This window comes from Oxyura jamaicensis, chromosome 7 (assembly GCF_011077185.1).
Source record: "Oxyura jamaicensis isolate SHBP4307 breed ruddy duck chromosome 7, BPBGC_Ojam_1.0, whole genome shotgun sequence".
Lineage (NCBI taxonomy): Eukaryota > Metazoa > Chordata > Aves > Anseriformes > Anatidae > Oxyura > Oxyura jamaicensis.
The window spans coordinates 6,740,958-6,882,137 of record NC_048899.1 but is presented as its reverse complement, the minus strand read 5'-3'; the positions used below and the strand labels follow the sequence as shown (position 1 = coordinate 6,882,137).

At 43.0% G+C, this 141,180-nt stretch overlaps 5 protein-coding genes across 28 annotated transcripts in view; 3 read left to right on the top strand and 2 right to left on the bottom strand.

Moving 5' to 3' along the window:
* The first annotated feature begins 2,862 nt into the window (after window positions 1-2,862).
* Window positions 2,863-21,586, top strand: MYL1 (myosin light chain 1). 2 transcript variants are annotated; one of them, XM_035331126.1, is made up of 7 exons: window positions 2,863-3,115; window positions 14,097-14,124; window positions 17,296-17,439; window positions 18,995-19,168; window positions 19,665-19,742; window positions 20,262-20,314; window positions 21,152-21,586. In XM_035331126.1, exons 1-6 carry the CDS (start codon window positions 2,990-2,992, stop codon window positions 20,288-20,290), a joined length of 579 nt encoding a protein of 192 aa, XP_035187017.1. In that variant the 5' UTR covers window positions 2,863-2,989; the 3' UTR covers window positions 20,291-20,314; window positions 21,152-21,586. The 2 variants fall into 2 exon arrangements, with proteins under 2 accessions (XP_035187017.1, XP_035187018.1); XM_035331127.1 differs by lacking the exons at window positions 2,863-3,115; window positions 14,097-14,124 and adding exons at window positions 12,940-13,073; window positions 13,824-13,848.
* Window positions 21,587-32,140: 10,554 nt separating this feature from the next.
* Window positions 32,141-48,623, top strand: ACADL (acyl-CoA dehydrogenase long chain). The gene is made up of 11 exons (XM_035332029.1): window positions 32,141-32,289; window positions 34,237-34,398; window positions 36,703-36,840; window positions 37,255-37,419; window positions 38,364-38,430; window positions 39,507-39,671; window positions 40,233-40,334; window positions 41,577-41,690; window positions 43,647-43,774; window positions 46,631-46,717; window positions 48,409-48,623. Exons 1-11 carry the CDS (start codon window positions 32,216-32,218, stop codon window positions 48,500-48,502), a joined length of 1,296 nt encoding a protein of 431 aa, XP_035187920.1. The 5' UTR covers window positions 32,141-32,215; the 3' UTR covers window positions 48,503-48,623.
* Window positions 48,624-48,968: 345 nt separating this feature from the next.
* On the top strand, window positions 48,969-111,960 carry KANSL1L (KAT8 regulatory NSL complex subunit 1 like). 10 transcript variants are annotated; one of them, XR_004752475.1, is made up of 16 exons: window positions 50,758-51,260; window positions 54,054-55,070; window positions 69,844-69,985; window positions 73,723-73,920; window positions 76,609-76,730; window positions 81,444-81,645; window positions 92,736-92,898; window positions 96,919-97,029; window positions 97,431-97,568; window positions 99,974-100,098; window positions 101,407-101,531; window positions 102,431-102,485; window positions 107,812-107,924; window positions 109,377-109,557; window positions 110,175-110,477; window positions 110,573-111,960. XR_004752475.1 is itself a non-coding variant. In XM_035332026.1 (15 exons), exons 2-15 carry the CDS (start codon window positions 54,058-54,060, stop codon window positions 110,421-110,423), a joined length of 2,937 nt encoding a protein of 978 aa, XP_035187917.1. In that variant the 5' UTR covers window positions 48,969-49,141; window positions 54,054-54,057; the 3' UTR covers window positions 110,424-111,960. The 10 variants fall into 10 exon arrangements, 9 of the variants coding, with proteins under 9 accessions (XP_035187917.1, XP_035187912.1, XP_035187916.1 ...); XM_035332026.1 differs by lacking the exon at window positions 50,758-51,260 and adding an exon at window positions 48,969-49,141 and having other exon boundaries at window positions 110,175-111,960; XM_035332021.1 differs by lacking the exon at window positions 50,758-51,260 and adding an exon at window positions 49,121-49,141 and having other exon boundaries at window positions 53,953-55,070; window positions 69,847-69,985; window positions 110,175-111,960.
* A 4,188-nt stretch (window positions 111,961-116,148) lies between these two features.
* RPE (ribulose-5-phosphate-3-epimerase) lies at window positions 116,149-118,251 on the bottom strand. 3 transcript variants are annotated; one of them, XM_035332030.1, is made up of 6 exons: window positions 118,080-118,249; window positions 117,933-118,012; window positions 117,672-117,830; window positions 117,385-117,545; window positions 117,145-117,231; window positions 116,149-116,722 (listed from the first exon to the last, which is right to left on the bottom strand). In XM_035332030.1, the coding sequence occupies exons 1-6, from the start codon at window positions 118,217-118,219 to the stop codon at window positions 116,600-116,602; spliced, it is 750 nt and encodes a 249-aa protein (XP_035187921.1). In that variant the 5' UTR covers window positions 118,220-118,249; the 3' UTR covers window positions 116,149-116,599. The 3 variants fall into 3 exon arrangements, with proteins under 3 accessions (XP_035187921.1, XP_035187922.1, XP_035187923.1); XM_035332031.1 differs by having other exon boundaries at window positions 116,161-116,722; window positions 117,385-117,519; window positions 117,691-117,830; window positions 118,080-118,246; XM_035332032.1 differs by lacking the exon at window positions 117,933-118,012 and having other exon boundaries at window positions 116,161-116,722; window positions 118,080-118,251.
* A 1,828-nt stretch (window positions 118,252-120,079) lies between these two features.
* Window positions 120,080-141,180, bottom strand: part of UNC80 (unc-80 homolog, NALCN channel complex subunit) — a 127,706-nt gene continuing 106,605 nt past the window's right edge. For 7 of the 12 annotated variants that reach the window (XM_035332007.1, XM_035332013.1, XM_035332009.1 and 4 more), the window contains 12 exons: window positions 141,019-141,144; window positions 139,021-139,144; window positions 138,055-138,261; window positions 137,059-137,243; window positions 135,992-136,157; window positions 134,913-135,092; window positions 132,773-132,911; window positions 130,672-130,728; window positions 124,607-124,688; window positions 123,997-124,108; window positions 122,518-122,729; window positions 120,080-121,700 (listed from right to left, as the gene is read on the bottom strand). In XM_035332007.1, the coding sequence (XP_035187898.1) occupies window positions 121,431-121,700; window positions 122,518-122,729; window positions 123,997-124,108; window positions 124,607-124,688; window positions 130,672-130,728; window positions 132,773-132,911; window positions 134,913-135,092; window positions 135,992-136,157; window positions 137,059-137,243; window positions 138,055-138,261; window positions 139,021-139,144; window positions 141,019-141,144 (1,860 nt within the window). In that variant the 3' untranslated portion in view covers window positions 120,080-121,430. The remainder of the gene's footprint in view (window positions 121,701-122,517; window positions 122,730-123,996; window positions 124,109-124,606; window positions 124,689-130,671; window positions 130,729-132,772; window positions 132,912-134,912; window positions 135,093-135,991; window positions 136,158-137,058; window positions 137,244-138,054; window positions 138,262-139,020; window positions 139,145-141,018; window positions 141,145-141,180) is intronic. The other 5 variants (XM_035332017.1, XM_035332014.1, XM_035332015.1 and 2 more) reach the window with 3 other exon arrangements.

Here is a 141,180-nt window from a genome sequence, read left to right as displayed (position 1 = left end):
AGGTACACTGGGAGCAGCAAGTGTTTATTGGGCACTTGTTATAGCGTGTGGGGCTTGGAGGACATACCAGAAGCATAAGAGGAAAATAAAGGTCCTTTCTAGACAATCAAAAAAACAAAAACCCAAGTACTTTCTTAATTACTAGGAAAATGGGAAGCAAGGTAATTGCATTTTAAGTCATTTTAGAAAGAAAAAGGCAAAAGTCTCAAAGGGAGCACACTGTGAAACAGCGCAGAAACACTGGTGCTCACCCTTGCATCCAACAGCTCCATAGCGTGCTCACTCCCCTAGCATATGGAAGATCCAGCCTTCTACTTCAGTGCCTGGATTTAAACCAACATCTCCCTCCTCCAAAAGGAGCACCTGGCTCCCTGGGCTATAGGAAAGCCTCAGGCAGAGGCATCTTGGTAAAGACTGGACCAGAAAGGCAGTGACTTAAAAGTAACTGCAGACGGATGGCAGCCCTCCCACTCCGGTGCTGAAATCAGCACCATCTCTGTGACCCTAGCTTGAAAAAGCCACATACTTCATTTCAAAAGTGTCAGAATTAATCATATCAGTGCTTTGGAGGGAAGAACACACCTCCCTTTATTAAACCAACCAAATTTGGCCCAAATGCATCAAGTTTTGCGATGGCCAATACCACATCTTCAGCAAACTTTGGAAAAACTACAACAACAAAAAACAAGCAGACCCAAACCTGTTTCTGCAAGTGACCAGACTAGCAGAGCACAGCACCCAACAAACAACGTCCCCCTGCTGCGTTTTCTGGGGTCTGGTGAAAGCCAAAGCCCCCTACCCCCTGACACTGCCTCCCCCTGTTGCGGGATTCTCCTGCGGGATGGAGGCACCCACGCACCCCCCAGGAGCCACACACCCAGAAAGGCAGATGCCAGCGATACCTCGCATCCTCAGCTGCTGCCGCTTTCCCTTAGAAATGGATCTGTGCAAATCCCAGCGAGCGTGAGGCTGGGGGTTTGCTCGAGTGCTGGCAGGAAGTGGCTGCTAACAGCACAGGAGGAGCCCTCCTGCTGCAGCACCTGGCCCCAGAGCACAGGGACACATCTCCTCCGCGTCGCCTGGGGCTTTGCTCCCTGGGGACAGGCAGAGGCACACCACACACGCTCCCAGGGATGCCTTGGGGCACATCCAAGCTCCCCCACAGCACCCTGTCCCAGGATCCAAATCTTTAAGCTGGCTGGTAAAATAAGGACCTGCCACCCTCTTCCTTCTTTGCACTCATTCATCTTCCCACCCGATCCATATGCAATTATTTTGCGGCAGCTCCTCACAAAATCTCCTTTTCTGGTGGCCATCTGCCTTCTTAGGCCACAATGTGCAGAGCCAGCAGTAAGTTCATGCTTCATTTCTGGGAGCCTATCTTCCTTAGTTTAACAGATATTTGATGGAGGCTTTCAGGATTATTTCATTGCAAACCTCAGGTGACCGCAGAAATTACTGGATTGTCACTGGTTTTTGCAATTAATGTTCTCATAGGTGTAGAGATGCATTGAAAAAAAAAAAAAAAAAAAAAATCAGATTTCCAACTAAGTTACATCTCCAGAATCCATTTCTGCTGGTGGATTTTGCAAAAGTTTGGTTTGTGCAATGTAAGACAGCAGCAACACACAAAGGCCCTGACTTTCTAAACACTTGCAGAGCACAGTTCACAAAACTAATAATGGCCCCACCAAAAGCCTCACACTCGGGAGGCTGAAGAGTGAATGGAAGAGAGACTGCTGGACAAGGGAAGAGTAAAGAGCAGCCCTGCATTCCTCTGCAGAAGATTTCAATCATACAGACCAGGGAAACCAGGTTTGAAAGTCAGAAGCTGCTTTGTTGTGCTGTAAAGAGTCTGGTGAAAACAAAGCTGCCTCCTGCTGAAAGCTGCATCTTCCAATGAGACCTGGAGAGCAGGGGGAGCAGGAAGGCCCATCAGGAGACTGCAGGGTAGAAGGATAAACAGACGTAGGATGGGCAACCAAACAAGGTGACAACAGAAACGCCTCCTGTGCCTGATGCCTAGTTTCTGATTATAACTGCTTTATGAAAGGGAAACCTTTTTGTGGGGGAAAACACAGCATCCTGCTGATCTCCAGTCTATCGCAGGCTCAGCTTATCCAAAGGAGAGGAAAAAAAAAGATCAAAGGAAGAAATTAAAGGAAGCAATTTTCAATTTTAAACAGGGTCTTAACGTGATAGAAAGGAAGTCAGAGCAGCTGAGAAATGCCCAGGGTTTGGAGAGACACCTTGGTTGAAGGCACTGCGGTGTTTTCCATATTTGTCTGCTTTCTTTTTAAACACTCGGAGCCTTTGCTTGATCAACACTTCTTGTAAAAGAAGGAAGCAGTGGAGGAGTGCGGGCCTCTGGGGAGAGAGGCAAACGAGGCTGGAAATTGATGATCTTCCCAGACCTGAAAGTCAAAATTCCTGCTTGAAACCAAACCCTCCTGGAGCACTACGCAGGCATGGGGGAGAAGGGAAGGGGAGGGAAGGAGAGAATATTTATTACTTCAGAAGTGAAGTTCTGATGAGAAAAAAGGGCTGCTCGACCCATGTCTGAATGTCAACAGCAGATCTGAAGCTGGGTTTGTCATGTTTCCCCTCCACTTTCCACACATTCAAAAAAAAAACATATATATATATATGCAGGGAAGGTGGCTGGCGTTTTTAAAGAGGGGTGGGGGGGAAGCCACCAAGGTCCCTTGATCCTATGAAGCCCTGAACTCTTATATTCCATTTATAGCCCGAGCTGGAATGACATCCCCCTTGATTAGCAAGCTGTCCAATCCAGCTGCATGTGTCAGGACTGTACAAGGCACTAAGTGAAATATATATATGCCCTTTTAGATTTTAGCACATTGGGTCCACCCCCAGGGCACAGGCTGTAGCTCATTCTGACCACTGCTTCTCTCCCAGGAATCACTTTTAAGGGGTTTTTAAACTTTTTTGGGGGGTTACCTTTACTCTCAAGTTTCAGCAACACAAAATGGCACCAAAGAAGGACGTAAAGAAACCAGCAGCAGCCGCAGCACCAGCACCAGCACCCGCGCCAGCACCGGCACCGGCACCCGCTAAACCCAAAGAGCCAGCAATTGATCTCAAGAGCATCAAGGTAAATGGATGAACGTGTGCTGATCACTGACCCCGAGTGCTCCCGAAGGGGAAAGTTAGCAGAGTCCTTGCTGAAACCGGCAGGGAAACGTTGTGTGTGTTTGTTTCCTGCTTGGGGACTGTGGTGAAATGAATGAGTAACCATCCAGCAATGGATTTCTTGATCTGCCTGAGCTTTCGGTTGTTTTAGTAGCAGGAGGGATGTGAGGCATGGCGCATGGATTAACACAAGAATGAAGCCTGGTGATTTCAACCATGTTGTAGATGGTGGCTCTCAGAACTTCTTACCAAACCAGTATCAGTCTGACCTGTTTTGTAAAGCCGAATTTTAAAGTTCCACCAAAAAAATCCTAAACCCCCAAACCCTGACCTCAGCACATGAGGGCTGGAAAGGGTTACTGAAACATGAAATGAAATGTTTTCCCATAACATGGTACTAAAACCTGATGTTATTTTGCAGCTTCCCCTCAAATTTATTTCCAAATTTTTGCAACTACCTGATAACCCTTTGGCCATGTGTTCTGAGATCAGCACTCCTTATCTTTAAAAGCAAAGATGAAAAAGATTTGCCAATTTTCATTCTCTTTGCACAACAGACATTGAGAGAGACCCATGAGCTATAAAGCCACGAAGGAAAGCATTTCAAGTGATTTCCCCTCATCTTTTCATGTTTACTCAAAATTTGCTATTTGTTTCATATTGAAAGTAGCCAAGAAAAGATTTGCAGAGGTTTCCCTTGACTGCACGTCCATTAGAACTTGCACTGAATCAAGACTTGGCATGCCATCCAACATCACCAATTGCTGCCTTGACCCTTCAAAGAGAATTCCTCAAATTTCCTTCAAAGGGAAATTCTCTATTTAGAAAGAGCAGAGGGAGGTTAAGCAGTTAAAGAGATGAAGGGACAGACCCACTTCTCTGGGCATGACTATACATAGTTATTCTCCACCTACCTGACAAGCTGATTGGTCCCAGGACCAGTTTGCTGAATGCTGCATAAGGAATCATGCCTACTAGGAAGAAAAGGAGGAGTACAAGGTCTCCTAATAGGACCTACTCACTTTAATTTCATGATGAATTCTGCTTCAGGTACCTTAGTACATACAGTCTGTCACCCATACAGTCCCAGGATTGTGACCCCTTTGGTAAAACTTCCTGAAGCTTTAACTTTCACCACCAGTAGCCAGTCCCTTGCTGAAAGAGCACGTAGCTTCTTGTAAGACTGAAGTTGAACTCACTGGCAAAGCAAAACCAAGAGCAAGAGGGGGTGGAAAAAGACACTTTGAAATATTTAGAGTGATCTTAGTAAAGGCTACAAAGAAAGCCAACTGTTTTTGAGAATACTGTCTGATTAGACCTCACATTTCACCCATCTCCAGAGATGAAGGGGAACGCAAGCTAGATTGCCTACTAAATAATTTAATATGATTTGATAGCTCTCTGTGTCCAGTTCATTGGGAGAAAATAGAATTTTCACCTCCAGTGATCCCAGCTAATCTATCTTTACATAAATAGACTTAACAGTATATTACCCACTGAAGAATGGCCGGCTGCAGTCTGAGGCATCTCTGTGGTTCACTCCAACCCACTCCTTTACCCAGACAGCTCTCTGTCACAGCAGGATGTATATACAGGTAGCAGAGAGAATGCTCTGGGCTTTGTCATGCTGGGACTGAGAAAAGATAGCTTTCCTAAATTCTTTCTTTTGAAAGATAACATCAGACACTATTCTTCCTCTGATGTGCAGAAAAACCTGGGCTGAGTAAGACAAAACTATTCTCTTACCATTAGCAGAAGCACATAAGCATTACCATTTTTATTTGCAAATGAGTTAAGCATGATGGATGGGGTGCAGGGCTGCCCTGCAATGTGCTGGGTGGTACTGCCCCTGCCCCACATGCTTGTCACTGTTGTACATCCCTCTACGAGCATCCCCTCTGCTCTTCATCCTAACCTCACAAAGCAAGTGCCAGGAAGCTTCGAGGTGCTGCAAGGAGGGACGGAGCCCCCCGGCAGTGAGGGGTCCATGCCATGGCACAGCAGTCACCACAGGGTGATGCAGGAGCCCACGCTGCCTGTGAGGGTGACATGTCCCCTTTGTCCCCAGCCTTCTCCTCTTACCTGAGGCTCCACAGCAGGCCAGGGCTGCCCAGGTAGACCATGGCACCTCCAGGGTTAGCTCTTTGTGAAGATAGCAGGAACAACCACAGCACCTTTGACACAAGCCTTTGACAGCCTTGGAACAGGAGCAGGGGCTGGACAACCTCCTGAGGTCCCAGCCAGCCACCATGGGCTACACACCTGCATCCTTTGAGACCTCAGGCAGTGATGGGAAATAGCATCGTCCTCTAAACAATTTGCTTGGGGGATGTATGTTGCAGAGTCAGCAATCAAAATTCATGTTTTCTGAGTTTTAGCTCAATCCCTTCTTTAGCATTAATTCATCTTGAATCCTTCAATTTGGCAAGGAAAGCATCAGCACAAGAAAAAACACAGCACCGTTTCTAGCAAAACTCTGGAGCCAGAGTACTTAAAGCTAAGCACTTCTGACCAGGACTCTCAGCAAACAACCCAATTCCTGGCACTGTTTGCACTGACTTACCAGTCAAAGCCTCCAGCCCTCCCAACAAGTCCCCTTCCAAACAGACTGCCCTGTGCTCACCAGGGTAATTAGCAGCCATGCTGCAGCTTGCTGCTAACAAGGGATTCCTGGGAACCCCGAGCTGTGGGGACAGTGATCATCTGGGGAGTCACAAAGCAGGCAGACACACAGAAAAGCTTCTGTAATTTTTACAAAGTTCCCCAAGCTCCTTCCATCTCTTACAGCTGGAGCAGGTAAGAGTAGAGCTGCCTAATCAGGGTATAGCAGCTAACTAAGCCAAATTGGCAGTGCACTTCATTTCAGTTGGCATCTGAGATCATACTCTCCAGAACAAACAAGAAAGAGGTTTAGCAATGTGGCGGGGGATTATTTTGGGGGCACCCCTCCCCCTGGATGCCCTGCTTGGTCTGCCCTCAGGGAATATGGTTTTGGGCCTCTTGGGGCACATGCTTTGAAAGCGAGCCCGATTTATGAAGTTTTAAGCTGGGTTCTTGCAAAAGCAGGCACCCCTTCACCAAAATCACCTGGCATCCTCAGATAGAGCGACAGGCCTTTCACCCTCTCTCATCAATATTGTTTGTTCTTTCTCCCCCCTCCACTCTAAATTAACCAAATTAAAGCAAATCTTTGGTGATTTCCTAGCAGCTAGTACAAGATTTTCTATTTTTGAGCACCACCTACTGACTCCAGCATTGAGTAACAGGAATACCAGACTGCTAAAGACTCAAATCTAAACTCAGCCCTTTATGATCTCGCCTCACCATAACCAGCACAGGAAGGGAATCAAGGCAAAGACTGGGAGGAAGAGGAATTTGTTTTGATGTGGAAAATTAAGAGACCCTTTCTCCTCCTTTTCAAGAAAAAACTCAGAATTTACTCTGTACAAATCTTTCCAGCCTTAATTTATATTTCCAATTTTCCTTATCACTCGTGCATCCTGGGACTGGAAATGTCAGGTACAGGGGTCAATAGTTAAATCATAACTGACAGGAGAAGAACAGGGTGATGGACACAATGGAGCATTACCAACTGGACTTTAACAGGAACCAACCACAATTAAGAGAGAAATGACCGTTTGGGTTGTTTTGTTAAGAGACCCCTGGATTTTTTTATTTTTAACTTAAAAATGTAGGAAAGACATTCTCACAAAAGGTAGCTTGTTTGTTTTGTCTTCTCCCATGCACACCTAAGCAAGAAGAAACTCTGAGCTGATGAACAGCACTACTATGGGACACTTATGATGAGGATTTCTCATGCGTTTGGTTTTGCAGCAGAAGCAGGGAGATATGCCTAAACTTCATACTGTCCAAATCAGAAGCAGGTAGAGAGGGTTTGTTATGTTTAACTTTGTCCATATCACCAAAGTGTGCTTTTGTTGTTTTTTTCATTGGAAATCTAAGAGCCCTGCCCAGCACATGCAACACGTCATTGGACCAAGCCCAGCCTCACAGCATTGGCCATAAGGCTTTGGGATCTGGAGATGCTGAGCTCAGTGCTTCATAGGCTTCTGCTCTGCAGAAGGTGACCTGCACACACAGTGTTACACCAGGCCCTTTGCTTAGAAGGGTACACCTGAGGGTCCTTGCAAGTACCCATGGACTCTCGTTAGGTACACGAGGCTTCCCACACTGCTGCTTTCAAGATGAAATTCCATGGACAGCGACCAATTAAGCTACCTACATCCACAGGGGAAAGTAATTCAGAGCTATCCACTAGTAAAGACTTGCTGAGGCCTTGTGCAACTGTGTGATGCATGATGGAGCCTGCTGCATGGAAAACAAACCTGTGTGATCATTTTGCTTTTAAATACGGAGCTCTTAAGGCTGTAAAAAGTGTTTTTTCCAAACGTCCTAACTCTTATTACGTTTACTACTCAAGGAAGTCACCTCTGAACAGGCATTGCGTTGGATATAACCAGAGCAAGGTAATGTCCCTAAATGCACTGACAGAAAGCTGCTGGGCTAGAGGGCAAGCAGGACTGCAAGTGTCAGCTGAAACACCCAGAGCGACTGCACTGCAAACTCCTTGTGAAGCTTCACAGTGAGAACAGGAAGGTTAGCAGGAGCTGTGCTCATGGCACTAAAGGCTTTCTTGGGAACCGTCAGGTTCTTGGCTGAAGTTTTTGGCGCAGGCCTTTAGGTTATGCCTGATCCAACCCCAGTGATGACTCCAGAAAGATTCTTTACGACGGACATAACTGCTGCACAAGGTCACCAGTCCCAAGCGCCCTTCAGTTAGGACAGACACGAACACAAATATGACTGACTGCCTGAAGAGATGTGCAAGTGCCTACCTGACCATCCAGGTCAGCTTCCTCCTATCACTTTGACTGCTGAGACACAGCAGCATTCGGGATCCGCTCCAGAGCGGTCCCAGCCACCGCTCAGGAAGTTATCTTTACAAATTTTTCAGAACTTTGACTCCTTTTTTCCTCTTTTTTTTTTCCCCTACAGTGCTAAGCAAGGAGACCCTCACAAGTAGAAGTTTCCCCATATGTTTTAGCAGACACTTTCTTACATCTGCTAAAGTGAAAAATGGTTTGAAAAGCAATGATTTTTGACAGGACCCATTCTTAGTAATTCACAGCTTTGACAGCATTTAAAAGATACCTATAGCCTTTGGAGGGTCTAGAGAGTGACAAAATTTGGTAGAAACAATGGAATTCAGAGAAAATTACAGAGAGAATAGCATCTCAAAAGCTCACTTAAAGTACTTTCTAGTGCTAACATGGTATAGACTTTCTCCCATCAGCAGATAAACTGAAAGAACCTAACAGTATTTCTAATACAGTTTTAAACCTCTCAGTGCACAGAGAGATCACTACAGATAGCAACAAGATATTTGAGTTTAGCTTACATAAGGTAAGAAGAAGGTGACTAATTTAGCCAGTGACAAGTAAAGAAAGAAGTTGCCTGTAAGGAGATATGAAACAGCCAAGATGGAAATTTGCCCCTGGTTCCTTGAGGCTTTATTACATCTTACACCCACTGCCAACAAGTGCTTTCAGCTGGCTGCTTTGCTGCATAGCATTTAAATGTCAAGTAGCAATAGTTTAGAATAATGTTAATACTCTACCACTGCCACTGGGAGGCATGTTAAAACAAGGGATCCCTCAAAGAGCAGAGCTCCAGAGCCTCACATTTCCTTGCACATCCCCTCACTGAGGCACATTCATGCAAAACTAAATGCAATTAGAAAAGGGACACTAACAAATGAGCACATCTGAATGTCCTTCCCCCTATAAAGCCAATACAATCTGTACAAAATGTTAAGATTAGCAGCTGCAGCACATTTCACTCCCAGGCATTTCAGAAGGGCACATTTAATTAATTGCCAAGGTTCATCTAAAAGTTTTTGCCTAACTGTAAAGCTGCAAACTAAAGTCAGCAAACCAGGAAGTTACCAAGAGTACTTGGAAGGGGAAAAAAATAATCCAATTCATCTGTGTTAAGTCCATTAAACTAAGAGATTTTGAACTATTCTTCCAAACCTTGTGGTATCTCATTTCTTTCCCATATATTAGCAGTGTTCATCTTTATTTTTTCTTCTATTATATTTCCAGGCAGTTTCATTCTCAAAACCTGCATTTAGCATTTCTTTGCCTTATAAAAGACATGAGGCGAAATCCATCAGGCTGCTGATTCTTACTTAATCCAGAAGCAGCCTCTATGAAATCTGCAGCATCGATTGCACCAGTTACCGAACCAGGGTGAGGGTCAGCACAACGACTGCCTGCTTTCCAGCGGGGTTTGAGAGCTCTGTAATCCTGCCCTCGGTCAAGTCTGCTAGAAAATACATGCATCTGTATTAATCAGGGAGCAGGCAGTAGTGGTGAACAGCCGCTACGGGAACTACAGTAGGCACAATCCTAGCTATATCCACCCTGAATTAAAGGAAATACTTTAAGACCTGTATAAACTGCTAAACATATAACAGGCATCCTCAGGGACTCTGATATTCCCCTCTGATTTTCCAAGACATCCAATGAGTTCTGTCTCTTCAATGGAGACAGCACCTTGAGCTCTCTGGGGGCTCTCTAATCAAATCCCAGCTAAAACAATTCTCTTCTCCGTGACTCACCCAAGGGGTACTGAGCAGGTGGAGCATCTTTAGCCTCCAGCAGCATTCTTTCCTGGGACTTTTCACCCTGCCCAGACAGGTAAAATGAGTACAAAGTGGCTGTAGCTCAGCACAGCTGTACTCAAGAGTCCACCAGCCCAAACTGGTGACAACAGCACCGCACAGCAAAGACCTGGACCAAAGGTCCAGGAACCAGTGATTTTTTGAGAGAAAAGTTAGGAACCATTAAGAATTAGGAAATTAAGGTTTGGATGGATTGGGTCTTCTGCTTATCTGGCAATAAGGAGTTGCATATAACCCTGTCCACCCTACCCTATCTAACTAGGTTCTGGTCAAAACACATCTAATTTGCAATTAGAGGAATAGAAGGCGGTCACAAGCTATACCTGGAAAAGCATTAACTGAAAAATAAACAGCACTTTTCCTTGGTATAGATTTCCTCCTGGATAATACCTTGGTCCATATATAAGGGCTGAATCAAGTTAGAAAAATTCAGTTCCTCCTGGTTTTTGCGTATCTTTCAACATGTTCCAACAGAACAAAGGTTACATCATTGCAAGATATTCCTTTCTGCCTTGGGAAGTTTTTGAAAGCTTCTTACAGCATCAGAAGTCTTACCTTTAACACTTTTTTTTTTTTTTTTTAAAAAAAAAAAAAAGGAATAATTGTTGCATTTGCTTTACTGAGGGCATTTATAGATGCACTTACTCAAAGTGAGTAGCATTTTAAGCCCCCAACAGACTCTACAGGCTTAAAGCAGGGTAATTCTTAATTCAATTGTATGTGATGTGCCCATACCAGAAAGTTTCTCCCCAGCAAAATGCCGCCTAGGACACTTTTATTTGACAAGTAATGAAATGAAGGGCTGATGTGGTGAACAAGTATTTCCTCATCTAAAACCTGAGCCAAAGTCTCATGCAGTTAAGAGTTCAGTTGGCTTATATGGAGACCCCTCTCCATTTATACACCCTTGATAAACCATTCAAGCCAGATACTTAATCCAGGTATCAGCTTTCTATATTCAAGACAAATGTGCCCCAATTATTTTCTGTTTGTCACCTAACATGTTTAGGGACAGGTTTTGTTATAGCCAACCATAGAGCTGACCAGGAAGTGAAGGTATCAAGAAACGTTTTCTTTGAACCAAAATTCAATCATGTTCCATGGGAACATTTTCCAGTTGCCAGCACTGGACAGCGAGAGGCTGAGGGCAGGAGGAAAATTCCACAAAAGGCAACACACCGCTTTGACCCAGGCAACATTTCAGCTCTGCCAAAGTCTTTAGAAAGCTTCTCTATTAATGCATCGGGACTGATGGCCAAGATCCATAATAGCTTTCTCACTGCCTGTGCTCCAGCCCCAGGCAGTATTTAATTAGGAGGTCTGAAGTGTGCTAAGCCTATATTGGATAATTCAGACAAAAAATATCAAACCTCTTTCCTACACAGCCCCATAGCCATGCTCTGTCCTGAATATGGTCCTGCTCCCATATGATAATAGTAGCAGATGCAAGTAGCAGAGGAATCAAAAGTGAAGAACTGGCAGCAGAGCATTTTTCATGCTCATTGTATGTTCCACATATTTCCCAAAAATGCAAACAACAATCCGTTTGGACAGAGTGTTTTCCAACTAAAATTACTAGCTTGGAAACTTCTGTGCAGTTGTATCTTTAGTTTTTAAGAGGGGAGGTAGGAGGTTAAAGTCTCAAATCTAACTAAATATTTTGGTTTATTTTGACTGTTTGTTTTTTTTTTTTAAATGTTAACAGTCTGCTTGGACTGGATTATTTTTTTCAGACCCCTCAACATACTGAAAAAAGCCAAATATTCAAAAAGGTTATGCTTATCTTCAGGGTAACTAAGTGAACTACAGCGGAAAGTTTCTCACTAATCACATTTTATCATTAGAAAAAGAGTGGCAAGTGCACAGCAAAGGAAAATAACAAACAAAATAGAGAGGGGATGCGTTTGTAACATGGAGTCTGTTGCTGTCACAACCATTCCCACCCCAGCTTCATGATCCTCCTTTACCCATTTGAAGTGACAGGGAGCAAGGCAGTTTTTCTCCCTCTTTTACCACTCGTAGCACCCGTTTGGAGATTGTGATGTAGGCTTAGAAGATGGTACATAATAGGAATTGGTCTTAACTACTGAAGAAACTGCAGCACCTCCTTCCTCAAACCTATTCTGAGACTCTCCACTTGTAGTCCCACCAGCACCCCGTCTGCAACCGAAAAAGTCAGTTCTGCCTTTCCCCACCATGAACAATCACCCTTCCAATACCCAAAGCTTTCTGGAGGCTCTTGGTTCCATCATGGCTTCTTCCACGTGCCTATATAACAAAAACCTCTCTAATTCTGACCCCAGAAGCTGCTCTCCTCGCCACGCCAGTGAGCTCTGAAGCTGGCATGCTAGTATTCCAACCCAACCACTAGGAGGAAGGTATCCTAAGTGTCCCACTGCCCTGCCAGGTACTTGCACATCAGCTGCAAACCCAGTACTAGTATAGCTGGGTCCAAGACACTTGCATAATTTTTCCCTTAGAAGCATTCAAACTTTGGAAAACACAACCAGCAGAGGAAGACCTTCAGGGGGCACTTCAGCAGGTGAATCTTCTGCTCAGTGCCAACACCTGGATTGCACCAAACAGACAAGCAGCAACACCACTCATCTAATGCAGAGCGCCATATTATCCAAAAAAGGGGTCAAGAACAGCCCAGTGAAGGTACAAGGAATATGAGCGATTTCATGAGCTTTGAAACGAGCCCAAAGCATGCCATCCAGCTACACCTATCATGCGACCTGCAGGCTACATGGAAAAACAGCCAGCTGGGCAAACACGTTGCACCTCCTGCCCCAAGCATTCCTCAGTCACTGACTTTATAGCTTATTTGAAAAATAGGAGCCTTCCCTAAAGGGAAGGCTTTCCTGGTAGGCTTGGACAGGGTATATCCTTGCTTGACAGTCCGGACCCAGAAATTGCTGACAAGATTCAAACTTACTGCTTGCTACTCCCCTGCCCCTCTCCCACCTCCTAAAAATAGCCGTTGTAAGATGCCCATCAAGGCACGGAGCCTCCTATCACTTTGCCCTAAGAAAGCTAAAGAACTCACCGAGGGGAGGGGCAGCTTTCTTCTGACACCTAATCCAGGCAATGCCGTCAGCGCCGCCAGATAAATAAGAGGAAGAAAGGCCAGGAAAGCAGGACCACTCTCAGAGACATCTCAGCTAATCCCTCCTGCCCGTCCGCTGCTCTACTTTTCCAACTCTCAATCATGGTGGGTCCACTGGAAAGCTAAAATAGTTAGCAGCAAGCCAGTGTATTTTACATGATTAAATCCAGCTTCTCGCTCAATTTAATTCTAAGTGGGGAAGATGTACCAAAAGATGACAGCCTAGGTTTGCTTGATTTTCCTCCTCAAGCCTAAAGGAATGGGGGAGGCTTTCCAGTCAGCCTCAAGTTCTGCTCCAGGCAGTGGTAGACGCGTGGCTCCTGCAGCTTCAGACAGAAGGGTTACAGTTTGCTGGTGCTATAAGCATTTTTTTTAATCTAATGCAAAAGTGGCAAAGGAAGATAGTAATATTTTTGATATAAGAAAGTATCATAGTTTAATACTTTATGAAACAATGTACTGTCAAAAGCTAATTAGAAACAAACTTTAAGGGCATGGTTTATTTTCTTTGTTAACATATAAAAAGCTGCTTGTTAAGTGATATTACTTCAAATGGTCATAATAAAGCAGGTCTACACTAAAACTGGAAGTGACCTGATGGTGCATTAACAACTTACATGGTAGTTAAAAGACTTTAGATTGTTATTGTTTCTAGCCACAACCTTGGCTTTCCCTGGGGTGCAGATATTAACAGAACCTTTAAAAATAGACCAGGTTACTAGTTTAGGTTGGCAAGGCCTAATTAGGCAAGACAGAAGCGAGAACACTCAGCTACCTCGTGCTATTTGCTTTCTCTCAGTGCATTTTCAGCAGTACTAGCTCTTTTTTTTTTTCTCTCTTTCTACCCAACTGCAGTCCTTCACTCCTGACCAAATTAACGGTAAGTGAAACAAAAATTAAACTTTACTAGGGGGCAGGAGGGGGAACATAATGGCTACTGAATGCTAAGTATTCACCAGTCTTAACAGCTCTTTTGCTATCTGCATTACTTCTGCACATCTGACGGGCCGTATTTTTGCTGTTTTGGAAGATACTCATGGATTGAGCTGGATGCTTTAGAAAACAAGCAGGTTCTCCCCCAGCCCCCCCTTCCTAAGCTATTTTTTGTGATTGATTTCCTTCCAACAGATCGAGTTCTCCAAGGAGCAACAGGATGGTAAGTTACAAAACAGCCAATGTGTTTTACATGTATGCGAGTTCAGAGATGAGCTACAGGCTTGAACGTTTAACCTTTACCAAAAGATGAGCTAGGACTTCGGCCAGCACAAGTCACCACACACTTGACTTCAGAAAAACTGTGCTGACTCACACTGAACAGGAACGTGGCCTCAGATTTACATGCGATTTATTTGTGTGCTTATGTGCAACCCAAGCTGAAAAGTTTAGGAGCTTGTTTGAGTGGAAATACTGTGGTGTTACCAGCTCTATCTGCTGAAGATTTTTCAGTTGTGCTGGCTGTTCAAAAGGATGCTGAAAAGTGGTCTTTATTTTTAAGCCATGAGTGAAATAGGAGGATGAAGTACAACTGGAAAGAGTTGAAAATTTAATTTAGCCATGACTTTATATGAACAGAAGTAGGGGATTTTGCCAATGGCCCATTTGTCACTTCTGCTGGGAGATACTATGGAAGGGAAAGCAGAGAGGCTGTTTTATTGTAAATATATTCATGGAGCATGGGAATGCTTCGCAAATAAGTGACTTGTGCAAACTGCTGCATATAATGTAACAGGCTCTATATTATGCTGCCATTCTCAGGGATCTTGCTGTATTTCCTGCTGGGCAGTTGTTGAGCACCAAGTTGCATTTTTTTTTTTTCCTTTAATCTATTAGACAGGTTGATAAAAAAAGACCTGACATGAGCAGTCCCCCCTGAAGCCCTGGAAATATAAGCTGAAGTGTTTTAAATACCTTAAAAGATGCATTTGGGTTATATTAAATAATGTAGTTTTTAAAGACAATGCCAAAAATTCCATATCAAATATAGCAGACCTCACTGTGAACAATGTATTTAGAATAGAAGATACAGGGATTTACTAGACATCTAGAGGAAGAGGAACAGCTTGAAGTAGCTCTTAAGAGAGCCCTAAACTTCCTGAACACCACACTTCTCTGGGTTACACCATCAAAATCAACAGGAAGAGGTACCATGCAGCAAGTGGGCATGGAAACCTTCTTCTGGCAGTCCAAACTGTCCTGGTCACAAAGGAAATAGACTCTTCCTTACTTTCTAATTCTGAAAATTTTACAGAAGGGTAGGGAGGGTTTAATAGAGAAATGTCATCAATTCAGAACTGCTGGCATGTACAACAAAGCAGATTATTTTTTCCAGCTTCCCTCCATATTTCAGATCTAATGCTGTAACACTGCTGATTAAAGCAAGCAGAGTAGCAATTAATAGACCACTTGAGAGAGGGAGGGTTTCCCTGGAATAGAGATGTCCCTCCCTCAGTAGCTATTTCCATCCACACCAGCTGCTGGGCATTGCCCCCCTTAAAGAGGGATTTTAGATTCTCTTATTCCAGGGGTATAAACTAGGACTAGCTATTAAAAAAAAAAAAAAAAAAAAAAAAAAAAAAAAAAAGATCCTGCAGTGAAGTTTTGCCTGAGACAAAAGTAACATTTTCTTCTGAGCTAAGGAGCTGTGCTCAGAGCCCAACGAACATAAACCTCCATGGGATTTACAAAGAAAGAGAAACTCTCCCACTGGCTTTGCTAATAACAGACTGGAACTGTTTTATATCTTGCTCTGGCAAAATGTCATGAACGCAGCAGATGAAAGATCTGATTGTATGGTATAAATCAGCACAGCTCCATCGACCTCATCTGCTAGAGCAGGGGCTGATACGAAGCTGGGATATTGTAAGGGGACGCTCTACACAGATCCAGAAGGCCTTGATTTCATCGTTTGCAATAAAATCTGTAAGGGGAGAGGGTTAGCAGTGAAGGGTTATAGGTCTCACACATCAAACAGTAAGAAGATTAGTTTCAGATGTATTAGATTACAGCCTAGCAGGTTGACATCCTGTATCAGCAGTTTTACTGGGTGCCAGCAACTCCTCCACTAACTCGGTGTATGGATGGCTAGAGCAGAACCTAAGTACCTCTGTGTCATACATCCCCGGCACAAGATGAATGAGGATATGACTTGATGTTGTTTATTGCTCCAAAATCTGCCCCAAGACACAACGGACATTCCACCTACACGCACTGCAGGACACGAAGCCCCTCCCTAGCTGCTGGGAGGGCATCAAAGGCAAGGGAAGGGCGTTCAGCTGCTTTACTCAGAGTTAAAACACAGCACTATTAGGCACTGCAGTGCAGGAAAAGATCAATACAACAGCACAGACCAAAATGCTCTGGACATATGAGGTTTGAAGATGGCCTTTTTGATAAGTCCATGACTTTTTTTTTTTCTTTTAAAGATTTCTTTACTCATTACAATAAACAGCTTAAAAAGCTTGAAGAATACAGTAAGATGATTAACATGGAGTTTTGTAGCAGAAAATGAAGACAGGCAATGTGTTGAAGGCAACTGCTTGCACTGATTTGTATAGGGAAAGTGTCAATACCCCAAAGTCCTTTGTCAGAAGCAAGGGGGAGATAATTGAACTTCGATAATTTGGCAGCACTGAAAGAAGCAAAGTCTTAAAGTTGTACGCACTGGGAATGTGCTAGAATAAGGCAACACAGAAGTGTTGCCACTGGAAAAAGCTGGACATTCACTCATCTGTGAGAACGGGGGACAGACAGGAGCAGGAATAAAGTAGAAGTGTCACTGTAAGACAGCTTTAATGAAAAGCAAGAGTAGCAGCATTTGAAATCTACCTTCAAGTTTCCTATTAGTGCTATGTGGTTGAGATGCTGGAATTGCAGGCAGGACCCATGGAAGCAGGCAGATGTTTTGCACTCCCATGTGCTTTGGCAGAAGAGTCCCAGTCGTTGGGCAGGACAAAATGGAGTGGATTATTCAATAACATTTTTACCTTCTGTTACCATGTCCTGTAAAGAAACGTGTCCTTGAATGGCAAAGTCCGTAGAAAGCTTATCTACCTCTGTGCTTGAAATAACTACAGGGTCAATCACAAAGTTACTGATGGTTATTAAAGCCAGGAAAGCTACAAAAGGTAGACATAAGAGTTTTTAAATAGTGAAACCAAAATGTCAGAGGGGAGGAGTTTTTCTTGGGACCATGGGTCAAAGATTTCCCTACTAACTCCCCAGGAGTCAGTGGAACGGTGCCAGGAGACAACAGGCTCACATCTTTGTCCATACAACTTGTCACTGCAGAGCTGTCTGGCTTGATTTAACCACTGCTCTTTCCTTGCAGACTTCAAGGAGGCCTTCCTCCTCTTTGACAGGACTGGTGATGCCAAGATCACCCTGAGCCAGGTTGGTGACATCGTCCGGGCACTGGGGCAGAACCCCACAAATGCTGAGATCAACAAGATCCTGGGGAACCCCAGCAAAGAGGGTGAGTGCCCTGCAGTCCCTTACAGGCCCTTTTTCAAACTGAGGAACTGTAATTAGGCAACATTGGTACTCACAGTAGGAGGGAGAGGATTTTTTGCTCTAACAGGGAAGTCAGGTGGAATCTCAAGCAGGAACACATGGAATTTCACCAGTTCCTTTTGAAGGGGATGGTGGTAGCATGGACTACAGTGCTCAGAAGGAAAGCCATCTCCTTAGGCTACAGGGAAGGCTCTTTTAAGATCACTTTGTTGTCAGCTTGGTGTACATGTAGCATCCACTCATAACTGCTCACAGTCCATCTGTGCCCCAGACCCCTGCTCCTCAGCTGGGGCTATTTCTAGCAGCAGTCCCTTGAATTAGCTACAACATGCCCCAAGACTGGCGGCCCATCTGTATGTTTCAGCTGAACGGGGTGGTCTGCTTAAAACTGGTACAAGCCTATATATATATATAAGGTATAGGCTGGATGCTTGTTAGTGGCCTCTTACTAGCTGCCACTATTTGATTTCCTCCCCCTTTTAGAAATATGAGTGGTAAATACTATGGTAACCTTTTAACAAGAGCTTAGGTATGGGACATCCCTGAGTTAACTCAAGCTAAATCACATCCAAACCCTCACATTTAGCAAAATAGGGTCTAAGGAACAACTCAGTCCTGAGTTCAGCGTTAGCACCAGTGGGAAGCACTAAGCAGAGGACTAACAGTGAGGTGAGACCATCAAAGTGCTTTAAGTGACTACAGCAATAACCGTCAGGGGTTTTTATGTAGTTGGGTAGCAAAATACTTTCAGTAACAACTCTACGTTCAAAAATCTCTTATGTTTCTATCTGTTACATTTCATTCCTGAATAAATGAAAAACTGCTCTTTGCAAAGATATAGGCAAGAAAAAAAAAAAAAGTGATCCTTTTGGCAGCATTGCTTTAATACAAACCACATGGGGAAGGCCTCACTGGAAACCACAGCTTCTGGCTCATGGAAAGAAAGGGGCTAGATGCACTAAGCTTGTGAGGCCTTCAGCCTCCATGCTGAATACGTGGAATATTCATATTTCTCTGGATGTTCTTATTCTTAATTAGCTTATTCTTTTGCTAATAGCCTCTGCTTCCACATCCAAGAGAACCCAAAGATATCAGTAACACAATGTTGGCAGCCCCAGGGGTTTGCTTAAGTCCCAACATCCCACTCTTGCCTTTCCCCACTGCTTGGGGTTCAAGATCCATTGTACTATATTCTGTAGCTCCCACCCATCAAAATCTTTTCAAAGATCAACTCATACAGCAAGTTTAGTTTCTGAAAAAAATGTGTAAGCTTATAAAACTGTGTGAAAAGAGGGCAGGAGCAAATATGTGAAAAATCATATGGATGTGAAAATTAAATCCCATGGCAAGAGGGAAGGCAGATTTTGCAGAGAAACTGCCAAATCCCAAGGCTGGAGTAAGCTGGAGAAAGAGACGTGCAAGTGAGGTGGGAGGCTTCCCTGCATGCAGTGGTGAATATCCCAAGTGAACACACATTGAAGTGTGTAGTAGCATAGCAACTGGTGCTGTCTTTCCAGAGATGAATGCCAAGAAAATTACTTTTGAAGAGTTCCTGCCCATGCTGCAAGCAGCTGCTAACAACAAGGACCAGGGTACCTATGAAGACTTCGTTGAAGGTCTGCGTGTTTTCGACAAGGAAGGCAATGGCACAGTCATGGGGGCTGAACTCCGTCACGTACTGGCTACGCTGGGTAAGGGATTATCACCTCTGAACATTAAATTGCTGCTGTTTGAAGGCATGAGAGAAAGTAAAGATGTTCTAACTAGCTTGGAGAGACAGGAAGCTACAAGGCCAGACAAGACTGGGTTTCTGACCTGGGAATCCAAAGGGAAAGGTGATATAAAACACTATAGAAAGCTTAAAAGAAAGGCTTTATTACTTCTAAACTCAGACCAGGTACTAGGAGTCCCTCTTGAGTGATAGAGAGAATAGGCTGTAAACTTCAGTGAAGTAAAGCACACAGACAAAGAGGATTTGCTGTGTGGTTTCTTCACTGTAGAAATAACTACAATTGCTGTGTCTACGTGCATGTACAGAACTTCTGAAGAAAGTTAAAATGAATAAATCTCACTTCAGCTGTAGGCCTTTGTTATTAACCCAGAAAACAAAGGAAGCATTTGGAAGAGCTGTAGGATCCAGCATCATGTGTCTGTGTAAGAATTAACCAGGCTGTATCTGTTCTCCAGGCGAGAAGATGACAGAAGAAGAAGTAGATGAACTGATGAAAGGTCAGGAAGACTCCAATGGCTGCATCAACTATGAGGGTAGGTGTGGGGGTTCACCACCCTCTTGTCCTACATTTCAGCGCTGAGTTTCATTGCACTTGGCTTTTAGCTTCTCCAGCAAATCAGTTCGACAGAGCTACAGCTGAGTAATGTTGAAAGGTTTACACATGAAAACAAGCATTGCAACACTTAGCCTGCAGTCACACTGCTGAAAAGGGTGGCTTTGGTCACAGCAGAGAAGGCTACTGCTGTCAGCCCTGGGTCTCTAGACTCTGACTTTCTGTAGAAGAGCAGTAGTGGGGGGAAGTAAACTAACCCACAGCAAATGGCTTAGGCAAAGCACTCAAATTATCATTCTCTTTCTGCCTGGGTGTGATGAGACAAATATGGTTTGTACAATATTAAGTTCTTCAAGCTTTCTATCACATTACCAAATCAAATCTGATCAGAAGTGTCTTTTCAACACCACCAGCTCCTGAACAGCTTTTGCTCTAAGAGTATTTACCAAATTAGCATTTACTGCTCCTTCTAACCATCACATCTGTATTTTTTCCACAGCATTTGTAAAGCACATCTTGTCTGTCTAAGTGGACAACCCCAGATATCAGATGGTAGGTTATTCTCATTTGCAATCTTAACCTTGTCTCTTTGCTATGCTTAAAGGCTCCTACAAGTCCATGGTTATGAAACACGGGTTATGAAATCAACATGACGCTATCTCCCCAATGATACAATAAAATTGAACTGTTTTCAAAAAGCAAAGAAAACAGGGGAGCAGATTCCTGGGCCTTAATCCCAGCTCCACAACTGGCTGGAAACTGAGGCAGTGTATAGTGCATTTTTTTCCAATATCTGTACCATGAAAAAACATTCAGTTTACCCATGATCACAAACACAAGCTTAAATATCATCTTAGATTTCTGTTGTCATACAAAATTAGAGTTTACACTATGCAAATTGACAGCTTAAGACATTTATCCTATAATCACAGAACTTTTGTTTAAAGAAAAAACAAGTCTAAGCAACACCTTATATAGATTACTGTAGAGAGTAGCCTTAATACTTCTGTGAACTACTCTTCAGCAGTTCTTCAAATAAAATGAAGTAATCACCTGAAAAAAGTATTTTAAGTCATGGTCAGTAGCCAAAAGAAGGCTTCAGAAGTATCTGAACATTTAGCAGTATTTCTACAGAGGGAGAAAGCTGATAACCTTGACGTGATTTCTCTTCTGTCAACAGAAAAGGCCAGCAGCTCTCTTTAAAATGCAAAAACAAATACTGTGGGCCTATGGGCTCCTTTGGACTGTTATTCTGTCCTGGGAAAGACAGTCTCAACTTCCACATGAAACAGACACCTCAATATAGAAATCAAAGGCTCAGTTTGCCATTTTGCAAGTGTTTTTTCAGCCAAAGGTGACTTCAAGTTCAACTCTCTCATTCCTTCCTAGAACAAGTCAAATTCGGAAAGACCAGATGGCACCCAAGATCTGCCCAAGTGAAATTCGTGCTCTGGCAGGCACCATCAACATGGAAACTGCAGAGGACTGGACGATGTGCCTCTAAGCCCACTAATTTCTACAAGTGCATCCGTAGATATTGCCTCTGAGTCACTACACTTACAAAAACTGAACTTTCATCCAGTCAAACTAGATGGAAAAACTGCCACTATCCAGCATTCATCCATCCCAAGTATCTCTTTCCATGTTGTTTCCCATGAAACAATGTAATCCATCAGAAAAATAAAGCATCAATAAAACCCTGTGGTCACCTTGAGGCTATAAAGTCTTTTTTTCCCTTCTCTAAAGATGTTCAAACCTACTCAAAGCAGAACTCAGCACTTAATTTATTTCTGTATGTTGTATTCCACAAAATAAAGTTTTATGAAAAAAAAAAAAAAACATATTTAAGCTTCTTCCAGAGGTCACTCTACTTAGTTTGGATGAAAAGGGTTTTCTTGGGGGACTGGGAGAAAGAACAATTAGGGAGCCACCAGCTACATCAGCACTTGAATGCTTTGGGGAGAAGGACACCTGCTAGCTGGCATCAGAACAGCTCCTTGGATGGCATCTGCCCTGAGATCCTCCCAGGCAAGACCAACCATGGTGACTCTAATTTGGGGAGCCATGCAGAGCCACCCTTCCTGGCAGAATCTCCTTAATACTGCAACAGCGGGTCCACAGCACAAATAGGAAGGGATCCTAGCTACCCGCGGTATTTGTAATCTTATGAACAAGTGGATCAGCAGCCGCCCATAAAGGCTCTGTACTGGGGGAACCGACTCCATGGCTGTAACCTCCTGGGCCATGGGGAGCCCAATAACCACAGGAGTAACCAGCTCTCAGGGCTGTATTTTTACCCACACCTCCCCACTCTAAGCGTAGCTCCTTTCTGCTTTCCTTGAGTGTTCCCCAAGCTGCCTTACCCTCCTTTCTGAGGGTCAGCTTGTTCTATAAAAATCCAGCTCAGCCTTATTAAGTTACCAAAGAACCATAACTCAAGTGCCAACAGGTGCTGCAAGGGCAGCTGGCACGAGAATAAGCCACAGCACAACCGGTGAAGCAGCAGCTGCCTCTTTTCCAAGGCTTCCCAAAAAAAAAAGTCCCCCACTTAAACCCTCAGCATGCTAGCAGATGTGGCTAAGAGAGTCCCAGAGATAAGCCCTGCCCAGAGACCTCTGCCAGCAGGTAGTTTACAGGTGGTTGCTTCATGCACAGTGGGAAAAACTCTTGATAGAAAGGAGAAAAAAAGAAAAAAAGAGGTGGTTGCTTAGCCCGTCCTAAAAAGGTAATGAAAAAAGTTTGAAGTGCATTAACCAAACTATTTATAGGGCCTCAGCTTGAAGGATATTTCTCAGGGGACTGCTAGACACCCTTCTGTTTCTGAATATATTGCATTCACACATGTTCTGTGTGCTTCCTCCTTCCAAGAAAACCATGGATCTCAGTTGCTGGGGAAGCAAACAAAAACCAAAACAACATTTCACCATTTACACTATCAGTCTCCTTCTGATGCTTCCCTGCTACACTACCCCGACATGCTGTCACATAGCCAGCCCAGTCCAGGGCTGGACACGGCCTGAAGGACCAGAATTCCCATCATTTGTTCCTCTCTGAACTGCAAGTTCATTTAACTTTTCAGATGTTTGGGGCCTAACCCCAGACTAGTAGCAGAATGGGACGACTTCTCATTTGTGGAGGAATAGGCCAGATTAAGCCACCCATTAAAAAAACATTTTATATTTTTAAAAACAATCCCATGTTATGAAACATAATCAGCTTGACAGTATTTCTCTGAATTCTAAGTGCAAGCAATCAAGACAACATCACCTACATTACACCACTACAATAAGATTAGAGTAGAAATAACTTTCAGATAAAACAGATAAAAATAAAGAGAACACTCCTTTCCCATTAAGCAGTCTGAGTGTTAAGGTATTTCACTGAGCTACAGAGGAAATGGATTTTTATGATAGAGTTTTGGTAGTTAAAAGTTCCCCACCCCAAATGTAAACAATTATTTGTAAAAAATGTTCATATTCTGATAAGATGACATTTGGTGATGATCTTCAGTGAGCCATTTATAAAAAAAAAAAAAAAACTAAACACTCCTTAAATAGCAGCCTCTTCCAGCTAATGACAGCTTCAACCAGCTACTCTCATTCAACCATAATGACAACAACCAGAAAATTGTTACTACATCTTCAAATGAAAACAAGATGTTTTGACAATTTAAGGGGAAAAAAAAGTTTTGAGAGAAAGACCAAACCCAGACCACTCAGTTTTAATTCCAATGCTAAAACCCAACCCAACAGGTACAATCTGAAAGCACAACTTGGAAATGCATAAAAAGCTCCAGTGGTTTTGTTTTGTTTTTAATGTGCTGCTGAACCTTCTGCTTTGCCTCAAAACCATTTATAAAGTTAAACTTGTTTATTCAACCTACTGCCCACATGCTAGTAACCCCTGCATTGCTCACAGCTCTGATCCTGGGGGATGTTCCTGAAAAAAAGCCTCCTCTCCTTTTTTTTTTTTGCTCCCTGAGGAAAGATGTGCCCAGCACAAGCAGCACCATGCTACATTCCCCTATAGCACATGCTTGCACACTGCCAAGCTCCTCAGCTCCTTCTCACCCCACAGAGAGAGACCGGAGACCCCAGCAGCTGGGGAAGGCTGCCCTACATCTGTGCAGGCTCCGAATTGGAAGAGTAATTCTCAGTCTTGGTCATCTGACACCTCTTGCTATCATTGCATTTGCTTTGTATTTTAAATAGAACATTGTTCATGAACATACTTTCCATTACTCAAAGCAATCGAGTTTAACTCCTCAGGAGCAGGGCTAGATCCCAAGGGAAAGGTCAAGCTGCAAAACACTGGTCCTTGGTACACAGCACTACGCAGGGTGACCAAAACCGCAGAGGTGGCACCATACAAAGCCAAGGCAGAAAGGGCAGAACAACTGAGAAAAGGTAGCTCCAACACACACCACCATGGAAACCCAATGAGGAAGCTCAACAAAGGCATCCTCCTTCTGGCAGAAAAATTTGGCTGTCCACTTCACTGAGCCCACCCAGCTTTCACACCCACCCTCTCTACATTAGTACTGAGGTGTTAAGAAGCCACAGTATGTACAAGGCTCCTGACTGAACAAAGTCCACTAACACAACCAACCCAGTGATGTAAACCTGCTCCCCCATAGCAATATTTTCCTTTTTCCACACAGTTCCCCTTTTACAGTATTTCATACCATTATTACAAGATCATTCCACTTCAGCAGGAATGTCAGTTTTTAAACTGAGCAGATTCAGTCTTTTTCCAAGTAGTATCTTGCTGTCCATGTAGCCCTGATGTAGCTTAAACCTGCATCCTTCTTATAGCAGGGAGGCTGACTTTTATAGGGGTACAAGGAAAGGCTTAAGTGTGTCATGAAAAAAGAACGGTTCCTTAGTAACCTATTATTTCTCATTTATTTTCTCATGAAGATTGCCACGCTTCCTCATCTACTCAGGTACTTACATTTATTTCAGAATGAAGACTGAAACATCGCTGAAGATCCAGGATTTCACTCTCACGTCTACCTTCTAGATTAATTGGCACAGTATATATCAGACCACAGTTTATTAGAGCATTAAACTGAACTTTCCATTACCAAAATCTATGGTTTAGGAGGATGGTATAGATTAGTCCATAAACATTTCATTTCTTCGCCAATGTAGTGATGATAGGCAGCAGCACTCCTAAATCAAACTGTTTGTTGTAAAAGAAAGGCTATTGCCAACCCTCTGGAAGGGATTTGCACTAAGAAATGTACAAGGGAGATTGATAAAAAGCAATAAAAACACGTGCATGTATTTCCTTAGCAGCGTGAGAAGTATTACAAAATGGATAGTTCATGCTGATTAAAAGAAACAGCCATCATAATTGGTATTCATAATTATACTCTAAAGTATACACAAAAATGCGAAGTGGTTTAGAGATTCACTTCCCAAAGCAAGCAAACAAGGTTTCCAGATTGTTTTCCAGACTTCCTGGTGCTCCATAATAATACAGTGTCTCTTTTCTTTGAGGAGAAGCTCCTCTTCCAAGGCTCTCAGTCCCCATTGTTTTGTTTGTTTGTTTGTTTGTTTTTTCTCCTCCCCAGGGCTTGGGCAGACATAAGCCCTGTTGAATCTCAAAAACCCTAGCAGAGGTAACAGAAAATTACCTCTTTCCAGGTAAAAGGAATGTATTGCTGCCTACACTCCAGTAACAGAGGACATATGCATCCTAATCTGCACATCACTCCATGAACAGCATGTATGTTAACACACACCATACAGCTGGCACCCCACGGGAGACCAAGGATGTGCATTTTAGGCTTTGTCCTTTAGCTGTAACACTTCTTAGGTCTACCAAACGAGTCAAAAAGCTAACATAAGTTTTATCTTGTCTTCCCAAGTATCAGCCCTCCAGATTGCTTGCTCAAGAAAGAGTTTTCTTTGGGTCTTTGTGAAACAAAATAGGATTCATTTTTTACTCTATGCTATACCAAACACTACCATTTTTCAAGCTGTTTTCCACACAAATGACAGCACTTATTTACCACCTCATTAATTTAAAAAGTGGTTTCAGTTCAAAGTTTATCATCTGTAATGTTCCTGCATATCTGAAAAGTTAAATTCGGTTTTAATCAACAACAAATAAAACATTTCTGCCTTTGTTTAACTTACAAGGCTTCTTCTGCTCTATTCCTTCATAATTCAGGACCATCACTGATCTTCTGAGAGAGGGCTGATGTTCTTATTGTATCTTTTGCATCTCCCTGATAAAATAAAAACCAGTAGTTGGTTGAACCATATAGGTCACATCATATATAGCGAGAATAATTAAAAAAGAGGAGGAGTTACCTACCTTTTGACAAGTTTACTAAGATTCTGTAGCAAGCCAAACAAATAATGGAGGTCAATACTTACACAAGCTCAGATTGCAACCCTATGATCATAAAATAGCCCTACTAACCACTACAGGGCAATGCAACCATCCCATTATACCTTTCTACAATCTCTAAACCCAACACCTACACCTGTGTGAGACTGGTGCTCAGCTGATTCAGGTTTTTGAAAGACATGAAACATCTGTTAAAGAAATCCTTTGTTCCCCAGGGCATGTTGAAGTGACTACATTAATTTGCCCAGGTCTGTAGGAGCTCCCATCACCCCAGTTCTGCACTACTCCATTACGTACAGACTGACTCTCTCCCAGCCCCTTGCTACACTGGGGATAAGAAAACCTACTTTTCTCTTTGCCTGCACTAATAGGTACAGCCTCAGCTGATCAATGGCTCCTAGCCTCTGTGTCTAACACAACTAGCACAAAGCAGGGGAATGAATTCATAGCACGAGCTGAAACTGAGACCTCTCAAGCTCATTTCACACCATTAACACTGAACTGGTGAGAACATATTTGGTTAATACTTGAGTTAGGCTGGATCTCAGCTGAAGACCCTGAAGGAAATGGAGGAAACAGTGAATATCTCGCTAGCACTACAGCATCCAAACCCTCAGAGATGGTTAATTGAAGAAAAAAAAAAAATGTTGCAATGTATTCTGCAAATAAAATATATATGCTAAAAGAGCAGAAAAGCTACATAATTTAGAATCAGGAGACCTTAGCATCATACTTACTTGGCACTTATAAAGAAACAGTTAATGGGACTGATCTCAGCATTAACTTTATCATTTGAGCACTATTAAAGCAGTTGAATGGAACGGCTTTCCTTCAAATACCAAACATATAATGAATGTGAAGTCTGAGGCTGCAAGCATTGATATTGCTTGAGGAGAGACACTTTAAAATGCTATTGGAAATGCTTGTTGCCAGCACATAGGATGCCACTCATCTTGATTCTGATATAATAGAAAGCAAAGAAGTATGTTTTCATCCTTATATAAATACACCATTGATTACGTACACGGGCAGTAAACCAGTTCTGGGGGATGAGGCCATATGTGCACAGCCCTGTTTCAGACAACAATACTTTCAACCTCCCGCAATATAAATTTCACATATTAACATCCATTGCATTCAGTCATAAATGCCATTGTGTGCCTTTTATATTCAGAAGCTGCAGCTCTGATCTGTGTCACTTGAAAAATAAGCAAATTTTAAATGGTCTGTGACTGATGTACATAGGCCGACAGATCTGAGTAAGAGACAAACTTTGCCGAATTTTTGAATTCTTCACAGCCATCTTTGAAATCTTTTATCCCGTGCCATGTGCTAAAGGGAACATAGACTGATGAACATCTCAGTAGTTGAAGTTTCCTTCTATGGTGACAGACATAATAAATTCTCCCTACAGTTGAAACCCCTCCAACTTCTTCACTGGGAGTGCTGCTGTTCTTGAGCTCTGATGGAAATGATTTTGAAGGAAGTGTACTGAGTAACTCGCATAATCCTGCTCCAAATCAGTACCGGCACATGTTGAAAACTGCTGACAGCTGCCCAACAACTAGAAGAAGACGTGCTGGCACATGTATGCATAAGAAGCCTTCACAGACTCAAGACCAGCACCCTAGATTGGCAACTCCTTTTTAAACATGATAGTTTGAAGTTTCTCGTAAAAAGACATGAGGAAAAAAATCTTGTCCCTTGGTAAGACATCATCTCCATCATCTTCAGGCCAAGCCATGTTCTCTGCTCATGAGACACACACTTGATTCCCACATCCCTCTCCATGCTGATACCCAGCTGACTGACTTCCCAGAAAAGTCTTGGAGGGCTGTGGTGTCTCCCAGTGAGAAGGAGCCGGATCTCCTGGTAGCAGTGTGTCTATATGCGACGCGTGGTCAGAGAGTGAGAGCCTGATCGTGGTGCTCTGTCAGGACAGAGGAAGGCTACCAGCGCCCCAAAGGAGGACAACCACTCATCGGCCACAGCCTGTCTCTCTGTCACATCATCTCGCACATGCATATTAACACCGTGTAACTCCAAGCAAAGGCTCACTAAGGACAGTCACATATCAGAGGAGAAGTAAGTTGAGAGCCTGCATCTTGTACAAGCTTGCCCTGCACTATAATGCCAACATATAAAAGTTGGACAAAGATCATGCAGGTCCCCTGATGGCCAGACGTGCTAAATTGGCACCTGGGCTCTTCTTGAAAGAAGACAGCACATAAGCTTTAAATAACCTACTCAGAAACCAAAGCTCTAGGGTATTCATATCAGACATGAATAGTTGGGCACTCTCTTTGCAAGAGACTGAAAGTCTAAAAAGGGAATAAAGAGCTTTGTGAGAGGGCTCAGTGCTGTCCCTTACTGTGTTTTCAAAGCTTCTGTTTTTTCCTGCAGCTTGACTTTACAAACAGCAGCACCACCACATGTAGCAAGACAGAGGAATACACAGAGCCATAGGTCTTCTAAAAGGAGTCTCTGTTACCCAAATATGCAGACAGCCAAGGCCCTCTGGCAGAAGTCACCTTCAGGGCTTGTACCCACTGTTTACCTGTTGTCTGAGAGCCTCTGCTCTCAATGACTGATACGCTGTGAAAAACGTGCCTGCAGGTGGGTCCTCCACTTCTAACTGGATATCAAAAATGATTGAAAAACCACATACGTGCCAATTGCACAGGAAAAGCTCTAAGAAAAACTAGGACATTTGCATTCAAGGCCTGCAATTACTTGTAGTTTCCCACATAAAATCATCTGTTGCCAAAACTAAATCCAACACACCTATTCCTGGAGGAGAACATGCTTGCACAGCAGATGTCATAGGACTAATGATGTCCTAGTCCAGGAACACAAGTGGAAGCTTGTAGATGGCTTATTTGACAGGAAAAAATGCATGTAATGGGATTTGTTTGCTCAATTCCTTTATAATTATTTACCTGCAGTGGAAATAAAAGGCAGCAAATAATTACTCTTAAAAAAAAAAAAAAAGAAAGAGAAATCCTGACAAAGAATTGTTCAGACCTGGATAGACTTGCACAGTCTTTGTATCTGGAGAAGATATACTCCTCAGATGAAAAATAGGAACTTCAACCAAAACCAGAACAAATTTCATTTAACCTGTCTTACCCACAGATCTCTACTTGAACAGTTTTTCTCCAGGTAACCTACAACTTCCTTGTTTATAAGTTTTGCATTTTTGCTAGGCCCCATGCACTTTTTCAGCATTATAATGCTTTAAATTACATTCCTTTTAGTAAACACATTTGACATTGTTCCCAAAAAAGGAGGCACTGAAGAGACATAGTATGGGTCCTTTCCAGCTTTAGCAATGACCTATGAATGCTGAAAATCATAAAAAAAAAAAAAAAAAAAACAATGACCCAAAGGAGGGGTTCAGCCAAACCAAACTGCAACAAAGCCCAAATGTCACAGCGTCCTCAGATCAGGGCAGTAATGCACTGTGTTAGAGCCCACTGAATCAGTGCCTTTATGGCACGCTGGCAGCACTCCTGGTATGAGAAAGGTGGTGATACTAATGCTGGGTATGACTGGGGACTGTAGTGCTTACTGGTATAACACAGATTGCTCTAGCAGTTTGGAGTCTTAAAGGAAAAAGTCTGGCACTAGCCACACAATATAAGAGCAGGAGAGCTACTAGTTCAAGAGAATTTACAACTATGAATATATGGCAATCTGTATCTCTCCCCTGAGCTGTCTGTACCACAGGTCAGGATGGACAGACAGGCCATTTACTGGTACGGCAGATGACCATAACAAAGGGAAAGATTCGCCATGAAGAGAGGGGAAATCAAAATCAGGGACTCACCCTGTGACCATGTCCACATGAGGAATGAAGATGCAGAGACCAGAAGGAAGGTGTACCCCACTGTCACTTAACACAATGCTGTGTCTCTACAAACGTGCAGAAGGCTGCAATAATGAAAGCACTATCCCAAACTGGAAGCAGCATCTAGAAGAAGGCCAGCGATGTGTCTGCACTTTCTGCTCTGCTGTGGTAACTATGTCTGTCCTGTTTCCTGCAAGCAGAAAATAAGTAAATAAAGAAAATCATTGTTATTAATGTCCATTTTTTCATAACCACCTTTATCCCCCACAAAATTTGAAAAATACCAGTCTGCTTGCCATTGTCTGAGGCATTTCCTGACCTCAGGAACAGACATAGGAAGAAGCATAGGCAAAGCTTGTTTTTCTGTGGCTTAGGGCAGCATATACCATTTCATAGCTCTTTTATAATTTTATCCTGTGTGTGCAGTGGGATTTGTCCTGCCAGATCTCCTCACTGCAACAAAGCCACCAACCCTGTGAGCCTTGTGACCAGGGCGCCCCAAGAATGTGAACCTCCTTCTCAGCCTCAACAGACCCAGGACCAAGGTGCTAGGCTCACCCTGGAGCCAGTCCATGGGGCGTACTCCATGCATGATGGGACCTCACAGGCAGGCTCAAATCTTACCTCTGGGCACCCAGATTCAGCAAGTCCCACCAGTTTGTTTTATTAATTTCTTGAAACCCCTCTGCATTAACACTTTCCCCTGCACGCTTCTCTCCTGCCTAATCCGATGTAATACAGGATCAGGCTTCTGAATGAAAAAAAATTGTGTGTATTTTCAGGCTGCAGTTAGTTTTTTGGTAGGGGTGCTTCTGGTAGCACAAACTGCGTTGCCAGAATATCAGACCAAAACCAGCAGAAGCAACACTCCCTTCAGGAGGCCCATCAGTAGCAATAGCAATGCCTCTGGCGCCATCTTGTGGCTTAAGCACAACATTGCTGACCAAAAATGAATTTTTGTTAAAAAGAATCATAGGTTTAGACTATGGCCTGATGTACAAAAACATCCAGATCATGGGAATTCTCTCAGAAGATTGTTCTATTCACCTCCTTGTAAATTACTAGCTTTAAGATGACGACTTTGAAAGCTATCTTTTGTGTTGCTCTGCGTTTGAGTTTTGAGCCATTACAATCTTGTTTTTGTTTTGTTTCTCAACAAATATGAGGGTTTGAAACCTACTTTTTGCTTACAAATTTGTGCCACCTCATGACTCCAGGAGATAATGCCTGAAGTTTCTCCTCCACCATGTGGGGAGCGAGGAAAGCATATAAAATCTCACTGCCTGGGGCTATATATTGTTTTAACCCAATCCTCATCACAACAACTGTTAATTGGTAATATTTATTTTCTAGGCAGTTTGTATTTCAGGACTTCTTTGTCAAAGGAAGCAAGTAGGAGCTCCTTTCTGAGTGGAAAGATGCTCATTGATAGCTCAAAAACTTTCCTAGATGGTTGACACAGGAGAGAGGCAATGCCACCAGCAACACCCTGGGAGAAAGGGCTTAACAGGGATGTGGTCGTGAGGTAAAAATAAGAGTGCCAAAATTTTTAGCACATTTGTTCTATAAATTAAAACCCACCTGGGGCCTGTGGAGCTGTCTGGCCGCCAAGAAGGACCGTGAAGGGTGCTGCCAGGTCTGGCTGTGGCTCCTCTTGGGCACAGCCCTGAGGGACAGCCCCATCCCTGAGGGAACATTACCTCCGAGGAGGCAGGACAGAGCCGAGTCAAAGACCTCCCAGAGGTTGGGAAGGATTCATGCCCAGTGAAATCACTCAAATAACCCCCTAAATAACTCCCTGAGTACACAGTCCCCTTCACCCCAGTGCTCACTCCCCTCCTCACCCTGCTGTGGTGTGCCTGAGCCACGATTGTTTCTGCTTCCTCACTTTCTTCAACAACATGATTTCCAACCTGCCCTTAAAAAACACAGATATTTCATCATAATCGTATTGTAAACACGGATGGATTAGAAGGAATTTATAAATCAAGGTAGGCAGAAGCATGCTTTATCACACGGGCATGTACTTCACGACAGACTTCAGGGAGCAGAAATCCCTCCCTTTACAACACAGGGCGAGGAGGGGAGCAACGCCTCCCTGACTGAAAGCTACCACTGACCAAACCGAGGGATTATATATTATACATGTAAATATAAAATCACCCCCCGGGGAGGCGCCCTAGTAGCGGGGATCGGCGGCCGGGGCCTGGCGCTGTCCTACTGCCACACCCCGGCGCAAAATGGCGGCGCGGCTGCTCCGCCTGCGTGGGCTCTTGCGGGCCGCCGGCCCCCGGCCCTTCTCTGCCCAGGCCAGGTAGGGGGGCGCCGGGCCGCGGTGTGGGCACGGTGCCGGGACCCCTGGGGGGGCTTTGAGGTGTGGGGAGGCGGCGTGGACGGGTGTGTGTGGGGAGGGTATCCGGGCGGCTGTGTCTGGGGCTGGAACGGGGAAGAAGGAGCTCATCAAGGGAGGCGCTGAGGGGAGGTGGGTGTCCGTTCGTTGGGCGTTATGTGGGGGGGGGCAGGTGTCTAGGCAAATATACAATGTGCGTGTTTAGTCGCAAATGTGTTGTGTATGTTCTCCTATCTATGTGGGGGTGGGTGTGTAAGTGTTCGTGGGGTTACTCACAGTATGTGCCCATGTATGTGCATGTATATGTTCATACATGTGAATGCTGTATATGCCTGTATGTATCCGGAGGGGTTATGGGCACGTGCTCCTGTTGCAGGAAGCTTTTAGGCACAAATACAGATCTCTAGCTATATAAGTGTGTATCCACGTCTGTGTATACACCTATCTATATATGTATGTCTGTGCCCTACTCATAGAGGGGCAGCCAGGATCCAGGCGAGCCCCTCGAGCATCCTGGGCCCAGCAGCTTTGGGAGTGCCCTTGCAGGGACGAGGCTGACCTTTGCTCCACTTCTGGTCACGCTCAGGGACACAGAGTCCCGGTGGTGACAGCAGGTGACAGGGAGGACGTGTCCTTGCCCTTGTGAGACAGGCTGTCCTGCTGCAGGAGAGGTTTTAGGGGGAGCAGCAGGGCCCAGGTGGCCTTGAGTGGCCTCTGAATTTTGAGCCGGGCCGCCGTGGGGTGGTGGAAGGTGGTGGAAGAGCCTTTGTCTGCGTGCCAAGCGGGCCGTGCGCCCCGAGTCAACAAACGAGTGGTCTTAATGTAGCTCGGTGTTGTCATAAGTAGCTTTAAAAATAAGCTGCAGCTTTTGGGAAAGTCGTTGTATACCTAGCGTGGGAAGCCTGTGTCTGAAAGTGCAAAATTAGCAAGCAAGTTTAATACTGCATAGTTTGGGAAAGGATGGGAAAATGTCTTTTCCATTATAATATAGCTCAGCTCTGTGGGTATAATTTCTGATGTTTTGTAGCAATAAAATAAAAGCAAGTCAATGAACCCAACACACAAAGGTGAGAAATCTCACTTCAGCCATAAAGTGGTATGTCATCCTTTACACTGTAAGCTCCTGGAAAAGTTTTAAACCTTACTTACTGATTTTATTTATGCTTTCCTCATGTGGTTTCCACTACTGAAATCTATCGCTGTTTCAGTTTTGTTTCAGTTTTCCTTTTTTTTTTTTTTTTTTTTTTTTTTAAAAAAAAAAAAAAAAGCTTATTTTTGCAGACATTTATGTCAAGAGTTCTGGGATGATTAACCTTCCTGTGCAAACTTTTAATGTACACAAAAATAATAAAAGCTAGGAGATGTTAGTATTATTTTCAAGGTTAAAACTTTGCAGAAGTTTATGATAATGCAGGGTCTAATACAGTGGTAAGAGTGTGCAAATCCATGTTGTACTTTTATTTTGGAGAGTTTAAACTTTTGCCGTTACGGATTTCAAGTTTTGGGGCTTTGGGGGCTGTGTATGGCATGAAGGATCTCAACCCACAAAAAAAAACTTTGCTTGTTCAAAGAAACTATTATTTGAAGTTGAACTGAATTGCTTTTGGGGGTTGTGTCATGGGGGGATGAGGAGGTGGTGTTTTCCAGCATCTCAGATGAGAAAATTTATCCCCTTACTTATGTATGTGTTATTATTGTTTTTAACTTGTTTGAAATAGTGAGGACAAAATGTTGTTGCTTACTGTCTCTCAAAGCCCAAGAAAGTATTTATTGTGAGTATCCTTTGGATGTAATAGCGGGCTAGACTTGTGATGTGAACTGAGTTTAGCAGGCAGATGTTTCCTTTCTTGTAAAAGGGTTACGTAAATAGGGGTGCCTGTGTTCCAACAGATGTTCACGTTTCTTTTTTAGCCCTGCGCACACTGAACAGCATGGCATAAAGCGCCAAGAACCCTCTTCGGCTAAAAGTTTAACTGATATAGGAACTCGGAGGATCTTCACGTCTGATCATGATATCTTCAGAGAGAGTGCCAGGAAATTCTTTCAGGAAGAAGTGCTGCCTTTTCATGCAGAGTAAGATACCTTTCAAACATTCTGGTTTGCCAAATAATTTGCTTTTATTCCAAATATGCTTTTTTGGATATTACTTAATATGACAAGATAAACAGGATATTTGTTTTCTTTTACCTTCTATTTTCAAATTGACTTGATTAAAACAAACCTGCCTATAAAACTCACGTGTGAATGAGTTGCACACAATCAAAATCCACTCAATACTGAGCTGGCATCATCATTTTAGGCATTTAAGCAGGACAAATGCAGTTTGTAGAGTTTCAGCCAAAGTATCCCTATTAACTCTGACACTGGTGTCTTGATGTTAAAGTTAAGGAGACAGTTACCATGTTGTCATCCAAAAAGCATTAACATTGTGTTTAGATTAGTGCAATGGATATTGCAGATACAGTCCATGCAGGATGGTAAGCTAGAGTATGCATTACCCAGAAAATTGCACAAAATATTGTGTTTTAAATTTGCATGTTTTTTGCTTCTGTGGAAGTGTGCGTGCTCTCTTCTACTCAGTAGAGGCATCATTCTTCCAATCAAGTGGAGCTGGAGTTTTTTTTTCCCCCCTTATTTTAATTGTATAATATTATAGTTGAAGGAGGTGAGGTGGGAAGGAACTGAGAACTTTTTATTTGACGAGAATGAACGGAGAACGCGTTTTTTTCAAGCATTAAGCTGCAGTACTGTGTTGAGCAATTTCACTGTAGTTGAAAAACATGCCTGTAGAAGCAGTGGGGGGGGATAACAAAGGGCTTATTCTTCAATCTTGCTGCAGGATAAATTTCCTGATGCAGTTCAGAGTGTATCTACAATCAGGATGGCACAACTGAGTGGGTGAGGTGTTGTGGCTCTGGGGCAGAAATGAACAGCAGGAGGCAAAGGAGACTGGTTATATTAGGATTGTTGCCAGGTTTTTTGTTTTTTACATTCTAACCAGGACCTCAAAGTCATGGAAAAGTGGATTTTCCACTACATAATCATATTCTGTGCACAAAAACAGGTATTTTCCTTCATTTTTTGTTAGAATGACTTGTGTTTACAAAGCTGCACCAGATACTGGATCTGCTTGAGGTTAATTATGAGCTATTTACTAGCTTGCTGACACAACTATTTCCTGGGTAGATTGGAACAAGTCAAACTTGTGTTCTTGCATCACTTCAGCGACCTCTGAACCATTTTGTTTTCACACCTTTGAAGTAAACAAGTAGGCTTCAGGTGCAGAATATCAATTGGCTGAGCCAACATGAAGAGACTGGCATGGCATCAATGAATGTGGATGGTTGTGAGGAGGAAAAGCTTTAGTGATGGGTGATGTAGAGACAGGAATAGCCTTGAAAATGAGGGGACAAAAAAAGCAAATATGGTAATTAGAGGGATTTCCAGTGCAGGAGCAGAAGCTCTGGGAATAAGCTTAAGTGTATAGGATAAGATACATTATTAACTGTGGATGAAGTGCTGTGGTATAGCTCTAACAGACACTAGTGTGTCAGAGGAGTCTCATCCAATTTATTTACCATGTTATTTCAAAAATGTGGTTTAAAAAAAAACTGTGCTGTGCCATTAATAGCCATCCAGCTTCCTCGTATGTTGGCAAACTCGGTTAAAAGGTACTGTTTTTCTGAGAACAAGTGATTCCTGTAGTTTTAAATCTGCAGACTGTCAGCAGATGAGCCTTAGCTGTCTATTTGTGGACTTGAAACTGCTGTACAGCGTTAATTTACCAAAGTACAGTGCAAAGTACACAGACTGTTTTTTTTTTTTATATATATATATAAATATATATATAAAGGTTGCTAATGTGTTGACGCTTGTTTCTTAAAAAGCAGTTCTCATTGATGGATTTGAAAACTTTCACAAACGGATGTGTTTATATGCGTTTTGTATGTGGGGAAAATAGAGTGTCTGGAAGATAAAAACATGCTTGTAATTTTCCAGATGGTTGTGGCTAAATCTCCTAAATCCTGGTCTAGTGCTCAGACCACTAGGCAGCACAGCCTTCCATAACAAGGCTTAAAGAGATGTCGGGTTATATATTGGAAACAGGAGTTCAAACATGTTACGTAGTCAGTGTCTGTGGAATGCCAGTGGCGTTTGTGGGCTTGGAGAATTGGAAACCTGTTATTAAGCCACCACTTCTTAGCTGGGAAATGTAGTTGTCTCTGCACCCCACTTGTGTATTGCTGAGACTGAAAGTCTCTCTCCTGAGCAGTGAAACCTGGCTGCAGGTGCTCTAGTGGGAAGTGGCAGCCATGACAAATGAGAGGTAGCACATGGGGAATTTAATGGATGACTCTGTTCTTGTGCTGTTTGCAGATGGGAAAAGGAAGGTCAGGTGAGCAGGGAGCTCTGGGAGAAAGCTGGACAGCAGGGCTTGCTGGGTGTTGCTATTGCTGAAAAGCATGGAGGCATTGGAGCGGATATTCTCTCTTCTGCCGTGGTCTGGGAGGAGCAGTAAGTATTGGACACCTCAGGAACAGTTTCAATCATATCACCAATAAACTGTTTTTGTTGTGAGATTTCCTCTATGGTTACAGAAAAGAGTGTTTCTCATGAGAAGGATACTTTAGACCTATATAAGTCCCTCCTGCTTTAAGTATTCCGGATCATTGTTTAAGTAATAAACATCATTGTGCTCTACTGCTAGGACTTTGTGGCCGAGAGAAGCACTTTCATTACTCTTCTAGGTTATACAACAATTGGCTGTGAACATACATTCTATAAAAAACAGCACAAATGCCACATGTTCAGGTTATGCCTGAGACTTCTGTGGGATCGAGCTTTCTTTCAGTGCTGGGGCCGTGTGGTAAAGTTGTCAAGTTCACTGTTTAAATTTCTGCCTTTTTTTTTTTTTTTCCTCTTTCCAAGGATGTATGTTAACTGTACTGGCCCAGGATTCAGCCTTCATTCAGATATAGTCATGCCTTACATTGCAAACTATGGCTCTGAAGAGCAAATTAAACGCTTTATCCCTGAAATGACTGCAGGCAAGTGTATTGGTGCCATTGCAATGACAGAACCTGGGGCTGGCAGGTAAGCTAAAAACAAAGACAGATGGTCACAATGTTATGTGCAGTCTACTGATTTCTTAGTGGAAAAAAATTCACGAGCATCCTGGTTATATGGTGATCTTAGTAACTACACAACAACCTAGTATAGGTAGGACTTCAGACTTACAGATTACAGCTTTGTCATTTCAATGTTCTTGCTTAGAAAGCATTTCCTTATTGTATTGCCATCGGCAAAAAAGCTTTGCATTTGCTTTTATAATATGAATTTATAGTTAATAATCTGCTTGTCACGTGAATGTGATTTTAACATGAAATGTAATAAGGAGAAAATTACATACATCAGCAAAGAAGGTTTGACTTCTTCAGTATTAAGATTTGTTGTGAAACAGAGTGTTGTATTGTTTTTTTCCCCTCTGAATACTTTCAAAACAGAAGTGTCCCTCCTGTACTGTCGTTACTGAAGGACAGACAGCACATGTTTTGGGTAGACACAACTGATCTGGCCAGTTTCCAAAACAGAGGAACAGGTGAAGAGCAAAACCTTTTGGTGTCACACTTCTCCAATTGGTAGACACTGCCAGTGTTTTTTTTGGAGAGCCTCCTCATTCGGAATGAGCCTGCTTGGAAGATGTGGTTGTGTCTGGCATTTGTCTTCTGAAGCATATCAGCATAAGGGGAGGCTGACCCACTACTGATAACATCAGTGTCAGTTCTTGATTATTACCACCTCCCAAAAGCCAGCACATTAATATAGGACCTCATGCTCTTGTACAAAGGCATAGATTTACATCCCTTTCTTCAGTAGGCTTTTGGTTTCTGTTACACTCTAAACCATTTCACCATGTTCCATTATCTATGATTGCATGTAGGGATGGTATGATGTCTACTTTATATTGGATAGAATTTAAGATACAAATTGCAACTTCTGGAACGGTTTCTTGAAGGACCTTTTGAATTTCGTTTTAGTGATCTGCAAGGAGTACGAACATATGCAAAAAAAGATGGAAGTGACTGGATTCTTAACGGGAGTAAGGTAAGTGAGCAGACACGCCACTTGTAGCCTTTGGTAGCTGAATGCACTCAGTGAGGGATGTACACTGGAATCAGTGTTTCCTCCTAGTACTTCTACTTTTTTTTCCAGTTGCCTTTTTTTTTTTTTAATAAGACTTATCATACTTTTGCTATTGGCAATTTATAGAACCAATTTATGGAAGGGTTTGAGCAAGTAGTTTTGTAGCTTTAAAATAATCATATCTAAAGGCTTTCTTCTTCCTTGAACTGGAAGAAGTCCTGCATAGTATAAGCAGAACCAGGGTTATTTCTCAGTGCTGAGGTTGAACAACAAAATATATATGCTGACAATGTGAAATCTTCTGTGGCCTGAGTGGCTTGTTAAAATGCAAGTTGTGGAATCTTTACTCAGAAACCTGATGCTCATATTAGACAAAACCACTGCATTAGATTCCAAGTGTATGCTGTCAAGCTGTTACAAAGCTGGCAGCATTAACCTCATCTTTTGTTCCCATAATAAGAAAGCAAGAGGGCAGAAGTAAAGTGTTGAAATAGAAGTGTGGGTTCAACAGGTGTGTGGTAGGGTTGTTTTTGTGTCTCTCTTTTTTTTAAAGCTTCATCTTTCTGTCCCCTTATTTTGTAACCCTGTTGGAATTATAGTACTGACTGAGACTTAAGGCCTTAACAGAATTTCAGGTGGTGAGAATGCATGCAAGCAATTTTTTACAGTAGGTGTTTGAAAGAATACTTCCTTGTTCTGTGTAGTTGAAGTCAAGACTGTGCTCCTTTTGGTAGAGTTAGGATGAGTCATTATGGCAGGCGGATGAATAATTCTGCAGAACTGTAGTAAGCAGTTGTTAGTAGAAACCATCAATAGTTTTTGTATTTTATACCTTGCTAACTCATCTTTCTTAAAAGAGAACCTCTCTTTTAATTTGATGTCTACAGTTGATAGCACTATCTGTCTTTATCGTGGGACAAAAGAAACAGATTTGGGTTCTTTAACTTCACAATTTCGATCCAAACCATACCTCTCAAACCAATTTCTCCCTTTGACAGACATTGTTCTAAAGCAAGTTTTTTTTTTTCCTTATACAGGTATTCATCACCAATGGTTGGATGAGTGATGTAGTGATCGTAGTTGCAGTTACAAACCGAGAAGCCCGATCTCCTGCTCATGGAATCAGCCTTTTTCTGGTAGAAAATGGAACAAAAGGTTTCATCAAAGGACGCAAGCTGAACAAGATTGGCTTGAAAGCTCAAGTAAGTTAATACAACCTCTAACCCATAGTAAACTTGGAGGAATTCTAAAACCGGTTAATTCCTGGCACTAGCTAAATAAATATAGAATGGGACTGTGGTGTTACCTTAACTCTTAGGCTTTAGAGCACAAAAAATATATGTCTGAAGTATGTGCTGAGTTGGCATATGGATGTCTGAAGCACATGATGTGCAAGGAGAGGTTACAAAGCTGGATTTCTTCATTCTGAAGAAGCTTGGAAGGGATGGAATCATGTTGCTGTCTTCAGCTTTGTAAGCAGTGTCTGTAGAGTTTGAGGAGAACAGTGATAGGGTAGCAAGGCACACAGGTTGCGCTGAGAATTTCTACTTTGGTGCTTCAGGAAGTGTAACTGGACAAAGCCCTCAGCTGTCTGCATTGCTGAAGCTGCTTCGAGTAGGATATGGGTGACCTCAGGAGGACCCTTCCAACCTAAATTTTTCTATGACTTAATGCAATAGCATGGAAAAATGGGGCGCAAAAACAAGTGGAATGAAGAGATGAGAATGTCAGACTAAAAACCCTTGCACTTAAAATCCTCTTAGGACACAGCAGAGCTGTTTTTTGAAGATGTGCGGTTGCCAGCGAGTGCCTTGCTTGGAAAAGAAAACAAGGGCTTCTATTATTTGATGGCAGAGCTCCCTCAGGTAAGAGGAATGAAAGTGTTTGTTGTCTTTAGGAAGAATACAGAAACCCAACTTTTGTCATTGCAAGAATCTGCCTTAGTCTTGGAGATGATTGATCTTGGAGAGCCACATCTGTCTCAGAATTGGGATGTCTGTAAGCAGCGTCCTGTTGATACTACTGCTTTTTACCTGAGTTACGCAGTTTCTAGTGCTAAAATGCTCAGTTCTTTGGGCATTAGTAACAGTGTTGACATCCCACCAGCTCAAAGCCAGAGCTCTGAATCCCAGTTGTTGAAGAACCTGAACGTAGGGCATTATGTTAAAGAACATGTCAGTTTTCTTGTACGCTTCTTCTATGGAACCATTTTGCTCAGTAGACTACATACAGGTTGGAGCTCTTACGCATTTGGTATTCCCAAAAGACCAAGCGTTCCTGTTTTAGCTTTTCTAATTGTAGAAGCATATTAAAGATATAAGATATTTTTTTTCTTTATCCATATAGCAAAGTAAAGAAGTTGTTACCAAAATGTCTTGCTAGCGAAAATAACAGAGTTTGACTTACTGAAGCTTTGGAATTATTTGGAAGGACAAAGAGGCAATGCGATTTTTTTCAAAACACAACTGTGCTTTGTCAAAACTGACTGTTTGCCTCATCTGGTAAAGATCATGTTTATTTAATTTTATACTGTGAGTAAATACGAAACCTGATTAAAGGAAGTGTACTGCTTTAAAAAAATAGATGCACTCACAGACAGTTTCAATGGGATGCATAAGATGAATTCACCTGTGCTAGAAGGAATCGTTCTGTACTTTGTTTTTCAACATGTTATGAGAGGAAGGGAAAAACAGGCAGTGTTCTTGTAGGTTTTGTTGTCCTATTGAAATCGGTAAACACAGTGTGGTTTTTTTGCTTGTTTGTTTTTTTTAAACTGAGCCATGAAAACTAATAATTAAGCAGAAATTGTCCTGAAGCTTTCAGTCAGTAGGAGTCCTATGGTTGACATGTAGGTATTTTTCTGGGGTGATGTTCTATCAGAAAAATGACCAACAAGCCTTAGAAGTAGACTTCAAGCATCAAGACACTTGTCCCGATCATTAATTTCAGTAATGTAGTGTCTGGTTTGATCCCTAGTGTGACTTCTGCCCCTCCTTCTCAATGAACATCACTGAACATCTGTTTCCTAGTTGTGCATTTACGTGTGTTTCTGATGCACAGAAATGTAGGACTAATTCCTCTGGATTCTGTAATTTGTATTTCTAAAGGAGAGACTGTTAATTGCTGATATGGCTCTTGCCGGCTGTGAATTCATGTTTGAAGAAACAAGGAATTATGTGAAGCAAAGAAAAGCCTTTGGGAAGACAATTGCACACTTGCAGGTGAGTTTAAGCTGTAAAACTTGTAAAGCCAGATGCACAATGGAATTTGTATACATCCGTATGTGTAATGTTGAGCAAGTGAAGGTCACTGGACTGTTACCAAAGGATTGCTTGCAGAGGGTTCACTATTGGGCTGTGGCTGTTTCTTTTATGCTCAATGCTTTTAAAAACCACTAAAAGGCAACACGTGTATTTTAAGTCAATAAGGTACCCCACAGCAGTACTGCTTTTGGAAGTGAAATATGCAGTAGAAACTATGGTGACTTTTTGCCAGTGATGAAGTAAAAATATTTTATAGCTCTTAGGCTTGCATTTTACCATCAGAGGTCCTAATCACTGGGTATATTACACCTGCTTGGATTCCTGCATGTGGATTCATGGAATCCTACAGACTGCAGAAGAGCTTGGTGCATGTGCAGGTACTGCAAAACTCTGCACATAATGCATTGCAGCAACATGATCTTCGTGAGAGTGATGCTCAGGGTCCCCAAGCAGTATGATGGGACCCTGAGCAGAGTGATGCTCAGGGTCCCCCAAGCAGTAGCTGCCTGAATGCCAGCAAAGGTATTTGTATTCAGCTTTATGGGTGTAGTAACAAGACTCCTCAGCTACCAGGTAGCTGGATATTCAAGTGATAGCATTATAAAACTGTTGGATTTATTGCTGGAGTGTAGACTGCTTTTGACAGTGCTAGTTAAATTGTGTTTTGAGGCATGCTTACGCTATTTGGCTGCTGTCAGAAAGCTCATTAACATGGAAAGCAACGTTTGATGTACTTCAGAGATAATTGGAACTGGTGTTTTTTTATTTTTGATTTTGACAAAGGAAGTCAAGACAAATATTTAATTGTGAATATCAGCAGAACGGAGCTCTTTAGAAGCTGGAATGTGAGGTATCTTTCAGGAAATGATAATCTTTTCTTTTTGAACTTAGTATTCAGAAATACTGGAATTTAGTATGTGCAAGGAGCAGTTTTAACACAAATGTATTTTGAGGTTTATGTAGGTGTGGAATGCTTTCTAATTGTAGTAGTTCAGTGTGCAGAGAACTCTAAAATAATGTTTTCTAGCGTAAACCATTGCCAATCACTAGGAGGCCGAATTTGAGTCAAAAAAAATCCATTCTTGCATACCTTTTCGGTTTCCTTTTTGCACTTAAATGTGTATGGAATCAAAAATCCTTTCTAATTAGAGCTTTGACTTGCCTAATTCTTTGAGTCCTGCTATAGTATGGTATTAAAAACCGGTTATGTTAATTGTCTGGGGAAGCAAGAAGGCTTTTTCTATAAAAGTTTAAAACAGTGAGATCGGGCAAAACTTCTGTTCCCATTTGGTGCTTTGATCCAATTCCTACCAGAATTGCTCCAAGACAGTGACATACTTGCCTTACTGGATTTTAAGTATCCTTAGCAATGGATTTTACTTTTTCCATCTAGAAAGTCTTTTCTGATGTGGCAGAACTCAGTGTCAGAAAACTTTCTGATAGTTGGTTTAAAAATTCCTTTGTTTTTGCATATCTCTTGGCATGCTTAAACTCGGAAAAACTGAATGCTCAGAAAGTGCATCCAATGTATGATGAAATAAATGTTACAGCTAGAGTGAAAGTACATTCTCCCACAAGGGGGAGCAGAGAGTAACAGAGCTCCCACTACCTCTTCACTCTGCTCTCTAGGAACTTGTTTTCAGGCTTTTGGGGGGGTTTTCCTCATAATGCCATGTTTTGAGTTGATCTAGAGGATTAAAGGACAGTAATTGTCTGTAATAAGATTGGTAAAGATGTAAATATATTGAAAACAAACTACACTTAAATATAAAGAGCCCAAACTGTTTTGAAACAGTGATATTGAACAGAAAAGCTTCTAGAAAATGCTTCCCTTTTTACTTCAAATGTAGCTTAAAAACAGTACTACTTCTGCTCTTTCTTTCCTCTGCATCGTCCGTCCACTCCCAAAATAAGACTGTACAGCACAAGTTGGCAGAAATGAAAACGCAGATTTGCGTGGGACGAGCCTTTTTGGACAACTGTTTGCAGCTGCATGCAGATAAACGCCTGGACTCCTCCACAGCTTCTATGGCTAAGTACTGGTATGTGGTTAAAGTAATTTGGAAATGTTCTTTGTATAATCTTAACAGGAGTCTAATAATAAAAATGCTGAACTGCTCAGATTTGATGGAAAGATAAAATTACCGTCTGATTAATAACATTGTCAATTTCTAGTAGAGGCCATTAGCTTTAACTTAAATTAAAAGTGAGCATTTCATTGGTACTTGGGAAAAGTTACATTTTTCTATAACAAATCATTTGTTTTTTCTTTTTTCTTAATCACAAGTTAACTTGAAGCTCATATGATATAGAATACTTTTCAGTTAGCATTACTTAGCAATAGTTGTTTGGCCCAGCTACTTTTTGAAGCTATTTGGTTTTGGGAAGAAATAGTTGGCTACAGCCATTGCTGCAATTGAGACTAAACAGTTCTTTCTTTTGTTAGCCAGAACTTTTCCTCCCTCTCCCTGTATTTGATGGTGTTATCTGTTAACTTAGGCTTAACCAGAGAAATCTGGATGATAGAAGCATCCAAGATAAGGCACGTGAATTTGTAATCTGTGTAATTTTATCTTGGTTGCAAAGATAGGAGGAAAACAGCATGCCAGACATTAACAATAATATTATAGAAAATAAAGATTTACAGGTTCTAGACCTTCAAAAGTAAATGTAGAGTTAATAAGCAGAAAATGCTGTTGGAATCCAGTGAGAATACCCACTATGAAAGTAAGGATTTTGTTTGAATGCTATTCCTAGCACTGTTTACCTAGAAATAACAGGTATATAAGTAGATGCATTCAGTTCTGAGGAGGAAGAAACAGCTAGTGCCAGATGCAGACTTACTTCCTCAACAGATTTTTCCAAAGCAAGGAATTTGAAACTCCTCTATACACTCACGTGTTAGTGCCACAGTTTGTTGTGGGTTTCCCCATTCCCTAATAGAGTTCCTGTGGCTCCTTTCCATAGCACTCTTAGATGGTCTAGAAACTGCTTGAAAGTAGAATTGCTTCATTCCCTAATATTTCAGGAGACTATCTCCCATTAATTTTGCTTATTAACTTTTGCCCAGTCAATGACTTGATTTAGAGGTTGGGTGAATTTTGAAGTGTAGCTTGTGTCTCTCTCCTGATACCTGGTGAAAGGTCTGTAGACTTTGTGGTGACCAGTTGTACTATGTAGCTAAATTTGGAGATATATTTAAAGAAGGCCAGGTCCTGCACCTGGGACGGGGCAACCCTGGCTATCAGTACAGACTGGGCGATGAGATGCTGGAGAGCAGCCCCAAGAGAGGGATCTGGGGGCTGTGGTTGACAGCAAGCTGAATGTGAGCCAGCAGCATGCCCTGGCAGCCAGGAGGGCCAACCTTACCCTGGGGTGCATCAAGCACTGCATCGCTAGTCAGTCGAGGGAAGGGATTGTCCTGCTCTGCTCCGCGCTGGTGCGGGCTCACCTCCAGCACTGTGTGCAGTTCTGGGCACCACAGCACAAAAAGGACGTGAAACTGTTGGAGAATGTCCAGGGGAGGGCTATGAAGACGGTGAAGGGCCTGGAGGGGAAGACACATGAGGAGCAGCTGAGGTCACTGGGCCTGCTCTTCCTGGAGAAGGGGAGGCTGAGGGGAGACCTCATCACAGTCTACAACTTCCTCGTGAGGGGGAGTGGAGAGGTGGGTGACCTATCACCAGTGACCATAATCACCAGTGATAGGACCTGTGGGAATGGTGTCAAGCTGAGGCAGGGGAAGTTTAGGATGGACATCAGGAGGAGGTTCTTCACCGAGAGGGTGGTCACACACTGGAACAGGCTCCCAAGTGAAGTAGTCACTGCAGCAAGCCTGTCTGAATTTAAGAAGAGATTGGACTGTGCTCTTAGTCACATGGTCTGAACTTTTGGGTAGACCTGTGCGGTGCCAGGAGTTGGACTGGATGACCCTTATGGGTCCCTTCCAACTCGGGATATTCTATGGTTCTGTGGTTCTGTGGTTCTAAGGCAGTTGGCAGTAATTCACTGTTGCAGATTTAAAATTGGTATAATAAACTGTAAGAACCTAGCTGGAGAAAGGACTCCTCTTACATTCTTCCATGAAAAGCACTTGACTCCAGTTGTCACTGTCTTCTGTTATCACTCTGAAACTGTTCTTTTCTTTATTTGTTTTTTTCCCAGGTCATTTAACTTTAGCTTGAACTTCTAGTGCAGTTAAAATCCTAGGGGTTCTTATGTCTGATTTTCATTGTTTCAAGTATATAGCTTACAAGAAGCTGAGATGCAGGACATCGACTTCAAAAGGCATGCTATCCCTCACATTCTCGAGGGAAGGTTTACAAAACTGAATGCTTTAAGAAAATTATTTTAGATCATAAAATTATTGAATATTTTGCAGTGAGCAATCCTGTTTAAGATTTCAAGTATTCTTGAGAATTTGAATCTATAAAATTTTTGGGAAAATGAAGAATTCCCTAATTATGGTTAAATTTAAGAGCATCATGGTATGTTGGGGGGGGGGGAGGGGAGTAGATAGCCGGCAGTGTTCTTAAATTTTATGATGCAACTGAAGGATTTGATAAGAACGGAGAATATACCAACCTGCTTTACAAAAGAAGTCTCTTGGCCTGTGAGAAAGGTAAACAGGTTTGTTTGTCTTGAAAGCTTTCCTTCTCTGAAAGCTCTTCTGTAAGGGGAGCAGATCTTAAATGCTTTTCGATTCAATGCATACGTTTCTCATCACACAGAAAGAAAACAGCCCTCACAATTTCAAGTGTTTTAATGGCCAATGCTTTAGATCGGTTATATGAAATAAAAAGGCTGGCTGTATTTTAGTCTTGGTAGCTTACCTGTGTCTCTGGTAATGTTTCCCAGCACGCATCCTTCTAACAACCAATTTTTTTTGATCATTTAAGGTCGTCTGATCTCCAGAACAGCGTAGCTACTCAGTGTGTGCAACTGCACGGAGGCTGGGGGTACATGTGGGAGTATCCAATTGCAAAGTAAGTGTAAGATTGCAGACTTGAATGATGAAGGATTACTAGCAAAGTAAAATGAGGCACTTTTACATCTACTTGTCAGTTGTTTTGTGTTAGTAGTGATTTACTGTTCCTTTTCTCATCATGTTTATTGAAAGGCAATCCTCTGTACAGATGTCTGCAGGAAAGCTTTGTTTTGATCCTCCAAATAATTCATAACCTGTTGAGCAATTGCCTGTTTTTCACAAAACAGAAGTTCCCCTTGTAGGAGTAATAGGGGGGGAAAAAAGTATTTAAAAAAGAAAATGAGCTAGTGTACATAATTCAGCTGGAATTAAATATATGTGCATGAAGGAAAGAAAGTGTTGGTCAGCCTAAAGCTTGCCTAATACAGTAAAACAACAAGTTGCCTAATCAAGAGCATGAGTGGTTATGTTCAGCTTTTTGTGCCTTTTTAAATGATAAAGCTGAGGGACTTACATGTAGAGAGAGATTTGTCATTCCCAAATTTCTTGCTTGCTTTAGGTATTTTGGAACAGTTACAGAGTTTTTACTATGTCCTTATATTATCTAGGAAGACTTTTTTTATTTATTTTTCTGTATATTCCATTGCCACAATAACATACGTACAGTTTTTTTTTTTTCTTAAAAAAAAAAAGGTTAACTGGAAGTTAAAAGAAAAACAGAATGGTTAACCCCAGTTATTATAAGCAGATATCTAGAGTTCATTTTTTAAACTGAGCAGGTTTAGATTCATTATTCTAAATATACTTAGAGTATGAAAAGTTACTTTAAAATAACTGTTTAACCTGTGTTTTTAATGCTCTCGCACTTTTTTTTGAGTGTTCTGCATGCTATCTCATTAAATAGGGAGGTCAGCAAGCCCTGCTCAGGGTGTCTTTGAAGTGCTGCTTATCTGTGTGTGCAGCGGCTGTCTGTATGGGGATGGTGATTCCTGTGTTCAGCAACTGAGCTACAGGGATCAGGGATCTACAGGGATTCAGTGGGCTGCACTCTCCGGATAATGACGCAGAATTAGGATGGAAAAGCACACTGTCACCCCATGTGCTATCACCAGCCATGCATGTCCTGGGGCCAGTTCCAGCACAGAGATGGAAATGCTTTGGCTGTGTGCAGCTTTTCAGCTGCTGGCCCACATGGAGCTGGAGCTGGTACCAGCAGAAAGCTGTAGCCAGGCTGATGGGAAGAAAATTGGCACTTTTCCTCCCAAGGTGTTTAAGGCCCACCTGAAAGAAAGAACTGACAGTGCTGGTAGCAGTCCTGTTGACAGGATCAGACAGGCCAGGGCATTAGAGCAAATTACCATGATAACTATCGGGTTAGCTCTGCAGGAGTTGTTTTTTCACAACAAGGAGGCACCTGGCTCTGAGTTTATGCAGGCGTGCTGTTGTTGAACAGGATGTGTGCGGGGGTGAGTGGGGTTTTGGTGGCCAGAGCTGAGTTAATGCACAGGGGATGTGAGGGAAAGAGGGAACAAGAAGTGAGGGGCGGGGGGGAAGAAGTGGTAGGAGTCTGGTTTTGTAGAGCTTTTAAAATACCTTGATGTGTGTGAATCTCTTTAAAAAGGGGAAGAATACTGTACTTTGAAAAGTGGGATCTTCAAAGATAAGACTTGGTACTTTTCTATTTGTATTGTATATACAGTATGAGAAATGTTTCTTTAACTCTTTTTTTTCCTTTTTCCCTGTCCTCAGAGCTTTTGTGGACGCCCGTGTTCAACCAATCTACGGTGGCACCAATGAAATAATGAAAGAGCTTATTGCTAGAGACATTGTCAGTGACAAGTAGGGCAGCCGCTTGCTCCTCTGAGACCCTTCCCCACCCCTTGTATAGTAATATATGGCATAAAATCAGACACCAGAATGTAACTAAAAGAGATCTATGTAGCACACCGAGCTCCTTCAAGGAGGCAGAAACCTAGGAAAGTGAGTGGTAGCAGCAGGGAGGTGGAGGAGGTGCAGGAGCTGAGTTTACAGGAGCGATGTCGGGGCAGGGCTGCTGGGCAGGACTTGGCTCCGCGTGCCCCGCGCTGCTCAGGACAAGAAGCCCCGCGTTCGATGGAAGCTGCCCGCTGGCCCCGCCCTGGCCCCGCTGCACTGCCCCGTGTTTACAGCCGCCCCGTGCCTTACCCCTGTTCCCCCCGGGCTCATTGAAATAAAGCATTTCTATGCACACACCGCCTCCTGAGCGCCGAGCGCGCTGCCGCGCCCACGGGAGCGCGCGCGGGGGGGGGGGGGGGGAGGTGGGAGGGGGCGGAGCGGCTTGGGCCCCGCCCCTCGAGCGGCCTGGCCCCGCCCCCTGCAGGCCCCGCCCCCGGGGCGCGGCGCGCTTTAGCTGGGCGCGGACTGTTCAATCGCGGCACTGCGGCCGCGCCGCGCGGGCCGGAGGCGGCGGCGCCGCTGCTGCTGGAGGAGCCGGCGGGCGGAGGCAAGCGCGGGGCGGCGGGGAGCGGCGCGGGAGGGGGGGGGGAGGAGGGCGAGGGGGGGGGGGGCGGGGCGGGGGGGGGGGAGCGGGGAGAGGGAAAGGGGGGATCCGCGGCCCGGCGGCGCTCGGGTCCCGCGGCGCTGGCGCGCATGCGCGAGGAGGGCTGGGTGGGGGCGGGGCGGGAGGGGGTAACGGTCTGGGAGTGGGTGGGGCTTGGCGCGAGGCTTGGGCGGGAGGGGCCGCGCCTCAGACCCGTCAGCGCCGCGCCTCAGCGCCGTCGCGGTGTTAATCCGCGCCCACCGCGTCTGCGGTGGGGACCCGAACTCCCCCTCAGTGACAGCCCCTCAGCCTTGGGGCTTTAACTCCCCGTCACCCTACCTGGTGCCTCAGAGAGGCACCGGTCTCGTCTAAGCCTTGTTTTTTATGTCCCTCCCCAAAGCCACAACTCCACAGGACGCCTGGGCTGTCGGTACAGACCTTGCAGCGGATCTAAAAGTAACGTTATCTGTTAGTAGCATGCATTAAAAATGACTTCAGATGTTGCACTGCGAATATATGGTGCTCCAGACTGAGCAGGAATTAGTTGATGGCACGGTAATAAACTTGGAAATTATCCTCTGTGCAGCAGCACTGGTGAGCAGGGAGAAAAACAACCCTGTGAGGAGATTTTAATGAGTCATGGATTCTCTCATAAATGAATACTAATGAGTTCCACTTGAAGTATGTCCTTTTTGATGTTTTTTATGATTAGAACTATTTGGGTGGTCTGTCCTAAATTGCGTTCTTGCTGTTCAAAGAGAGATCCTTTGTAGGTGTGTGGCGGTGTTTTTTTTTTTTTTCCAGAGAGGGGAGATTTATGCTTGTATCTCCTGGGGAGCAAAACCCCGGGGTTTGCAGTTTCATCTGTATGGTACGGACTGCACAGTGAGCGCTGCTGAAAGCTGAGACTCCCCGCATAATCCCGTCGGTTTGTTTTTTTTCAATCTATTAATAGAACAAAATACTAAAATGCTTAAACACTCGTCATGAGTAACCGGGCTGCTCTTGAACTGAAAACAAAGGCTACCAAACAAGACGTTTTATTTTCTGAAAGAACAGTCCAGGCATGCTAAGTATGGATTTCTTCCCTTTTTCTTTCATGCTCCTAACCAGGACATACCCGGTGTGACCCGTACCTCCTTTGTGGCTGTTGCTGCCCACTGTTCTATCAGAAAACACAGACTGAGCTGGGAGCTGTTCCCTCTGTTCTTAGTAATCATTACGATCCCATACCTCTGGTGAAAATCAGGAGGGCGAGGTAACGTAGACCCGCGGGGATGGATGCCGTGGAGAAGCTGCCCGCGCTCTGCTCGGCAGCGTCTGGCGGTCCCAGCCAGCCAAGAAGCGCCGCAGTAGCGCCTGTCTGCCAGAGCAGCGCTTTATTTTTGTCCGGCGATAATCGGAGAGGCGGGCTGAGAGCAGCTAGGGGTTACAGGACAAACAGCTCAACGCTGTAGGAAACTACGTATTGCCAGTTCTGTTGCAGGTGGTATCTGAGGGGTTGTAACGCAGCTCTTGTCAGTTGGAAATTCAGTATTTTTGTATGCTCTTACTGAACTTAATGTGGGGTATTTCAGCAGATGCTGTCATCTGCTGGTGACTTTGCTTTGCTTTTGGAATGTTTTCTAAAGAAGGAGTAAACATTGGAAGTTCTTCTACCTAAAATACAGCTAGTCTGTGAATAAACCAGAGACAAGTTAGTTATACTTGTTTGAAATGTAATTTGTGGGCAGAGTAGACACCTGAATTTGAAAGCAAAAAAAATAATATAGAGGAGCCTTACAAGCCCTTCCACAAGTGGAAGTTTTAAAAAAGATGACAAAAATCACAAAAAGACAAACCAACACCCCTCCCAAGCAAAAGTTCCCCAGCATATTGTCTGTAGTGTTGTGTAACGTAAGCGATATTGTTATGCAAGGGGGGAAAGAGTCAAAAAGCAAGAGGGCTATAAACAAAAGCTGCAGGCTGGGAAGGGAATGCCAGCCTGCATGCAGCCAGGCTTGCTCTTGTTGTTTTTTAATAGGGTGCAACTGCTGGCCTACACGAAGAAGTTAGATTCAGGATTGAGACAAATTCCAGTGAGGTAAGGTGGGTACAGGAGGGTGTAAGAGCGAAATGTCCAGTAAGGAGTAAGAAGAGCTGGCAGGGTGGAGGGCAGCAGCAGAAAAGCAGGGGTAGCTGTGGGATTAGGGGCTGGTAGTTGTCATATTCAGTGGTGAGAGAAGGCAGCAGGGTGTGGGTCGGGGCAAACTGCAATCCCAGGCTATATCCTGCTGGGTAATTAAGGCATTACGGAGGATAAGCATAAAGTCACTTGAAGCATCAGTTGCTATCCTGTGCGTGTCTGGTACTTGTTTCTTCCCTTCCCCTTACTTTACATTGGCTTTCCTTTTTACAATACTTTTTAGTCTTTCAAGTGAAATATATATTACACAGACAAAAAGCAAAACATTTGCCAGCTTAGTGTGGAGGTTTCAACATCAGCATGGCAGAAATGCAAGTAGAACACAATGGAAGAAAATCCTTGAAATGGTTTACCTGCGACAAAAAAGCTTTTTCCAGAATGACAACACTGACTTTTCCTCAGTACTGTATTACACTACTTGCCCTCCCTCCCCTTGCCTTTTTTTTTTTTTTTCCCAGAAGGTAATAGGTTTGGCTCTGAAAACTCAGTTCCAATAAGGGTGGAGTGAGATTAATTTTTGCTGCCTTCTGCCAAAATGAAATAAAATGTGTCAACATGAAAATTGTACAATTTCTGTGCAGCCAAGTGCTTGTACTAAAGTTTGTTTTTAATTTTTTTTTGCAGCTCGTAGTTTGTTTTGCTGGTGTGCCAATGACGTTTTGTCTGTTTGTGTGTGAACTTCTTGGAGAAACGCCAAGGGCTGGAGTCTGGGATAGTACCAGCTTTTATAAAGTCTTTTTAATATCGTTGAAATTAGAGGAACACATGTGAAGTGTCTCACACAGCTGTCTTCAGGGCAGAAACATTGTGTGAAGTTTGTAAGTTCCTGGGTGAGGGGTTAGGTGGGAGACTTTTCTCTTTGAAAGCATTTACTTTTTAGTTGCATTTAGCCAAACCAACTTTTGTCAGGAACTGGTAATTGATGGCTTGTCTGGTGCTCTTTAGTTTAATGTTAGGGGTTTAATTTGAAGATACTTCAATTTGCCTTTTCTTTCCATCTTTCCCCTTAAGGCAGAAAAAATAAAGCCCCCCAAACTAAAATAATTGTGCCTGTTAGTTCCTACAGGGGTAGAAGGACACAGAGCTGTCAGCCAGCCTGATCCTGAGAGCATCACAGCGTCACAGGCGTGTCCTTGTCAGGTCCCCGTCACGGGGCTCTTACTCTGAACAGCTCACTGCTAGGGGGGGGTGAAAGTTAAAATCCTATTTTTTTATTTTTTTTTTTTAGTACTGTTGTTTAGGGTTAGCGTGAGGGCTGCAGAAGCTGGTCCCAGTGATGCTGAGTAGGAGCTGTACAGAGGTGAAAACCTAATGGCTCAGCTCCTAATTGCTTTTCAGGTTAACCAGAGAATTTACTGTGAAGTTACTGTGCTACACTCACTTTTGTCACTCTCCTGTTGTTTCTGGTGTTGCCTCTAGTTTCTTAACCAAGAAGAGAAAGTAGCTTGCCGTCCAGGCTTCTGTGGGCCAGGCTCAATTCAACCTTCCTTTGTGTTTATTTAACCATCTCTTAAACAGAGTTGAAAGTAGGGTTTAAGGCAATGATTCCTGCACTGCACGCTGTGGAATGATAAAATGGGGCATGTCAGAATAGCCGGTGACAAGAATTGGTGATGGTTGACCCTGGTCTTTCCATCCCAAAAGTTTGGGAACTGTTGATCTAAGCTATGACAAGCCACAGGCAAAAGTCATTATAGAAGAGCTGATTGTTTTTACTAAAGGGGATATCAAGGAGTGTTGGGTTTGTATTAAACAGTGCCTGATGAGTAAAAAACGGGATACAAAGGCAGGGGAAGGATTTTAGGAAACGTTTAGAACTTGCACTTCCCTGTTTTTAGAGCACTAGCCCTGATGACTAGCTCTTTAAGTGTTCCTGTCAGTGTATATAATTAAATAATCAAATACTTGCTATATGTAAATTGACTTGAATACGTTTCTCCTAGTACCGACTCTGAGTTTATTTCAGAGTGTTTCATCATGTGGTAGGTGTTCTGCTTAGCCGCACTTTAATGGGTAGCTGCATATTCTCCTGTTCCTGTCATACTGTTGTTGACTCATTTAAAGTATTAAAAAAAAAAAAAAAAAAACTTGAACAAAGACCAAATGCAACTCAAGTACTTATCTCCAGAGCAGATTAAAACAAAATCCCACCAGAGTTCTGGTTGGGAATGTGTAGATGTGCATCTGTGTGTGCGCACACACATGAATTTTAAAATGCATCCTTGTAGTCCTACGGCTTTAGGTCATGTTTTAAGTTTAAGGAAGGTTAGTTGACAGTTGTGAACTCTGAGAGGCTTATTTCTGAGACTGATACGATCAGAAATGCGATGAGGTGTGAACACTTACTCCTCTGCAAAGTGGAGGCTTTTATTGCACATGGGACAACCTCTGCGTGAAATAAATTAAAACTTGAGTGCTCTTGTTTGCCTCATGGGAGGGCGTGGTCTGTGCATGTTCTTTAGATAATGTCCTTTTTATGACATACTTAAATAATGTTTAAGTGTTGAAAGACTGAAGTGCCTGACCGAATTGTTGTATTTGTATCATGTCATGAAAATGAGAAAATTTACATGGCCCGTGTTGTTTTCAGGTTTGCTGTAAACTGCCTACAGTAGCTATAATGACACCAGCCCTCAGAGAGGCAGCAACAAAAGGTCATGGTATCCACTTGTCACCTTCTTTGTCCTCTAGAGCTATGGAGTCTGATACAACTTTGTGCATGGAAAATTCCAGAGCAGTGGAAGAGAAGATAAGAGAGGACTCCATCGCACGGATTACTTGCTCAGTCCTGGGGTTCCCCACTGCTGAGCCCAGCCTCAGGAATGATATCTTCAGCGTGCAGCGTTTCGCTTCTCCGCCGTCCTCCAAGCACTATCAGTCTGTCTTGTTAATGAGCACAAATTCTGCATTTAGCAACAAAACCGGTAAGCAAATGAAATTGGGAGAGCCTGACTGCTCCAGGATGAGAAGCGCATTACATAATGGTGCTGACATGTCGCTCGGTCAGATCAGTCTTTCGGGACCTGAGGAACAGGTCAAAGGGGTCGCTTTTCCAGACACTGCATCTCCAAACCTGGCAGAAACACCAAGACTTTCGGATTCAAATGTAACCGAATCCAGTAATGCTGAAGAAATGCAGCTCTTAAATGGTAAATGGTACAAGAAGAATGGGTTTTGGGGTAGGGCTTTGGGAGTCTGCACTGAAACAGTAAAAGGGGATTTATTACACCAAATTCTTCACGGGCCTTCAGAAGGGATTTTGAGCTGCACCCCGGAGGAGGTGTACGCTCGCTTGCTCCAGTGTGTCACTAAGCAACAAAAGGAAATCAGCCGCGCCAAAAGGACTCAGAAACGTTTACAAATGCTCCTGGCAAAGCACGTTATCAAACACTGTGATCAGCAGCTGAAATGCTTCGTAAAACATCAATTACAAAGAATGAAGGTTTTCCATGAGCCAGCCAGGTTTTCGAGCAGTAGCTCCCTCAGGTGCGCGGAAGGTTGGCCAGAAAACAGTGCAACTACTTTGGAAAGTAGTTCCAGTGCGGATGTACAGAACGGAGTTTGTGTTGCACCGGGGGAAATCCGGGGCTTTGCACTTTCTGCCGGAGGGCTGCTGTCTCGTGTGGAGAAGGACCTGGACTCAGATGCAACGTGTAGCAGCTCAGATGAAGACTGTGATGAACAGACTGTAAGAACAACTGTGGAAGCGTAAGTGTTAAATTCCTGCTAGACGCGTGTGCTTCATGCTTATAAATCAAGCTGGAGGGGGCTAGACCTGCAAATTCCTTCTGGTGTGAGTAACCTCACTAAGTAGGTAGGCCTCCTGCAGGAGGACTGCCGACATGAGCCAGGTTTGGCAGGGTTTAGCCAGAAGTAGGAGCATGGAACTGCAGCATTTATGGAGCAGTAACTTCACCAGGCTGTAGAGCTAGACTTTGTACTGCATCCTGTCAGTTTGCGTTGCATTAGCACTGCTAATTATTCAACGTTCCAGTGATGCTGTAAATCAAAACAAATAGTGATAGCAGTACAGTAAAGGATACTTTAGGCCAGTAAAACAAACAAACAAACAAACAAACATTTTATTCTTGTTCTGAGTTATTAAGTATTAGTCAGTCTTAGGATCTTGAAGTCCACTGTTACATGGTAAAGACTAAATATGATCATCAATGCAGATGTCAAGAATTTGGGGGGTGCACATTGAAAAGGTTTGGTTCTTTGAATTATAATTTTAAATGTTAATTTACTTAATGAGATTGTTCTATTAATTTGAAGCTGGCAGGATTGTTTTTGTTGTTGCTGGTATCTTTATCAAGAAGTACTAGAGTGAAATTAATGTAATTAACTAATTCTGCAGTTCTCTGGGTCTATTAAATTGACAAGTAACCTGTCAATACAAATTATTGTAGGCTTGGAAATCGGTGATGGGGAAGAGAAGTGGATGGTTAAATTGTTCTGCAAGTGGCGATGGAACTTGCCTGTTTTTTCTTTTTTTCTTACTACACTGTTAACTCACTATCTGCTGTTAAGAATTTGTAGAAAGCACTGAAAAGATAGCTTCTTTCCCCTTCTGACAGGTGAAGAGAACAGAGCACGTCTTAAGATCTGGTAGGATGTGATGGTGAGAGTAGATAGGTAGGAACTTTTTGGTGCCTACATTTGTAGTGCTTGAACTCAAGACTGTTTTTGTGTTTGCTGATCTCCTATTACAAGAGAGGACTTTTAGGGAGCTTCTGGAAAGCACTAAGAGTGAGACTGGTGTTGAAGGAAAATCAGGTATTTAAAACAAATTCTTAGTTTCTTCAAAAGCTTAATGTTCAGAAAAAATCAAGGAAACTTCATCTTTGTTTGGAAGAGAGCTGTGCCCTATTATGTGGTTATAACTTCAGCCATGAAAGCTTCAATGCAGTGTGGTTGTATCAAATCCCTGCTGCGTTTTGTTAAACTCTGTAGATCTGGAAAACAGTAGAAGAAATGCAACATAAACATGAGTATTCATTTTCTTTCACATATTGTCAGTGGTAAATACAGTATTAAAAACACCAAAGCGTAATGAGTTGCCAGCTGAGCTATGATTGCCTTAAATATTTGAGTCTGCAAAAAATTATTCTTCTGAAATACTTCAGTGCAAACACAGCATTGTTGGCTCCTGGTGCTGGAGAATCAGCATTCTTCTCTTAGCTGATAGGTTTGAACTTCTGAGTACCAGCTTTGCCTCTGGGGTTCTTATCTGGTGATTACATGAGCTGAATAGGGAGAACTGATGAGAAATGCTGATTCTCAGAGGGTTGTGAGTAGTCTAAAATTTGGCCTGAAGTTCTGTGCGAGGGCTTTTTTTTTTTATTCTTGCCAGGGACAGTCCAGTTTCTCATTCCGCCAGTCCTTTAACTTTATTTGTTCTTTCAGCTTTCTAATTCCTTAAGTTATCTTTCCACTTAAGGCTTATTCAGTTTGTTTTGTTGCACTGACAAAAAAATGCAGAGGCTTATTAAGTACACAGACACCAACTTTGGCTCAGGAAATCCCCGACCTGCAGCTGCTGGAAGTTGAGGGAGTATTCTTGAGAAGTGCTACTCTGTGCTGCCCCTTTCTAAGGCCATTATCCGGCCACTGCTAAGAGACAGGAGACTTGGTAGATCATCTGTAGGCTGACTCAGTGCAACCTCTTTTTTTGTTTTTCCTCTTGTTTTTATGTTCTTCCAGGAAAGCAGCAGGGATGCTATGGTTAGCAGTGTGCATTAGCAAAGGCTTTGCTGCGTTGTCAGTGCAAGAATCGCCGGTGTTTGAACTGTGCTGCTGGACCAGCAAGCTCAGAGTTAAAGCACTGTCTAATTTAAGCTGAAGACTTTTGTCTGTGTGCACAGGTTGAGCCAATGCTTGAACTAACATTGCAGCAAGGACAGGCTGTCTCTCGTCTGAATTTACCGCTATCTTAAGCTTGGAATGGTTTTCTTCCTTCTCCACCTTTCCCAAGATGTGTCGGTCTGGCTAAAAGGCTGCACTTTTCCTCAGGGATGGCAAAGGTACATCAATTCTGCAGCAGTGCACCTGCTGAGCCTTGCTTTCCTCGTGAGCTTTACCAGTTGGAAGTTTCTTTGGGTTGCCTTTGAGCAGGACAAAAACCTAAAAGTTAGCATCCATTTTTACTTCCACTTAGTGGATTTATGTTGCTTTGAAATGCCTTTCTCTCCTAGGGAATTGGTTCTTAGTGCTTTCCAGAAATATTGTGATTATGTGGATGAGGGAATGCTCATTGCCTCGCTTTTTGGCTTTTATTTCTCCTCTGGAAAGACTCTTCCTCTCCGTTATATTCTAGATGTTACAAGGTTCTATTAATGCAGTGATGAATGGGGAAAATGTTTGTGGTTTCCCTGTGTCACCGTATACTTGCTGCATTTAACTTGAGCAAACCGTTGTGCTAGTCAGAGGCTATTTGCAATAGGTCATTGCTACATCCTTGTTTTGTGTGTGTGAGGGGGTATCAATCCAAACTGTAAGGGGAGAGGACCTTCTCCTTCCATGGTTACCTGAGACCAGTCTGGTTTCCCATCAGCAGGGAGAAGTTCTGATTCCAGCTCCAATTTTTCATAGCAGGAAAAAACCTGGAGCTATTTTTAACTTTTTGAACCTGTTTATTCTCGTTATCCTGAAAAGGGTTTTGCCCAATGAGTGTTGACATAAGCTCTTCTGAGCTGTGTCTCGATGCTTTGTGTCTCAAGTAAGATTGTCTCTATCCATCTATTTCAATACCCATGTTGGTCAGTTGCAAATAACCCCTACAAGGCGCTTAGACCTTCTCTCATCCCTTGTGCCTTGCATCGGTGCTGTCCTCACACAAGAGGTTCTTGGTCTGCTGGTGAGCGCGGTTCTCTTAGTTGACAGTTCACAGTGCTTCTCTGGTTTCTAGAGAGACTGGAAAATCTTGTTCCGTTTCAGAAACTTCATCAAACGTTTTTGGGCTTTTGAGTATTTGTCAATATGAAGAAACAATTGGCTCATCTCAGGAATTTTGGCGTTTTGCTGCTTGTGTCAGCTCAACAGCATCTTTAACTTGTCACACCTTTCATGGAAGGTTTCTGAGGCACTGTACCAAACTTTCATCAGTAGTTTGTCATTTCCTAGTACTGTTCTGGCCTTTGGGCCAGAAATCCCCTGCGACACTGTGTAGGGGGTATGGTAGTGCTTCTTTGTGCTTTCTTAAAGACAGACATTAGGTGCTATCTCCATGCTAAGTACGTTAACCAAAGCAGATGGAGGGCCCAGGGACGCCATCAGAAAGCTGAGCACAGGCAGTTCCCGCAGGAATTCACAGCAGCCACCTGAAATGCAGCACAGACAACACTGCACCAGCTGAGTTCACTTGGAACTTTTTGATCTTTCTTTATGGTTCACAAACATGGAAGATTTACCATAGAAGATGATCGCAGATTTCAAACAAGGTGACCGGGGGGAGGATGTGAGTTTGCAGTGTTTTCAAGAGCGTATCTCTGCTCAGGGAGCTGCCTGTCACTTCTTCCTGGGCTAACTCTGCATCCTCAGTCAGGTATTCTGTGTGTCCTGATGTGGCTGGAGGTTCTGGTTGTTTGCAGTGTACCACAAAGAAGCCTGATGCTGAGGTGGTTATTTGGGAGACCTTTGCAGTTGCAGGGTACAGAACTTGTCTTCCAAATGCCCTGAGTGATCTTCCAGAATCAAAAGATCCATCCCTGGGGTTCTTTGAAGGCACAGCTGCTCATGCCATCAAACAGTAATGTCTGTACCTAATTGATTAGAGAGAAAAGCTTCTTACAATAGATTTTCTGTGAAACAAGTAGCTGTCTGTCTACTTGGGAAAAGTCCTGTGCTCTCTTTCCCCAGTCCTCTTCCCCCATCTGAATACAATCCCTTTGCATCATGTGGTGGGATTTTTTCCTTCTGAAATATTTTCATGCTTTTCCTCTGATTCTGAAAGACATGTTTTACTGATTATCTTCCAGCAACCTCAAGCCTGACGAAGTAGCACTGTTGTACTTTTCCATGCCCACAGGGTTCATTGCGCCTGGAAACTTTTCTAATGAATGTGCAGAGATAGTAAATCTTCCCCCACCCCCTGCTTTTTCTTTTTTCCTTTAATTTCTAGTTGGAAAGAGAAAAGATTGGAAACCTACTTTTAGTACAAATACTTGGCGGGGAGGGGAGTGGTAAGGCGGAGAGAATACAGGAAGGAAGAAAATACTATGACTGGTATCTCCAGATCTAATCTGTTTGTTCTAGATTATTTTCCATTTTTGCTAGCATATTTCTCATGGCTAATTGAGGAACATCAGTGCACTGCTGCAGGCCTCATGACAGAAGGCACTGCTTAAGGGCTGGGGCTCATTGCCCGTTGTTGAGCCATGTTATAAGGGGAAGCTATTAGTTTTTTCCAGATCAGGTCCTAATTTTCCACTCTGAGCTGTAATTTCACTTCAAACCTGATAAGAAAACTGGATCCTGGTTTTTGGAAGCGGAGGGAGATGGTCTGCCAGCACTAAATGCTGTTCTCCATTTCTCTTAAGCACAAAACCCCGATTGTTTCCAGTTTTTAAGACCTTTTTAGTTTACAAGTCAGGGAAATGTCTTATTTGCACAAAAGATTAACGTGAGGGCTTTTGAATACGTATAATAAATTCATAGGTGCTAATAATATGCTGATTTCAAAATGTTTTACACATTGCTTTTTCACGAATTCCATTTTCTTAATTCTTGGCTCCTGTCACTAGGATGTGGGAGGAGAATTGTTACCAGGGAATGAAAGAAAAACTAGCTTCCTATTACCTTCTGTTTTCTTTCTAGGGGCACAGGTATTATTTCAGAATATATTTCAACCTGACTTGGTTGGATTTCCATACGAGGGATTTACAACTTTAGGGTCACCCATGCATTTACTTCTTTAGAAATCTGATGTACAGTAATAGCAATTTGGTTTTGTGCAAGACTTCCTTCTTGCATTACCAGAGTAATGCTCTGGTGAATGAGGATCCTGATTTCAAACCTGTAATTACATTAATATTTCTGCAGCTGCTGAAAGCAGGCTGAGTGGTTCTAATGAAAGGCAGCAAGTTTGACAAGTTGTAACATGCAAGGGAATCTCAGAGCAGGCAACGTCAAAGCTTTTGAGCTAAATAAGTGCCGAATGCATATTAAATAAAAACTTGGCAGTGCTCTTCTGAATGACAACTTAATACACAGTCAACACAGCATAGTAGAGCAGAGACTAATAATCAGACACAAGTATGTACACGATAACCTTGCGTGCTTAATTAAATGGTAGATCAAGAAGAGTTTGGTGCTCGATGTGAACTGCTGATTAATCAGGGTTTTACGGCGAGCTTTTCTTCTGTTGCTAAGCTGTGAAATGTGCTTGTTTTAATGGCAAGATTTGTTTACGATCAACAGCGAACTGTCTCTTACATCTTGTGGAGCGAGGGCATTGTGATTTCAGTTTGCAGATAATGTTGATTTCAGAAGAATCAACTTCAAAGGGATACATCCAGTGCCTTTGAAAATCAGTGTTCGTGGGCCCCTGATACAGGAAATCATTTAAATGTTTTCCGTTTCACATGAAATAAAAAGTGTGCATAAAGGCTTCCCAAAATAGGAATGCTCTCCTGTAACAGGGTTTCATTCATACTGCTAAATATGGGTTAGGAATGTAACTTTAGATCTCAGATTTAAATATATTGACCTATGCTCTTTTTTATTGAAACCAAAATCGCTGTAAATTATTTTATTTTCAGCCCAACGTTTTACCTAGCTGCTGTGGGCTAGAAGCTTGGTGTCGGGGAGTTTAAATTAATGACTTCCCAATTAACAAACTTTTAATTATCAACTCTGGCATTAAAAGAAATGTGAACTGAAGTGCGTGCATCATAACCTGCCCAGCCAGCAGGGGCACACGGGGTAACCATGAAATTCATTAGGCCTCCACCCCAGGTTCCTACCAAACCCCCAAACCAAGAAGGTTGCAACTGTCCGAACACAGTTTGTCCTTCTGTCCGTCCCTTGTCCCTGCAGCCCCTGGTGCCCCGTATAGCCAGAGGCGAGGCCAGTTGGAAGCTGGAGTGAGATGTCATGGCACTGCCACACCTGCCTGCCTCCAGAAGAATATAAGTACAGATTTGGGGACAAACTTCTGAGGTTGCAAAGGAGCATTGATAGTCTGCCTGCATGCTGCAATAACGTGCCACTGCCCGTGTCTTTAAAGGATTATATTGTAAACTCTATCTTATTTTATGTTGATCGTGGGATGCAAACGTAGTACTGCTTCCTTGATGTCTTGTTTCAAGGGCAGTTGTGTAATACTTTCAGGGAATTTCTAGGCTTGTGTTCCTGGTGTTTTGTTGTTAGCCTATTGATGTTGTGCCATTTCAAAGACGAGAAAAAAAGCCTGTTTCCAGGCAGCCCTGGTGTTCCTGAGTTGTTTTTTTTTATTATTTTATTTTTTCCTGTGCATGTAAGCACTACCTGCTTCTGGGCTCTGTTGATCTGATCTGCAACATGCAACAGTTAAGTGGAAGAAGATGCGGTGCTGGAGCAGCCAATGGAAACTTAAAAACTCATTCCAAAATATTTTGAGCAAATGGCATTTACGGCTAAGCATTTTGCAAGTGTTTTTATTTTATTTTATTAAAAGGTGAAATGGTGCCAATTGTTTACCTTTCACAGGTTTTTACTTCTCGGGTGGTTAATATTCTAACTGACCCTACCTCCACCAGCCAGTTTTGGCCTTTTATCATTAACATCTGTGAAGAATTACGTAAAGAGAACTGAAGATGAAAAGCACCTACCTGTTCGTGAAGTCAGCTGTTGAGTGCAGCACTGTAACAGATACCTGTTTTGAGAAACTGAATGTATTTCTTTTGTGGAGCCCTAAATTAACAGCTCAGTGCAAGTGTGATGATTCAGTCTCTGTGTAAGAGCTATATCGTATGATTTGGTGCAGGAGCCCTGTAGCTGGAAAATTCCAACTGTAGCATCTCCTTGGATTAGAAGATGTAATTTCTCCTTTTCTAGGATACCCGAGCACAGAAAGTTTACTTTTTTCTCTTTATATTTTCAGTTATCCTACAGTTGTTTTTTTCCCCAAATATTTCCCCTTGCTTCTCCCCTTCTAGCTTTCCCTTCTAAACTTATTTGTGGAAGATGTAAAAGTCTTACTTTGTTTCCACTTACTTATTTTCCCTCTCTAACTCTGTACCATGACTTTTCTTTTCTAGGGAAACCCACAGCTATGGTTGATAATTTCAGGTATTAGTGCCTAAATTCCTCAGGCCTGCTGGCTCAGCACAAATGTTCAGCTGGATAAAGTTTGCCAGTTTGGGAAGACAAGAGATGGTGGGCGCCAGGAATTGTTGCGATAAGCAGTTGCCGATGTCTGTAGACGATAGGGAGAGCTGTAATCCATCTGCTGGGAGGCTGGATAGTGTTTCAGAGGGAAATCTCTGCCAGGTAAAAACTCCTGGTGAACGCTAAAGAAGATAGCAAGCCCAGCTGACCCGACTGCAGACCTTTGCTGAGGTCTCAGCATAACTCTGCGTACCAGAGAGCTTCTCTCAACCCATGAGGGGTTTTTAAGCGTGTAGCTTGGTTTGGTGCCTGTTATCACAAAACAGTGGCATTTTGCTCTCCGTGCTTGGTCTATGGTGACTGTCAGAGTAAATAAGCAGTGTTCTGTTGTGTGGTGCGATGCCCAAGGATGCTACTTGCTGCAGTTTGTTTAATCTTATTTTCAGTCCAGGATGCATGGAAGAGGTTGAGTTCATGAGGCAGCACTCTAATTTTTCTTTCCTGTCCTTGTTATGGATTTAACAATTAACCAGTCTGGGGGAATTAATACTTCAACAGCAACTGAAGTTAGTTAATTCTGAAAACAAACATTAAGTAGGCGTGCTGGAAGAATTAGTCCTTGAGCATTTACGGGTCATTTCAGAGTTGGACATGTTTGTTTAGCCATTACGAGGATTGGAAGTTTTTGGTGGGAGTGGGCATTTTTATCTCATGAGTAAAATCTAGATAAGATGTCTAGAGTACATTCACTACATGTCTGAATTCAGCTAATTTAAGCTTTTTATATATATGATAACATCTGGTTTTCACAGGTTAACTCTTGTTGATGGTCAGTGTCTGGAGAGAGAAGAAAAGTAGCCCCACTGCATTTCACTGCCGTGCTGTCAGAAGCCCTGTGCTCACCTTAATGTCTTGCAGAAATACTCATATCCAAGCCAGCTGCTTTCTGAGCATTGCCACGTGTAGTCACAGGCAAGCTGCCTGTAATGCTGGTGTAAAATTAGGGCCAGTCCAGGACGTTCACAGGCTCGTGGCTCCGCTCCTGTGGGACCCCACAGAGCTAGCGTGCTGTTAAGCCAGGGTGAGACAGTGCCACGGGGTGGATATGAACTCTTTGGTGTTTTCATCCGATTGAGTGAGCTTCCTGAGACAACCGGGGGATGTGTGATTTATTTTATTTTTTTTCCAGTGTGTGTTAAGTCTCATGAATTTCAGCATGAGTCATACCATGTCTGGATAGGATTTAAAGATCAGGAGAGTTTTCTGATTGTTCACTTTTCAATTTCCATACTTGAGTCCTTCATCAGAATAGTAAAGTTCTGCTGTTGTTTACAGTGACTCCTCACAAGACAGGTGATTAGCTTTTTATCCTGAGAGTAATTAGTCTGTAGTTTATGAGCTGATCCTTGCTCCCAAATACTTAATTGTCACACGGTTGGCAATGGGCCTCTGGTAGCACAGGAGATCCCAGTGAGAGGAGGAGATGAACCAGCAGGGCTGGTCGCGGTCAGGATTACTGCATCGCTTTGGGACTAAATCATCTGAAAACTGGATACCAGAAATGTGTGGGATTAAATGGAAGGGGACCTGGCACAGCAGAAAGAGCAAAAACCACAGGGTTAGGAAACCGAGGTGGGCATGAAAGTGTGAGAGGATGTCAGCTGCTGTTCTTACATTTCCTGCGGAATTCTGGAGTTTTTCCCATCCGCCCAACGTGAATGCCTTCCTCCCCTGCTTGTCCTTGTTGAAGAATGTCGTAACTTGACAATTTTGACGTTCTTTGAAACAAAGCTTTTGGGAGGAGCCTGTGTTTTGAGTTGGAAAACCTGCGTTCCGGAGTCTTGGTGTGGGTATGCCACAAGCATCCTCCTTTCCTGTGCGGTAGGAAGCATCCTGTCATTGTCCCTGCAAGCATGTCATGGTAGGGGCATGCTAAGTGTTCCCTCTCAAAATTAGGCAGCTGGAAGGCTTTGCTTTCCTTTTAATTTTCACAACTTAGATAAGTGTGGAGAACCTTGCTTTGCATTCAGCTGTATGCTCTGAAGTATTGGCTTTCCAGAGCACCTGTGCAAAACCCAAACAGCAGTGTGTGCCTAGCACAGCAGTGTTATTTTGGCTAGCAGTTCCTCTTTGCACTTGGTTAAGCAGCCTGGGGTTGTTCTTTGGGACAGGCTGATCTAAGCTGTTGGAAAATATAAATCTCACCCTCAACTTCAGGGAGGCCCTATGAAGAGAAGACACTTCTCAAAGTCCTCTTGCTTTCTTCAGTGTTGGTCTGATTACATAAACACATGGTCTGTTCTTGTTTCTCTGTTTTGGGAGAAAGGTAGAAGTGCTGTGGGGTTGTAGGGAGCTGGGAGGACAAATTTGTAGCCTGGAGTATTCCTCCTTATATTCTGTCCACAGATCATGGCTAAAAACTTTCCAGATCAAGTAATGGTACCAGCTGTAACATCAGTGCATTATCGGTGCTCATCAGTTGCCTGTCCAGCCTCAGCAGAAGCGAGTAGCTTTGAAATACTCATACTGCCTGTGCTGGTGTTTGAATCCTTTCCCGTACTTCGGGGCCATGCTGTACAGCTCCCTAGTTAAATTTTCATCACACTTTGTCTGCATTCTGTGCTCTTTGTGGCTTGTTTGTTCTTTTGCATTTCTTTTTTCTTTTTCCTCTTGCAAGTTGTGCAGGACTGACCTCCTGCAGTTCAGCAAAAACAGTAGAAATGCCAGCCAGCATCTCACCGGAAAACAGATTTTGCCTCTGCTGCAGTTTCAGCATGTTTTTCTAGGGAAATTCAAATGGTTTGTTTGTGCAAGATGAATATTCTTCCTATTCTTGTGGCCCTGAAGGAGTGCAGGACATCACCTGCAGATCTAGGGTCAGCTCAAGAGCAGTCAGTTTATCCGCTGATAAATCACAGAATCACAGAGTAGTCTAGGTTGGAAGAGACCTCCAAGATCACAGAGTCCAACCTCTGACCTAACGCTAACAAGTCCTCCACTAAACCATATCCCTAAGCTCTACATCTAAACGTCTTTTAAAGACCTCCAGGGATGGTGACTCAACCACTTCCCTGGGCAGCCTATTCCAGTGACTAACAACCCGTTCAGTAAAGAAGTTCTTCCTAATATCCAACCTAAACCTCCTCTGGTGCAACTTTAGCCCATTCCCCCTCGTCCTGTCACCAGGCACATGGGAGAACAGACCAACCACCACCTCGCTACAGCCTCCCTTCAGGTACCTGTAGAGTGCAATAAGGTCGCCCCTGAGCCTCCTCTTCTCCAGGCTAAACAGTCCCAGCTCCCTCAGCCGCTCCTCGTAAGCCTTGTTCTCCAGGCCCCTCACCAGCTTCGTAGCCCTTCTCTGGACTCACTCGAGCACCTCCATGTCCTTGTAGTGAGGGGCCCAAAACTGAACACAGTACTCGAGGTGCAGCCTCACTAGCACTGACCATTAGTAAGTGTTGGAAATAGGACGTGGTTTGTATGGACTTGCCAGCAGAATTTGAAACTCCTGTGGAGGAGGTAGGACGTGAAAAGCATGGAAACCAAGTAGAGATGCTCTGAAAAAGAAGCCCAGAGGAGGCAGGACAGACAGCTGCTTTTTTTTTTTTTTCTTGTCTCCTTCCCAGCAGAGAATTAGAGCTGGGAGCTTCTGCTGTAGCACCTGATCTGACTTACTCCTTCAGTCCTGGTTCTTCTTGTAACCTTGTTGGGTGCTTGCTTTTTTTTTTTTTTTTTTCTCCCCCCCCCCTTCTCTGGATCTGTAGAAGTAATGAGTTTCACCTTGAAAGGGCTTTCTTTATCCACCTAAATCAACAAAGCAAAATAAAGAGGGACACCAGAGTTACTAATTATCCTAGTGTTAAAAGTATTCAGTCATCTACTCCTGTTCATCAAAAACTGCCCCACAAATTCTTGTTGTCTCATTTCTTTGCTGAGTGACTGTTAGGCTGTACACATACCAGGAATATGATACACATCAATTAGATTTTATTGTTTTATTGGGATAGCGGCTTGTTACTGTTCAGTGCTTGGGTTACCGTAATGTTTGCTTGTATACAGCTCACTGTAAGAGCATAAAGGTAGCTTATAAACATTTTATCATTTGCTAGGGTGTTACAGGATTTACTAAATAGGTTGTAGAGAAACACATTCGGAGGCAAAGATGGTAAATAAATAATGTGAGCTCAAACGAAGGGCGAGGGACTGAGATGGGAACAGAATTTTGCAGCTTGGCATTTGCCTTGCACCTCCAGCCCCTTTCCTTGTGTACCAGTCTGTCTGGCTGTCTGCAGGGCATCAGAACTAGGGAAGGGATTGAGCCTTTAACTTGCTTCATTCACCTTCCTCCTGAGGTTAAAATTAACCATGAGCAATTCTGCGCCTGTGCCACCGTGCGGCTGCCCAGTTGCTTGCGCTGACACCAACACGGGGCAGCCGGGGCTGGCAGGGAGAGAAGCTGAAGTCATTTCCTTTGGTGTGATCCTGGTCTTGGAACTGGAGGAAGCTTCCTCGCAGAAGAGCCTCAGGACATCGTTATTACAGTGTAATTAAACAAAAGGATTTAATTGCATACCACTCTTACTTTAAGGCTTTAAGAAATACCTATGTAGTATTTTTAGAAGTGAACAACTACATAATAGATGTAACACCAAATGCAGTGAATGCAAGACTGAATTCTGTGTTTAAGAAAAAAAAATAAATATATAAACACGTTTTTGAAAAATAACTTGTGATGCAACTTTGGAGCGGATTTGTTTGAGATGAAAGGCAGTAATATACAGGTAGGATTTGTTTATCTTAAGGTTACAAAATTTAATTGCTCTTCTGTTATCTGTTGCGGTTAGCTATCTGAGCATGGATTCCCTTACTGACATGTTGATTTTATACATAGGACCAGCTGCGGCCCTTGCCATTCCTCTTTTTATTTCCCAGCTGTGTGGGCAGGGTTTTTTTTTTTTTTTTTTTTCTTCTTCTTCTGCTCTGCTCCCCCCTCCATGGTCAGCTTTAGAGCAGCAGTGTTCTCCCAGAACTGCAGCATCTGGCTTGGGTTGTATTTCTGGCAGTGTGCTCCACCTTCTTTCACCTGGCCTTTCTTGCGGTATTGTCCTGCTTCTGTAGAGTGTTTTTTTTGTTGTTGTTGTTTTTTTGCAGCTATCATCTTTATTCCTGTTTAATTTCCCGTGTTAGAATTAACTAAGGGAAATATTACAGCCTCAGTAGGCAGCTTTTTCCTTAGGGCTAGCATTTTGCCAACCTTAGGTCCCAAGACAAATCCTCTATCCCAGCCACCACGCTTGCTCGAACAGCCGATTTCATTGAACTCCACCTTTGGCCAACTGGGAATTCAGATCCTTCCCCCCAAGTTATTTTATGCCTTCCAAAAGCACAAACATGCAAAATCTGTCAATCCCAGAGAAAAGTTCTCCCTGGCTAAAGCAGAAGTCACCAGGGATATTTACTGAGGGCTAGCAGTAATGGGAAAGCAGAGAGAAAGAAGAAGGGATCATCAGAAAAAGGGGTATTCACAAGATGGCTTCCTTCTTCCCTACTTCCTCCTTTTTTCCTAGGATAAAATTGCTAAAAATTTACATTTATTACAATACATATTTGTAGAATTTTTGAATTTTCTGTTTGATGGTAATTTTCTTTATTTGGTTGCACTCACAATCTGGACTTCAGCAGGATGTGACCATCTCCTGTCTAATTTCCCATGTTCATTTTGTCTGCAGCAGAGAGTTTAAGGTGGTTGTAAAATATGTGGGCAGAACCAGGGAGATAATTCCTGGTAAAAATGGGAGATGGTGTATTTTAGAGGTAACCTACCAGAGACTGTGTCTAGTTTTCCTTTTATGATGAAGTAGACAGAACGTTCTGAGATTTTGAGTTATGTTTTATAATCTTTTCCTTAAATACTAGGATTCTCAAATTTGGTGATTGTTCATGCCTGGAAATGTCCAGTATCTTCTACAGAGTGCTGTGTTACCTTTTCTTTCCTTGTTGAGATTGTTGAGGTAGTTGGCACACAGTTCTGCATGAAACAGCACTTTGTGTGCAGTGTTCCTATGCCAGTTTGCTTCCAAGTGCTGGTGTCTGTCTTTTCTTTTTTCTCCTGAGATACTTCGGTATTCTTCATTGCCAGGGGAACGAGGGTTCACAAATTCTGCCTGTGTAAAACCGACCGTGCAGTGTTATCCAGGGATGTTCCAATCCAGTAGTTTCTCCCAATAACTTGTTGGAACAAAAGCACTTCTTTTCCAGAAGTCTGGTTTTATATTTATTTATTTTTATTTTTACTGTTATTTTAAATTAGTTGTGGCAAACTATTTGACAACCTCTGTAGGGGAAAAAAAAAACAAAAAACAACGCTAAGTCATTTTCTTAAATAAGCTTGGTTAATGGTAGGGTACTGGTGGAAGATGCATGTAGAAATACTGTTGTATTATCCCTGTTCCTTAAATTTATCTGACCGTTAAAATGATTTATCGAGTGGTACCATATGCCATTCATTTGCTTAATGTGTAGGTTGAGTAAAGTTTGCTGATAGCAGTAACAAATTTAGCGTAATGAAGTTAAGTTAATCATAATGTCAAGTACCTGGAGACATATCCTTTGTTAAAAATACACCTATTTGTAAACTGCAGCAAGAGCCTTTATTTTGGCCTAGCTATACTATACTTACCCAACTATGTTTATAAAACAACTTGAATGAAAGAAAGCTAAACTGCTTGGTAGCATTCTTGGCCAGTGACTTGATAGTTTGCTGGTCATTGTTGGATGATGTTGCAGTTGTTAGCAACTGATATTCATGGAAGCTTGTGGGAGGAAGTGTGCTGGAAGAATTTGGATGCTGGCTGGTGGAGTGGCTGGAATTCTTCACAGATCTGTAATCTGCATTAACTAACATAGTTGGGTAGTTTCTCCAGGTCTGGGTTTGTCATACCGAACAGAAAAGTAGCCTAGCCTGGGAATAGTTAGTGAACGTTGATGGTACTGGTTTGGGCAAGTTCTGTAGTTACAGAAATAAGCTGATGTGGAACTGGATGGGTATAATCTGATATTTTCTAAAAGCAACTGAGATGCTTGCAACATGAGGCAGAGCAGCTGTCAAAAATGTTCTTGTGCAAATGTGGTTATCTTTATTTTTGGACTAACCAGCATTTTGTCTTCACAGCAGCTATACTTCTGAATGGAAGTGGCTTGCAGACAGAGCTAGAATTGGCAGCCGTTGGACATGGCTTCAAGCCCAGATTTCAGAACTAGAATACAAAATCCAACAACTAACTGACCTTCACAGGCAGATACGTGCCACCAAGGTATTGTCTGTAAGCTCACAACTGGGCTTTTCCAATCTTTTTTTTTTTTTTTTTTTTTTGACAGTGTTTCTTGTAATATTTATTTCTTCGGTTCCTTGTTGTTGTTGTTGTTTGTTTTGCCCTGGAGTTCTTGTATCTGAGTGGACTGTTGCACGCAAAGTTTAATGACAAAGACATCAGGAGCTGAAAAGTGTTGTACCCTAGAGGCATCAGTACAGGTCTGGGAGTCAGGAACCTTCTTATCTGTGATAGTTGGAGACTTTGTTAGTGACTTTGAGGGTCCTGGCACAAGGTACTTCACTTGTCACACTATTTTCCTCTCTGTAGAGAGGCAAGATTTAGCTTTTAGGAGGGGTGGCTGGCTATTCATTTTCATGTTGTGAGGTTTGGGGGGCTTTTTTTTGTTATTTACAGTGCGTGTTTATTCTGAGGATTAGTTAGTTAATGTTTGTACAGCACTTTGAACAGGTCAAGGATTAATTATTACTAAAATTCCAAAGTGTATAACTCATGTACTGGCCTTTGTAAATCGAACTGGCTAGACAGTGGTAAAGTCACATTCCTAAAACATTAATTATCTATCTATCAATTTAACGGCTTGTCCAGGTCAGTCTCCTGAGCAAGAAACCTAAACCTGTGATCATTCTGTTGGTGTGACAGAAGCAGGTTTTGGAGAAGGGCTCATTGACGAATGTCATGTAAATTGTGTGATGTGTGCTGGGGTCAGATAAGCTCCGGTGGAGAGGAGCCAGGAGATGCTTTACGTTTTTTGTGGCTGAACATGAGACTTGGAGGAGGAAAAAGGAGAGGGAAATCATGCTAGAGAGCGTTTCCTGCTGGTCACATAAAGAAGAATTATTCCCTCTGCCATAGCCCTCAAAGGCCTTCTTGTCATATCCAGCTTTGTCTTTCCTGGTCACAACTTTTCCCCATTTAGGTTTTTCTTTAAAATAGAAGTGAAAGAAGATTTTGTATTTTGCTGAATGCTGAGAAAGTCCCTATTTTAGTGTTGTCCTAAATACCAGATACATGCTAGATATTAGAAATACCAGATATATGACAGATACATGCAGCCTGTTACGCCCCAAACCTATCACACTTTAAGGTGGCATAGATCTCATGAGCTGCAGAAGAGGGAGAAAGAAATAGCAGATAAATGAGGGAAAGAGCGTTCATTTAGTCATGCATTTTCTTCGCATTAGGTGGCGTGTTGGCTCGGAGCCTAGTCATCTTCCTGGTGGAGATCTTTAGTGACATTCCTTTTTGCAAACTTCATGCCCCTTTCACCAGCTGTGGTGTTCAGCATTTGGCTTTGTGTCCCACGGTGAAGGTGGATGTGTATTTTCTTTGGCTCTGGTCATTCTGTATGCATGTTTGTAGCATACCAGTACAGCGGCTATGGAAGGACATGCGGGCTGATAGAAGAGCTCTTTGTTTTCATTTAGTGGCTGCAGAGTAGTTACACAATATTGTTCGAATTTGTATGCTCTTTAATGGTTTCATAGTGCTTTCTGTATGTTTTGAGTGGAAAAAAATGTGATTCATAGCCAGTGAACAATGACTTCAGGCACAACAGGAAGGGAGATGGTTAACTTGTGGGCTGTTTTTTTGGCCTGATGCATTGTGTCTTCTGCATCCCTGTGCACGCAGAAGTAGAAGCTTTGTATCTTTGAGCGTCGGTCCACTTAAAAACCGCTTATCTGCCAAACAAAAGAATTTGATTTAATTTTGGGGGAAGCGGGCAGGGGAAGTTGGTGTCCAAAACCTACTGGTTGTAACCAGTTTGACTTGTAATTCCTATATAATCAAGGTTAGTCTTCTAATCCTTTTGCCTTCCTCTTTTACGCCTATTCTGTCTATTCCTTTTCATATTTTTCAATTTACTCCTTCCTTTTCCACTTCCCTCTTTCCGTGCTTGTCAGCAGGATTCCACAACTTCAAAAAATAAAATTTCAATGGAAAGAGGTGGGTGTGGGGGGTTCCCTCTTTTGAGTGCTTTTCCTGTGAGCTTCTGATTTCAGAATTTGTTTAAGACATTTATGGATTGTTTTTAGCCTCTTCCCATGATCAAGACCTGGGATCTTTTTGCTGCCTTACTTTCTAAAGCTGTTGAACTGGCTTGTCCTCCTGTTGTGGCACATAAAAATTAGAACTATACTTGAACTTCCTTGAACGTGCTGACCACTTCGTAACTGCTGTGGCCTACATATTAGAGTATGATACGGTCTGGCTTCATTTCCATCTGCCAGAAATTGAAAAGCACAGATGGTGAGGTACTGCCTAATAGCAAATGTAGAAAATCTTGTGTTGACTTGGTGGAAATCCAGAATCTCTGTGCGCCTTCTGGATATGGAAGCAAGTTTTTAAGCACCTGAGTTTATTTTTGAAGTATTTTGTTGTCAGGCTTGAAGTTAAAGCTTAAACAGAGGAATAAGTTAGAGGCACAAGGAGGACTGGACAATTTAATCTTTTCTCCTGGTCTCATCTTTGAAGCCTCTTTGAGAATTGCTTCCGTGTTTTAGGGCAAGCTGCTGCTGAGGCAGGAGTCAAGGCACAAGTAAAACTACAGGACCCTTGATTTTCTACAACCTTGGTGAAGTCTATCCCACCATCTTACAGGGGTTCCTTGTGTTCACATAGTGACAGTTTTCCCTTGCTTTTAGTGGAATATTCCCACTAGAAAGAAAAATTTGAGGCAGAGCAATTGAATGATCCCATTCTTTCAATATCTGGTTGATACCTGAGTAACAGTCAGCAAGTCCTTTCTCTTCGGAATATGTCTATAAAGGCTTGGTAGGTGTTTCTGAGTATTACCTGTATTTGCTTAAGATAATGACAAATTAAGACAACATTTGAGGAACTGTTTCCAAGTTTGTTTGTTTGGTTTTTATAATTTTTATATATATATATTTTTTCATGTTTTAAGTCTGTTGAACCAACTGAAATGTTACCTGAGAATGTATTTTACACTTCCGTTTTTCTTATCCGTGAAGTGGAAAGCACAATGGGGTGTTCTTTTCCTACTTTCATTTCTGAAACTGTTATTTCCCTACCATGTAAAGCTGTATTTATCTTATTAGGTGACGTACTTTAGATGATAGATCATGTTTCGTACCGTGTTTGTGCAGAATGTCTTGAAAAGTAATGAGATTGCTAGAATATGTAGGGTAGTTGCCTGTGTAAATATGAAACTCTAAAAATGCTCATCTTAAAAATCAATTATTAAATTGTAAAAGGTTTTTGTTTTGATTTGTAGCAGTCTGTACTACATAAAATGACAACCTTGATGCATTTTGTTTAGAACATGGATAAGAAGAAGAAAAATAGAGTGCTTTAAAATGCCTCAGAGAAATCCATTGGCTACAGACTGTAACCAACTTCAAATCAAAGGGTGGTTGTTTCTTACGGAAAAACCTCTTCTTAAACCAGCAGGCAAATGATCGTGTAGTTGCTCTAATAAGTATGAATTTCTGATTTGAATTTTGGCACAGATGTTTAAGCAGTGGTTTAACACTGTAGAGCAATTGCTATTATAGGGAGTAGCATGAGCAATGCAGCTTTTCATTAATAAAAATACCTGCTATTTCTATATTTTGTGTATTTAAAGTCTGGGCTAAGTGCTCCAGAGAGTTGCTGGGAGGATTTAAGGGGGATGTGCCAGGTTCAGCTGCCCCTTAAACATGATTTAGGAGGGTTAATTCATTGTCAACCAACTGTGTTCAATTGCTGTTGTCTAGGGGATGGTGATCTTAGAAGAATTCCCATTTCCAAAAGACATTTTGAAGAAGCAAATACAATTGACAGACCAAGAAGCTTTATTAAACGCCACAGGGAATTCGCAAGCTGCCATTGAGAGACAGGATTCTTTGCCGGAGCATGACTTTGAAATGTCACCCAGCAGTCCTACCCTGCTTTTACGAAACATAGAAAAACAGGTAAAGTAAAATAAGAACTGAATGGTCAATGGAGCCAAATGATTTACTTCAGAAGTAGGGCAGGTTCCATGGTGATGCCATCCAAACAGGAAGGTATTTTGCACTCCTGAGAGTGGGTGCTGTTGGATTCAAGGGCTTAAATAATACATTGTATACAGGTTTACAAATTAACCTTTTATTTCTGATGTGTCTGTGTTACCGCATTGTCTCCATCAAAGCAGCCACATAACTGCTTCTAAAAGCTATCCCCAAACCTGCCTCTCCCCTGTAGTTAGGTTTCGTGTAGAGCTGCCACAGGTTATTTCAGGAAATACTTGTGTGAGATGAAAGAGTGCAGCTGAGGTTGGAGGTATGCTGCATTTTATGAAGGCCCCAGCTGGATATAATTGGCTGGCTTTTCAAGTGTTGCAGGAGCAATCTGGTTAGGAGCTGAGGAATTCCAGGTAGAGCCGTGAGCAGAGTTTTGGTTCATGGTGTTCAAAACAGTCATTTCCAAGATTAATTCCAGGAAATAAAATAGAGACTCCAGCAGGGTTTTCTTTTGCTAGAAAATACGTAAGGAATATGCTAGGATCACATTGCTGAAGGAGATACAGGAAATTTGTTTTCTGAATGAGTTAATGGGGTTAGCGTAAAGCAAACCTAACAAAAGCAATATGGTGCATTAATTACCTTGCTACTGTCCCTGAATTCTTGGTCATATGCATGTTGTTTAAATGGGGTAAAAGCAGCTTTAGGTACCATGTCTGTTTCTGAATCTCTGTGCCAATTTTTCTTATTTGATAGTCATACTTTCCTGTTCTTAAAATGCTTCCCCTGTTTGATGGATCTTAACCACAACAGACAGGAGCGTGGAAGTAATGAAACAGGAAATTTATATGCACAGTGCTGGCAATTGCACAAGGTAAACCAAAGAGCATTTTTAGAATGTGGTGAGTGTCCCTTCTTAAGTGATTATTTGGAGAATTAAACACAATTTTCTTCTAGTTAGACACTTAACAAATGAGGTACTAGGATTGTGTTTGCTGGTACCAAAGCATTTACAAACAGGTCCAAGAACTGCGATGACTTGAAAGTAAAGGTGTTCTTTTAACGCATCTCTCAGATTACACCAGATTTCTTCCTTTTTGACCACACAAAGATCTGGGGCTCGATTTTCGTTTTATTGTTTTATTTTTTTTGACTAGTGGTTCTATAAATCAACCTTGACCCTAACCTGGACCCTGGGTTTCTTGTTGTTCACTGTCAAGAATAGCGCTGCTGTAGGCTGAAGTATATCCGCACCCATTCCCACATAATTCTTCAGTCCAATGTTAGAGCATTGCTTTGTTAAAACAAGTAATTTTACGTGTGAACGAAAAATATGAAACAAAATACAAAATGACTCAGCCTCTCTTTTTTTTAATACTGTTTTCAAGTTATTTTCAAAGCTATGCAATGTTTTAAAAACATGTAATTTTTTCCTTGCAGTTTGGACATCTGCCATTGTTGTGGTGCTTTGACATTCAGTAGAGTCTTTGCTCCTTACGGATTGAATGCTGTTGAGATTTTGAAATCAATCTGCTAAATATTTTACTGACAGCGTTTTTGCTTTGTCCAGACCCTTTATAATTGACTTGCTATTTCTGTGCTTTAATATCCGTCCCTGAATATTTTATTCTGACGTGAAATTTCTACCTGTTTACCCAACTGCATCACTTAAACGTTAACAGAAAAGACGTGACTTGTAATAAAATGGAAAATAATTTTTTCAGCATCTTTCTACATAAATGGTAGTGCCTGAAAATGTAAGGCAAACGTATGGAGCAACCTTTAGTAATTCTTGTTTTAAGCAGTCATAGTCCTGAATGATAAACCCACAAAAATTTTAGCAGTTTAAGAAAACGTACTCCATTTCAGATACATTTCATTTATGTTTAGTATGCAGCAGTTTCCTCTAAGTAAACTTGTGGCTACATTTACTGTTGGAATAACCATTAAGGTTTGACATTTAAAACAAAAACATTGTGAAATGTTATCTGGAGTCAGTCCACAGCTGCATTGCTTTACAGGGAGTAATTCTTAGTTTTAACAAACAACCTGCCTTTGTTTTCGGACAACCTTAAAAGACTGGGATTCTGGGGGTGGGCACTAGTTTTGAGGATATCAGAAGATTTTAGCCATTCTGTATGTAGTTACTCTTGTAGATTTCTTTTTAATTACAGTGAGCAATGAGGAGTATTCTTTTAATAAGAAAAAATACTCTGGGTGAACAAAATGTACAATGAATAGCAGACTTTTTTTTTTTCCTATTGAAATGCTTTCTGGACAGCCAGTTAGCTCTGAGCTGCAGCTGTTGTAATGTCAGCTGTGAAGTGTTCTGGTTTCTTCTACCTTTCAAAAAATGTTGGGCTAAAATACTGAAATCACTAATGTATTTTGTATGTTATTTATTGTGTTCGAGGCTGAGAGTTGAGAGTTGGTTTTCTTGTTTGTTTGTTTTTGTTGTGTTTTGTATAGCTGAATATGATAATTGTGAAAGAAAAAAAAAAAAATGACCTCTTGATTATTCAACAAGAAGAAACTAAATATGTTCCATGATGTATGAGACTGGAACCTTAAGTAGGAAAACAACAAAAGCCCAGGACCTTTGTGCTGTTGAGTATGGTTAAGGGTCTGACTACCTTCCTTTTTTTTTTTTTTTTCCAGAGTGCGCAACTGAGTGAAATCATCAGTAGCCTAATTGCTCCACTCAACCTGTCTCCAGCCTCTTCTTCTCTCTCACCCAAAGCTTGTAGGCACAGGCAGCTGGTCAATGGCATCTCCTTCAGGTAGGTGACAGTGTGGTAGTGTTTTGGTTGAGAACAACTTCTGGTAAAGTGAGGTAAATGGAACAGATAATCCTTACAATAACAAATTAGGAAAAGAAAACTGCTTCCTGTAAATTTCAGGAGAGACAAAGTCTTGCTTGTGAAGTTGAATGTAGTAAGTTTCTCTTTGGTTCTTAGAGGCATCATAAAATAATGCCATCACTGTAATTGCACTTACATACTGAGATGGAGAATGGGTCCGCATAGTAGCGAAAGGATACAGCAAATATCATGCTACTTCAGACTATTTTAGTCTTAATGTATTCAGTCAGCATGAATTCAACTTGATCACTTGAAAACTGACAAACTAGACTTCACTAGGTTAGTAGAAATCACAAGCAATGCCAGCTGTGGCACCGTGGGTCAGAGTCTGTTTATTTGTGACAGTCATTAGTTTGCTCTTCTTCATTTTGAGGCCAAATTTATCTTTGCCAGCTGCTTTTTCAGGAATTTGAGAGAATATTTTTTTAGTTTGTGGTCTTTTGTTCTGGATGGATTTACTTCCCATGTACATAGCAGCTTGAAATTAATACTGTAGACAAATGTTTCTCAGTACTATCCATACATTGTAATAATACCATCCATTATTCATGAATTTTACAATAAGCTAGAGGTACTAATCAGTATTATTCTCAAAACGATACTAAGATAATTATCTACGGTCCTGTCTTACAAAAGACCTAGGTGTGTAGGGTATTTCTCTGGAGATATTGATAATGTGATTTGGGGGGATGGAGGAGTTGCAGAGTTATTCACACGTCTTGATTAAAACGAAATGGATGAAGAAGGTGTTCCCTGTCAGAGCCGGGGCCTTCCTGGCAGTGTCTCCAGCAGAACCTAATTCCCTGGCTCCCGGCTCCACTTGGGGCTGGCCACACCGTCTGTTTCAGCAGCTTTGCTGCAGAAGCTGGAGCTTCCCCCGAGGAGATTATAATGAGCAGCTTGGATGGGCAGCTTCTTTAACCACCGTCTGTTGCCAAAGCGATTGTGTGACTGTGCCCTAAATTTAAGGATGAAGGGGTCCTGTCACGTAGCATTCGTGTTCCTGACGTGTCAGTTGTTTACAAATAACTCAGGGAAAAATCAGAAGGTGTGCTGAGCTTTGGAGTAGAAGTAGCCCTGAAACAGAGTTGCTATTAGAGTTGGGGATATGGAAGAAGAGAGGAATTTATGCTATTGTGAAACCCATGTCTTGAATTAGTGACTTCCTCATGGAACAGATAAGGAAGGGTTCCTGCTTTTAAAAGTGTTTTTAGATGTGGCTGAAGTTGACTTCATGACGAGGGGGACTAATGGTGTAACTTCAAGCCACTTTTCTACATGTTACTTGCCATCAGATGTTTATCAGGAACTCTCCCAAATCAGCCCTCTTTTGGCTTTATGAGCAGCACACTGGTCTGAGCAGCTCAGGGAGTGTTCACTCTAAGGCTGTTTTTTTGTTTTACTGATGATCTCTAACAGCCCAAAGAAGAATGGGAAGACTTGGAAGATTTTCTCAGTGCTGTAGCTCTGAACTGAGAGGCGTGTGACCTTTCTATTTATCATCTTGGAAAATCAGTGAAATTAGTTTAGTTTTTCACTTCTTGTGAAGTGTTTGGAAATCTAAAAAAATGCAATTCATTAAAGATGGTGATTAAGCACAGGGTAGTGGTTACCATAAGAATCCTGCAGGGAAATTCACTGACTCCTACTTGTGGTTTTGAGTATGTTTCAGGTTTTTGTTGTATTTTGTTGTTGTTATTTAGTGTGCAATTAATTCAGGGAGTTACCTACTGGAGTTAATTTATTGGCTTCTTCTCCCCTCACTCTTCCTAGAGCATTGTGACTGAATTATGTACTTCAGAAAGTACAAATCAAAGCCAACTGAAAAGTAGGGTGATTTGGAGGACAAAATAGAAGGGATGATAGCTATTTTTGCTTAGGTAAATTGGTGAAATTAGTTGTAGGCTCCTGATTTGAAAGATGTGATAGGCCATGTTTACAGTAGGTCTGCGTGTGAGGAGGTGCTTTGAGGTTGGTAATCATGGGTTTGCAGTATGGTTGGTTACTTGGGCTGTTCCCAGTGGAATTGGTGGCGCATGTGGATGCGCCTTCTGGTTGATTAAATGTGGGTAACCTTGAACTGCCATTTGTCAAAGTCTAATTCCATTAGTGGCTTCCTTTTTCCATGTAGCTTTTCTTTGGTCAGTTGAATTTGGATCCCAGTATCAGCCAGGAGCTTTGTATGAAGTTAAATGTTCATAGCAGCAGCTCCTTAAGCTACTGAAAACCACATCAGGAGAGAGGAGGGAAAAAAAAATCTTTAGTTTAGAACAGATAGAGTCTGTCTGTGGCTTCTGGTGCACGTATGTTTTTGTAAGGTCTTGTTCTTCACCTAGGCTACAGTGCCAGAAAGGCCAACCTGCAAGCTTTGAAAGGAGTGCTTCAGCAAATTCATGAATTTTACATGTGGGGATAGTTCACCTCTGTTCTTCTGTAGAATCTTGTTTTGAAAACCATCCTCAATTAAGATCTAAATGAACAGATAACTTCAGCCTTGACTAGGAAGCCTATTTGCACAAGGGGCAAGAAAACCATACTGTTGTGTATTGGAGCTGCAAGTCACAGAACTGACGATTCTGCTTCCTCTGAAAATGGAGCTGAACATTCCTGGAAGGCACAGGAGGGTAAATAGAGCAGCTGGAAAAGACTGCAGAGAGATTATCAAAGACTGAGGCAGACCCCCAGAACAAAGGCGGGAACTGCAGAAATGGAGGAGCCAGACCGCGGAACTTTTTGTGCTAATATTCTTGTCCAAATTGTTGTGTATGTAACAGGGAGGTAGTGGAAGTCCAGAAGCTAGTCTTGACACTGTCTGACATGAATGGAGATAATGAGAGAGAATTTGGGTTTTGAGAATTCAGAGAAAGTATTTTAAGGAAACTTTTGCATGGACTTGAAATATTTAATTTCTTTCTCAAGTCTTAAAAGCTCAGCATTAGCATTGAGAATGTCATACTTCAGTATTTTGGGCTGTTTCTTGGCACTTACTTAACATGTCCCTCTAAATAAATTATACCCTTCTTCTTTTAATTAGCACATTTTTTCATTGTGTGTGTGTTGCTTTTTGGGAGGGTTTTGATGAATTAAAAGGATGGTTCAAATTCAAGCCAATCAAGCATTATTACCGCACCAACACAACATGGGACAGTGTTTAGTCAAGCTTTCCTAACAAGTGCTTCTGTTTAATAAAATGTTCTGTTAGCAGACAGCTACTTGTCAAAAAAGACTGATAAATGGCCTCATAATAAATTCATTTTCAGATTGTATTGTCTGTTAGTTTTTTAATGAATCTGTACCTTGCCAGATGAAGTTCCTGAGAGAAAATAATCATTGATACAGAGAAAGTAATGCTTGGTGCAGATAGATGACCTGTTAGGAGCTGAAATACCCCATGTACTTGCACTTCTCGGGTAGTTCAGAGTTGAAGTCCAGGTCTTAGTATCATAAAAAATAAATGCACACTTTAGTGTTTTTTGCAGTAAGCCGTTTTCTTTGCAGGCAGGTGTTGCTACAGCAACAAAATAAAATTGGGACACGTATAAAAGTGAAGCATATTCTTCCCTTTGAATCATTCCTACCCAAATGGAGGGTGTTTTGAATTCTCACCTGGTAGCCTACCTTGTTTGGATGAGCAGGCAGGCTGCAGTTAGGTGAGAGTGATCCAGGCATATTAAATGAAGGCAGTCATTACTGTTCTTGGCCCTGTGCTGGCACATGGCTTTTTTGCTCATGTTCTGTATAATAAATATTATTATATACATTCTGTATATAATAAAAGTAAAAATAAAAAAAGACCGCGTGGTTGCAGTAGCCCTCTCTCAGTCCCGCACGCCACTCCAGCAGTTACTACTCTATTCCCCAGCCAGATTTGCTGCTGTCATCTCATCTCTTTGAGCTTATGTATGAGGTAGATACTGTTTGGTGATAATGAGTGAATAGATAAACAGGCTAACGCTATTTGATTGTTCTCAGGGGCTTCACTGTAATAATTCTTAAAGGAAGCATCAAATACCTTTCCCAAGCAATGCAGTTCCCATCATTTCCCTGAAAGTGAGGTTTAATGGCCTTGTGTTGGACAAACTAAATGTGCAGAATTCCTGATTCTGATACAAAAGTTTCACAGTGAGATGCAGCCCCTACAGAATGGACTCTGGTTTGTAAGACATTAGTAAAGCTTCAGTCCTTGAGCAGAACTACACAATCTGGAAGTATTCTGGCAGGACTCTAGGTCTCCTTTATGTTAGCATGAGCATTGCTTTGAGTGGAATGTATGTTTATAGGGAATTATTAATTGTTATTTAATATTCATAGGTATTAGAAGTGTCAGAGAGAGTTCTTGATTTGGAAAACCCAAGAACTGTTACATGCTTAAAATCTTTACTTTATTTCAACATTGGCTTCTGTGACCAGAAAAGTGAGCAAGAATGATAAAATTCCTTTTGTAACATAACACCGAATTAATCAAAGAGCAAACAAAGCATGTACATGGTTTCCTGAAACAATAAACCAAAATACTTCAGTATGTCTTAAAATTAGATTGCTAATGCTAATCAGAGCTTGAAATCTTGGCCTGTGTACATGGAGTGTATTTACATTTATGGTTTTCCTCCCTTATTAATTATGAAATTGCAGAGCTTCAGACAACAGAGAAGTATCCTCTTCGAGCAGCTGGTTGCTTGATCATCAGCACATCAAGAAAAGAAGAAGAGACAGGACAAGACTAAGATCTCTCTCTGTAACCAATGTCAGCACATCTGCCCGAACGAGGCCACTACACAGTTTCCAGAAGAGAAAACTCTACAGAATGCACGGTGCCTGTAACTGGAATCAGCAGGTAGGCCCTTGCCTCTCTCTCCAGGAGACAAAACCAAAGAATCTGGCTGCTAGAGTCAGCGAGTGTCTGTCTGGTATGTCAGAAGCGTAGTGCATGCTGTGTTGGTTATTTGTTATGTTCGGGGAGCGTATAGCGTGTGTGGTGGGAGTACTGGCTGTATCAGCAGGAGCTCAGAGTTAATGAGTCAAACATAAAAATTAAAGATCTCGCAGAATCCTGCTTTTCAAACCAATTTGTTGCATGGCTATCTGTAAAGTCTTTGTACAGTCTAAGGGACAGCTCAAGAGCTTCCTTGGGAGGCTTGACTGCTGAGGAAACATACTATGGCGTATATCAGCTGCCTGCTTGTTTTCAGAGTATTTGTTTTAACTACAAGCAAGTTTACACAGCTGGTGGCACATTATTTTCTAGGAAATTAAATTGCAATATCTTAATCTCGTTTCCGTTTTTGCTGTTCTTGATTAGCTATGTTGCCTCTTTCATGACTTTTTATGAGTGTCTTAAAACTCCTAAAATTTTCTGCATTACAAAGAAATGAATGCTTTAAAATGGGGGAAAAAAACTGTAGTGCAAGACAAGGCATATCTGTTCACAGCTGATATTAATAGCATATTGCTGTTAGGAATGTATAATGAATTTAGCTGTGGTACTTAAAGCAACAGTAGCTAATTTGGGAGCAGAGACAGTATGAACCCATTTGTTAGAGCAGTGTTAGTCCCAAGTGATTTTAATTTCTTGATTATTTTGCCTTTTAGTGACAGAAATCTCCATGTCTCCTGTTAACTATCTAGAAAATACAAAGTGTACCAATGGTCTGGGGGGAGAAATTTTCCCCACAAAGATGTTCTGTGTGAGTGTGCTGATTCAGCATGCTCTGCAAAATTGCAGTAAGTGTCCTAGTTTTAGCTAAAGACGAGCAGAAAGCAAGAATTTTGTCAAAAAGCTGTCTGGTTTCTTACTAGCTTGACTTCCCAGTTTCCTGGCCGTGGGGCATGAAGACTTGGCAGCCTGCCTGGAGGGTTGATGGTGGGACTTACAGTTTGGGAGCTGTAGCTCCTAGTCACTTAGGCATCTCCTCTTGCATTAGCCAAGGAGACTGTTGCTGACCTGGGCTTGGTTCCCATTCAGTCCAGTCCACCTTCTGATAAAGAACTTAGAGGCCTCGATCCCAGGCTGAGGCCTGACCAGTCCTTCTTGTTGCTTCTCAGCAGGAGACTCCAGGACCTTCCGTTCTCCTTAAACATGCTGGGTTTCTGTTCCAGATGCAGCTTCTAAATAGCAAGCTCTTCTGGAAGCCTGCATCCTGCGGGTTCAAAAATCTCAAATATACACCTAGGCATGCAGGCAGAAGTTTCTACAATTGCTGCTTATGTGTCTCTGTCTTTTAAAAGCTGGTCTAGAGCAACTGCAGTCCAGAAAATACCAGTAGAAGCTTGTGAATAGGAACTTCATTTCTGCAGACCAGCAGTTGGAGCACAAAGCAGAGTTTACATCTTTGTCTTCAACCAGCTGGAGAGCCGAGCTGCTTTGGGTGCTCAGTAGTTTACCTAGACTGCAATCAGCAGGTGTGTTTTATGTTATCAGTTAAGGCTTCAAATATTGGAGCTAGGTAATTGTGTATCTGCTCTTTACATTTCTAGTGCTTAGGTTTCTGTAGGCTAAGCTACCTCGTGTCTCTGTACCGAAAGCACAGAGATGGCCAAAGACAGTGTGGTAAAGACTTGTGCAGGGAATGCTGTGTCAGAGGGGCCTCCCAGAGCTCAAGGAACATAATCTCTTGATGTCTTCCATTTAAAAATGACCACTCCCACCCTCCCTCTAAACAAAAAATAAGCAATCCCATTCTTCCCACAGAGGAGCCTTTAGCATTAGTGAAATGGAAGCAAAAATGTCCTCCATGTTAAAGGAATTCCAGTCTAAATTCCTGGAATTCTAAGGCATATGCAATGTTTTTATATTCCTTCTGCAGTGATGTGATCCCAAATCAAATTGGTTTGGAATCTCTAGGCTGCTTTCCAAAAACCTAAAACGCAGTCTTACCGTTGTTGAGTTTTAGTAATGGACCTCATGGGTGAAGAGGAGAGATCTGTTCATTTGCATCTCTTGCCTAGTGATCTCTTTATTGACTCTGAATCTCAGTATCTTCAGGGTAGTTGAAGGCCACATAACTTGGATGCCATCGATAGCTTCTGGAAACGTGTGCACCAAGACTGCAGGTCAAATGTATCTTCTACTTTACAATCAGATGCTTGCTTGGAAGGGTTTGTAAAATCATTGCTAGCCTTAGCCAGCTTGTGATGGGTGACTGTATGTGTTGTGATGATGAGTTAATGCTTACCACAGCTCTCAGCACAGAAATCTGTGGTTATGCTGTGCTTTCTACCTTGGGAGTTAACCGAGGGGCTACGTGGAGAGCTGTGTTATCTGCTACAGAGGGATTCTGCTCATGTTCCTGGAGAAAATAAGAGGTGTTGGCAGCAATCAAGCTGTCAGCTTCAGACTTCATGCAAGTGCCAAACTCAATTAAAGTTTTCAAAATTAAGGTAAAGATTTAACAGAGGCACATACAGTGTTGGTTAAAAACAGAGATCCAGCTGGGGAAGTAAGTGATAAAATTGAAGTAGACAATTTCAGCATGTTCTGACAATCAGACTTGAATGCTTATCAAGTCTTAGAATTAAGAGCCATCAACAGTGTACAGTTTCATTCAAGAAGTTTGATTCTAACGGGCAGTGGCACTGTCTGACTCGTGCACTCGGTACACTTGGTCACCCAGCTGTTGATGAGATTGCTCAGCTTGAAAAGGAAGAACACTGGATATCAGCCCAGGCAGACCTGTATATTAGGCAGATGTCTAAGGGTAAGGCTGCAAATGTGGAGTGGCCTCTGGGACTGATACCTGTTTTTCTTAGAAAATGCATTTATTTTCCAATTAGTAATCCAGCAAATTTCCTCTGGCCTTTTATAGAAAAATGAGTTATTCCTTAGCAACATGGAAAACAGTTGAATTTTTAATGTAACGTTACTGTGCTGCCTCTGGCAGGTGGTTCTCCCATATTTCTTTTGAGTTTCAGATATTTTTATAGTCCATGGAACCATGGTTTGTAAGGATCCCCCTTTCTTTAAGGACATTGGCCTGACAGCAAGCTGCAGCTGGGGAGACTTGCTGCTACCTCTCTGCAGCAGTGGTGGAGTTAACAGAGAGCAGCTTGCCAAAGTCTGAAGGAGAAGATTGGATCTTTTGAACACTGCAGCTCCTCTGCCAGCTTCTGGTTCACACAGCCAGCGAGTGCCTGGCGGTACTGATGGGCGATGCAATCTGAGCAAATGAGGACTACTAGAGGAATCACAGCAAATGCAGACTTCCCGTGTGTAGGATGTAAGAAATGCTGGCTTAGCTTTGAGGAATTTGTTTTTTCAGGAGAGCAGATGACCGCCTATGTGCCCTTTTGTTTATTGAATGGCATTCAGAGCGTTGTCCTTAGCATCTCTTCAAATTCTTTTGGGAAGCTCGTTTTCCCTGCGCAGCCCCCAACATCCATGTTAGGAAAAGGAAAGTATAAAACTGTGAGCTGCTATCCCATCTGCCAGTTCATAAGGTCACTGGGAAGAGAGCCACATTTTTTCTCTATCTACTGCCATGCCGCATACATTTGCAATGCTGTCAAAAGTTTGAGTCTTCAGTGACCTAGTAGCCTCCCAGTGCCTGCTGAGAGATGCCCTGCATTGTCCTCTGCTTTGCTGTATTTCTCTTCTGAAGAAGAGTATACCTTTCCCTACTCCAGTATTGTACGTAATGGTTATACTGTATACAAGAAAGCAAAGAACTCATGCAAGAAGCAGTGCAAAACTAGATGAGTCCTTGAAATTGCCCTGGAAGTGCAGAAGACCTGCCAGATGAACAAGATAGCTAGGCTGCAGTGGGATAAATAAAACAGGATGTGGGGTGTTTGCCTTATCCGTCACCATTCAGTATCCTCAGGAACTTAAAACATCCTTTGGGGCCAAATTCGCTTGTCCACTAAATCAGAATGAGTAAGTACCACAGACGATCTGTTTGTCATCTTTTGGCTGTGGAATCTGTTTTGCATCTTTCTTCTTTCATTATCTAAGTATCTCAGTAAGAACTTAAGCCATCTCTTGGTTGCGAGTCAGTGTGCAAGCCACTCAGGACAATCCCCTTGCACAATGAGCCCTGCATTGAGACTGCAGTTTGTTTCGGAGTAGAGGATGTGATTGGAGTGATGATTTCTTCAGCCTGAGTTTTCAATGAGTGTTAAGAACTTGCATGTGGAGTAAAACTATGGAGCAGCTGCAGGCATGCTCTAGTAGGAGTGACACGTGCTCCTGGACGGGGGCTGGAGTCCTGAGATGGCTTCATTTGAAGCACTGAGCTGCAATTGAATCTTTTCCTGGTGTTTGTGGCATTTCTAACTTTTTTTATATTTATAACATTTCTAGCCGCACCCACTGCGGATTCTCCAATGCCTGGGTGCTCCCACAGATACTTTTCCTGCAGCAGGGACTTGGAGTATCTCTGGCTATTTTTTGCCTAAACTTGGAAGAACTGAATTTATCTTTGAGATTTCAAAAGCTCTATAAAATTTATTTAATAGCAGCCAACAAGCGTTACTACTACTCGGGTAGTCTCAGCGAGGTTTTTGCTTAGTTCACATGTCCTGGTGTTTACTAGAATCTATTTCCTCTGTGTGCCTTGTTGCAGGGTTTGTGTTTTGCTGTTATTTTTTTTGTTGTTGTAACAAGGAATTTGTTTTGCCCAGGTCATTTTGTTAGTTTTGTCATGTCATTAGCTAGGATGTTATGTTAGTTTCACCTCTTTTGGTTAAGTGTTGCTTCACCCAGAGGTGTCACTGGGGCTAGGTAGTTAAAATATTATACAGAGATAGCTAAAGGTAATAGGCAAAAGAGGAGAGAGATCTGCCTACTATCAAATTTGGTCCTCCCAGGTTTTTGCGGGGTTCTGGAGCATGGTGTTTTTTTTTAATCAGAAAATACTCACTGTATTCTGTATCTCCACCTGCTGGAGGAAGGCATGGTTGTGTGGACTGAGGCACATGTGGGGAAAACTGCAATTTAAATTTGCAGTGGTGCCAACACCCTGAAAGTCAGGAACCGAGGTGCAAAAGCTTGCATTTTAGATGCCATGAGCAAACAATTGGTATAATGTTGCCATCTCTTGCGGTTGAATATTGCTATAGATAGTAACTATCATTCAGTAGCCAGCCAGCAATTCTGCCCTCAGGCAGAGAAGCAGCCATTTCCCCATAGTTGCACTGAAAGGACCTACTGGTTGTCATTCCCCTTGGTGTGTCGCTAGATGTTGGCTCCACCACCTGCATCTGCATAGCTTACTGGCACTGCTGGCTTCTCAAAAGCTGTTAGTACAAGGAGTGGTGCTGTCTCGCCAAGTCTCCTGCAAACTGTTTTCAAGAAGAGGATGCATCCTGGTTTAGTGAAAGTAGTGGACTACCTCTGTGGATGTGTCAGTCTTCTGGTCTTGGGGACAGAATCCATTGGTTCTGGTTTACCAAGTTGATAAGTGAAAGTAATAGGTGATAAAGTTACTTTTTTAACTCTGGAAGCTTGAAAAGAAAACTGCTATATGTAAAATCAGGAGGAAAAAAAAAACTCATCTGGAAAAAAAAATGTATTTCTATGCATTCAACTATTCTGAATGTGTGATAAGACTTATCTACTGGGGAGGAAGGAAGGGAGAACACCTTTTGCTTTGTAATGCTGTGATATGAGTAGAACTAAATCCCTCTTGGTAAGGTTTATGTTAAGCCAGTCAATCCGTAAACTTGCTTTTCTAGAACAAAAACTCGAAGTGTTCTTTTCACAGTGTTGCAACTTTAGCTTATTAAAATGTTTGAGTGTTTTACTGATCACATCTACTCTTAATGTCTATATGGCATTTTTACAAAACATATCTACGTGGGTTAAAATGTCTTCTTTGGATTTATTTGACTGGTCAAAGATTAATCGCTAACCTTGAATTTTTTCAATTGATCTGCTTCTTCAACAAAAGGGTTTTGTTTCAGAATGTTGAAGGCAGAATGTCCACAGAGCAGATGGAAATCCATCTCCCATTGGCTTAAAACTGGATTAAGGAAACCAAACTGCATTTGTACTTGTGAGAGGTGGGTGGTCTGTGAGAAAGGTACAAGCTACCAGTTCTTTTATGACACCGACCAAAGATGTAAATTTGAGACGGGCTGGATGCTGAGTAAGTTGTCACTAGGCTTTATGAAAGTCAGTTTCTTTCAGTTCTCTCCCTGGAAAAACTAACCTCTGCCACAGGCTCTGCCTTACCGACATCCTAGGGCAGCTCACTCTGCTGCACCTGCTGCACCTATGTATAGATGTGCGTGGGAAAGGTCATCTATAGAAACCCGAGCTGGCAGGGAGGCTCTGCAATGCAGAGTGCATCTCTGGCACCATCTGTTAGGCACCTTCCCATGTAGGGCTGTCTGAGATGCTTTGCCCATCTTCTCCCTGCACCACAAGTTGGTAAGGGAGGAAGTCTTTGGGGCTTTCAGATTTACTTTTCACTATCCACGTGATGTGTGTTTCCTAAAGGTATTCTGTTTTTAAGCTCTGTCTAGGGAGCCCCTGAGGCATGTGAAGTAAGAAATGTCATGTTAAGTGCGTGTTTAAGTGCATGTTGAAGCTGAGGCAGGGGAAGTTCAGACTAGATATCAGGAGGAGATTTTTCACTGAGAGGGTGGTCGCGCACTGGAACAGGCTCCCCAGTGAAGCAGTCACTGCACCAAGCCAGTATGAATTTAAGAAACATTTGGACTGTGCACTCAGTCATATGGTCTAAACTTTTGAGTAGACCTGTGCGGTGCAAGGAGTTCGACTTGATGATCCTTATGGGTCCCTTCCAACTTGGTTCCAACTTGATTCTGCCAGAGGGACAGACCTCTGCTCAGACCAGTTTGTTGTGTGCAGAAGAGGGAGGCCATGGAGAAGTGGGCTGGCCTCTAAGGTGGGTGCTAAAGCACAGAAGTGAGCAGGTAACATGGTGCTCTGTTGGTTTAAGCTACACGTAGCACTGCTAGAGGATTGGAAGTGAGAAGTGTGGTTGTTCAGAGAGAGGGCATCAGCTGTCCATGCGGTGGTTCTCTCTTGTCCCACAGGTAAGCCTCTGCAATGCAGCTGGCTGCTCTTTTACTGAAGAACAGCCTTTAATATTTATGGAGGTAGCTCCTCTTTGATATTGCTGTAAAGTCCGGGGGGTTGGGGGAGAATAAATACTTTTTCAGGCTTATAAGAGTAATCAGAAGCAAATGTGACAGGTATTCAGCAGAGTGTATTCGAGCTGACTTAATTAACTTAGTGGATTCACACACATTGGAGTAATTGAACTGGGGCTCTCTTGTACTGTTACACTTGTACCATTTTTGGAAACGTGCCTGAGTTTCAGTAATCAGTAGCTGAAACCATGAGGCGAGTATTCTCAACTGGGAGCACAAAACATTTTTCTTTTCAGTCGTGGCACGCTTCACAAACTTTATTCTCACTGCAGGAAGATGGTTGGCTGGCACTGTTAGGCTTTCTGAACTTTACAGAATAATGGCATGACCCCATCGTACTTTGGCTAATGCATCAATTTATCACAAGCAAGTGCAAAAATTGTTTTGAATATCAAAATTAATTGCTCACTGCATTGTCTGTGACCCAGTAAGACAGTACTAAGAAAAAAACAAATCCAGGAAAATTAAAATTCATAATATTCTGGAAAATTAAATTCTGTTGGTGACACCACTTCTTATGAAGTTTAAAACAGAGCTGCTACTTTAGCTAAGGATTTAAAGGTCACACACTTTTGATTTCCTCTTAAGTACAGCATAGTTTCTTCTCCATAATAGAATTAACCAAATGTTATGTTATTCTTCATATCTACTTAGGCTCAGGAAGCACGAGGTTTTGTATTGCAGTGCTGAAGAAAAATATTTCAATAGATGTGTAAGGGATTGTATAGCAGAAGAAAAATAATAAGGGTTGAGTAATATCTTTTTTGCTTTTTGAAAGGAAGGTTGGCATTGTAGCCAGGCTTGTAGACACCTGTCTTGTGAGAGCTCAGTGCCTCGGTTTTCATGAAACCATTTGTCTTTGGTGTGGCTGAGTGTCTGTGTTAGTGGAGTTGTTTTGTTCAGTTGTTTTTGGTGGTTGGTGGGGTGTTTTTTCGGTTGGTTGGTTTGGGGTTTCTTTTTTTGATGTATTGCAAAATCAGTAACTAACGGCTGCAGAAGTCAAGCTGTAGGCTCTGTTTGATGCTGAATTGGAAGGGGGAGAGTTTTGTTCTCCAATAAAGAGTTCTTCAGTTTTATTTCATTAACGTTGAAGCGCTTTCTTTGAGCAGCATGCTTCCATCCCAGAATGAAGGGCTTCAGAAATTGTTTCATCAAGAGTTGATTAAATCAACATTACTGACGAACATCGTGATTTCACTAATTCAGCATTTTCCAGTGGAAAACTACTGCATTAGAAATTTAAACCAGATCTAGTAACTAGGAACACAGACACTGCCAGGCCCTTTTTATTTATTTATTTAGCTTTTTTTTAGTAACTTCAGAGGGTTTAATTAAAATTGCTTGTTACTATATAAGTCCTTATTTTCTTTTGAATTATGGACTGACTTAATGAAAGATGGTATTATTTAGGTGTTGATGGCAGAGCATTGAAGGAAATAATGCACAAACTGAGGTGTAAGCTTTGGAAACTCCAACTGCAGACAAAATGAGGGAAAGAATTTGGCACTTACCAATGTTGGCAATTTGATTTCATTACTATTGGAAAATAGTCAGATTGTGGAGGTTATTTGACCATTTTATGCATGTTTTTCAGCAGGCTTAGCTTTAAGCTGTATTGTAAACGTGTTCACAAATGAAGTGCATTAAAGCAAGTCAGGACTAAGGGACTGGCTGTCAGCATGTGTTGGTCTTATCTATCTTTTCTAGGTAATTTTACTGATTACCGTTCGGCGATTTCTTTTTTTTTTTAAAAAAAATATATTTACTGTACTGTGGATTCATTTCTGAAAAAATAAACAAAGCAGAGTGAGTGCAGTAGCAATTTAACTAGTGGACATTCAGGAAACCGGTTCATTTCTGAAAAATGTCTCTGGAAACAGCTTTTTGTGCAATTTTGAGAAGCAAAATTTTGAAATTGCATTGAAGGCAAAAGCTCTTCAGGCTTTAGCTTAATGGTCCATATAATGGGAAACATTAAGCTTTCTTTAGTACTTACTGCTTGCTATATATCGGCTTCTGTGCCAGCACGTCGTGGATATTTAAAGTTTAACAGAAGAAGCATGCCGTATGTCTGCCACGGGACATGGCAGACAGTGCTTTGAAGGAGTCCTGGGCTGGAGAAGAATTGTTTCCAAAGTAAGCCAAAAGTGCTTCTGCACAGACGTGTGTATGGAGGTCAGGGTGGCTCAGGGACTGCTAAAGTTTTCGTTTGTGAAAACTGGGAGATAAAACAAACAGCTCTCACTACCAAAGGGTCTCCTCTGCTCCAGCATCCTAACAGGCAGCTCACAGGATTTTAAGAGATCCTGCAGTTTGTTGGTGGGGAAAGGAAGAAATGGAAAGGGGAATTTTTCATGGGATATTTTCAGGCTTAGCATGGGTTGCAAAAACTGATGCCACTTGACAGAAGTACTGATTTCAGCAAGGGGAGGGATTGTTCATGTGGTGGATACAAGCACTGCATCACTAACAGGTGAGTGATGCTGCTAGAATACAGCCTGGAGTACCTCAGGCAGAAGGAGGCGGCTAAAGAGATTTCTTTAAGCAGAAGTACTTAGAAATACAAGCAATGTTTTTTTGAGTGTCTTTCCTCTGATGCAGCTGCTAGATGTTTTCTTCTTATTCCATAAAAAGTCTTAAGAAAATTAAGAAGCCCACTGTTAAATCCATTCTTACAGTTTATTAAGTTGAAATCCTTTTCCAGGAGATGATAAATGTGGCTGTTTGCATGGTGTTAGGCTGAGAACTTTGAAGTACCTCAGTTATCCCTGTTTTAGGATTCTTCAGCATTTGGCAAAGTAACAAAAACCTCATTTTCTGCATAGCAATGCAGAATTATGCATTAATGTCAGTACCTTTGGGTATACTACTGCTATCCAGAAGTGCTGCTGATGCCACTTTCAGCCTTATTTCCCTGTAGTGGTTTTGTAGCATATTCTGAAGCATGGACTTGAGTTGCTTATTGCTTAGTAGTCTCGTGTTCAACTCTTTCCTTCTGTCTTTGAGAGCTGAGCATATTGACTGCACCTCTTACTTATTTCTGCCCATTTTCACCCCATGTTTTGCCTTACTGTCTTGCTACTTCGCACCCACCAGTTCTGTGCAATCCATCATTTAACTTGCTGTACTCTAACAAGCCTTGCAAAGCAGCAACTAAATTGATCTTTCTCAGCTCTCCTCCTAGTAGTAACTTGTCTTACTACCTATTAAGGAATTGTTAGTGCATCCCTCTCCTGCGTTTATTGTTCCGTATCTTCTTTTGTTTCTGTTGCTTATCTGACATTTAAGTTATAACAAGATAAGGGCTTTGCCCTCTTGCTTTGCGTAAATATGCTGCGTGCACAAAATGTTTAATGTTGTATCTTGCAATAAAATGTGCAAGCTGTCTAGAGATGTAGTTACTAAGAATCATACTAAAGGGATAAATGGAGGAGACCCCTATGCATAGTTCAGTGTTAGTATTGTTTGTGTATCCATGTTGTGCTTGTTGTGCTGGAATGGCATTGTAAGGGGTGGTTGTTGGTCACAGGATATATCGGAATAATGATTGGAAACAGCTACGTTTTGCTCTGGAAACTCTGACAACTGTTTCCTGGTCCTAATTAAAGGGTATTTTTATATTCTTTGTATTGTGCACCACAGTTCGTAAGAAGTGGGGTTAGTCATGTTTAGACTAACTAAGATTGTAGGAATATTTTTCCCGTTCACACATCAAGGAGTCACTCTGAGTTTTTTCTTCTTTATTTCTGGTCCAGTTTGAGGGAAGTGAGTAAAGGAGAAGTTAACCTTTCTTTCTGTGTATCCATGCAGACTTTACCATATAGAGATGCCTCCTGTCCGTACAAAACTCAGTTACCATGCATGGTGCCAGCCTCAGCGTTGATCAGCAGTGAGTACAGAACGGAACCTGGAATACTGGATTATGTGCAAGAGCTGGACTCTTCCTTCCATCCCGTCTTATCATTCCCTTCAGGTAAGTAACTCAAACTCCGTGCCTCTAACAGGGTTGGGCTTGTGAAAGTTTTTGTGGACTACTTTTCCTTACAAGCAATTCTTTTTAGAATTTAGTGTTCTTACAAAAAACTTCACGCTGGCAGAACATGAGTTTAGCCTTGGCTTCATCCTGACATATGAAAAACACACCGTCTAGATGTCCCATGCCAGTTAAGACGATTGCAATTCAGAAAGTCTAACCCAATAAAAATATGAGGGTTGTCTGTGGCTTGTTTCACAGTGTGTCTGATAGGTCAGTGCTAGGCACTTCAGTGATGCTTTTGCCCACGCACTGCTCTATCTTGGTTTTCTAGTTTCCATGAGCCACTTTCAGTTCAGGCCCTTTGCACTAGGCTCAGAAAGCTTTTTTTTTTTTTTTTAGTTTTTGTAATTGTTCTTGTAATAGCCTTTTGGTGATCTTGTTTAAACCATATTTATGGTTTCTGTCATCTGATTCTTTAAATTTTTTGAACAGTAATGCAGACGTTTCTGACTCTTCTTGGCCCTGAAACTAGTGCAGGTGCAACTTGGCAGCACTTGGGGCTTCAAAGTTACACATTAAGTGCTGCTGTCTGCAGGAAGTATTCATACTGTTAGATTTTTTGATGTTCGTGAGGTATTTGCTGACCAGTACAGCAATCCTGCTGTTCTAGGTGTTGTCTTTGCCACAAAATAATCCTGAACATGAGGTTTGGACTTCCATGGAACTGTGTGAGCCTTTAATCACACCCCCTGGCTGCCCAGAATGGCAGAGGATATGCTTTGTCCTGCTGCTGGGAAGTCAGGGATTAAAGGAAGTGTTGGGTTTGGTGAACACATCACTGGTCAGTGGACAAAAGCCAGGTGTGGATGTAGAACCCTGAGGAGGTCTCAGTTCCTGCGAGTTTACATCCCACGTGTGTGAGATACAGAAGAGGTTACCTCGAGGAGCAGACGGGGAAGAAAACACTCCAGGAGTGCAACAGCAAACATCCCAAACAGCAGTACTCCTCTGGGGAGAGGAGAGAGAAGCAAAGCACCTCTTAAATCTTTGTTCTTTCCAGACCCTCTCCCTCACTTACCCCGTGTCTCTGGCTGCCCAGCTGGACAGGAGCCAGGGGGCTAGGCAGCTGTTCCCAAATCCCTACAGAGGAGAGCTGTCCCCACATGCTGCTGCTTGGGTGGCTGCCAGTTTGTCTAACTCATCAGATTGTTTCCTTGCTTCCGCTTCTGTGCGAGGTTCACTGTACTACAGTGTATGTTTTGGGTGGCTTTTTTCAGTGTTTCTTAAGACATCTGTTCAAGGATAGTCGTTTAAGGCCATGCCCCTTGCTTTCATTTTTGCCTTAATCTCAAGGGAGACTAGGAAGTTTGGCAAGAATGTTGGAAATCTCTTTTCTTAGAAAAGATGGCTCTAATCGTCATGAAAGTGAAAGAGACTGAAAGGCTTTTGATTGCCTTGTGGCTGCTGTTGGTCACTTTGCCAGGAGGGAGGAAGAAAAATGTTATTTTAGCTTCATTCTGATACCAAGGACATCTTTCTTTTGAGGAATATTTATTCTCTTTTCCAGGAACCTTAGCCTTACTAATAATAGATGAGGCAGGAAGAGTGCTACGTTTCTATCTGTCTCCTGCTCAGATGCAGTCCTTGCTTTTGAGGACTGTGCCGTGTACTCCACTGTTTCTTCATCCTCATGAGGACTGCTAGTCTTCTTGTCATTTTATTTTATATGCACAAATTATGAAGAAGTGCATGCTAGAAATTTTCCAGTTTGGTCAGGCAGTCTGATTCGCTTTCATGTTTTATTTGCAGCTTCCTTTGTTATCCCTGTCCAGAGGGACAACTTCTCTTAAAATACCACTTGTGGCATGCCCCCATCTTTTATCATTTTCTTTTGAATAAAGAAAGTTTGTCAGCAGAGTAGAAGGTTTTTTTTTTTTTTTTTTTTTTTTTAATTTCCTGTGTGTTAGAAATTATTGGCATTTGTCTTATTTCAAAACTCTGTGAATTAGATTATTCAGTGTGAGGAAGGATTCAGACTGAAGATTCAGATGTTGTTCTCTCTTGTATTATTATTATTTTTTTTTACTTTCAAAGGAGAATCGTAATTTGCAGACAATTTAGTTATATAGTGCAGTTGGACTGGCTCACAGTGTACCTGTGTCTGGAAGTATAATGCTCGTTAGAGATCTAAGTCCTGCCCTTAAATATTTCCATATTACCATGGGTCTTTACCAAAAATATGTGAGTGGTTGCATTATACCTTGAGCATAAAAGTGCCTTTTCAAACTCGCACCCTGACAGCTGGAAAATTGTAGTTTGCTTCTGATGTTTGGGTCTGGTATTTGTGCATCTAGCTTGTGGATAATCTGGGACAAATACTCCTGCCATAATAAACATAATAAACAACCTCTGAAACATCAAGGTGGTTCCCCAGGAAAAAAAAAAAAAGGCAGGAGAAGCATTTTTTGTTGTTGTTTACATAAGTGTCATGAGTAATAAATCGTTCAGACCTTATCTATGCTTTCCTCAGAGGTAAAATAAAAAACATGCCAAAAAGCTTTTGCAGGTCACCTTCAGTCTTGTGACAAAATACCTGCTTAGATCAGTATCAAATTGAAATAATTTGTCCTTTTTAGTTAGCAAAAGATGTTGAAAGCTTCTGTCCTGGCAAGTCCTCAAGGCTAAGGTTGTATGTAAATAAAAATGCTTCAGTGCCCACCCTGTGGCCTTGCGCTCAGTCCTCTTCTCATTCTGAATGTAGTAGTTGTCAAGCGTGCTGCTTACGATGACATATTTCTTTCTACTTAATTTCTTTCATTTAATTTTGTTTCCGGAAAGGCTTTTCAAACACAGACCAATTTTTCTTTAAGCCTTCCTGTCCTAACAACAGTGGCTGAATTCCTTACCACTTGAGATGTTTTGCAGACTAATTCTCGGTTAGAGCTCCCTCGGGAAATGAATTGCATTTCCCTGCTGTAGCCTTTGCCAGGGAGAGAAAGAAGGAATGTACCTTGAAATTACCTCTAGGCTCCCAGCAGTAGTAATTTTCAAAAGCGTTAATTACTTGTACCCAGAAGGCTGAACCGAAGGCTTTTCAGATTACAGGGGAAGTGCGCTGTGTGCTCTCTCCACCGTGCTGGTTTTGTGCAGGAGTTAGTCAGGAGGGGAGGACCCTGGTCCTGCTCCCACCATACCCTCCAGAACTTGTTTTCAGTCACAGGGTCGCTGCAGGTACAGACATAGTTTATTCCAGAGTAAGACAATCCTGCGCTTTCTTACTTTGCCTTTGAAGACTAAAAAAATGCTGTTAATCTACAAAGTGCCTACACGGGGATTTGTTGAGGAGCATCACTTAGGTTTGAGTCCTACTTTGATCTCAGTTGTCATGTCAGCCCTTAAAGCTCATAGAGGTAGAGAGCTTGGAACCACTTCAGCATACTGCCTTGGTCAGCACGTGTGGCTGTGTAGCTTCACAGCTAAAAATGGATTTGTTTTTACCCTGGCATAGCTCTCACTTTCCAGTAGCAGAAAGTACCTTCAGTTCTTAACTCCCTGCAATTACAGGACATGATCTTGTGTAGTACTTGTCTTGGAGAACAGATAGAAAAGGCTATGGATCTTTGCCTGCAGTGCAGGATACCACACGTACAATAATTACCTTGCTGAGAATTACCTCGCCTCAAGTTTTTTACTTATGTATGCGAAACTCACGCCTCTAAAGTGTCTGGTTGGGCTTTTTTTGATGGTTGACATCAGATTTTCCTTTTGCCAGTCTCGGGAGCTTCCCTATATTGTGTCCAGCTTGACCATGTGAAGATACTGCAGCCATGTAGCAGTTAGTCCTCATGGCACTGACGTTCTGTAGGAGCTAAAGGACACAAAGCAGTATTGCTCATAGATTAGATTACATAGCATTGTGTAAATCCACTCCTAGACCTTCAGTGGTGATGCACAATTCATTATGTCATAGGTTGCCATCTTCCCAATACAGACTTTGTGTTTTTTTTTCTCCTTCAGATATTCCTCTTCACGTATACTTTGAAACATTATTAAGGAAGGATGACATCAAAGGAGAACCTGTTGATGCCTCATCTCTGGGAGTGGAGTTTAAAATATCTCCAGACAATGGTACGTAAGGCAAGACATTTTAATATTTGCAAGACTGTTTTTCATTAGTATGCCCTGAAAATGTTCAATGTATAAATTTACCACAAAGCAGGTTATCAGAGAAGGTAATGGGCTAGGGATTTAGGTGGAAGAGGAATCTCTTTGCCAAACACAGTGTCAGGTATTCTGCTGTTACACTGAAGCAGTCCCTTCAGAGCTGCAGGATGGCACCAGTACAAGTGCAGGGAGTTGGGACCATGAGGTCTCTGCAAATGCAGGTGTCTGACTGCAGTATTTTTTGCTACCTGGATTCCTATCAGAAGTCTTTTTTTTTATTTCTATATTAAGTAGTTCACCAAGACTGCCTGTAAATCACAGCAATGGAAAATAAGTTTACAACGTGATACATGTTTCTGTTGTAGACTACAATCAGCATAATGTTTCTCTCAAACAATGGAGCCGTGACTGTTTATCTAATTCCAAATCTCAATCAATGTCAGGAACGTCTGACCAGCTGTCGGAGGGAAGAAAGAAAAGACATCTAAGTGAGACAGCAGTAGGTAAGAGATCAATTGTGTTAAGACAGTACTATTTTTTTAAACATAGGTACTGTAGAAATGAGTTTATCACTGGGCTTTTGAGAATGAATTTTAAGGTATCTCCAAAAAGGATACTATTACAAAACTTTACAGGAGTGAAGAAATGGATTTAGGATTCACAAAATGCTATTTTAAAGCATCTCTTTCTTCATCGGTGTGTATTACAAAAGGAGACAAGCTTCAGTATTTTATTTTTGGAATACTCTAAGGAAGCTGCTCAGCAAGTCCCACTGTGTTTTGCAGTGTTGTTATTTTCACTATGATTTTTTTACAGTAGTGTAGTGAAACAGATGAATTGCAAATTTATCTGCCAAATTATGCACCCAACCAAACATTTACTATTCCTGGCAGCTTTGGTCAGCTATGTTTCATTTGTTGTACACTGTCATTTGTGGTTCTGGCTTCCTTCCAGACAGTTAAGAGGACTTGTGGGCTACCAGTGCTTATAATTAGTGTTTTCACTCTTCTTATCTTTAGATTTTAAGCCCTTGAATCTGTACTTCAGCAGTAGGTAAATTAATAGAAACTACCCTGAAATTTCTATAGAGCCACATAGAATAATGCAATTTAGTGACAAAAATTCAGCATGCCCTTGTAGAGATAAATAGCATCTTACTTCTGCAGGCTATTAGGATACAAAACTTAACAATTGTCTTAGAGATGATTTATGTGAGCCTTTAGAAAATGCTTAGCAAAGTTCCCCCCAAGGTATTTGAGGAAAATGACTAATTGCATTATTCTAAAATGTCCCCTAAGAACAAACAAAAATCCATAAATCATCAGTTAATGTTATGGAAAAATACACTTCCAGTGCATATCCAGGTAAAATTGCTGGTGTAATCTTGCAACAGAGGTGGGAGAATGGGAATTGCTGCAGATGATTTAACCAAAACTCCAGAACTTATGATCTATTTAAAAGCACAACAACAGCAACAACAACAAAAAGAAATATATTGCTTAGGAAGTTGCGGGGGGGGCTAAAAATATGTGTTCGGACAGACTGAAAACTCTGATTTAGATGAGTTTGTGGGTTTGGGGTGTTTTTTTTGTTTGTTTGTTTTTCTTTGTTTTGCTTGTGTGTTTTGTTTTGTGTTTTTTTTGTCCTTCCCTTCCCTTTGCCATGTACTCTTCCCTTGTGCTTTATGCCTGTCTCCTCCTGGGGGGGTGCCTTCCCGTCGCCTCTTGGCCAGCAGCAATCTTTTTTGTCCATGCTGCCTGCTGCCCTAACCAGTCACCGGCCCCCAAAAGGCAGGTGCTGGCCCGGTGCTTCTAGAACCACGCTGTTTTCCTAAGTGAACAACTGGAATTACTTGGGAGCACTAGTAAGAGAAAACTTCTTGGTATAAACCTTTTGAACTTACAGGTAGGCTTCCGCCAATAGTATTTGGCTATTTGAGTTAACAGATGAAGAAAAACAAAAACAACATCTTTTATCATAAGGATCATTTTCCAGTGCCAGAAAACTGCAATGTGGTATAGTTGTGAGTAGCAGCAGTTCAGGCTTATTAGTGCTGGGGGTGTAGTACTACATATTTATTCCTAATTTGGGCTCTGTCTAGGCGAAATTATCCATGGGGAAAGTCAGCCTGATGAACAAGGCCAAAAATAAAAGCTGTGTGCCAGGGAGCTGCAGAGCTGCCGGGGAGATGAGAGTTCACGTACTTGACCCAGCCTGTGCAATTCAGGATTTAGGATCTGTCTTATCTCTTCTTTTCATGTTGGAATCCACCGACCCTTTTTATTAGTCGCTATTTTGAGTTCTCGTTGTCTACTGGAAATTCAGGTAGAAGAAAAGCAGAATACTGGTGGTTAACTTCTGAATCCCCCTCAGCTTTGCTTATACTGGGACCGAGTAAGAGTAAACAAGAATTACGATTTGTCTGGGGCAGTGGACCATTGCTAGAAGAAACCACACATGGAGGTCTAGAAACTAATTTTGTATGTTTCCCTTACTGCCAGTTTTGTTTCATCATTTATCCAGGAGGAATCTGTCAGTTAGGGATCAGTACGTCGGTGGGATGAAGCACTGTGCGGGGACACTCAGAGCATTCCTCTAGGCCTGATTGTATTTGCTGTGTGTGTAGTCTAGGGCAGTTTCTCTAAAAAGAAGCAGGATTTCCCCATATGAAGCTTGTTCCAGCAGAAGAAATCCTTTGTAGAAAGAGAGGGATGAGTTGTGTGGAACAACAATGACAGGATGAGTAACAAGTGTTTATTTAGACAGCTTTTTTTAGTATTTGTTAAACCTCAAGTGGTTAGCTGTGGGCTTCTAGAAATGACTTTACTCTTACTGTATGGAAAAATATCCTTAAGTCTAACGGACAACAGTCAGTGTGCAATATTGTTTACTACTGTTTTTGTGACAGGCGAACGTAACACTAGGTTTGAGACATTCTCCTTTCAACATACAGAACCAGAATCCCCTAGCAGTTTTGCTGCCGTGACCAATGTCAATGCGATGTCTAGGCCCACTAACAGCACTTCATCACAGGTAAACTAAAAGCGTGTCACTGTCTTAACTGAAATGTTAACAGCTGTGCAAATATGGGCTCTTTACATCTAAGCTAATGTGAAGTTACAGTAAAGAATGTTTTAGAGTGAATTAAGTGAATTACTTTAAGAAATTTATCCCAGATTTAGTATGTGGTTCCCCTAAACCAGACAATTGGCTGTTAAGAGTTTTACAGATAACAGAACTGAAATGGATGCTTCATTTGTTGGCATTGGGCCTTTCATTTTACTTTTTTTCCTTAAATTTCATTAAATATACTGTGATATATGCTCCCAGATTTACACAAGAGCTTTTGCTCTTGGTGCAGCTATGTCAAATGGCATCACTGTGCAAATATAGTCACAGCACTTGTTAAGTCTCAGCTTTGCTATTTAAAACCTCTTGTGCTGCACTATTGGCAAAGTCTCTGGTATATAAATTTGCTGAGGAGCAGCAGAGCTCTGATTCAGCTAAGTCCTTGCAGAAACACTTTTTAAAATTCTATTGGAATTAATTGAGAAATTCATAATAATACTCAAATTGCAGGCCGACAGTTCTGTTAAGCCTGGTGGTATGCTGGTGCTCAGTAAGTCGTCGTTTTAATCTGGTGATGATGACTGGAGAACTGAATTAAGATCTGCATCCTCCAAGCAGTTTTGATAATGCTCACTTACATTCTTGAGGCCAGCTTTAAAAAATACCCAAAGGAGCATTTTAGAACAGTTTGCTTCCATCAACTATCAGCTAAAAACAGAGATCTTGCAATATGGAGTATATGAGTTAAAACTAAACTTTCTCCTGTAATCTAGAAAATTAAGTTTTTGACACTTGTAAGTTCCATGAAGTACTGAAGAGAGAACACCAGGAATCCAGTACGATCATTCAGTTTCTATCTTTTGTGTGTCTTTTAGAAAAATATTTCCATGTAGGTTGTTCTTCACTGCTAAATGTAGCTTCATTCCCTTGGAATTTAATTGTGTCACGATGAAAAACCACTCGGGTTATGCGTCAGTAAATAGGTTACAGAAGGTCTTTCTTATAGGCTGAACGTTAGGAAGAATGCAGCATTAAAGTTCTCTTAAGTATTCAAAATTAACTGTATGTGAAGTTAGGGAAGCACCCTTTGGTAGCAGTTAGAGTTACACAAGCAAGGAGTAAATCATAGAGGCGAGATGGTTTTAACATTTGTTGAAATTCCTTTAAAAAAATGATTTGGCCTCTAGAAAATCTGTTACAGAATACCTCAACTAACATGGATTTCATGTCATAAAAGCTGATAAATCTCCTCTTCTTGATTCTGTTACACAGCATAACTCCAGGAGGAGGTTGAGAAGTGAGAGCTCCTATGACATAGACAACATTGTTATTCCAATGTCGCTGGTGGCACCTTCGAAGCTGGAGAAACTACAGTACAAAGAAATCCTTACACCAAGGTTTGTTCATGACCTCCTTAGTTGCAAAATGAACGTGACAATGTTAATTAAAGCTATTGTTAACATCTAGTTAGATGTCATAATTCTAAGATGATCTTTTCATGTGCTTGTGGGGTTTTGTTTGTTTTTGTTTTTTTTTACTGTGCAGATCAGTTTGTGTATAGGAGTGGATGAAAGATGAGTGGTGGGAAGACTGGACAGCTGATAGCACAAGGGAAATAACATGATAGGTGCAGAGTGGTGGCAGATGCACAGACTGGCTAAAAATAGAAGTGGTTTTCTATCATCTTAATTGTAGTGATACTCATGGGCTTAGAAGTGCTATTGGGCTGACATGCTCTTAGTTATTTGGAGATTGCTGTCTTTTGTGTTACAGTTCACTAAAAAAGTAGCTAACAGCAAATTAAACAGAATTGTTTTAGCATATATTTAAAAAAAATCAATTTTGATACTATGTATTAAGCTGAACTTTTTCCATATAGTGTAAACACATTATTTGTAATCCACAATTCTAGAGATTTAATAAATAAATACATGAATAAAAGAGCATCTTTAGATTGCTAGAGCAGAATAATTGATCTCCTGTGCTGTAATTCAGAGTCTTAAGTACTGCAAGTTGCCTGAAATACTGTAGCTGTTCCATATTTCAATCTCTAATTTGTATTTGTTTTTATATTGTTTCTAAAGATAAAACTTGCTGAGTAACTTAACGAGTTTGTTGGGGAAAGGAAAGGTTAAATGTTGGGTTAAGAGAGGAGAATTACATTGTAAGCATCTGTTATTTGCACCTGAATGAAATTTGAAATTACTTTATCTGTAGAAACAGAAGAGTTTTTACAGCTGAAACAATGAAGCAGCATTTAGATAAACTAATTTGACTTTTATTGTTTCATTTCTAGTTGGAGAGTTGTTGAATTTCAGCCTTTGGAAAGATCTCATACAGATGATGAAGAGGTAGGCTGTATTTTAATTAAACCAACAGTTTAGTTAAATTAGATACATATTTGGGATAATCAGTATCTATTTTTCAAAGTCACTGACTTCATGCAAATCCTGTTAAGTTTCACATTTCAAAAATAAACTGTTAGGTATCAGGCTGTGGCAATGTGTCCTACCCCAGCCTACTTGACCCTGGAGTTAATTTCTGTCATCCACTACATTAAGAATTGCTGTTTGCTTGTTCTGCCCCTTGCTGTCAGTACAGTCAGAGCTCCCGGAGGATCCCTTTGAGGCCTCAGCTCCCCCATGCTCCTGGGCACTCTGATGCTGGATCCCCTAGTGTGACTCTCTTTGGGGATACCTCTGCTATAATGCCTGTCCTCCTCTCTTGTCCTTTTCTTTCATGGCCAGTTCCTGTGGCCTCTTGTTCTTGAGGAGGTAATTTGGCATTTTATGCAGGTTTCCTCAGTTTTCCTCTGTGTTCCTGCAACCCTCCTGTTGGAAGCAAGCTTTTCTGTTTTCTGCTTTGTCAGGAACAACGTACCCATCAGCATTTCCCACTCACCTTTTTCATTAGGTATGCCCACTGTGTGCTACTCTTGCTTCCTCCAGATGTAAGAATCCACCTTTTTCTTTCAGAGTATGCCCATGGACTTTGGGGCCGGGAGATTTCTTTATCCCCCACTGGTGGGTTTGAGCTGTTTCCCAACTCCAGTGTGAACATAGCAGTGTGTCTGGTCTCTGGGGGGGCTTTCTGCTCTTCCTGTCTTATTGTGGCTCCTTTTCCAGAGTCAGAAGAGGAACCTGCCACTTCTGCTGTCCTTTGGACATCTGTAGCCTCCCTCCGGTCCCTGCTATAGGCCCCTACCAGCTGTTGTAGCTGTAGGACTTGTGTTTTAGCTTCATCCACAATATCCATTCTTGAGCTCATTTTACAGAGAATCCCTACATCCGGGATTAGGGACCTTAGTAGTAGACAGAGACTGCATTTATGTACCAGAACAGCAGGGTATGCTAAACACCCTAGACAAGGGAAATCACTGTGCTACTCCCTTGGGGTAGAAAATACACTCTCCACAAAGGCCAAGCTTCATCAGGAGAGATGTACAAGATTTTGTCACCTCCGCCACTGCCTGTTAGCTTGGTACTGTCTCTGCTAGCAGGAAACCTGCCTGATCTTCTTTAAGAGTGAGAAGGTCAAACTGTAATACACAGGAGAACTCTCCTGCGAGGATATTTAATTAAACTACGTGGAGAATTATTAATAAGGCAGCAAGGGCACAGTGCCCCTTGAGAGCCTGCTATTCATTGTGCTCTCCTTGTCCTGGTATCAGGGGTGGGTGTAGAAAAAGAACTTTGACAGTGATTTGCCTTTCTTCAGTGCTTCAAGGGACTTGCTTTGAGCACTCTGGATTTCTCTTCTAGACTCCAGATCCCATACAGACTACTTATCTTGCATACTTCTAGCTCATTTTTGCTGAATGGGCTTCAAGGAGTCTGTGAAGTTTGTGCACTTGCTGCTTGTTTAATAGCCCTCCCAGTCCATTGGTATCTGGCATTACTAGTTCGTGTATGATTCATCATTTGGCCACGAAGTGCTTGAGTACAATAAAGCAGCCTAGTCTCCTGCTGTGGTCCACTGCTTCAATATTGTCTGCCAGCTGCTGGGTATAACAAGAGGAAAGATGTCAGATGAGAAAAATGCTAAAGATTTTACTCATCTAAATCATCCTTTGCCAATTTTCTCCCTTTTTTTGGGGATCATATTAATTGGTTTGGATGTTCTTCTGAGGACTTAGAAAAGAAGGTGGCTGTTTGATCTTAATTCTTTCACTGCCTTGCTTCAGGTTTTGGGCTGAGTTCATTTGTTACTGTGTAAGCTTGAGAAAAAACATCAGAAAACAGGAGCTTTACCTTTTCTTTTCCTCACTCACAATCTGCCACTTGAAATTATTCCATGTGCTGAAATCAAGGCAAGCTTCATCTAGCAGATCATTTGCGAAGGAGAAGAGAGAAGGCAAAATTTACTTTCTGCTTTTACACAAAAGCTTTTCCTTTGCTTTCCACTGCATAGCAGTTTGTGGTGGTACTGTGTAATACTTTATTTCTGCCTGCCTTACGTGTGGCCAAATTTAAAACTCCTGGAGTTGTCTTTGCATTGTCCAACACTTAGCGATTTCTCTCACTTCATGCAATGGGCTCACACCAGAGTTTCCACAAGTTACAAACAAATGTGGTGTCCCAGATTTGTCAGGTTCTACAGGAGCTGCACTTCCAAGGATGGGAACTCAGCACTTTCTGAAAATCAGGCCCATTCATGGTACTTTAATTATTGGAGTCCAAAAAGCTTTTTATGGAGTGCCTCAGTTTTGTTTCTGGAAATTTTGCCTTACAAGGACAAACACATAAAAGTTGGACAATCTAAAACTTAATCTACTATCTGTGTCTGCTCCACTGCTCACTATAAAAATACTTAGTTTTGGGACATAACAGCGTTTGCATTTCCTGGTTTGCATGTGTGAATTTGCAGTCTGTTGTTGCTTTAGTGCAGGGGAGGGTGCGGCATGGGCTTTCCTGTTTTGTTTGCAATTTGTTTTGTCCAGGTTAAAGTTTCTGGCAAGGCATGGATATAAAGCAGTGTTAAAGTTTATTTTGTAGTTGTTTTAGCAATTGCAAATCCTTCAGAGTAATTCTTTGTGCAAGTAGTTTTGCATAAATGTTTTTATGGCTTATGACTCAGCATTTCCCATGGAGCTGATGACTGAAGCACTGACTTTGTTGTTTTGAGAACCTTTCAGAAATATTCCTGCCTGTTTGTTCCTGGTATTATTCCTGACTATTCAACATGAATGCATAGTGTCTCATAGCTTAACTAGATGAGATGGGAGGGATTCAAATCTTGGTTTGCTGTAAGTCTTTCTTTGAATGAAACCATTAGACATGCCTCACAAAAACACCTTCCTAATAGTCTTTTCTCTCAACGTCACTGCTAGATCCTTCTGGCAAGCAATGACAGCTCTTTGGCCTTTTTCAAACCACCCTTGGTGGAAAAAATAATTTTCTCTAGTTATAGTAACTATAGATTAATGTAAAGATGTTTGAGGAAATATAAAATCTTAGAAAGATGAGGAAGGGCAGAGGCTGTACTGAGCCAAGCAGAGGTCTTTTAGTCTGAGGTAATGTGATTTTCTTCTGGAGAACAAAGAATAATTTTAAAGTAAGAAACTGTATTAATGGTTGGTCTTCAGTGGAATAGGGTAAAACTCAAGTAGTTAAATCTCTGCTATCAGCTATGGAAAAGGTACAGTAAGGCTTACTTTTAATATTTTTCAAAACTTGTAGAGGAATGTGGGCTTGGGTTTTGAAAGGAAGCTCGTTAAAAATAAAGTTTCTTCCCAGCATGAAAAGTTTTGGCAATTTGCTAAGAAAAGTAATTTCAAAGTCTAAGTTTTTCTTTGAAAATTATCTTTTGTTTGCACTTCAAAGGAAATTGAGCACACAGAAAAATCCTGCATTTTCCCCGAGGGAACAACACTTCTGTAGTCCATAAAATTCTCGCTTTCACACTGTACATCATTGACCTTGGAAAGGCAGAATGTGAACTGAGAAGCAGCCCCAGATCGATGCCATCCAGGCGACAAGAGCTGGTGAATTCCAGGGGAGGAGACCCATTCGGTTGAGTTACATGAAGGGAAACAAGCAGCTAACAAAGTAGTTTGTGTTCAGCATAAATAAAAGCAAGGAGGAGTCTTTAAAAAGAAATCTTGAGCTGAGCAAACAAAGCAGGCCTGTTTGTCTGAGGGTTCCTCTTGAGTGCTGGGCTGAGGAAAGACAGCAGCACCAGCTCTGGCAAATGGGTCTCGTGGCTGGTTTGGATCACACAGAAGTCTTTTATCTTTTTCACTGACCCAGCTAAATTTGGTTGTGGGGCTGCAGCTCGTGGCCAGCAGCCTAGGTTGGAGGTGTGTGCTCTGGCAGGCTGAGGAATGCCGCTGTCAGGTATGTTTGCAGCAGCATCAGTGCGTGGTAGTATTTTGCATTCGTACCCATAATGGTCGTGCACTGCTTGGTGCTTCAAGTCCTCATATAGAGAACGGCTCCTGCAGAAACCTCAGGGCCGATAGCTGTCTGCTGCAGAGTAAGCCCTGCTGACACCGTAACCGTCTCTCTGGTAGTGCAGCTAGGACTCTGCATTTAGTTCTCTGTTTTATCCAACTAAACCAGAAGATGAATCGTGTTGCTTGTGTAGCAGTCATGAGAACTTTGTTTTATAGAAAATTAAATTGATTTTCCGTGACCTCCCAGTTCTTGGTATAGTTCTTGTCCAGGACTGATCTGGCAGTGCAGCTTCACAGCTCCTGCAACCAGGAATTTTCCTTCCTAGAATTTCTTTGCTTTTAAGGTGGGAGTGGCTGACATAAAAATCGGTGGCTGCAGCACTCCTATGCTCTTGCCAACCACGGCTTTTTAGATGAACTTTGAGGCTGAATGGTTTGGAACACTTTGAAGTAATGCTGAGCTGTGCTGGAGTGGTCCACCCTGCAGTTTGGGGAGCGAGAGGGAAGGGCAGCGCTGTGCTCATCGCCCAGCTGTGTACACGCAGCAGACACTGAAAAAAATGAAGATGGCTCTTCCTAAGTGAAGGTCAGATGTAAGAGTTGCATCTGAGGAGCTTTGCATAAAAAGCTGGCTTGTTTGACTCTACGAGCAGTTAAAAGTACATTTACATTAGGTCTGTGTTAGGTTTTGCTGGGCTCATGCAGCTAAGAAATGCTCTCTCCACAGCAGAAACCATTTTCTGCTTGGTTTCATAGCAGGAATGCGGCACCTCAGGTTTGCTGCATGCCTCTCCATGTGGAGCTATCGCAAGCCCGGTGATCTCAGACCTGCTTCTCTGTGCTTAAAGAGCACCTGGCAAATCCTGCTCCCCCCAGCCTCCTCCTAAATCAGTCTCTAAAAACTCCTTGGATTTCTGCTTGTCTTCATTTTGTGGTTTTAATGCTGCCTTGATTTTGTGAATGAATGCTTGTCTTTTTAATTTTCTGCTTCCCACCTTGGGAGAAATGTGCTAGTTGCATAGGGGTGTAACCTCTGTATCCCTTGGGGTCAACCACAGACACAAAGAAATGAACAGAAGGTGACAGCGTCCCATAAGCTGTGGCTCTAAGTGAGAGTGCCAGCTGCCTGCGTTATTTTGATGTACCCTTGTACCGCTAGCACGCGTTGTCTTGTTTGCTTGTGTTTGGTGAACAAACCTTTCCAGAACTAAGTGTATTAGCACCTGTCTTTGTTTCTAGTGATGTTCATAATTACAGCAGCTATCCCTCATTTTTCCTTACAGATAGAAGATCTCTCAGATGAAGTCTTTTCCTTACGTCATGCCAAGTATGAAGAAAGAGAGCGAGCAAGGTGGTCGCTGTGGGAGCAGAGCCGCTGGCCCAGGAGGAATAGCAGGCAGGTGTATGGACTTTGATAAGAGCGTTCCTGTGGGACCAGGGGTGGGTCGGTTGGTGCAGCAGTTTCAGAAATGCTGTTACAGGGAACTGCTAATTTATCATCTCGTTAGAGACACTACCAGGCGTAAATTGTTTTTGCAGTTGAAAAGGGAAGGCCGGGCAGTTCTGAAGCTTGCAGAACTTTGAGAACGTTGGCACGTTAGTGCTCTGGCACCACTAAGATTGTATTGCCATACACAACACACAGCTCTTGGTTTGTGCCACTCCCCGTTAGCATGACTTGAGCCACCCCTCATAACACGAGCCTTTCTTCACTGACCTGGCTCAGCTCAAAGCCTGCTGCATTCAGAGATGTGTTACTGAATGTTCCTTATGCTCATAAAGTCATTGCTGATACAAAAAGGTTAACTCTCACAAACTTGCTGTCTGGTGCAAAAATCATCTGAATCAAGTACAATCCCTGTAAGTCTTGGAAAAAAATAGTATATATAAGGCCAAACATCCTAGAGCGGCTGTATCTACAATTTTGGTCTGGGAAAATGATTCCAATAAATTTCTGCAGAATCTGCCACAACAAAAAACATACATACTATAAATGTTAGGATAACTGTTCCTGCTGTTTATCATATATATGCCTGTGTCTGCTCCTGGCTGAAATTGAATCATGACACTATGAATAAATATGCAAAGGTAGCTTTTATAATGCAGAATAAAATCAGAGGTAAAATATATTCAGGAATTAATTCTGAGCACTTTTGAACATAAAGTGACTTTAGAAGCTATACTGAAAGAAGACTAAATCTTATGAAAAATATAGACTTTATATGTACCTTTAAGTTTGAAAATCTGTGAGCTCTTTGGTGAAATCTTAGTGTAATTGGAAATGGGAAGTAAAACTGCCATGAGGAAGGTCAAACTTGTATGTGACATTTGAAATGCATGCCAGTATTCTAAATATTTGAGTTCCAATTTACAATAACAGTGAGGTCAAAATTTCTAATCTTATTACACAAACTATTTTGTCTGCTTTGGAGATTGTGGGTACCTTACCCTATGGGCTAGAGGAGCCCAGAGAGGTGGGAAAAAGGGAGTGAGGATCTGCTGTTCCTTCTTGAGTTCTGTTGGCACAGCCGGGTGGCAGTGTGGTTTGGGCACCTGTGTGTGATGCTGTGCTCCTGAGCGGGCCCAGCCAGCTGCTGTTCTGCAGCCAGGGTGTGTCTGTTCCAGCCCCGTTGCAGCTGGTTAGCTCCTCCACACAGCACTCCTTGCTTTGGCTTGCAGCAGCAGGGTTGTTAAGAATCACGTGTGTTTTTTTTCTTTAAGTAAGCAAAGCACAGGTAGCACTTGCAGAGATACTGAACACTTTGAAAAGAAAATCTGAACTGCTCCCGGTGATGTGAAAGGGCAGGGAGTAGGTCTTAAGACTCTCGTCTCTTTTATTCTGCACTAGATCCTACACCAAAAATGCAGACGGACGACACAGCCAAGATGCGGTGCACAAAGACCACCACAGCAGCTCCTGTGCCTCGCTGCACTGCACTGCTGAACCTGTTCCTGACCCAACTTCGGAAGCCCACAGCTCTGTTTGTTCAGGGATTGCGCAGCTCTGCAGGGAGAGCCAGGAAGCAAAGGTGGGTGTTCCTGGTGGCCTCTGGGTCTGCTCAGGGCCTCAGTGACCACTGGCCCTTAACCTGAACTCGAACATATCCGCATCCTTCCTTGCTCAGAATGTTGCCCTAGTTTATGTGGACTGAAGGTAGACCTCCTGTTTAGAAGTAGACGTGTGTTTTATGAATGAAACCTACCATTTGTCAACAGGTTCACTGCTCAGTGAACACGGTGCATGTTTTAGAGGCGAGTGTGGCAGGCCTGGGTTCAGGGATGCGGAGTCTTTCCTTGGGGATGCTGGCCAGGGTTCCAGACAGGCCTGATCTGATCATTTTGGGGCCAGGTAACCTGCTTGCCTGGCAGTGTGGAAAAGAGCCCTCCCCCCTTCCTGTGCTGTGCCTGCACAGTTGCAGCTCTGTTACGGGTTCAAGCCCACATGAAGGCAGCATACACTGACAGCTGGTGCCTAGCAGTGTCATATTCTTTATCTGAAGAGCCCTGCAAGCACTGTGAAGAATGACACTCATTTGTTACTTGATAGCAGAGCATTCTGCACACAGCTAATCAGACTCAACTGGATTCTCTTTTTTCCCCTTTTCTCTTTTTCCACCCTCACTCCTACCCTTCTGATTCCTTTCAGTCGGGGCTGTGGGAACTTCGAGTTTTTCCACTAAAAGATGAAGAGGTAGAAGCTTTACTGTGCCAAGATCAAGTAACGAATCAGACTGAAATGTCAAGTGCAGCTTTCCCCAGCGACTCGCTCTGTACTTCATGTACGCCCATTGGTTTGCCAGACAATAGCCATCCACCAAGAAAACAATCTACAGAAGAGTCAGAAGACTGCGAAAATGTTTGCCTGGGAATCAACAATACGAGAAAACAAAGGTGACAGGGAATAATGTGGTTCATTAAGAAAGCCAATTAAGGTGGAGAAAAGTGTAAGGTAAAATCTCTCTTGTTCACACAGCATATGACAGCACAATTCAAAACCTGTACGTTAGCTGCATATAATATATTTTCTTTCTTGCTTTGTAACAGGCAGGATAAATCCCAAAGACAACACTTTCTTCTTCCTGAACCCCAAGAGAAAGTAATTATTTCAAGCTGGAAGTCTAATATTCCCAGTGTCGGGAGTGGGCGCACATAAATTGCTGGCACCATTCACTGCTTTCTGTTGTCATATTGCCACATTCGTTAATAATCATCCTCTTTTGTTTTTTGTTTTCAAATACGTTTCTGGTTCTAGTGGATTCTGGTGCAGCAGGATATGCTGTCTACCTTAAACCAACAACTTCAACTGAACACAGAAAAACTACTTGAAAAAACAGTGGTGAGAAGCGATAACCACAGATTATTTTCCTGTGTGGCATGAATGTGTGGCAGAAAATCCACCTCTCTTTAAATGCATGCGTGCAACCCACACGTGAGAGAAGGGCAGGTGAGAACCAGCAGTCTGAAAGCAGGCGTTGTCGAAGCCTTGCATCTAGCTTAAAATCTGTACTCAGCTCTCAGTAGTGCCAGGGCATGTTTCATATAGATGTCCTTGAGCAGTAAGATAGACATAGACCACTGCATTTCAATACTCCATGTATCTGCTACTCAAAGTAGGGTTCCTGTTTGTTGTGTGGGTGTAGAGACAGGGAAGGGAAGAGGAGGCGTGTCAAATCTGATGCAGCTCTCTGGATGTTGCGTTTTGGGTCATCTTACGTCCTTAGTCCTTCAGTAGCAAATGAGGCTCGTAAGATTTTGCTTTAATATGTTAAAGATGAAGTTTAGTTCAAATTTCTGTACAGTGCCTTGCAAGAGCCTCGTAAGTATGCCAACATTTGGTGACTAGCTGAAAAGGAAAAGATGATTGATGTCTAGAAGACCAATAAAGCAAAAAGCCCCAAAGCTCTCCATTGTGATTCCAGATAGATTTTTAATTTCCCTGCAAGTTCACGGTGAGGAAACAAAAGCAAGTTGCTGAAACTTGCATCTAAATAGCATAGTTTGGAATGTATCTGCAATCTCAAGAGGTATTAACAAAGATTAAACGTTGAATGTAGGTATAAGTCACCAATGGGAAGTTTTTCTGTGTAGGACAGTTGAAGGCAATTTTATAGGAGTCTCTGTTTTTGTGCAAAATTTCCTTCCATGTGTAATATCTGGAACTGAATGGCACTGGACAGATGACCCAGTTTTAGTGTCAATCTTTTTTTGTCAAAATGACAGGAAATACACACTGGACATCTGAAAACAGTTCAGTAAAGTTTCAACACTACAACCTATTGCTACATTGTAGTTTATTGCACATTCTGATTATTTTTTTAAACACTTTTTTAACACTGGTTTGTCTTAAACTTGAATCTTGCCTCAATGTCTGATACAATAATCTTTGATGCAAGGTTGTTTTTTTTTAATTAAAAGTTATTTCTATATATATAGATACATATATGTGTGTTGTATATAGTCTGAAGTGGGTGGTGTTTTAGAAGTGGAGTACTAGCTTTAATGCTTTCTCTTGGCACAGAGACCTGCTCGGCCCAAGCGTGGCTTTGCAGATGCACCGGCCTGGCAGTGGCACTAAGCTTTGCTGTCGTACTTACGTTGCACTGGTGCTGAGAGTTACGGTTCCCTCAGCACCTAAATTCAGAGGTGAGCTGTTCCACCTCTCATCCTGCATGTGCAGCGGCTGCTGGGAGAAGCTTTCTGAATTTAAATGCCTCAAATGCCTCCAGATGTGTCGCTCTTTATGAAGAAGGCTGACCCATCCAGCTCTCACCCAGCTTGTAAGGTCAGGGCTTCCTGCCGGCTGATCCCTGGGGCAGCGCGAGACGTTTCTGCAATGCGGGGTGGGACAGGCGCAGTACGGCAGCCAGCTAGCTGCCTGGCGTGGCCTGAAGACGCTGTCAGGAAGCGGAAACGCATTCCAGTGTTGTATGGGAAGGAGGCATGGGGGGGGGGGGGTGTCTAAATTCATTTGGGGGGTGGGGGTGGGGTGAAGAGAATGTTAAAATGCGAGCAAGGAGACACAAACCAAATTTGGTCAGTCTCAGGAACTGTAAAGCTGCTCCTGCACGGCTGTTGAACCATTGTGTGGCTTTTGGGTCAGTCCCCAGTGTGGTGCTCTAAAGCAGCTGTTCGTTACCTTGCCAGCTGCAGGGGGGCTGCACAGGCGGTGGCTGATGAGAGTGAGGGTAAGCACACTTTCTTTGTCCTCTCTTTAGATGCTTTTGCTCAGCCATTGCGGAAAACAGCTAGTGCGTGGCAATGCAGCAGTAAAAAGGCTAGGCGAAGAAAGCCGGAATACTGGGAAAAAAAAAAAGCTTGTTCAAACTATAACAATGTCTATTGGGCCATACCCCGCCCCAGCCCTGTCTGCTCTCTTCTCTGTTAACGTCTGCCTCTCAGCTGGCTGGACCTGCAACAGCAGCCTGCACGTGCCTCTGCACAGAACTGCCCAAGCAACTGCGAGGCTGGAGAACTGTGCCAGGGCTCTGCTTCCTCCCGGTGCCTCCCAAACCCTTGCCAGTGCACAGCTTGTGCCATCAGGTGAGAAGCACACGCGAGCATGGTGGGCAAAGGCTGGTGGCTGCGGTTGCTGCTTTTCTGCCTGCCTCTGGCAGGGGCAGCTTGGAACAGGCAGGGTGCGTGCGCTGCCTCACCTGCAGCATCCAAACTTGCTGCCTTCTTGCAGGAAGTAGACCACACACCATGCCCTGTTCTCTCTTCACTGATTTTTCATTAGCCGTGTTTCACTGCTGCAACAAGGTTAGGAACTTGGCCACAAGACCACCCCCCCCATCCTTTCCTCTTCTCTCCCTGTGCTGCATGCATCTGCAGTTGGCATTAGTGCTCTATTTCACTCCCTGCAGCCCTTTTCCCCTGCAGAGCTGGACTCCCACCTTGGGTCAGGTTTTGTGTGAATCCTGGTGTCTTGAGGACGGCAGCGGTGGTAGGACTGGGCTGAGAGCTCAGAGCCAGGATCATGCTTGAGGCCATGAAATGGGCAGAACCCCCTGCTTGTTTTCTTTTTGAAAAGTTAGTTAAACAACATGGGAAAAAAAAAAGCTGTTTGTCTTTTGGCTGTTAAGCTGTAAGAACAGCTGTCAGCACTGTTTCCAGTGAAGGTACTACAAAGGCTGACTGTTAAGTACCAACTCAAACATATGGCAGTAAGGCCTCCATCCCCCCACCCCCCTGAAACTGGGGTGTTGCAGCCTCACAAAGAAAGCCATTTCCCTTGCACTTCATTTACCATTCTCAATAGAGAAAGGCCTAAGGCCACTTCCGTTCTGCTCCCTGCTGCTACAAGGGTTTAAATGCTTCATCTCTGCATCCAGGACCTTGATGGAATTTAAGTACAAATCCACCCTTCTGAGCCCCGTTACAGTTAAGCCATGTGCACCTCCTGCATTTTTCCTCCTGCTCAGGGATGGGCGCTGTTCCACCCTGCGCAGCGCACACCCAGCCTCGCTCGGGACGTACCCAAGTGCCTTTTATCCTGCTTTCCGGTGCGGACAGTGCCCGTGCTCTGTCAGCACACCCTGGACTGCTGTAGGCCACGTGACTCAGCGTCACCATTGCCTCCCTGCTGCTTCGTTGCGTTGCTGAAACTTTATCAGAGCGTTGCAACATGTAACGGCTCTGGGGTTTGTTGGCCTTGTAGATACGCAAACACCTCTTCTGGTTTCAAGTTGTGCAGCTGGGGTGCTTCCTCTGTGGCACTGCGTTACTGCATAGAGGAGGCCAAGCCTAAACACAGCCTAATGGATTACTTCAGTTTATGTATCAAGGCACAAAACTGGACGAGTCCTAAGCAGTAAAGGACCACCTGTTGTTGCTGTTATTTTCATGGACTCTTTGACTCTGTGGTCACAAATAGTTGTAAGCTTAGGTGTGTAAAGGGACACTGCCATAGCAACCAGCTGCACAGCCCCACCTGGGTGGGATTTACACAGAAAGAAGCAACTGAGCAATTTTCCTGTGTGTCTAATTCTCTTCTCCCACAACAGTGCTAAGGTAAGACTGAATGGAAGTAGAACTGCCACGTTTAAATAGGGACAAAGTAACTAAAACCTCCGAAAGAAAACATACTGCACGGTTCTGTGCTCAGAACACAACGTAAAGCTCTCAATCAACTGGCATGACTTTGGGCCTTTTTTTTTTCCAAATTAATGAGAAAAAGCAACGGAAATTGCTTGAATGCCCTTCAAACCAGCTTGAGATAAACTGTAGGAGGCAAATACTGCTTACAACAGCACGAAAAGTCATACTTCCAAATCCTAAACTAAACTTCTGATAGCTGTTTTTTACTGCTTAACCCTGCATTTTAAATACCAAAGCATTGACTTTTTTTCTATGTGCACAATGTTTTATACTCTACACAGCTGCTTTCCAGCTTTAATGTGTCTAAGGGGCACATGGACCATTACCTCTTTCCTAGCCAAGCTTTTTTTGGCTTCTTCTGAGATGCTCTCAGAGCAGTAGCTCCAGAAGACTCCATTTTTCTCTTGCTAGCTCTCATCAAGGGTTGCAAATGGAAACAGGAAGCCAAGACGTTTGTTCACCTAACCCACAACAAAACCACACAGGAAAACGAAGCAGCTTAGCCATCTCAGAGCCCTGCCTGCACTGTCTGCACGCCCCCTCCTTCATGGTGACAACGACCCACACTATCACAGCACCCCGTCTCCTTGCCCAGCACCGAGCGCTTTACCCTCCTGTGCTGTTCCGCTGCCGTGGGACCACAGTGGATGCGGCCCAGAGGCTGGTCTGTGCAGCACTTGCAGTTCTGGGGCTCACAGCAGGGTGTGCGCCAGCTCAAGCACTGCTGCCACAGCGCTGGTAGGTGACATGTGCCCAGCTTTGCTGTAAGAACAAATTTGACTACAGGGGTCTTGAACTGACCTGGATGCAATTGTTGAGCTGTCGGGCCTGCTCCCTTGAACCAGCAGACTGCTCGCAGCCTTTCTGTAACTTACAAGAAAAAATGCCACGCAGAACACAATAACACATTAGAGTGAGCACTACTAATTAGAGCCACGGGAGGCAGGTCTATCTAAAATGACTCGCTCATGTCCTCCTCGAGTGGGTTTTAACTGTCCTATTCCACACATCCAATCAGGACATGCTAAGAAGTTAGCGCAAACAAACAGAAGGTATGAGAACTACTTGGCTTTCTAACTATCAGAATTGAACTATTGAACAGTGGAAGAACTACTTCCACCTAGTGCATGTATATCAAGCTACATACAGTGAAATCACTTCAGTACATGGCATTCCCATATGTCACTATCATAATCATTCACTTGGACATACGCACAAATTAAGGAGGTTGGGGTCAAGATACTGCATTTTAACACTCCCCCATGGAATCCTGTCACTTTCAGGAATTTCAGTCAGAGCCACCTTACCTGGCTGTTTGAATGGTGAACAAGAAAATATTTCCCAGTTTGTGACCTGGTAAAGATGTTTAACAGACTTGTGTGGTGTTTAAACAACTTAGGTCAAGTATTGCTACGCAGTAAAAGCCAACCAAAAATATTTCTATCATCCACATCTTTACCCAGCCCTAATAAACTGCATTTTCCCCAAACTTACTATTCCAACTACTCATTTTTGACAGTCAATTTAAAGGAGACTTACCACACCAGGAGAAGTGTGTTTAATGCAGACATTGGAAAAGTTTTGTAGGAATGCACAGATCAAGTGACAAAATACAGACAGCAGAAGGCAGGTTCATAAGAGTCTTCCACAAGAGATTGCATGTGGTGATGCTACACTCTTCTAGCAAGCAAAAACTGACTGAATTTTAGTTCGATCCACTCAGCATTAAAGGTTGTTGCATAAAATTAGCCTCCACAGAATCAAGAAACAGGTTCAAACCATTGCATTTCCAACCCTGAAAGACAGCCAGAATGTTTTTCACTGCTGCTTGCTTCATTGCAGTGAAGGAATGATTCCTCTGTTCAGCAGCAACAAATTTCCGTAATTAATGTTCATCCAGCCCTCCCTTAACGCATGAGAAACAAGGGCTCTCCTGCACGCACAGAGCCTTCTTGACCACTGTTCGAGTAGGTCTCATCGATCCAGACACCGCTTTTGAGCAGCTTCTGAACACACATTCCTTAGAAGATTGATCACAGATCTTGGATCTGCGCTCCTCATAATAGCACTGCCAGATACAATCATATTTGCACCTGCCTGGAAGACATCAAACACCCACTCAGTAACATGGAACAGACCCATTAAGACTTTTCTTGCTGCAAAACACGCAAGGAGACAGCAATTTGTAGGCTGATGAACAAATGAGCACTACGTGCAAGACACAGGTAACATGCCTCTAACTCCACCTGCAAATCAGCTTTGGACCAGACAGCACCTCCCCACACAGCTAGCTGCTTCACCACTGCTCCTGCTAGCTGAGTATACAACAAACAACTTAGGAGGGGCTTCAGCAGCCTCTATTAAAAAAAGGCACAAATGATTTTGATACTGTGTCAGCTTTACTGTTCCTTCCAAAAATGAATGCTCAAAAGGCTCGTCGTCCTACGCTCTATTTTCTGAGGGATGACTGAGACTCTTAACATACTGACCAAGGGTGCTGCGCTGTTGCAGCCTCTTACCTCTGCACACTTGTGGATGGTGTCAGGCCCAACTCCTCCATCCACTTCAATATCCAGCGACGGAAACTGCGTCCTCAGCCATTGAACCTGAGAGAAGCATTAAAAGGTTGGCACTGAGAGCCACGCTCAGCCGCACGCAGCCTCACACACGGTTTATTCTCACACACAAAGTTTATTCCGTTCCCCACTACTCTCTGTATGGTTAACTTCACGCTCACTAGGTAGGAGGCATGGGTTCACCTTTGGCATCATATCTTCCATAAATTTCTGCCCTCCAAACCCCGGTTCCACTGTCATCACCAGCGCCATGTCTATCTGGTTGGCCCAGGGTGCCAGCTGCTCGACCGTCGTGCCAGGTTTGATAGCCAGGCCCACCTGCGGGAGAGGACAGACAGACCCAGCTGCACAGACACGGCAGGACGGACCTGGGGCGGGCAGGAGTTCGGGAAGGCCGGCGTGTACGGCACGGGCAGGCCGCGTTTCGCGGAGCGCCGCTTTTCGCGGAGCGCCGAGGAGCGCGAGGGCACGGCCGCCCCCGGCCCCCACCTTCATGCCGTTCTCCCGGATGTCCTTGATGAGCGCCCCGGGGTTGTCGGCGGCCTCCAGGTGGAAGGTGTACTGGTTGGCGCCGGCGACGGCCATCGGCTTCACCCACTGCTCCGGCCTGGCCACCATCATGTGCATGTCTGCGGACGGGGACGGGACGGGACGGGAGGGGAGGGGCCGGGCGGCGCCGTCAGGGCTGCGGAGAGCCGGGCCCGGCCCCGCGGCGCCCCCCGGCCGCTTACCGAAGAAGGGCTCCTGGCCCAGCCGGCGGCGCAGGCTCTCCACCACGGGGTGCCCGAAGGTGATGTTGGGCACGAAGTGCCTTGGGGCCGAACACACAGGTTACTCCGCGCCGCGCGGCCCCGCCGCCCCGCCCCCCCGGCCGTTACCCGTCCATCACGTCGAGGTGCAGGTAGTCGGCGCCGCACTCCAGCAGCCGCCCGCACTCGGCGCCCAGCGCCGCCAGGTCGCCGTTGAGGACGGACGGCCCGACCCGGCACCCCGACGCCATCGCCGCCGCCCCGCGCATGCGCCGCCGCCGCGCGGGCGCACGGGACTACCGCCCCCACGCGGCCGCGAGCGCCCCGCCGCGCCCGGCGCCATCTTGGCGGCTCCGCGCGCTTCGCCCCGCGGCCGGCCCCCCTCGGAGCCCTCCCCGGAACCGGCCTGCCCTCAGCCGGCCTCCCCGGAACCGGCCTCCCCTCAGCCCCTCTCCCTCGCAGCCCCACGCGGCGCTGCGCAGCAGGCGGCCGCACGCACACAGCTCTGCCCTTCTCGCCAGGCTCTCGCCAGTATTCAGCCGGCGAAATAACAACGTCTGCGGCTAATGCTGAGGCGACGGGGCTGGCTGAAACACCGACACGACTCATACAGCCCGGCCGCTGGTTGAACACAACACGCACTTAAGGCCTCTAACAGTAATTAAGCAGCATCGTTTGTCGTCACAGCGATACACCAGTTCCGTTATGGACAAGAACGCACAAAACCAGCTCGGTACAGGTGTGTGCACCTCATGGCGCAGCGCTGAGTGCAACCGGCCCCACAGTACGACACGAGGAAACAGCAGCCAACTGCCCGCCTGCTCCATCTCTCCACAACCACCTAACGAAATCAAAGCCATCCACCAGGCCACCTGAATCATAAAACTGAATTACAGACTACATCATTTATAGGCTGCACTGTTTCCTAACAGGGTAGACATTAAAAAGAGGCATTTCAGTCCTTGCTATGGCTTACTACTGTGAATTCACCGGTGACAGCAGGAGAACTTAATGGCAACGTTTATCACATATATTGAATTAAATGAAGTAAATCACAGTTATTTTCTCAGCGTTAGAGCGAAGTACCACGGTGAGGTTATCCACTTTTCATTAAGGTAGATTCTCCCTTCTCCTTTTCAGCAGAAAAGGTCACTCTATAAAATGCACCATGAATTCTGCATGTGTAGCATCCCAGCTGTTTACTCAGCTTGCATCTAAGCTCTCCTCCTCCCTGCCCGCCTGCAACCCAGCCTACCTTGGGATTTGAAAGCGAAGCTGTGTTTTTTCTCATTTGTGCGTCACTGTTAATAATAAAACTTAGCATCTGGAATTTAGCAATTCTTTGAGCCACCTCCAAGCTAGGAGATAATCCAGAGCAGTCTGCCATAGGTAGCTGGCGCTGGCTCCAGCTTGCTGAGGAGATAAGCAGCAGTACAGCACGTTTCGGTCAGCAAAGCAAGCAGTTCGTCATTCAGGACACCCACTGAGCAGCATTGATGCTGCCACCCAGCTCCCTTACAAAGCCACGTACACTTTAAGGTTGCGTTAGTGCACCACCTATGGATAGATGGATGGATGGATGGGTAGATAGACAGATACAGACAGACAGACAGAATTTGCCTCCAATGCAGAGGATGCAGCACATGCTCAACACCCCTGAGCCTGGGAGAAGGATGACTTTTGCTATCATCTGCAGATGTTTGATGTGCACGAGTTCCCTCCTCAGACTGGTATGTGCAGCTCCCATCAAATGTGAGCGTTTGGCAAATACCGGGCCATGCAGCCCGAGGGCTCCTTGGGTTTGAACAGGCTGAAACCTGCTGCCAGGTACACAGTTAATTTTCCACACAACAGCAAAAACTGCATGCTGCACCACAGCAGTGAGACTATCATTTGTACAGCAGTACTTTAAACAGCTATTTTGGAGTTGTTGATGAGGGATGCGAGTCCTTTCTTTGGAGATGGATAGGATATTGTTCTATCTCCGCAGTAAGGCTGGTTTATGACGCATACGTTCAAATTACAAGCCCCAGGGGCCAAACTGGTAATTAGCACATTTTGCAAACTCTCAGGGTGATCTAAGACATTTTCCTCTGCACAATAATGCCACGATTACAAACCGCAGTATCTAGCTCTTCTAATGTAAGCTGAAAAAGGCTTTATGTGAATCCCAAAGCACAGGGTAACTTTGGGCGTTGCTTTTATGATTTCATGGTTTGATTCACAGCTGTTTTGCAGTTTATCTGTAAGCAGCTAATGGATAAATTCACATTTCAGTGTAATTCCATGATGCTGCAGCATAGCCCATACCTCAGCTGTGACTTCAGCTGATCCCCCAGGGGCATCGCCTCCTAGGTATAAATGTAACATGTATATATCTAATACTTGCAGCCATCAGCATTACGTACATAAAATGGAACCTTTGTAAATACAATCTCAGCATGCCAAAAATAGAATCTTTCATCAAGTTTCTGCCCTGCAATATCCATCTTTTGTTTACAATGTACATATATATTTATATTTTATATATAGGAACATGAAAATACCATATATAAATATTTACTTTAAATCCCTATATATCTAAGTACGTAAGACAGCATCAGTGGAGCAGTTGCTAGGTACCGGAAGGTCCATGCATTCCAGATGCGGTTTCTTGTTTGTTTTTTTTTTTTTTTAAGCTATGGGGATGAATTACTCAGTACATTAAAGCAGGACAGAGTGGATTATTTATACCATCTGCAGACCACTCACCCCCTGCCCATCTATATCTGCGCACAGCACGTGCGTTCCTTCTTATGGCATGTACTGTATTTAGCTTTACAGAGCAAATATTTTTGTAGCACAAGGGCAGTATCTTGCAAAGTGGAATGAAACCAACAGACAAAAGTAAACTCAACTAAAGGCTGCAGTGTCAGAAAAAAAAAAAAAAAAAAAGGGTGGGGTATCTAATTGCTCCATGGTGCTTATCATTGCTCCGCAAGTTAGAAACAGTCCCAGGCTTGTGAAAATTGAGCTTTAGATTGGTTCTTTCTGTCAGCATTTTCACTGTCAGTACCAAACTCTAAGAGCCTTGGATACAGCTGCTATATAGCCCTCCTCTCAAAAAAGCTACAAAAATAAATCTTGGGCAGTCTCAAAAGAGGTTTCTCTTTCCTGTCTTGTACGGTACAACAGCCTGCTTACCCAAAGAGGCTGCTGATCGAAGTACATGGCTGCCAGATCAAGGTTTTGTGGACCACACCTACTTACCCACACCTCCTACCCTGAGAATTTTTTGAAAATTCTCTGCTCCTACAGTCTTGCCCTGAACAGAAATAGATTTCGCAAACAGAAATTAGCTAGTCTACAGCAACAGGCTGTTAGCTATATTCTGCTTTTGGATAATAAAGTGCTCATTTGAATTAGTTACTAGTTACCAGGGAACTCAAAGGAGAAGGTACAGTTTCTCTCTCTCCTCCCACTACTGCACTTCCCCCAGAGTTAAACGTGAGATTCATCTAGATCGACGTCGGTCTCCCCAAGCTCCACGTGTGTGAAGCTGAAGTGAGTGGCCAGCAAGGGGTTCTCCATCCCATTGTCCTCACTGATGTGAAGGACCGTGTCCCCGTGCTGCAGTAAGCTGGTGGTCTCAAGGCCAGCGTAGTCCTCGGTGTCAGAGAGCTGGGTGGGTGGGGTGCTTTGTGCTGTGGCTGGCCGGGACTCCAAACCCTCCTCTTTTTCTTTCTCCTTCTCAGTAGAAAGTGCCTCGCTCTGCAATTGAGGAGAGCCAGTGGTCATGTTCAGAGAAAAAGGGAGAGGGGAGGAAGAGCTAGGGAACACCATAAAGTATTTTCTCATTCTGAACTACTTTTTATCATTAAAGGGCCATCTGCAGATTATAAATCCCTAAACATCTGCCCTAACAATTATATTTTTTTTTGCTGGTGAATGAAATTTGTAACAAAAACTAGAAAAGTTGTCTGCTTTCTGTTGTTAACACTTCCTCATTTAATTCGATAGTATATTTTCGAGAAAGGTGTCCTACACTTGCTCATGGCAAAGTCCATACACCCAAAAGACACGAGATTGCTGGAGTATCAAAGTGACCACAATGTCACTAATGTGTTGAAGTGGCGATTGCGATTGTCTCTCACTGCGCTCAGTGGTGTCCAACAAAGAAAAATGTTGGACAAGCAGCTTCTTTTGAAATGTGATGCTTTTGCTAAAACAACCCTGAGTGAGTTTTCGAAGTAATCCTTCCTGAAGGACTCATGTCTCAGAGAACAGGCTGTAACTGCCAGCTGATGGAAACTTGCACAGGTCCAGAAAGACTTGTAGGTATGACGGAAAGATGCAGGAAATGCATTTACAAATTAAGAATTGCTGCAAAGACTGAGAAGCGAGTAGTTTACAAAAGTAGAGCGTAGGACAGCAAATTCAGCCTTAAGAAAAGACGCTGCCTTTACTCATCAGCCAGCTTTTGTTCTACTGCTGTAATGCAGCTATAAAGATTCGCCCTGCGATTTAAATCAGCAAAGCTGAGATGAAGCAGTGGGCAGACACGAGATAAAACTGTCAGTCGTGTTACCTGGCCAATGGCCTGGCTGTGGAGATCAGCTACAACGATGGCGGGCGAGGAAGTCAGCACGGGTTTACTCGGCGCTTCCTGCTTGCTGCTCCCCTGGGGGCTGCTGTGGCTGCAGCCCTGTGGCTGAGCTGCTGGAGCCGGGGGAATGGCTGGGGACGGTGGTGTTGCCTCAGGCTGAGCTTCAGTGAAAGTCACCGACCGCTTCTGCTCCACTGAAGGGTGCAAAGCCCAGAAAACGGAGTATTAAAATGCTATGATTTGGGAAGGAAAACACAGTAAGAGAGCAGAGAGCATCCTAGTGTTTTTACAGCTAAGACGGGATTCGTGATTCATTCCATCTTTATAGGCTGTCTAAATGGCGTCCCATCTCAAAGCCTTTTACTCCTGGGCTTCCTCTAAAGCCACAGCGAAGAGTCAGGGATCTCCTGAAGACTGTTGACCCTACCTGTCTTTGTCATGGCTTGGTGAGATAAATATCACCCACAACATCTTTCCACCCCAGAATATAATGAATTGGATTCCCATGTGACTCAGGCATTTTTGCCCGTAACTAAATAAGAAAACTAAGATCAAATACATATGGGAGTTGCCCCGGGTTTTGCAGGAAAATTGGAAAAGAAAGAGGGCAGCTGATTACCCCTCATTCCTGCCACTGACTGAGTTCGCTACCCAGCAATAACAAAGAATATGAGGAGTTGACAACAGCTAGACTAAAGCTTAGCAGTAGAACGAATATCCCTGCTCCCACTCTTAGTCATTCTGGTCAAGTTTTATGGTCCAAGTATCTCCAGCAGCACTGTTGCCCCAGCACAGTCCTGGCTGGAAACCCAGCAAGTTCTGAAGCAACCTTTGCTCTTCCAGGTGTTTCCTCCAAAGCTAATTGCACACTTCAGATATACAGAATAGAGCTACCCGCTCTGCTCGACAACGCTGACTCCTGGAAATATATTGCACGGACAGTCCCATGTTAATTTCCATATACGGCCCTTAAAACTCAGAACTGTTAAGCTTGCAAATGGTGGCAATTTTCCTTTGTTCTCCCCCTCTTACTAGCAGCTTCAAGATTTGCACATCCAGAGCACAGACAAGGCATCCTGAATGGAGGACACATACCCTAGATCCTCCACACTTTTAAGAGACACGATCATAGACTGCCCATGTCCAGTGTTACCTTGCTGGCCTTGAATCATGAAAGTGTTTTGAGGGGGCGATTTTCTGATCCATTTACTAGGGAAAAGGATAAGCATGCTGGGGCTTCCCTTTAGTACAGGCTAGTGAAGAGCAAATTGATGGTAACAATTTCCAGTCATTACCAACCTGAACACAAACTGGTTAAACATGGCACCTCTTATTTCTGTGATGAAATCAGCTTACCTATTCTTCAAGCGTGCTAACTTTTCCTTTAATCTAAAACAATGACATTGTATTTTCTACTTTAAAATATGAAGTGCTGGCTCTGGAAACGCAGCACTGTCTTACCGCTAGGTTTCGGTTTTGGCTGGATGCTCCGCCGGGTGGTTGAAAGTCGAGCTCCGTGACGGCTACGGGGTTCAGTTTGAGTTTTTTGACGTGACAGCAGTGGTCGTCGAAGCTAGATAATTGGAAGAAAGAGTCATGTTAGGCTGAGGTACGTTCATGTACTGCACAATTTGTCCTCTGCAGGGAGGATACAGATACATGTTTTCAGGTTTCTATGGCTCAGACATCTCCTTCATATGAAAACAGCTACTGAACTTCTGTGTTTTGTATCTTTTCAGTTTCAATACCAAATGTATTCGATGTGCTTTGTGTAACCATCATTTGAATTGAAAAACAAAACAAAACAAAACAAAACACCACAAAACCAACAAAAGGGCACGGAGTAAAGAACTGGGGGACTCAAAGTGCACCATCTTTCTTACCAGTTTGCCAGGTCTCACAGCTACAGTTTGCACTATGGTCCTGCTACCTTAACCAGAGTATCACAGAATCCGTAAAAGGGAAACATTACATGCAGAAATCATTTCAAAACATACAAAATTAGAAAAAAACAACAACAACAAAACAACTCAAAGAGAAGGAAAGGTTTGTTCACTCCCCATGGTCTCACCTGCCGTAGGCCTCTCTTCCGCCCCAGGGGTTGCTGCAGAAGGAGGTTCTGCTGTCCCGGCTCACTCTGCACGCTTGCCACCCTGTTAGATGTCGACAGCGTTAGGCCAAGCACAGAAGCACCCTGTGTAACTAGCAGGTGTCCTGGCAATTGTGACTGACAGAAAAAAATAAGTAGGCAGATAAACCACTAATGGCACAGTCACTTCAAAGAGCAAATACTGTCTTTGAAGGATGGGGGGGACGTGTCTGTTGGGTCGTGGCTTCCAAGGCTTAGGAGAGGGTGGGAGGTGGAGTCATGGCATTCAGGACTTGGCCACGCACAGGTAGCATCCAACTATAAATAACTGCAAATTTCAGTTTTCAGTCATTGATTGATGCATCCCACTGAGCCAACACTCACTTCTCTGCATCCTTTGCCACATAGGCTTTGTCAACAAAGGCAAGAATATGAGCTCCTAGCTCAAAAGCCTTCTTGCTTGTGTTTCCGTTTTTAAGGACAATGTTGTAAAAGCTATTTTTTTCCTCCCAAATAGACTCCATCACCTCATCACAATTTTGTCATCTGGTTTTAATTTCAATTTAAGTCAACAAACAAAAAACAAACACAAAGTGACAAAGGATCTATTCACATAATGGATGCATGAGTTATGTGAACAACGCCTCACACTCAGCACTTGCAGCTTTGAGTCTCTTTGTAGCGAATGAACAAAAAAATACAAATAAACATAAATTATATATATACATTTATAAAAGCACACATTTTTATTTTTTAATACCTTGGTACAAAGCTGAAAATCTGCAGTAAAACAATCTTTAGCAATAAAACAGACTCGGCTACACACCATCTCATTCTACTATTCAATTGATCATTAAATCTACTTCGTACAAAAATACCACCCTCCCCTCATTTTCAAAGTAGCATATTCCTCCAAACAGTTAAAAATTGTTCATTTAGCAGACAGCGGTCACAAAACATTTTAACTGAATGAACTACGTCTGGGAAACATATGGTTACAATAGCAACTAACATTTAGATGGACTTCCTTTAAAGAAGGCAGCTGCTTATTTGGGACAGACTGGAATCCACTGAGCCACACGTCCTATTTAAGCAACTCCCAGCTATATCTGGAATGCACTGTTGAGGATTCGGTATTACAATCCATTTTGCCTTTGGCCCGCATTAATCTAAAGAAAAACAACATTCTTTTCTCTAGATGTTTTCCTTGGATCTCCCCAGAGGAGCTCAGTACCACCAACAGAGTGAAGGTTTAATATCTGCCCTTATGGGAGTGGAGGGAGAAGGCAAACCTAAGGTTTGACGTGGTCAGACAAGACATGAAGGATATCTGTGGAGGGACTTAAAAAGTCCTCTCTCCTGAACAACTCATTCTTCCCTTTGGCAGAAGTTACTGCACATCATAGGTTTGGTAGAAGAGAACATGAGAGCTTCCTGGTCTGCTTCAGGTCAAAGTCTGGTTAACTGAGCTCCTTCCTCTCTGATCAGTTTAAACCGAAGCCAGACTTTGCATTTAAACCATATGTATGTGCTTCCACCAGCTCTGCTGGCGAGACAACTGGCAACTTCAGGGGAGAGACACTACCTTCAGCCCCCGAAGCTGTTTCTCTTCTCGTCGTCTGACCACAGCCTCCTAAGCCTAGCCGTGCCTTCGGCAATCTCACCACAGCTGCAGTGGTTTGGAAAAAAGGAAAAGCTTATGCAAGCTCAAAGCCAGAACAAACAAGATATATTTGAGTCCTTTTCTCCCCCAGACAGCCCTTCCAAATGAGATCACCAGCCTCTGAAACATATTTTCCAGCTTTTACGTAGGGTATTGACATGATTTACATACAAAGCATCCTAAACATCATGCAAACACCCGTCTATGAATAAGCAGAGTCCTCAGAGTTACTTCCTGCGAGCAGGACCGTGTTCTTAACCCAGGCAGTAACTGCAGCACATATGACTGGTAGGTCCAGAAGCAGCACATTGTTCCTTATTAGAGCAGAGAGACCGCACTCAAATTAGTCTTTTGATTTGTGATCCTGACTACCTGAAATTACAGCTTGTAGAACTTTCCTCATCTCCTGTTTCTACGGTTACATAAAAACTGATTCCTGCCAGTATGTGAATTAAGTAGGAATTGGCTTGAGAAAGCCTTGAAAAAATAATTTGCTGTTGGACTAGCTTTTGCCAATACTGTTACAATGTCTGATGAAGGAACAGTAGCTCTTGGCTCTGTGGGTGAGGTGACATACCTGTCTGTAGCAGGCAGACTACAGATGTATTCAGTACAAAAACACTGTTTAGAGTGGTAAAACAAACTCACTTCACATGCATCCTGAAAATACTTCGAAAAACTCATTAGATAAAGAGAGCAGATGGTCCACATGAGGGCACAGAGGCTATACATGAGGAGAAAAATGATTCCCATGGAGTAACCTGTGCACTTAAGACAAACAATAGAAAGGTGAGCAACAGAAAGGCTGGATTTCGTGTCTTCCTGCTGGAGTCTGTGGTTTTCGGCCTGGCTTATATCATAAGTGAAATGAGTTTAGTGAGCTGGTGGATGCTTATTTCCAGCACTGAATCATTACGCAAATTGGTATAATTCAGGATGATCTTATGAGCTGAAATTGCAGATAACTATGGCAGACAAATGGTGGATCAGAGAGCAGCACAGTTTTACAGAGCTGCCAGCACACAGCACAGTCCTGCTGTGGCTGTCTTTTTGCCTTTTATCCCCAAATTTTGAAGAAGGGGGAGGTGGGGGGAGGGTGAGGTGGGGAGAGAGAGTCATGAAGACTGCAAATTTCAGATGAGTGGCTGAAATTTCAGATACAACCTTTCACTTTGTGAGGGCTTGTTTTCACATCAAAGAACGGCACTGCTGATCGTATTTCCATGAAAATTAGTGTGGCAGACAGATTGTTGACTCCGTGTAAACCCTCCCTCCTTTTCTGTCTCTCCCTGTTTACCAGACCTGACCAGGAATATACTGCTTTTCCGGCAGCCTGTGGAACCCAATCAAGGAACACTGAATCAAATGCCATTTCAGCTGGCAGAACCTTTCCCTCCTGGGGCAATGTGATCAATAAGGGGTTTGCTGCACTACATAAATTTATTTGGGATATAAATTTATTTGGGAAGAACAAAATAGAAAAATTTCCTGCCCATCACAAAGATGCTCAATCACTCCCTGAGTATCTCTGTCAGAGGTTTTAACTTCACAGTAATGTTACTCCTGCTTCATAGTTAGGGCAGACAGGTGAGTAAAAGATCAAACAAACCCAGCTTCATGGGAACATGTTGCCATCCCTACATGAAATGACAGCCAGTCACACAGTGGGGGGCTAAAAGAAACTTTGTTAGGCTGGAATTATAAGCGATAAACCATGCAGCCAAAAAAAAAAAAGGACAAAACTAAAACACAGACAAAGGAAACAAGGAATTTAAAGGTCCATTAAAGGTGTACATGCTTGCCAAGCCACTGTGGTAGAATGTACACACTATCTACGTCCCAAGGCATCTGAGTGATGGGGTTAGTGGACAAAGGCCAGTGGAAAATGGATTAAAATGTAGATGAACTCCAGCTCTTGTATTCCCAGACACATCCTAGTCATGTTGGTGTTAGATCTGCTATGCTTGCAATATGAATTTGCTCTGATTTTCCCTGATAGGCACCACGAAGCTAGGATAGGCGTAACTACAAACATTAAAGACACTATCTTTGTACAACAGATTTCCATTACAGAGAGTTCTCATTTTTCCTTTCCTGATTTATGGAAATGTCCTTTCCTCTCAAATTATTACTACAACTCATGATGCTGGATACGTATGCTACAAGTACCTCATGCTATCTGTTTACTTCTGAGCACCCTAAACGCTGTCCCCTTCCTGTCTTCCCTGCTTTTCTACACAGCTGTCTCTAATTGTTATAGAACAAGGGGAACAGGCTTTATTATTTCTTGTGTTTATCACTATTTAATTCATTTAAAACTCCTACCTTCCATAGAGGTCTAGTCTCTATCTGAGTTATTTCTTTGTGTCAGTTGACTAAACATCAGCTTTTGAATTCAGAAGGCAATCATAAACTGTTGCTACTGTGCTCCAGCCAAAATCGAAGTTATGTAAGAAAAACCAAAGCCTGCTTTATTCAAAGTTGATGTTCCTGAATGTAAAAACACATTTATTCTGTCCTGTGATCCCCATAGCACAATAAACTCCTGCAGCATCTGCTTCATTACTTCTGTGCTTTAGAGGAGGAATCCAATTTGCAAATTTAACAATGCAGTTGAAATGACTTTTCTCGCTCACGGAACTGTAATCTAGCTTCTTCATATAAATTTGCAGTATTTCCCCATCTTCATTTCTTTCTAAGGTTTTGCAGCTCTCATGCCTGCTACTTGAAAAAAAATAATAAACCTTAACAGAATTGACTCCCAAGTACATCTGTTAAGCTCTTTATCTAAGAAAAGCTCTGTACCAAAGAGCAGGGCAGAGGATACAGTGTCCTGGTCCCTAGCAAAAATTGGTCTGACAGAAATTAGTAGGAACCCACTGTACAGTTGATTGCATTTCACGGTTCAAAATAAATTACTGCTTTTGAACTCATCTGTTGACTTGGCTGTCTCATATTCCTCAGCCTCATCACTGTTATTAGGAGTGACTCCCACTTAACAAGATCAAAACATTTCAAACTCAACAGTGATGTAACCTGGTATCAGGTCACGGCGGCTTTAACTCAGATCTAGACCTTCTCCTCTCTTCATCCTCCTCAAATAGGGTGAGCTTTTAGCTCCACATAAGGGATGGCCCTTGGTTTCTTTGGTTGAATGGCTTCTGTTCTCTTTAAGCATGCTCAGATGACCATGCAATCAATTTTCCTGTGTCACAAAAGCAGATAACCATATTCCTACCTCTGCCAACAAGCTGATGTCTTTTCCTAATGCCACTCCTACAGCAGCACCATTTAGAGACCAATCTGCCAAAGCAGGATTCATGCACACAAAGGCCACTATGAATCATGAGATGATCTCAGTGACACAACCAACGATAAACTCTCCATTTGTCAGCAGAGAGGGATGGACAAATGAACAAAGCAGCCTGTCCCCACCCCAAACGCCTCTCAGCGTATCCACATCTTCAGCTGGGGTGGTCCAGTAATGAAGTAGTGTGTTATCCTAGCCCTGCCAATGGGATGGGCCATGTTCCCCTGGGAGGAGACAGAGATGCTCTTGGGACTCACGAGAGCTCTCTGACCTCGTGAGGATGGGTTGTGAGGTGCGAGCAGAGCAGTGGGATCAAAAGGATGACTGGCACGACTGAGGTGGCTGTTAAAGGTGCAGACCTCCTTTCCAAGCTCACTTCTGACCCATTTGACAGGCACGGCCCTAACAGTGCCTGCACACAAAGTCCCCTGTCCACAGGTAATGGTCAACAGCTTGGCCTGAACTCCAGTTCTGACAGGGCAATTTTAAGTATGGATTCATGGTGTTCACCTGCAAGCTTTCTAAAGCTGCCATTTGAGAATTGGGAATACTTTGCAAAAACAATGAGAACTGCTGCAAAGCATCTACAGAGAACTTTGTTCTGCAGGAGTTATCGTAATTAGTTTTATTAGTGAACGTTAAAGAAAACAGCTTGATATTGTTATTAAGTCTTTTGTGGTGACAGCATCGTGAGATGAATGGAAAAACAGATGTCTGTTTTGTGTAAGCCTCCAGACTAATGCTTGTAACAGGCTACAGCTAATGCCTCATGGATAATCTTTCTCATGCCTTTCAAGCAATTGCTAAACAAGGGGAGAAACCCAGGCTAGCCAGACAGACCACTACTTCACTTGCTATTTCCCCTTCCCCTTAGCTTCCTTCAAGTTATTGGCAATCAAAGCTGAAAACTGAAGGTGGGTTGCTACACCTTTGACTTGCAGGCCTGAATATCAATGAGCCACAAGAGACAGAGATGGAGAGAGCAACAAAAGGTGAGGGGAAGAGACAGAGGAGATTGGGAACGGCTCGTTTCCCAGCACACACACTGACAGACAGGTAGTGTTAACACTGTACCTAGAGAGGCTGCCCTCAGTGGCCAGGCTCGGGGAGTCATCGAGGACATTAGGTTCACTGCAGGAGGGGCAGGGAGATTAAGAATTTAGGGAAAGAAAATGCAAAAAAAGCATGCGATTGTCTCTGTTTTAAAGGGAAAAAATATCAACGGAATAAAAAGTAAAAAAGGACGGTAACATTAATTGGTCTCGCACGCTCAACAGCACATACATGAGTCAGAGGAGCTGAAAGAACATCTGATAACAGGAGCAATTCTTAGAGGGAGTTTACGCTACATGGAGACGTCTACATCTCTGCTCTGAACTGGGGAGCTAAGGACTTCAATAGGATGTGTTTCCACAGGAAATAAGGTCAGGGAACTGTTTTCAAAGCCATTTTTCCTGTGGCATTTTCATTTATTTTGGTTCTATTTACTTCCAGCTTCATAGAAGGCTTTTTTCTTCCCTCTTCCCCATGAGGCAGTTCTTCCTGAGGGAGGACTAATCTGCCTCCCAGGAGCTACAGACCACTCTCATTCTGGTACAACTCTATGGACAAATATCTGGAAAACAAGGCCTTGAAGTGCAATGAAACTGTAAGTAAACAGCTGGCCTGGATCCTGGCAAACAAGTACACAATCACTTTGCTTTTCTACACTTCAGCCACTGAGTCAGGAGCAACTCTCTCAGCCACAGGAAAATCATGAAAGAAAGAAGGCAGTCTGCTGGGTTACCAGCAGGAAAGCAATAATAATATTACTTAGCATTAATTAGTTTACATTTGTGAGGCAGCCTGAAAGCCCAGAGACCATCCATAACTAAAAAGGGCATGATGTTGTAGACTCTGATTGTGCTTGCTGAGCTTGTACTTTCCCTGCACAGATGAAAAATGATTCTCCTGGTATATGGTGTACATCAAAAGTAGAGAGTAAAGCTCTGCTGTAATTAAACTCTTTTTTTTTTTCTCAGAAGAAACATGACTTGGGATTGCACAAAGCAAACATTGCTATCAGTCAGCTGTGACTCCTATGAAGTTTTTGCATTCAAGATTGTAGTGAAAGATTGGGGAAAATGCAGTCTTGCATATTAATTTCTTAAGAAACAAAGGGACTGAATCAATTGGGTTCAAAAGTCAAATGAGTTCCTGTAAGCCCTTTTGTGAAAACTCCCAGATAAAATCTGTGTAACTCCTCTCTTGTAAATCACTTCTCCTATCTCTGCTGGTATGTACCACAGCTGTTACTTTTCCTTCATGTATCAAGGTTATTTCGTTACTTCCAAGCAAGACTGGGAGGGAACAATGTTGTTTGATTTTCCAAGGCTGGTCAAGAGATAATGCAGAATTTGCTGTTTAAAGGTTCAAAGGAGTTAACAAAAATTAATCTATCCATTGTCAGATATCTTTGGATAACTATGCCACAGAAAAACAAAACAATAAACACTGTTTACTTAGAAAAAAAGTCACGTTTAACTGCAAAACTTCTCTCTACGCTCTAAAGACGCACATTTTCCAAATTCCTCTCTCTTTCTCACCACTCCATGATAACCAGGAATAAGGCATTCAAGGGTATCTCTATCAACATTAATATTTCTGGGTTTAAACTGTTAAATCCCATCCTTCAGCTGGACATTCGGTGTCCAAGATGAGCTAGTTACTGTTCTAAGAAGGATAAAGTCTGCACGGGGGAAAAAAAAAAAAAAAAAAAAAAAGTAAATCAAACAAACTACCTCTGCCCTCTGTCCAACATCTGGGGATTACTCCCTGCTCCCAACGCAGATTATGTACAGTCCCCTGGTTCATTACAGAACCTAGAAATCACATCTGCTGTGCTATCTACTGTAGTAGCAGAGGAAAAAAAAACTGCTGGAGATGTCTGAAACTGTTTCAGAGGAAGGTTTCTAGAAATGACAGCTCCTTCTTTTGGACTTTATGCAACACAAGTCATCCTGGAAAATCATTATGTCAAGAGCTGCACCCTTGGTCCAATGCTATCTTAGGATGAATAAATTTATTATCACTATGCTGGTGCTGATCCTCCTATCCCACATTTCTGCTTTACACATCATATACCTGCACCATTTCTGCTCTCGTGAATATAATGGGAAAGGTGAAAAGCCCATACCTTTGGCTGGGTAACATGCCCACCTCAGCCTGAGGTGCAGACACGCTGGAGAGATGGCTGGAGAACCGCCTCCTCCCAATGGCACCCATAAGGTATGCTTCTTGTTCACTTACCACACTGGGCATGCTCAAGGAGTCATCTAGAAAGAAAGAAAGAAAGAAAGAAAAAGAAAACAAGAAAGGAGAGGGAACTACCATTCCAACCCCCCACCTCCACATTTATACTTGTCAAACAATACAGGGATGCCAAAGGTGTACCCAGCATTTACTTACCAAGTCCCCAAGTCTGCAAATTTGACTGCTTCCACTAGATTTTATAATCACTGTTCAGAAAGACATACGCATAAATCCTGCAATACGAGGAGCACCGCACATACGAGGCAGGGATTTATGTCTGCTTTCAGCTTATATAGCTCCCAGGAAAATGTGTTTGGGGAATTCGGTTTCTACTAAGGCTTAATTTCTGTGATGAATAAATTGTTGGGTGATATATAGTGATTGCTGGCATAAATGTTGGACACGTTATGGTATGAATAAATGGCTGCTCCAGCATAGCAAAGCACTGCTACAAAAGATAAAATCCATAACAAAGCAAAAGGCAGGATTGACAGCCTTTAACACCCTTTGGGACACGCGTTTTAAAATGTCACCAAAAAAATGGATAAATTGACTCAAGCACATCATACTGCAGCTGAGCTTTGCAGACAGTTGGACCGTGATCAGGACTGCCTGAAATTTTCAGTGCTGTTTCAAATTACATGAGGTATCTGGAAAGAAATGACTCTGTTGTGGTTTTTACCACAACAACTTCTAATTATAAATAAACAAATGAAACAAAGGGGAAGTTTTGTGTAATTTTCTCTTCTCTTTTTGACCTTTCCCAATTTTGATATACTGAAATACTTTACAGCAGCATTAAGCCAAGGCAGGGCTGAGGTAACACTGCCATAAGCAAATAGGATAGCACTCATCATTCCACACAGCGGCTCATAATTAGAGGCTGAAAACAGCATTTGCCACAATGTGTAACAGAGAAATGTATCAGCAGCACAGTGCTGGGTGGAATGTGCAATGTTTAGCAATAAACCCAGCTGAAATAACGTTGGGCTGAACCTGAAAAGTTTCAGGCTAACTGTTCTGTCCCAAAAGGCAGCTCTGCCTCAACTGCACAGGCCCTTCTTTTGAGCCACCCATCTTCACCCCTTAATGACTTAATGTCTTTTGGGAATAGTCAGCAGTCTTCAAATACAAAAGCAAAGTGCTTGAGTTTCAAGGCATTGAGGCAACCAACCCTCGCAGCACCAGAAGACAGTATCCCTGCTAAAGTAGGGGAAAACCCAAGCCTCATGACATATAAGCAGAGTTTTCTACCCTGGCTTTCAGTGACGGACAACTCAGAAGCAGATGGACAGCTCACAAGCAGAGAGAAGGCAAAATTCCAAGAATAACATGAAACTCAGCTGAAATGACAAAGCAACATTGAGGTCATTGCAAATTAGTCCCCAAAATATTCACCATCCCATTCCTTTTAAACCGGCACCAAAAGCCTGGCAACCCTGGAACCTGCCAGCTACCCACAAGAGAGATCAAGCTTTTGCTGTCAGAAGGTTTAAGGCTTAATTTCCTCTCTGTGAATCAAGTGACACAAGCGCACAGACATTCTACCCTGCAGAGCCACAGCTGGATCCCATGCAGCACAAGGTGAACATATTCCATGTCAGAGCATCTAGACAGAAGTGATGAACAGGAAATACTCAGACCCTACAGCAACTGGACCCTAACTACAGAGCCAGCCACCACCCCTGCCTTCTGCCAGGATGAAGGTCAGAGTGAGGACTGATCACTAATGCCTTGTCAGCACTGTGGGGACTGCATGTTAGCCCAGGTCTCACACACTAAATGTCTGCTTAGGCCCTTCCTTTTCTCTACCCAGAGATCAGGAAGGGATGAGATATGGAATGACCCAAGCTTTAAGACCATGGACTGTGTAACAGCAACACCAGATTCATAGCCTTTTGCCCCCATGGGCTTTTCGTTCACACTGGGACAGTGACAACTGTCTTCCCCACCTATCTGTCCTTGGGGGCATCCAGAAAACACCTTCAGTGTTGGGAGCTTTGCTCACATCAGTAACCACGTACTTTCTTCATCTTCCTCATCTGTGCGGCTCAGAGTGTCCTGTGAAGCCTGCTGGGATGGCTCGCTGTCCTGCTCCCAGACCGTGCCAGTGCCCGTGTTGGAGCGGGACATGGTTGCCAGACTCAGGCGGTACGCGGAGGTGGAGGTGCCTACGGTGCTCACAGATGTCTTCCCTTGGTAAGCTGCGCAGGAGTGGGAAAACCAAACCCAAGTCAGTGATGGAACTGGAAATCAACAACCAACTACATATTCCTGTCACACTGGGCACCTGACTCTGCTAGGAGCAGTGGAGCAGTGGCTGGGCAGAGGAGATACAGCAGACACAAAAGCCCCAGCTCACCCCATCCCAAATCTTTGTTGTGTCTTTTTTTTGTTTGTTTGTTTGTTTGCAGAGATTTGGTTTTCTCCCTCAACCTTACTGCTTCAACATCTAGGAACAAGGCAAATTATTACTGAGGAAAAAAAGATTGAGGCATTTTCTTTTTTTCTTTCCTTTCTTAAGAACAAAGCACATAAAATCTGCTGTGCATAAGCAGTGGCTGCCATCTTGTGGCAGCAAGGGTGACTGTTACAGCAGACATGTCCCCTCATGGAAGGAAAGTGGTGAAAAAGCTTCAGTACGCTGTGAGCCCACTGGTAACAGTACAGAAAATCAAAATAAGACCAAGCGGAGAAAGGAGGAGACAGATCTGCTGCTGAACTCTGAACAGACATTCATTTCTACAAGAGCAGCTCAAGATTTACAGAGATGTAGGTAGGGGCTTGCTGGGTTGTGGGTTCTGGGTTGGGGCAGCACAGGCCAGCTGCAGCAGTGAGAGGCTGCTGCTGGGACATGGTCTTAGTAGAAAAAAATGGGCACAACAAGGTGTGTTTCACAACTACCCTGCACTTCTGGTGGCTGTCCAGCAGCAAAGCTGGGCTGGGCATGGAGCCAGAGGCAGGGACAAGCTGTCAGGGTGTGAGTGAATTATCCCACGCCCCTCCTTGAGAGTGGGCAGGTTTGCCTCTCAAGTTAATTCCCAGGTGAAGCAGCTGGCCAGACTGGGCTGATGGCCCTCTGGCTCTCCCCTCTCATCCTTACCAGACCCGCTGTGCACTGCCTCCTTCAGGATTTTCAGCTCGTTATTGAATTCTGCGATGAGGGAGCTCTTGCAGAGAGGGCGTGGTATGAACCGTCTCTCCAGCTGGTCAGCAATGTGCTGTCGGGCAGTCAGCTCCTCGTGGTTCTCAGCCGGCTGGGCCAGCAGCTGAGAAAGGCATTAACAAGATTGGGACACATTAGCATGGTGGGGAAGTGATGCCCAGGGAGCTGGGACTGGTCTTCAGATCAGCACAAGCCCGTAGCTAGCGTGTCCTCTTTGTAGGCATGGTTTTGACTGCAGCTATGAGAAGTTTCTGCCTGTATTTCAGGGACAACCTTATATTTGACTGAGCAGACACAAAATCTCACTGGTACATGGAGATCAGGGCTTCCTTATGCTAAACTCTACTGTCAGACATGAGTCAGCTCCTGCCTCCAAGATGTTTTAGTCTGTCCAGATGGTGAGAAAGCTAAATAAGGTGGAGTACCATGTCTCAATCTACCTGGCAAGGAGGGAAGAGCTGTGATTAGCTTAAGCCCTGGCTGCCCCAGCCCAGCAGCTGTCTGTCCATCCACAAGAGCCCCATCAGAACCATCACCCCAGACGTGTAAGGTGAAGTACTGCTCCCTGCCTATTAGTTGCATTGCCCAGCTCTGTTTGGAGGAGCTTTTGAGGAAAATTTCTGCCAACCATGCCAACACCCTCCTAGGTTCAGAGCATCCATGACAGTCTCAAGTGCTTTCAGTGTCTTTGTTGTGAAACTAAGTCGACATGCAAACCCTCTTGGTCAAGCCTAGTAGGTACTTTCCTACCCAGGGGAACTAAGTCTAGCTACACTCTGGGGCGTCTTACATCAGAGCTCCTGCATGATGGGCATACTTTTTGCTGTTTTTTTGGGAAAAAGCCTTCTGATTCAGTTTCAAAGGGTTCACAGGCCTACTAACACATCACTCCCTACATTAACACCTGGTTCTTCCAGGAGCGCTGTTGCCTCTGTTCTCAGCAAGGGAATAAAGGATATCTTGCCTTCAGGGAGTGATCTAGCAGGAGCCAAAGCAACTGTTACCTTGCACTGGATGAACGGCCGAAGAAGCACAAAGATAGGGATCCGTGTCCGCACAATAAAGTCGAGGAAGTCCCACAGGGCCAGCCCTCCCACCTTCCGCAGTGCCATCTCTTTGACTTGCAGGCTCAGCCAGTACCACTGGCTGTCCAGCTGGCGTTCAAAGCAAACAAGGATCACCTTCAGGGCTGCATGGGAACACACAAGCAAAGGACAGTCAGAGATGTTATTATAATGGTTGACTACTCCACTCCATCTTTCTTGATGGGATGGCCAGGACATCTCAGCCATCACGCATCTGTATACAGGTTTGTTGGAGCAGGGAGCTAAATCAGTGGTGAATTGCCACTTTTTCATCAGTAGTACCCCATACCTCAGATGGGGGTTAACAAAGACCTGAATGTAAGTCTTTGGGTAAGTGCCCTCACAAAATCATACACAGAGAAGCTGTGTGGAGGGCCCCCCATATGGCTCTGATAACCTGTACTGCTGCTGGATCTCTGATTTGACTGTTTTCTCTTTCCTTTCATCTGTGGGTCACATGTGAGAAAATACCTTGCAGCAGCATACAGTGAGCAGGGGGAATAATAGTGAGGAAAGACCATGTGTGCACAGGGCCAGCAGGCAGGCAGACTGCCTCACATTTCACCTGCATTACACAGCTAACCATGGGCCAGTGAAACTGTGACATTAGGGGCTGGTAGGCAGAGGACCAGCCTTTTTTTGCTTCACTGCTACATTGGTAGTAGGAAAACTGAGTGACTTCTACCTGCAACCTCCTCCAGGTGCAGTGCAGACACCACTCAAAATGCAGTACTTCCCAGAGCTACTCCTGGCTTCATGCTCTGGCCTGTCCTCCTGGTTCAGGACAAGACCTAAAGCAGCTCTAAAGAGCTCAATTAGCTCCTGCCTGAGATGGTTTTCTTTGGTGCTATCTACAGTCTTGAACGCTCCATTTTACCTGTCTCTTCCCAGAGGCGGGCAGAAGCCACCACTCACCCAGGTAGGCAGCCTGGCTGGTGGACTCTGCAAGCCCTTCCCGCCGCAGGTCCTTCCCCGCATCCCCTGGGGTGGAGCAATGGGCAGGGGAACTCTCCAGCATAAAATTCTTGCTGCGGGAAGTGCTGATAATGCGAGGTGGCAGGAGGATATTTATAACAGTCTGGAGCAGCAGCAGGACCTCAGGCTGCTCCAGCCAGGGGCTGTCTGAGATGCATTGGGAGGGGAGAGAGAGAGAGAGATCAGGCTACATCCCATCAAAGACAAATAAAAGATCCAGACCCTGTTCCATTCCAAAATGTGGGGCAATCTCAACTGTCCCCCAAGCCAAAACTCCGTCCCCCACACCTTGTTATGCTGCTTCTCCTCCTGCAAGCAAAGGCAAAGTTTATTTTAACACCAACACAGACAGACACGAACACAGAGCTACACAGCACTGCAGAATGTCCCATTCAGTGGTCTCATGATCTCATTTCTTTTTTTTTTTTTTTTTTACCTCCCCCTCTCCCTTGTTCTTTGCTTTTGTTTAGGAATTTACCGGTGATCACCCTCTATAGAAGAAAGCAAGGAGCAGGACTTGTGCCAGACTAGTGGCATGGATTGGGCAGACAGCAAACCACAATGGCACACAATTTTTGTGACCTCTGCTCCCCTCTGTGGCTTCTGCTACAACACATTTGTCTTGCCCTGCACTCCAGTTTCAAAAGAAGGAGCGTGTCTATGAAAGACCTAACTCAAGAACCATGGCCCTGCTGAAACAAAGAGGAGATACAAGAACTTCTCCCAGTGGGATTCTTTTCCAGTCTCAGACCCAAAGGGCACTTAGCTGACACACTGTAAGTGACAGGAAACCAAATTAAAACAAATATATAATAACAAAAAAAAGATCAACAGAGAGCAGGGAAAGTGCAAACATCAGTTGTCAGAAAAGGGGGAAAAAATTTCTTTTTGTTAAATTAGTCAGACCTTTGCTTCCAGATCCTACTGTGAGCACAAATGGAATCAGTAGGTTTAAAAGCATTCCTTCCCTTCTTTCCTGATTGGTGAATGGGGAGACGACATGGCTTAGGGGGAAATCTTCTTTCAAAGCCTGTGCAGTAATAATAAGAAAGGATTAAACAATTTCGTCAGCAGATCACGCACACAAGTCACTGCAGGGAATGACGATCCCCCAGGAACCCTGTTTACACAGTACAACACAGGCACTGATGACCTGATTGAATTAGAAGCCCTGAGACCACTTAGGAGTAAAAGGATTTCACAGAGTAACATAGGTATGACCTGCTTTTGCCATAATCAAGAGGTAAGAAGCCCAGATTCCTTACTCATAGGCATCATTAACAGTATCAGAAGCATCCCACAGGAGTTGCCTGGGTGTTAGTCCCAAGCTCTGTACTGCTGTGAACGGGAACAGGATTTGACCCAGACTAAAGGGAATAAAAAAATGAACAGAGAAAATAGAACAAATGCCATAACCTAAATATTCTGCTGTCTGAACATGAAGGTTATTCTTGAACACATTTTTTGTTCTGCCTCACTTTGTGCTGCTGTCATCTTCCCTAACATAAACACTGAACTCCTGAAAAATAAACAAAATGCACATTTACTTCTTGACTCACTGAAGCCTAAATTGAAAGGTCTTTTGTCTTCTTTAGAGGAGGTAACACAAATGACTATCAGTAAAACCTCTGCTCATCTGCAATTTCCCAGTTGCTTAGATGTGAAATTCCCAGACTTAGATGTGAAATGCAACTGAACCTTGTAACCTCTTGAGCTTGTAGACAAGGGCTGAGAAATTCTAGAAGATGTTTCTCGTGGGGGGTGAGAAATTCTATTTTATATCCTGCTGGAAGTGTTAGGAATATGGCTTCTCATGTGTTTTTCTGACGTTTGTTTTTTGTTCCATTTAAAACCCATGAAAAGAAGTGAACAGGGAGGAGAGGATAATATATAAGTGAAAACTCCCAATATGGTTTAAAAATTATTATTTTGGTACCTAGTTAAAAAAAAAAAAAAGAGAAAAGATTTCAGAGAAGGTGAGAGTGGCCCTTTTTAGCTTGCGATTAAAGAAATATTACCTCAGAGCTGGAAGAAATCTGTACCTTCTATGTGTGAGTTCGTATCAAAAAGTCCTTTTGTGCCTCATGCTCTGAAGAAAAGCAGTGTGTCTTGATCCCTCTAACCCTTACTTCCCAAGCAGCCCCACCGCTCAAAAATACCTGCTGAAGTATCCAACTGGATGTGCCAATACATACTTAAAAACGCAAGTTGGAGCTAAATTAGGAAATTTGTCTCTTCATTCTGTTGCTGCCAGTGTCTCCATTTTGTCTGATTTCATGCCAATGGGGAGGGAAAGGAATATGGAGGCAGAAAGACTCTGTAATAGTTGTGGCACTTCTATGATAAATGAAAAGTGATGAATTTCCAAAAGTACGGGATGGGTTTGTTATTCTGGACAAGGATGCTCTTGAGTAAGCAGCTGAAAAGCCAAGTTGCCCTGCCTCTTTGAGCTAGCACACCGTACAACCAGCTCAGCTAAGAGCAGAAGAGCACAAACTCCATCTCAGTTACGCACATGCACCCAACGAGAAAGAAGGTCGAGCTGCATGGACGTGACCCAGGCCAGGGCATATCTCCCCATGGCAGGAAACTTCTGCTAGCTCCTTAGGTACTGCAGAGAATCCTAATATGCTTGTCAGAGCCTTAAACAGCATCAATCAGCCGAACTCTGTGGACATGAATTGGCAGTGTTAAGCTGATGGATGCTTGCTGTAGACAGGTGAATTCTGAGCTCAGTTCAAGCTGTCAAAAAGATGGGAGAATTTACATGTTGCTTCTCTTTGATTTTTGGTGTATGTTCCACAGTTTTTGCCCAGCTTTTGCAGAAAGAAAACAGAGCACCGATGAGTTGGTGTCTCAACCAGAAGCTAAAACTTGCCTGGCCACAGGCCAGGGCAGACACACCTGTATCTGCAATGCTACAAGCCGGACAACAGCTGTGCTGAAGGGCAGAGGTGGCGAGAGATAAGGGCTGAGATGAAGAAGGGGTAATCCGTCAGCCACACTGGAGGGTCCTACCACTCCCATCACCTGCAATACAAACAGAGCACATCACCACAACTGACT

Coding starts and splice junctions, on each gene's coding strand:
- KANSL1L (XM_035332019.1), top strand. CDS start 51,154: ATGCCAGCCTGCATGCAGCCAGGCTTGCTCTTGTTGTTTTTTAATAGG. Junction 97,030..97,430: donor TAAAATATCTCCAGACAATG/GTACGTAAGGCA, acceptor TTTCTGTTGTAG/ACTACAATCAGCATAATGTT. Junction 102,486..107,811: donor CTCATACAGATGATGAAGAG/GTAGGCTGTATT, acceptor TTTTCCTTACAG/ATAGAAGATCTCTCAGATGA.
- ACADL (XM_035332029.1), top strand. CDS start 32,216: ATGGCGGCGCGGCTGCTCCGCCTGCGTGGGCTCTTGCGGGCCGCCGGC. Junction 37,420..38,363: donor ACAGAACCTGGGGCTGGCAG/GTAAGCTAAAAA, acceptor ATTTCGTTTTAG/TGATCTGCAAGGAGTACGAA. Junction 43,775..46,630: donor GCTTCTATGGCTAAGTACTG/GTATGTGGTTAA, acceptor TGATCATTTAAG/GTCGTCTGATCTCCAGAACA.
- MYL1 (XM_035331126.1), top strand. CDS start 2,990: ATGGCACCAAAGAAGGACGTAAAGAAACCAGCAGCAGCCGCAGCACCA. Junction 3,116..14,096: donor TTGATCTCAAGAGCATCAAG/GTAAATGGATGA, acceptor TCCTTCCAACAG/ATCGAGTTCTCCAAGGAGCA. Junction 19,169..19,664: donor TCACGTACTGGCTACGCTGG/GTAAGGGATTAT, acceptor TCTGTTCTCCAG/GCGAGAAGATGACAGAAGAA.
- RPE (XM_035332030.1), bottom strand. CDS start 118,219: ATGCGCGGGGCGGCGGCGATGGCGTCGGGGTGCCGGGTCGGGCCGTCC. Junction 118,013..118,079: donor CACCTCGACGTGATGGACGG/GTAACGGCCGGG, acceptor TTCGGCCCCAAG/GCACTTCGTGCCCAACATCA. Junction 117,831..117,932: donor GGGCCAGGAGCCCTTCTTCG/GTAAGCGGCCGG, acceptor CCCCGTCCGCAG/ACATGCACATGATGGTGGCC.